At 40.7% G+C, this 144,179-nt stretch overlaps 2 protein-coding genes and 1 long non-coding RNA gene across 10 annotated transcripts; 1 reads left to right on the forward strand and 2 right to left on the reverse strand.

Moving 5' to 3' along the window:
* Positions 1-10,687: 10,687 nt before the first annotated feature.
* Positions 10,688-44,129, forward strand: LGALS8 (galectin 8). Of its 5 annotated transcripts, XM_059900235.1 has the most exons (12): positions 10,688-11,228; positions 13,767-13,913; positions 30,681-30,769; positions 31,686-31,896; positions 32,808-32,933; positions 33,528-33,584; positions 34,357-34,383; positions 34,505-34,627; positions 35,117-35,205; positions 35,944-36,109; positions 38,876-39,010; positions 43,375-44,129. In XM_059900235.1, exons 2-12 carry the CDS (start codon positions 13,872-13,874, stop codon positions 43,375-43,377), a joined length of 1,068 nt encoding a protein of 355 aa, XP_059756218.1. In that variant the 5' UTR covers positions 10,688-11,228; positions 13,767-13,871; the 3' UTR covers positions 43,378-44,129. The 5 variants fall into 5 exon arrangements, with proteins under 5 accessions (XP_059756218.1, XP_059756217.1, XP_059756219.1 ...); XM_059900234.1 differs by lacking the exon at positions 43,375-44,129 and having other exon boundaries at positions 10,689-11,228; positions 38,876-40,159; XM_059900236.1 differs by lacking the exons at positions 33,528-33,584; positions 43,375-44,129 and having other exon boundaries at positions 10,689-11,228; positions 38,876-40,159.
* Positions 27,334-89,174, reverse strand: HEATR1 (HEAT repeat containing 1). 4 transcript variants are annotated; one of them, XM_059900230.1, is made up of 46 exons: positions 89,078-89,174; positions 88,602-88,775; positions 87,815-88,031; positions 85,825-85,966; positions 84,200-84,301; positions 83,613-83,753; positions 82,622-82,833; positions 82,334-82,467; positions 81,074-81,176; positions 80,052-80,162; positions 79,520-79,637; positions 78,317-78,424; positions 75,540-75,635; positions 75,010-75,098; positions 73,716-73,927; positions 73,253-73,374; positions 72,478-72,669; positions 70,643-70,826; positions 70,356-70,492; positions 69,411-69,603; positions 64,418-64,587; positions 63,871-64,029; positions 62,299-62,541; positions 61,909-62,040; positions 60,610-60,713; positions 60,296-60,439; positions 59,311-59,429; positions 59,093-59,214; positions 57,421-57,549; positions 55,721-55,951; positions 54,824-54,950; positions 53,258-53,418; positions 50,662-50,708; positions 50,431-50,554; positions 49,690-49,830; positions 48,857-49,146; positions 48,005-48,155; positions 46,881-47,039; positions 46,585-46,719; positions 46,356-46,460; positions 46,101-46,269; positions 45,463-45,617; positions 44,753-44,911; positions 42,975-43,083; positions 41,892-42,016; positions 27,334-27,825 (listed from the first exon to the last, which is right to left on the reverse strand). In XM_059900230.1, exons 2-45 carry the CDS (start codon positions 88,741-88,743, stop codon positions 41,928-41,930), a joined length of 6,429 nt encoding a protein of 2,142 aa, XP_059756213.1. In that variant the 5' UTR covers positions 88,744-88,775; positions 89,078-89,174; the 3' UTR covers positions 27,334-27,825; positions 41,892-41,927. The 4 variants fall into 4 exon arrangements, with proteins under 4 accessions (XP_059756213.1, XP_059756212.1, XP_059756214.1 ...); XM_059900229.1 differs by lacking the exon at positions 27,334-27,825 and having other exon boundaries at positions 41,716-42,016; XM_059900231.1 differs by lacking the exons at positions 27,334-27,825; positions 44,753-44,911 and having other exon boundaries at positions 41,716-42,016.
* Positions 89,175-119,081: 29,907 nt separating this feature from the next.
* On the reverse strand, positions 119,082-120,415 carry LOC132350595 (uncharacterized). Its single transcript, XR_009497953.1, has 3 exons — positions 120,284-120,415; positions 120,006-120,169; positions 119,082-119,178 (listed from the first exon to the last, which is right to left on the reverse strand). It is a non-coding gene; the product is annotated as an uncharacterized LOC132350595 (long non-coding RNA).
* Between the last annotated feature and the right edge of the window lie 23,764 nt (positions 120,416-144,179).

Here is a 144,179-nt window from a genome sequence, read left to right on the forward strand (position 1 = left end):
CTCACTATCATGGCCTCTCTTGTTGCCGAGCACAGGCTCTAGACGCGCAGGCTCAGTAGTTGTGGCTCACGGGCCTAGTTGCTCCGCGGCATGTGGGATCTTCCCAGACCAGGGCTCGAACCCGTGTCCCCTGCATTGGCAGGCGGATTCTCAACCACTGCACCACCAGGGAAGCCCAACCTGGAAACCATTTTTATTAAAACAAACCATTTTATTAAAATAAACAACTCTACCTATGGCTCAAATGCAAAAGACCGTAAAATTTACCCTCACTTTCCTAAAGTTCCTTGCACTTTAAAAGTGCAATATTATAGCTAAATTTTAGAAGAAAAATGAATATAACTACTAAGGTGGGAGGAGATTTTGAGTGATTGTTGCCCATTCTGCATGGCCCGTAAGCCCAGCTAACTTGGGCAAGGCCATGGCTGGACAATGTGTCACCTTTGTACAAATTAGAAAAAGGTGGTCTACACCCTACCACTATTCCTTTGCACCTGAAGATGGAGCACTTCATCGGTTTAGTGAGTAAAGTAGAAACTGGGTTTCAGCTACCATGTCTTCCTTCAGCTAATCACCCTTGTGCATTTTATAAACATATGCAATGACTCTGTGACTTTGCATTATGCTCCAGCCAGCCAAGAAAAGAATGTAGAAAAGCAGCTGCTGTTCTGGGTAATTACCTTGACTACTTCCCAATTTGCTCCCAACCTTTGTGCATTCATTATTCCCACACTTCTGTTCCTGGATTGAAGCTTCCATATCTCCTCCTGGTCCCTATTTGAAATCCCCTAGATTTCCTTCCTGGCTTCTTGACTTTGACTTTCCATGTGTTTCCTGGTCCTGTTTACTCCTTTGGTTTTTTTGTTCCTCTCTCATCTCAGGTGAGAGGTTTCTCAGTACAGCTTCTCAGGCCTCACCTCCAACATCCCTTTCCCATCAGAGTAGCCTGGATCTTCTTCTATAGTAGAGTAGGGACAGAGAATTTGAATGAATTCTCAAAAAGTGCTTGGACTCATATCTAGCAAAATTACATAGCATTTAACCTTTGACATAAAAATGCCACTTCTAGGAATCCCACAGAGGCAGTGTGGCAAATATACAAGGACATGTACACAAAGTTATGTGCTGAAGCATTACTTATGATAGATAAGCAATCCAAATGTCCACAGGTTAAGTAAACTATGGTATGTTGACACCATGGAGTAATATGAAGCTATAAAAAGAAATGAGGAATGTCTCTGTAGTATACTAGTGCAGAGAGATCTTCAAGCTATATGTGAAATAAAAGAGCCAAATGCAAAACTATTGATGGAGTGCCACCTCTTGTCTAAGGTGAGAATATGAATAGAGAGAGAGGTAACCATCGAGCTATGTTACCTGTAGAAAGAGGGAGGGAACAGCATGGAGAGGACAGGGGTGGAAGTTAGATTTCCTTGAATGTATCTTGTCTGTAAATTTGGCTTTGAAACCATGTAATATATTTCACAAAATTATAAACCAAAATTAAACCAAAATGAAATAAATGAAAAGCAAGGCCCAAGAACTGAAAGCAAGATGAAACCAATGAGTCTGATGGTGTATTGAGATGGTGGCTTCCTCACAGAGATACATTGTTTCAAATTACTTTTTTTAAAAAATTGTGTTTAACACATAACATAAAATTTACCATCTTAACCATTTTTAAGTGTAAATTTCAGTAGTATTAAGTACATTCATACTGCTGTGCACCAAATCTCCAGAACTTTCAAAACTGAAACTCTCTACCCATTAAACAACTTCCCATTTCCTCTTCCCCCAGCCAATGGCAACTACCATTCTACTGTCTGTTTCTATGAATTTGATTACTTTAGATGCCTCATATAAGTAGAATCACACAGTATTTGTCTTTTTGTGACTGGGTTATTTCACTTAGCATAATATCCTCAAAATTCATCCATGTTGTAGCATGTGACAGAATTTCCTCCCTTTTTTAAGGCTGAATATATGACATTTGGTTTACCATTCATCTGTCAATGGGCATTTGGGTTGCTTCCACCTCTTGGCTATTGCGGATAATGCTGCTATGAACATGGTTATGAAAATATCTCTTTGAGATCCTGCTTTTAGTTCTTCTGGACATATACCCAGAAGTGGGATTGCTGGATCATAGGGTAATTCTATTTTTAAGTTTTTGAGGAACCTTCATACTGGTTTTCATAGCGGGTGCACAACTTTGTATTCCCAACAGTGCAAAAGAATTCCGATTTTCCACATCCTTGCCAACACTTATTATTTTTTGATAACAGCCATCCTAATGGGTGTGAGGCGTATCTCGTGGTTTTGGTTTGCATTTCTCTAATTACTAGTGATGTTGAGCACCTTTTCTTATGCTTGTTGGTCATTTGTATATCATCTTTGGAGAAATGTCTATTAAAGTCCCATGCACATTTTTGAATTGGGTTATTTGTCTTTTTGCCGTTGAGTTGTAGGAGTTCTTTATATATTCTGGATATTAACCCCTTATCAGATATATAATTTACAAATATTTTCTCACGTTCTACAGGTTGCCTTTTCACTCTGTTGGTTGTGTCCTTTATGCACAGAATTTTTAGGTTTGATGTAGTCCTATTTGTCTATTTTTAAATTTATTATCGATGCTTTTAGTGTCATATTTAAGAAATCATTGCCAAAATCCAATGTCATGAGGTTTTCTGCCTATTTTCTTCCAGGAATTTTATAGTTTTAGGTTTTTGTTTAGTTCTTCAATCCATTTTGAGTTAATTTTTGTATATGGTATGTTAAGTATCCAAATGCATTCTTTTGCATGTGGACATCCAATTTTCCCAGTATCCTTTGTTGAAGAGACTGTTTTTCCCCCGTTGAGTGGTCTTGGCACCCTTGTTGAAGATCATTTGACCATATACACGAGGGTTCATTTCAAGGTTCTCTATTCTGTTATGTTGGTCTGTGTGTGTGTCTTTATGCCAGTACTACCCTGTTTTGCTTACTAACTTTGTAATATGTTTTGAAATCGGGAAGCGTGAGGCCTCCAACTTTTATGTTCTTCTTCAAGGCTGTTTTGGTTTTTCAGGTTCCCTTGAGATTTCATATAAATTTTTGGATTTTTTTTTTCTATTTCTGCAAAAATGCTGTTGGGATTTTGATAATGGTTGCAGTGAATCTATAGATCACTTTGGGTAGTATTGTCAAATTACTTTAAACACAAAAATTTGATTATATATATCTTGTGAGATATAGCCTCAGGACAGAAAAAGATGGCAAATAAACCTTAGTTTGGTTATGTAATCATATTGTTATGATAATATTTATATTTTTATCCTGAAACTATTATATATGACAGGATAAAGTAAATAAGTAATTTTGTTAGAAACTAAGATTTTCATAAGAAAAATGAGGTATAAATATAAAATAAAAAAGCTAAATGAAAACATTGTAATCCTAAATTGAATGAAATCAGTATAAACTCAGATATTAAAAACAAAAAACAAATATCAAAAAACTTTTTTCCTAGCTCTATCCACTGAGGAAGTCTAGAAACCAACCCAGTTGCCATGAACACCCCTTTCCAAAACTGTAGTCTCTGTATACCATTGCCCACTAAAACTTTCCTTGGAGAAACTGCTAAGTCCAAGTTTGGAAGGAAATGAAAATGATATCTTGGGATATTTTGTCATACCAGGAAGCAAGGAAACTAACTAAGATTACTATGTTGTGTCAAAAGAAGACAGATGCCAGCTCAAAGGGGTCCCCTTTGGTTATAGATGGGATAATTTAAGTATCAGGAAAAAAAAGAAACACATCAAATATATTAATATTCATGAATTCATAATGACATTTTAAAAAACCAACTCATTGGTTACCTTTTGTGGAGGCTAGGAAAGCAGCTTATTATTAAGAAAACTCCTAAGTAAAGGGAAGGCATCAAGCATTTGGCCTGCGTTTCTGGCGTAAACTTCACCTTGGGGTCACCAAATAGGAAACAATATTTCGTTATAGAAGAACTCTAACTCATAAATGCAGGAGGAATGTTGGAATTGATGTATCACCACTTTTCAATTTCTAATGAAATAATGGCTCTAGGCAGTGAACATCAATAGCCAGCTGCTAAAACCATTTGATCAAAAACTGATGGGAACTTTGTAATAGATGGATGGATCAGGCTGAGAATAGCTGAAACCACTGACCAGTCTTGATATCATACAAAGAAAAACAACCAGTATTGGCGTAGTTGCAATGTCGTCACCAGTGAGGTTTATCAGAGGAGTGATTATTGCTAATGGAAAAACAACCAGACCTTCAGTTTCTCCTGCTGACTTGCAGTTGGAAATACATACCACCTATGAAGCCTTCTGGCCAAAAAAACTGAACCTGGGTCTTATTAACCTTAAAGTCTAACAACCAGTTTTGAAGTTTTATAGATTAAATGAAGTCTGAGATTTGCTTCAAAGTGGGCCGGGGTGGGGAGACAGTAGGTGAGGAGTAGATGAACCAAGATAGGACATGTTGATATGTCCATGTTGGAGCTGGACCGTGAGTGGATGGGAAGTCATTACACTATCTCTTATGTGTATGTTCTGAAATTTCCAAAATAAAAAAAATTTTAAGTATTTGGACTTAATAACATTTTTCTGTTTGGAAAAACCACCTGGATTTCTTACTTGCTTCAACCTGTCACAGAAATTCTTCCCTTGAGGTTTCGCTTGTCACTTTATTTTATAATGAGTTGTGTAAATACAAGCTGGAAGGAGATTAGCTATGTGCAAGACGGGTTGGTTAAATATTGAGAGAGCAAGGCTGAGGGAGGCCTTTTAATGGTTTTATGAGTTGCAGCAACTTTGCAGGAACAAAGATCACAATGAACATTGACAGTTACTAACAGCACTCTTTTGTACTTTTAAAATTCCATATATGTGATTACTGAATGTCTAACTCCCACTGGATTTAAGCTCCAGGAAAGCTATATTTTTTACCTACCATGTCTCTAGAGCCTAACATGTTGCCCAATTTATATATATATATATATATAAACTTTTAAAGGATTCTATTTTGTTTTGACTTTTAGATAATTTCAGATATATTTTCATGTCAAATAACAATACAACATTTTCTAGTTAACATACCATAGTGTGCCAAGCCATTCAAGAAAAGTATTTTAAAAATGGGACAGCATCTCATTCTTTGAGCCACTGCGATAAATTAATCCACACTACTCTGAATATTTCTCCCATCTCCAAGATTCTTTTATTTTATGACAGAGCCATAGTTCTAGAAGCTTGTTTCTCACACCTGAAAAGACTAGATTTGGGACATGATCCTGTAGAACATAAGAGGTAAGGCTGATCAGTCTGAACACACGGTGTCTGGAGGTGAGAAAAGAGTTTGAGTCCTTATAGGTGGTACTAGTATTGGTGTGTGGGAGACATGAGTTCAAAGCATGACGATTCAAAGAGGAAATGAGTCCATTGAGAATGGGGAAGATAGAGGAGGAAGATGACGCCAACCATGAAAACTTCCCTGGGAAGTAGACATACGCATGAGAAATATGAGTGCTGTGATTTTGTAAAGAATGCACTCCTAAAGACTGCATAATTTAAAACCTGCATAGTTCAAGACTAATTTTTCCATGGGAATAAATGGAAAGCAGAGTATGTGTTCTCAGAGTTCATAAGTCTATAACTTTTGTGGCAAATTTTTACTTTAATATCGCTTTTATTTATCATTATTATTGCTAAAGGTTCTAGAGTTCTGGCTCCAAAGTTCTAGTGAAAAAAATCAAAGTAATTATTTAAAGTTCTTTACAATGTTTTATCACATCTAACTTGTATTTCAAACTTATTGATTTGGGAGCATATTTTCCCATCAATGGCACCACCATGTAATGAATGTTTGGAAGGCCAACATTTAAAAAAATTACTATTATTATAATAACAAAAATAACACAGCAACACAATAATAAGCAAAATCACTACCAGAGGTGTTTCCTAGCTTGAAACAACATAGTTCACATTGTTGACAAAATATGGCAGGTATTTGTTTAGTCAACTAATCCTGCCAAGTAGCCAGAGTATATACAGTTTCAATTCATAAGTCTAAAATCATGTGATTTTTTTTTTACTAGTTTTTTGAAAATTGGGGCAATATATATTACTTCACATTTTAATTTTCTTTAATTGAAGTATAGTTGATTTACAATGTTGTGTTAGTTTCAGATTTACATCAAAGTGATTTGTTGTTATATATATATATTCTTTTTCATATTCTTTTCCATTGTAGGTTATTACAGAATATTGAATATAGTTCCCTGTGCTATACAGTAGCTCCTTGTTGTATATCTATTTTATATAAAGTAGTGTGTGTATATTTAATATTTTTATATCACACTATTTCTAAATTTGTACTTTGTGAATGTGGCTTCTTGGGTAAGGAAAGAGGACAATAAAGATAGATGGAAAAGAAGTTGATCCAACCAGAAATGATCCCTTCATCTCTGGAAGTCTAAGGCAGTTGTCTACAAATAATTTGTAACATCTAGTCTTGCACACATTTTAGTGAGTTATAAGCAATATTTTTTTAAATGAAAAATTAGAATGCTTCATGCATAACAAGAGTATCGTTTTGTGAATTTTTTTTTCCATGATTTTAAGTACATATGTAACAAGTCACAATGTAAATGTATTTATTTTTATTTTTATTTTTTTGGCTGCACCGCATGGCTTGTGGGATATTAGTTCCCTGACCAGGGATCAAACTTGGGCCCTCGCAGTGAAAGCACAGAGTCCTAACCACTGGACTAAATTTAGGACTAAACCACTGGACTAAATACATTTAGGTTCCCTAAATGTATTTATTTCTTATTGTGGTTTACTTGATAAACGTCTAAAAGGCACCACTGTAGTACCTTCTCTTTTAAAAAACAAACAAAAACAAAAACAAGACAATCAAAATATTCCCTTTACCCCACTGCTTCCTTAGCCTCTGCACGTCTTTGTTCACAGCGACACTTCTTGAGATATTTATAGTCATTAGTCCCACCACTTCTTTACCTCAGGTCTCAACCCACTTCAGAGTCAGTCCCCAGTGACCTCCATGTTGCTAAATCTATTGGTCACTTCTGTGTTCCTTGACCTCTTAACACCACAACTGGTTGTTCTACTCTCTTGAAACACTTCCTTTCTTTGGTTGCTAAGACACATTTTCAGCAGGTCTCCATGGTCGCCTCTTCCCAGCCTCTTTTATTGTTTTTTTTTTTTTTAATCTCCCTAGGGCTCTGTCCTAGGTCAGCTTCTCCGTCTATCTACTCGCCCAGGTGACCTCATCAAATTCCATGACTTCATCTCATATAATTTCCCCTTTTTTTTTTTTTTTTTTTTTTCCCCCTCTTTTACTATGCTTAGCCGTGCTGGTGGCCTCTCTGTGCCTGAACACACTAAATGTCTTCTCAGGAGCCTTAGAGACTTTGCATTAGCTGTTCCTTCAGCTGAGAATGCTCTCCCCCAAGATCTTCATGTAGCTGCCTCCTTTCTTTTCTTTTCTTTTCTTTTTTTTAATTGAAGTATAGTTGATTTACAATGTTGTGTTAGTTTCAGGTGTACAGCAAAGTGATTCATATATATATATATACTTTTTCAGATTCTTTTCCATTATAGGTTATTATAAGATGTTGAATATAGTTCCCTGTGGTATACAGTAGGACCTTGTTGTTTATCTATTTTATATATAGTACTGTGTATCTGTTAATCCCAAACTCCTAATTTATCCCTCCCCCCTTTTCCCCTTTGGTAACCATAAATTTGTTTTCTATGTCTGTGAGTCTGTTTCTGTTTTGTAAATAAGTTCATTTGTATTATTTTTGTTAGATTCCACATAGAAGTGATACAGATATTTGTCTTTCTCTGACTTCACTTAGTATGATAATCTCTAGGTCCATCCATATTGCTGCAAATGGCATTATTTCATTCTTTTTTATGGCTGAGTAATCCATTGTATATATGTACCACATCTTCTTTATCCATTCATCTGTCAGTGGACATTTAGGTTGTCTCCATGTCTTGGCTATTGTAAATAGTGCTATGAACATTGGGGTGCATGTATCTTTTCAAATCAGTTTTTGTCTTTTCCGGATACATGCCCAGGAGTGGGATTGCTCGATCATATGGTAACTCTATTTTTAGTTTTTAAGAAACCTCCATACTGTTTTCCATAGTGGCTGCACCAATTCACATTGCCATCAACAGTGAAGGAGGGTTCCCTTTTCTCCACACCCTCTCCAGCATTTGTTACTTGTGGACTTTTTTATGATGGCCATTCTGACTGGTGTGAGGTGGTGCCTCGCTGTAGTTTTGATTTGCCTTTCTCTAACAACTAGCGATGTTGAGCATCTTTTCATGTGCCTTTTGGCCATCTGTATGTCTTATTTAGAGAAATGTCTATTTTGGTCTTCTGCCCAGTTTTTGATTGGGTTGTTGGGTTTTTTGTTTTTTTGTTTTTTTTGATATTGAGCTGTTTATATATTTTCGAAATTAAGCCCTTGTCGGTTGCATTGTTTGCAAATATTTCTCCCGCGCCATAAGCTGTCTTTTCCTTTTGGTTAGCTGCCTCCTTTCTTTCATTCACTAGCAACTTAAACTTTACCTTTTTGGAGAAGCTTTCCCAGGCATGCAACTAAAGTAGCCACCCAAGTGCTCCCAATTATACATCATCCTATCTTAATCTTCTCCGGAATGTATCACTGTCTGTGTCCCCCACTGGATTAAGCACCACTGAAACAAGAACAGTCAAAACTCCCTGTCCTCATGGAGTTTGTAGTCTGGTGGATGAAGTAATATAAAATAAAAAGGTAAATAATGTAGCATATTAGAATGTGGTAAATGCTAGAGAAAAAACAAGAAAGAGTGATAGGGATTGTGTGTGTGTGTGTGTGTGTGTGTGTGTGTGTGTGTTTTGGGAGGGTGTTTGCAATTTTAAATACGGTGGTCAGGAAGGGCCTCACTAAGAATCGACATTACTCACTGTCATTACTCAACTTTAAGGAGGTAAAGGAAACATCACATGCAAAAGTTCTGAGCTGAGAGTGTGACAGGCAGGCGGTAAGAACACCACAAAGGCCAGTACGGCTGGTACAGAATAAGGGAGGAGGAACTTAGTAGGAAATGAAGTCAGAGCGTGTGGAGGTGGAGGCAGGTCATGAAGTGTAAGGACTTGGATCGTTACTCAAAGAAGGAGCAAAAGCTAGTGGAAGGTTTGAGCAAAGTAACATTGTTTAGGTTGTGTTTCCCCATGATCTCTCTGACTGTTGTGTTGAGAATAGAGTGCAGGGGGAAGGGCAAAAGCAGGGAGATCAATGAAGAGGCTACTGTAACAATCCAAGGAAGAGAAGTGGGACTTCCGTATATTTATATCACTTCTCTGCGTCTAGAGGGCCCTGTACAGCAAATACTACAAAGCCCTTTGTATACTTGTCACTGTGCCTTGTCATGGTGGACATCGAGTACATATTTGTTGATTCTAAAAGATAGAAAAAACATACGGAGCTCATTGAACAAAACCGGACCAACGAAGGGGTTTTTCTAAGATAAATTCTCTGGATTTGTGGATCTTTTAATGCAGAATTACTGCACCAATACAGGATTTCTGGCCCTTTTGCACAGTCCCATTTATACCTAAATTCTACTTACCAAAGAAGTGGAGCATTGATGTGTATTTATTTCAACTTACTTTGTAGGGGGGAGGTAATCAACCCAGGCAAAGTTGTGAAGACATTCAATTGCTCCTCACTTTATCAATAACCTATCATTTCAACCTAATATTTACAGAATGTCTACTTCATGCAAAGCATTACACTAGGCATTGGGGAATATTCAAGACAGTTTCCTCAATTTAAATTCGAGTTGGATAGATAAAACACAACACACAGAAAGATAAGTACAAATCCCAGGCAGTGTATGTTAAGGGTTAAATACAGCTATCGAAGTTGTATCCTAAAGAGTGACGCAAACTTGGAAAATGAATAGGAGAGAAAAGTCATAGGGAATCAGAATGTGAGTTCGATGGTATTGGGTGTGTAATGAATTTCTCAATTTAAATAAAAAATAAAACCCAAAGCTACAGAGGAGAAAGCCCAGAGCAGGGACACCAAAACATGCCTTTCAAAGGAAACGTGGTTAAAAATCAAGTAGAGACAAGTAGGAAGATAAGAACTTTGTGATCCCTAACAGAAAACAAACTATACCAGCTGTTCAAGGTAGCTTACATAACTTTATTTGTATTTCTCGCTGACGTTTTTTACAGCCAACAGGTCAAACTGGCAGTCATGATGGACACTTGCCTGAAAAGTTGGTTATTTCTGAACATCTACCGTGCTCAGAATTGTGCTCTCTACTGCTGACATTTTCCCCGGGGTAGTATGTAACTTAGAAAACAACAACACACAAAATTGGCAGATAAGCCGCAGTGGCTGAAGTCCAAGTTAGACTCACTGGATGGGGGCTCCGGGCTGGACTCAGTCCAGCTATACTGAACCCATGTCCCCCGTCATTTTATTACACCCAAAGGTGTGGCAAAAAAAACCCACCGGGATGCCTGCAAGTCAGCTTCTCCTTTATTGCACTGTAGGTACTGTTTGGACTCTGACCCAAGGCAGACAAGGAAGCAGACCTTGAGAAATACCTGGCACCGACCCCGTTGACACGGGCGACCAGGGAAGGTCACAGACGGCCCCTCTGGCCGCGTGGGCCCCTCTCGGCCATCGCCGGGTCGAGGCGGGGCCTGTGCGACGTGCACACCGGCCCTGGAGGCCGGGCACACGCGGGCCGAGGGAGCAGAAAGTCTCTCCTTCTCTCTTCCCCATTTCCCGGCCCCCCAACCCCGGCGGCGGGGCAGAGGCGGCCAGATCCACCCGGGAATTTTGGAAGCACACACTCTGCCCCCTCCCTCTCTGCTCGTCTCGCAGCAAGCCGCTGGCAGTCCGAGTCCCCGAGGCCGTGCAGGGGGCCCAGCCGGGGAGGCGGCCAGCAGCGGACCCGCCACCAGCCCAGCGGAGCCGCGAGCGCGCCCCGCACGCAGACGCAAGGCCGACGGCGACGCCAGGGGCGCGCGAACCAGGAAATGGCGGCGGACTGACTCCTCTCGCTTCCCGTCGCCGCCCGCGCACGCCCGGCCGGGAACCCGCACAACGCGCCGCGGCCAGAGAACAGCCTCCTGCGCAGAGCGTCCGCGACGCCAGTCCCGGGGTGAGTCGGGGGGCGGTCACGGCGGTGGGCTCGCCGGCCGGGGAGGGGATGCGGTGTTTCTGGCCCCGTGTCAGACTCAGACGGGCGGGACCGGCTCCGGTAGCCCCGTCGCGCGGGTTCTCACCGCGGAGGGTCGGGCCGGGCGGCGGGCAGTGCCCCGCGCGCTGCGCCCCGGGGACGAGCGATGGTCGGGAGTCGCGGCCCTTGGGCAGCCGGCGCTGTCCCTGTGGGGAGCCCCGCTGTCGACCACCGCCTCGCCCGGGGCTGTCTTCACACCTGCGACCTCCCCGCCCGGGACCGAGCGCCGCCTTCGCGCAGTGGAATCCGGGGACGTTTCCTTCCCGGTGTTTTAAATGACGGGTTCTTTAAATTTAATGACAGACCTCCGTGGCCCTCCCGGGCTCTGAACATACTCTTTTGAGATGCAGAGTCATTTCCTGCAGTGTGAAACGTTAGGAAACGTTTGTCCTCTGAATTGCAACAGCATCGTGATGGCTTCTTGGGAAGCGAAGAGTTAGTAACAGCGGGACCCGTGCCTGTGGATGTTTCTGGGAATGATTGGTTTCACGCGGGCCCGTGGCTTAAATTGGGTCACTGTCTACTAACGATGTAAATTATGAATGTGGCTATGGCATCTCTGTATCCTTTGTTTTTGCTCTTGTTGATTGCTTCCTGAGTTTGATGGAGCAAGACAGTTCTGAGGTGTTGACTAACGTGTAAGTTAATAGATGGGGTTACATTTATAAACCAAGAGGGATGCAGGGTTTTTGTTTTTCCAGCTTTATTGGGGTATATGTGACAAATAGAAATTGTATACATTTAGCGCATAAAACTTGATGTTTTGATTACACCCACTTATTTTCTTAACAGATCTTAGCTCAAAAATTAGGGGGACCAAAAAAAATTAGGGGGACCAGGCTGAGTACTCTGATTAGGGTGTCACAAGCTGAAGTTCAGGTGTTATCCAGTTCGGGCTCTATTCTCTGGGAAAGAATCAACTTACGGGATACTTTAGTTTGTTTTCTAGGTTTGTTTCCTTCTTGCAGTTTCCGTGTGTGCCCACCCGCACTCCATCGAAATGCCACCAAGAATGTGTTGAATCCTTCTCAGGCTTCAAATCTCTGATTTCTTCTGCTACCGCATCTCTCTGGCTTCTTTGTTTATTAAGGGCTCATGTAATTACATTGGGCCCACCAGTTAATCCAGGACAATCGCCCTATCTTGACATCAGCTGGTGTCAATTACACCCGCAAAATCCCTCTTGTGAGCCCATCTGACATTGTTCAAGATAGAGTAATGCCTGTCAAAGGCCACTATCAAGTCTCTTTCAGACACCCAAGGACTGAAAAATTACTGAAGACAAAAAGTTACAGATTCTCAGAAAAACCACATCCTATAGAAACACAGCAAGCCCCAACACAACTGTGGGCCAAAATAGATGTGAACCCACCCGCTCTTTCCTGCACTTTGCCCTTTGAAACCCGTTAAAAGACTCAGACCGCCACCCTTCAGGGCCGATGCCACTCTATGCGTCTGGCCCCTTTCCTCCCTTGGAAAGTGAATAAAAGCTTTCTTTTCTTCCCTTGTTAATACTTCTGTGAATTCTTTCACAACCTGCATCTGCTCACCTAACACCTCTTGCCGTAACTTAACCACTCAGTTTATGTTGCATCCAGGGTTGGAGATGCAGTTTTTTCTTAATAGAGAAAAAGTAATAGATGTGATCAGTGCGTATTGCCCTTTGGTATAATGACAGAATTGGAGGAAGTAAAATGGTAGGAAGCTTGAGTTTCGTTTCTCTTTTGGTTCTGCTTAGTCTTAAGGTCTTCCCTGGAGCTGTTATATGTAGTACTGATGGGTACTTTTACCTTTAAAGCTTTTATCTTATCTTTTTTTTAGCCACATGGAAATTAATATTTGAGGCATTGGATTTTTTTTTCCTTTTGACTTGTTTAATTTGGAAGAGGAAGAGCAATCCCTTCTACTAATAACAATAGATAAAACTTATAAAGCACGTACTATTCCATTGCTTTATTAATTCATTTAATCCGCAGAACAAACCTGTGAGGTGAATACTATTATTCTCATTATACAGATGAGAAAAGTTAAATGAATATCTCAGATAGCTGTACAGGAGTATTTGCTATTATTTGGTTTAGTATTTTAATAGCAAGTTTTTGTTTTTGTTTTTTTTTGGCTGCACTGCCTGGCTTGCGGGATCCCAGTACCCCGACCAGGGATTGAACACGGGCCACAGCAGTGAAAGCCACTAGGCCACCAGGGAACTCCCAGTAATAAGTATTTTTAATAAATTTTCCAAATTAGAAGTTTTCTACTGATGTAGTTTTAAAATCAATATTTCCTGTACTCATAATCCAAACTTATTTCGTAAAGTACATTAGATAAGAATTGGAGTCAGATCTTCGTAATAGCATCCTGTTATTTGGTAAATATCAGTAAAATAATTTATGTACTTAAAAATAGTTATGAAGAAAAATGGTGCTTATTTTTCTTTCCCTCTATTTTGATTTTACACAGGTCAAGTGCCTCAGTTTCAATCTGGGAATTCTTTAAATGAAACTTGTTTAAAATCTTAGATCATACCCAAAAGAGAGACCCCAGTCAACAATAAGGTGGAAAAGAATGATGTCCTTAAACAGTCTACAGAATGTCGTCTATAACCCGGTAAGTAATTTCTGTAAAATCACTTTTTGCCTGTGGCAGGGTTGAGAGCAAGTCCAACTGGATAGTAATTACCCACTGCTGTGGGGTAGGGGCAGAAGTAAAATTCAGTAAACATAAAGCACCTGCTATGTGGTGGGACTGCAGTGGGCCCTGACTGAAAACCAGATCCAGCCGTTGGAGCTCCACGGATGCTTAAGTTCCCTAGTCAGCCCTCCTCGGTACCCGAGGTTCTGCATCTGAGGATTCAGCCAACCACCCATCAGGTGGTGTGTGTTTATTGAAAACAATCCGAGTGTAAGTGGATTCAAACCTGCGCAGTTCAAACCTGTGTTGTTCAAGGGTCAACTGTATAAGGCGATGAGACGTGTTATGAACGGAGAACGTGGGAGGACAGTGGAGGGAAGGCTCAGACCATCGTAAGACATAATTTTCAGGGGAAAATGGATTTCTTTGTCTACACATTTTAATTTTCTTTTTCAATTAGACCTGTTCACGAGAAGTTAATTTCTCAGCTTTTCCCTCTGCCTTTCAAATCCTGCTTGGTAGTTGAGCAGGGGAATGTCAAAAGCCAGTGGTGAGATGGAGAATGAGAAAAACTAATGGTCATGTCCCAGCCTCAGGCTGGTCCAGGAACCCCTGAATGTAATTGCTGGAAATTTCAGTGTACGTCCTGGGAAGTAACGAACTTGTTCCAGTTTCATGTGGTGTGCGAATCTTTAGAAATCTCTAGTTTCCATGTGTCTGAAGCTGAATCCTGAATTTACGTCTGAGATAGAGTTGCTGCCTTTTTTTGTTTTTGTTTTTGTTTTTTGTAAACACTTTATAGGAGATTCTTGGTAAGGCTTCAAGTAAGGCTTTAAACCAGTCCTATTAGTGTAAGTGGATTCAGTTTTTTGTTATTTACTTTGTAGCTGTAGCTCTTTTTTTTCCCCTGAGGTTTACTGTCATTGTGCAGGAATGAGGCTTAGAAGAAATAGCCTTCAATTGTAGTATGTTTAAAAAGGAAGACTTGCTGAATTTGAAGTCAGCTAGACATTTAAAATAATTTCGTGCATCTTAAGAGTTAAAAACATCTCAAAGTTGTAGACTGACTTTCTGCAAAGATTTAAAAAAAAAAAAAAAAAAGGCTGCCTGCCAAGGGGGACTGAAGTAATGTTGGTGCAAGCCAGGAGGGATGGATGGTCGGGTTAATGCTCTTCGGCTCTGCCCTTCATCACAGACATGTCTTATTTGAATGTTATTTAGAAAATAATTTTATAGCTTAAAATTCCTGCATGTCTTGGTATTAGAGTGTAATGATGATTCCTGTAATTTCTGGGGTTAGCACCCTCGACTACAGAGTTGAAACAAAAATCAGCTGACGTATCATTTCCTGAGGACGGGGGCCTGCAGAAGTAGTGCTGCTTTCCAGCAGAAGCTGCATTCAGGGCTCCTGGTGGCCTTGTGCTGTTCTGAGGATACCGTCATGATAACTTTCCAAAGTAAATATTTTGTTGCATTCTGGTTATTTTGTTAGTGATCAGTTCAACAACAGGGGAGTGTTGATTGAGTTTCTGCTATACTCTTTATTAAGCCTTGTGAAGACACGGAACTGCCATCTTTCTGTTTTTATTTCTTAATGTTTCCAAAATTTTGGTCCACATTTATTGCCTCCTATACTGTAAAATGTTAAATTTTAGTTCGTATAACCCTGAATACTATTCATTAATATCAGTAAAAAACTTAGCTTTAGGGCACTTTTTTGAGAGCATGAAGTACTGAATGTGTCAATGATAAAGCTGAAGCCTCTTGCAAAATGATTTTTTAAATGAAATGCATAAAGTCTTTTTGAATAATATGGTATGCTCTATTTACTTGATTATGTGATGTCAGAAGTGTAACTATTAAAAAAAAAGTGTAACTATTGAAACAATATATTCCAAATACAAAAACAAACTGGATTACTTTGAGGATGTTGAATAGCATTCACAATGGCTTTGTTTTAGTTTGGTTTGGGGCAGTTGCCAACCAGGTGAAACAGTGTTATTAAAATTAATTCAATAAAAATGACTTAAAAATATATTTTAAAAATTGTGGTAGACAAATTCTGTCCATATTAACTGTTGGAAAAGATAAATTGTATAACTGGCCTGTGTAATTTTTTCCTACGTAGTATATTTCATTGACTAGTTCAGTTGATAGAATTCCAAGACTTAAAAAAGTCCGGCTCACTTTTCTATTCCTTTTTTTTTTTTTTCTTTTAAATTAATTTATTTTATTTTTGGCTGCATTGGGTCTTTATTGCTGCACGCGGGCCTTCTCCGGTTGCAGCAAGCGGGGGCTACCCTTCGTTGCAGAGCATGGGCTTCTCATTGCGGTGGCTTCTCTTGTTGCGGAGCACGGACTCTAGGTGCATGGGCTTCAGTAGCTGTGACGCGCGGGCTCAGTAGTTGTGGCGCACGGGCTTAGTTGCTCTGCGGCATGTGGGATCTTCCTGGACCAGGGCTCGAACCCGTGTCCCCTGCATTGGCAGGCAGATTCATAACCACTGCGCCACGAGAGAAGCCCGGCTCACTTTTCTTTCCACTCAAATTGAGTGAATAATTTGGAAGACGGTATCTTCATACCAGAAATGCCCTCAGTGAAATCTCTTGTTTGGCAACTCAATATCTGCTTAAATATTTTATTATTGTTGTTTATAGAGTTAAGACGTGATTAAGTGTTAGTTGAGAAGTTATTTAGAAATTAAACCGATTGGTTGTCACTCCTAGTTAACCAACCACTTATTATCATTAATCCCACCTGGCCCTGAAAAGCTCATCGGTTCCAATTTCCTTCAGATCCTTACTTCCACACTGATCCTTTTTTCCTTAGTATTCTAAGTACCTCCGTTTCTACCTTGCAATTTAATACAACACAAAACAATAAAATCTTTTCTTTTTAACCTCTGAAGGTCCTTCCCCCATCTTTGTTCCCTTGTTCTTCTTTTGCTGACTTCCCTTTTTTGTTTTTTTAATATTTATTTTATTTATTTATTTTTATTTTTGGCTGTGTCAGGTCTTAGTTGCAGCACGCGGGATCTTTTGTTGCGGTGCACGGGCTTCTCTCTAGTTGTGACGTGTGGGTTTTCTCTCTCTAGTTGTGGGGCGCAGGCTCCAGGGCGCATGGGCCTTGTACTTTGTGGCACTCGGGCTTAGTTGCCCCGCGGCACGTGGGATCTTAGCTCCCCTACCAGGGATCGAACCTGCGTGCCCTGCCTCAGAAGCCGGATTCTTTACCACTGGACCACCAGGGAAGTCCCTGACCTCCATCTTGACAGAGTCGATTTCTGCTGCCTTAATTTCCTCACCATGGCTCTGCCATCTGATTTTTTTTTTTCTGAATCCTAATTCTTTTTTTTTTTTTTTTTTTTTCTCATTTTATATTGGAGTATGGTTGATTTACAATGTTCTGTTAGTTTCAGGTATACAGCACAGTGAGTCAGTTATACATATACATATATCTATTCTTTTTCAGATTCTTTTTCCACATAGGTTATTACAGAATATTGAGTAGAGTTCCCTGTGCTCTATAGTAGGTCCTTGTTGATTATCTATTTTATATACAATAGTGTGTATCTATTAATCCCAAGCTCCTAATTTATCCCTCCCTGCCCTCTGATTTTTTTACTCTCTTAATTTCTTTATCAATCTTGTCTTCAGTGTCCGTCTTTATTTCTCTGATGTCTTTACTGACCACCTTTTGAATATGTATACAGTTTGCATACAGTCTGCATACAGTCTGCATACAGTTCTGCCCTTTCACCCAGGGTGAATCTCCAGCCCTTTTAGATGCCCTGCCAGCCCTTGAAGACTGTGAGTTCAAAATGAAACTCCCATCTTCCTTCCCAAACCAGCTTCCATTTTGTGGTTTTCCATTTCTCTCAGTGTCCTTCCACGCTGTCAAGCCTCTAACAGTTTGAAGATAATCTGTCTTTAAAATTTTAAATTCATTGATGTCATCAAACTCAGTGGCTTTTCCTTTTTTATTATTATTTTAAAAGTATAAAGAAAATACGTGTAAATCATTTTTAAAAATTCAAGCAGTATTTAAGGGTTTCATTAAAACATGAATTTTCCTTCTACCTGGTGCTCAGTTGCCCTCCCTAAAGGCAATCATTTCCTCCCAGATTTTTGTATATCCTTCCTGAGAATATGTGTGTTGTGTGCATGTGTTGTGTGTGTCACCTTTTGTATACCCTGTTTCTTTACATGCATATATCATACTGTATAAACTGCTATACCCTGCTTTTTTTCATTTAACACATTTTGCAGGTACCAGCCTATTTAGAGTTTACTCACTTTTTTTTTTCATACACACACACTGTATTTTATTTTTACAAGAGATAAATAGACTGACACCAAGCATTGTAAATGGATGACCACAACAAAAGCAACAATGATTGCAATTACCAAATACGAAACACACTCATACTATGTCATAATATTGACATTCAGTCCAGTAATCCTCCACTGTAACAGCTCCTTTACTTTGCAGTGAAAATTGATTTGTATATTTTTTGCCTCTGAGTCCTTGTGGGATTTTTTTTTTTATTCAAACAGAAAATCACAAAAATTATAATCATCCTCATCAGTTCACTCAGTCCCATGTAATTAATTTTTTTTTCATCTTGATAGTTTGTTAGCACTTTTATGAGTTCATCAGTTTTCCATTAGAGTTCTGAAAATGCTTATTCATTTCACTTCAGCAGTATAGTCAGTTACAAGAAACCTGTACTTGTCAGAGTCTTTTCCATGAATTCCTTGAAGATGAAACCCTTTTACAGGAACATATTTGCAAAAGCATCACAGTACACCCAGAACTGTCTGTAAATGACAAAAGACTTAAAAATGACCACGGTTAAAGATGTGATGAAAGTTCATAATAATGCAATTGACAAGGAAATTTAGCTATTTCTGAGATATACATTTTAAAGTAATAACTAGAATTATGACTTATTATACGAGAACATATAAGATTTTTAGAAATTTCATGTAATGTCTGAAACATTTATATTAACATATTTCCATACAAATAACCCAAAGAAAGTTTAGTATTAGTTGTTTTGCTTGTTTGTTTTTTTATACTGCAGGTTCTTATTAGTCATCAGTTTTATGCACATCAGTGTATACATGTCAATGCCAATCGCCCAATTCAGCACACCACCATCCCCACCCCACCGTGGTTTTCCTCCCTTGGTGTCCATACATTTGTTCTCTACATCTGTGTCTCAACTTCTGCCCTGCAAACCGGCTCATCCGTACCATTTTTCTAGGTTCCACATACATGCGTTAATATACGATATTTGTTTTTCTCTTTCTGACTTAACTTCACTCTGTATGACAGTCTCTAGATCCGTCCACGTCTCAACGAATGACTCAATTTCGTTCCTTCTTATGGCTGAGTAATATTCCATTGTATATATGTACCACAACTTCTTTATTCATTCGTCTGTCAGTAGACACTTAGGTTGTTTCCATGTCCTGGCTATTGTAAATAGCGCTGCAATGAACATTGGGGTGCATGTGTCTTTTTGAATTATGGTTTTCTCTGGGTATATGCCCAGTAGTGGGATTGCTGGATCATATGGTAATTCTATTTTTAGTTTTTTAAGGAACCTCCATACTGTTCTCCATAGTGGCTGTATCAATTTACATTCCCACCAACAGTGCAAGAGGGTTCCCTTTTCTCCACACCCTCTCCAGCATTTGTTGTTTGTAGATTTTCTGATGATGCCCATTCTAACTGGTGTGAGGTGATACCTCATTGTAGTTTTGATTTGCATTTCTCTAATAATTAGTGATGTTGAGCAGCTTTTCATGTGCTTCTTGACCATCTGTATGTCTTCTTTGGAGAAATGTCTATTTAGGTCTTCTGCCCATTTTTGGATTGGGTTGTTTGTTTTTTTAATATTGAGCTGAATGAGCTGTTTATATATTTTGGAGATTAATCCTTTGTCCGTTGATTCGTTTGCAAATATTTTCTCCCATTCTGAGGGTTGTCTTTTCGTCTTGTTTATGGTTTCCTTTGCTGTGCAAAAGCTTTGAAGTTTCATTAGGTCCCATTTGTTTATTTTTGTTTTTATTTCCATTACTCTAGGAGGTGGATCAAAAAAGATCTTGCTATGATTTATGTCAAAGAGTGTTCTTCCTATATTTTCCTCTAAGAGTTTTATAGTGTCCGGTCTTATATTTAGGTCTCAAATCCATTTTGCGTTTATTTTTGTGTATGGTGTTAGGGAGTGTTCTAATTTCATTCTTTTACATGTAGCTGTCCAGTTTTCCCAGCACTACTTACTGAAGAGACTGTCTTTTCTCCATTGTATATCTTTGCCTCCTTTGTCATAGATTAGTTGACCATAGGTGCGTGGGTTTATCTCTGGGCTTTCTATCTTGTTCCATTGATCTATGTTTCTGTTTTTGTGCCAGTACCATATTGTCTTGATTACTGTGGCTTTGTAGTATAGTCTGAAGTCAGGGAGTCTGATTCCTCCAGTTCCATTTTTTTCCCTCAAGACTGCTTTGGCTATTCGGGGTCTTTTGTGTCTCCACAGAAATTTTAAGATGATTTGTTCTAGTTCCGTAAAAAATGCCATTGGTAATTTGATAGGGATTGCATTGAATCTGTAGATTGCTTTGGGAAGTGGAGTCTTTTTCACAATGTTGATTCTTCCAATCCAACATCATGGTATAGCTCTCCATCTATTTGTATCATCTTTAATTTCTTTCATCAGTGTCTTATAATTTTCTGCATACAGGTCTTTTGTCTCCTTAGGTAGGTTTATTCCTAGATATTTTATTCTTTTTGTTGCAATGGTAAATGGGAGTGTTTTCTTAATTTCACTTTCAGCTTTTTCATCGTTAGTGTATAGGAATGCCAGAAATTTCTGTGCATTAATTTTGTATCCTGCTACTTTACCAAATTCATTGATTAGCTCTAGTAGTTTTCTGGTAGCATCTTTAGGATTCTCTATGTATAGTATCATGTCGTCTGCAAACAGTGACAGCTTTACTTCTTTTCCAATTTGGATTCCTTTTATTTCTTTTTCTTCTCTAATTGCTGTGGCTAAAACTTCCAAAACTATGTTGAATAATAGTGGTGAGAGTGGGCAACCTGATCTTAGTGGAAATGGTTTCAGTTTTTCATCATTGAGGACAATGTTGGCTGTGGGTTTGTCATATATGGCCTTTATTATGTTGAGGAAAGTTCCCTCTATGCCTACTTTCTGCAGGGTTTTTATCATAAATGGGTGTTGAATTTTGTCAAAAGCTTTCTCTGCATCTATTGAGAGGATCATATGGTTTTTATCCTTCAATTTGTTAATATGGTGTATCACATTGATTGATTTGCGTATATTGAAGAATCCTTGCATTCCTGGGATAAACCCCACTTGATCATGGTGTATGATCCTTTTAATGTGCTGTTGGATTCTGTTTGCTAGTATTTTGTTGAGGATTTTTGCATCTATGTTCATCAGTGATATTGGTCTGTAGTTTTCTTTCTTTGTGACATCTTTGTCTGGTTTTGGTATCAGGGTGATGGTGGCCTCGTAGAATGAGTTTGGGAGTGTTCCTCCCTCTGCTATATTTTGGAAGAATTTGAGAAGGATAGGTGTTAGCTCTTCTCTAAATGTTTGATAGAATTCGACTGTGAAGCCATCTGGTCCTGGGCTTTTGTTTGTTGGAAGATATTTAATCACAGTCTCAATTTCAGTGCTTGTGATTGGTCTGTTTATATTTTCTATTTCTTCCTGGTTCAGTCTCAGGAGGTTGTGCATTTCTAAGAATTTTTCCATTTCTTCCAGGTTGTCCATTTTATTGGCATAGAGTTGCTTGTAGTAATCTCTCATGATCCTTTGTATTTCTGCAGTGTCAGTTGTTATTTCTCCTTTTTCATTTCTAATTCTATTGATTTGAATCTTCTTCCTTTTTTTCTTGATGAGTCTGGCTAATGGTTTATCAATTTTGTTTATCTTCTCAAAGAACCACCTTTTAGTTTTATTGATCTTTGCTATCGTTTCCTTCATTTCTTTTTCATTTATTTCTGATCTGATCTTTATGATTTCTTTCCTTCTGCTAACTTTGGGGGTTTTTTGTTCTTCTTTCTCTAATTGCTTTAGGTGCAAGGTTAGGTTTTTTATTTGAGATGTTTCCTGTTTCTTAAGGTAGGATTGTATTGCTATAAACTTCCCTCTTAGAACTGCTTTTGGGCTTCCCTGGTGGCGCAGTGGTTGAGAATCTGCCTGCCAATGCAGGGGATGCGGGTTCGAGCCCTGGTCTGGGAAGATCCCACATGCCGCGGAGCGGCTGGGCCCGTGAGCCACAATTACTGAGCCTGCGCGTCTGGAGCCTGTGCTCCGCAACAAGAGAGGCCGCGATAGTGAGAGGGCCCGCAACAAGAGAGGCCGCGATAGTGAGAGGGCCCGCGCACTGCGATGAAGAGTGGCCCCCGCTTGCCGCAACTAGAGAAAGCCCTCGCACAGAAACGAAGACCCAACACAGCCAAAAATAAATAAATAAATAATTAAAAAAAAAAAAAAAAAAAAAAAAGAACTGCTTTTGCTGCATCCCATAGGTTTTGGGTTGTCGTGTCTCCATTGTCATTTGTTTGTAGGTATTTTTTTTTTTTTTTTTTTTTTAAATTTTTTTTTTTTTTTTTTAAATGATATTCTTGTCTGGTTACATTCTTTTTATTTATGTATGTATGTATGGCTGTGTTGGGTCTTCGTTTCTGTGCAAGGGCTTTCTCTAGTTGTGGCAAGCGGGGGCCACTCTTCATCGCGGTGCGCGGGCCTCTCACTATCGCGGCCTCTCGTTGCCGAGCACAGGCTCCAGACGCGCAAGCTCAGTAATTGTGGCTCACGGGCCGAGTTGCTCCGCGGCATGTGGGATTTTCCCAGACCAGGTCTCGAACCCACGTCCCCTGCATTGGCAGGCAGATTCTCAACTGCGCCACCAGGGAAGCCCGTTTGTAGGTATTTTTTGATTTCCCGTTTGATTTCTTCAGTGATCACTTGTATTAAGTAGTGTATTGTTTAGCCTCCATGTGTTTGTATTTTTTACAGATCTTCTCCTGTAATTGATATTTAGTCTCATAGCGTTGTGGTCAGAAAAGATACTTGATACGATTTCAATTATAATAAATTTACCAATGCTTGATTTGTGACCCAAGATATGATCTATCCTGAAGAATGTTCCATGAGCACTTGAGAAGAAAGTGTATTCTGTTGTTTTTGGATGGAATGTCCTATAAATATCAATTAAGTCCATCTTGTTTAATGTATCATTTAAAGCTTGTGTTTCCATATTTATTTTCATTTTGGATGATCTGTCCATTGGTGAAAGTGGGGTGTTAAAGTCCCCCACTATGATTGTGTTACTGTCGATTTCCCCTTTTATGGCTGTTAGTATTTGCCTTATGTATTGAAGTGCTCCTATGTTGGGTTCATAAATATTTACAATTGTTATATCTTCTTGGATCGATCCCTTGATCATTATGTAGTGTCCTTCTTTGTCTCTTGTAATAGTCTTTATTTTAAAGTCTATTTTGTCTGATAATGAGAATTGCTACTCCAGCTTTTTGATTTCCATTTGCATGGAATATCTTTTTCCATCCCCTCACTTTCAGTCTGTATGTGTCCCTAGGTCTGAGGTGGGTCTCTTGCAGACAGCATATATACGGGTCTTGATTTTTTTATCCATTCAGTGATTCTGTGTCTTTTCGTGGGAGTATTTAATCCATTTACATTTAAAGTAATTGTCAATATGTATGTTCCTATGACCATTTTCTTAATTGTTTTGGGTTTGTTTTTGTAGGTCTTTTCCTTCTCTTGTGTTTCCTGCCTAGAGAAGTTCCTTTAGCATTTGTTGTAGAGCTGGTTTGGTGGTGCTGAATTCTCTTAGCTTTTGCTTGTCTTAAAGCTTTTGATTTCTCCATTGAATCTGAATGAGATCCTTGCCGGGTAGAGTAATCTTGGTTGTAGGTTCTTCCCTTTCATCACTTTAAGTATATCATGCTACTCCCTTCTGGCTTGTAGAGTTTCTGCTGAGAAATCAGCTGTTAACCTTATGGGAATTCCCTTGTGTGTTATTTGTCGTTTTTCCCGTGCTGCTTTCAGTAATTTTTCTTTGTCTTTAATTTTTGCCAATTTGATTACTATGTGTCTCGGCGTGTTTCTCCTTGGGTTTATCCTGTATGGGACTCGCTGCACTTCCTGGACCTGGGTGGCTATTTCCTTTCCCATGTTAGGGAAGTTTTCGACTATAGTCTCTTCAAATATTTTCTCTGGTCCTTTCTCTCTGTCTTCTCCTTCTGGGACCCATGTAATGCAAATGTTGTTGCGTTTAATGTTGTCCCAGAGGTCTCTTAGGCTGTCTTCATTTCTTTTGATTCTTTTTTCTTTAGTCTGTTCCGCAGCAGTGAATTCCACCATTCTGTCTTCCAGGTCGCTTATCCATTCTTCTGCCTCAGTTATTCTGCTATTGATTCCTTCTAGTGTAGTTTTCATTTCAGTTATTGTATTGTTCATCTCTGTTTGTTTGTTCTTTAATTCTTCTAGGTCTTTGTTAAACAGTTCTTGCATCTTCTCGATCTTTGCCTCCATTCTCTTTCCAAGGTCCTGGATCATCTTCACTATCATTATTCTGAATTCTTTTTCTGGAAGGTTGCCTATCTCCACTTCATTTAGTTGTTTTTCTGGGGTTTTATCTTGTTCCTTCATCTGGTATGTAGCCCTCTGCCTTTTCATCTTGTCTATCTTTCTGTGAATGTGGTTTTTGTTCCACAGGCTGCAGGATTGTAGTTCTTCTTGCTTCTGCTGTCTGCCCTCTGGTGGATGAGGCTATCTAAGAGGCTTGTGCAAGTTTCCTGATGGGAGGGACTGGTGGTGGGTAGAGCTGGCTGTTGCTCTGGTGGGCAGAGCTCAGTAAAACTTTAATCCACCTGACTGTTAATGGGTGGGGCTGGGTTCCTTCCCTGTTGGTTGTTTGGCCTGAGGCAACCCAACACTGGAGCCTACCTGGGCTCTTTGGTGGGGCTAATGAGAGACTCTGGGAGGGCTCACGCCAAGGAGTACTTCCCTGAACTTCTGCTGCCAGTGTCCTTGTCCTCACGGTGAGGCACAGCCACCGCCCGCCTCTGCAGGAGACCCTCCAACACTAGCAGGTAGGTCTGGTTCAGTCTCCCCTGGGGTCACTGCTCCTTCCCCTGGGTCCCAATGCGCACACTACTTTGTGTGTGCCCTCCAAGAGTGGAGTCTCTGTTTCCCCCAGTCCTGTCGAAGTCCTGCAATCAATTCCCACTAGGCTTCGAAGTCTGATTCTCTAGGAATTCCTCCTCCCGTTGCCGGACCCCCAGGTTGGGAAGCCTGACGTGGGGCTCAGAACCTTCACTCCAGTGGGTGGACTTCTGTGGTATAAGTGTTCGCCAGTCTGTGAGTCACCCACCCAGCAGTTATGGGATTTGATTTTACTGTGATTGCGCCCCTCCTACCATCTCATTGTGACTTCTCCTTTGTCTTTGGATGTGGGGTATCTTTTTTGGGGAGTTCCAATGTCTTCCTGTCGATGGTTGTCCAGCAGCTAGTTGTGATTCTGGTGTTCTCACAAGAGGGAGTGAGAGCACGTCCTTCTACTCCGCCATCTTGTTTCCTCCTGGAGTCCTTAATTCTTCTACTCACTTATTTTTAATGGCTGCATAATTTTTCCACTGTATGGATGTACTGTAACTTATTTAACCAGTCCCCTGTTAAAGAGCTGTTTCCTTTTATGATTGTATCCAGTGCTGTGCTGTACATCCTTTAGATGCATCTTTCTGCGCATGTGCTAGTGTTTTACAGGATAAATCTGTAGAAGTGGAATCACTGGATCAGAGGGTATGATATCCATTTTAGTATCATTTTGGGGGCAGCGGGGGGGAATCTTCCTTATTTTTCCATGTTAAAGACATTGACAGTCCTCCCATTTTTTGAAATCGACTTCCTTGATATGCCTGCCCTCTCTGATGGATCCTTCTCTCTTCTTTCTCTTCTCACCCCCTGCATCGAGGTCTCCCACACACCCTCAGTTTTGATGATTCACCAGCATAGAGTCATACCCATGGCTGTGATATATCCCAGTGAAAGGATGTAAAGCAAAATCACAAAGGGAAAAGGCACATGGGGCGAAGTCCAGGGGGAACCAGTGCAGGATTTCAAGGGTATTATGCCAGTGGAGTCACACACGATGGACTTAAATCTCCCAGCAACTAGTTGTGACAGCACGTGTGAAATGTTCTTTACCAGGGAAGTTCATTAGGGACTCACTGCCCAGGGTTTTTATCGCGGGCTTGGTGCGTAGATAGCGTCTGCCTAGCACGTACCCAAACTCCAGACTCTAAACAGGAAAGCAGGTTTTTAGCATAAACCATAGTGTTTGCACAAACAGTTTAGGTGGGTAACCCACCCTTCTCACCTAGGGTGGTGGGTGCTCTCTCCAAATCCAAGTTCCTAGACAGCAGCCACGGGCCAGCCTTGGACGGAGGCCTTTCAAAGATAGCAGCCAGGTCTTCTGTGTTAACTCTTTATGCACACCCCCTAATCTGGCAGCCTTTGAGGCTTTGCTCCTGACTTTTCCTCTCTCTGTTTATCTAGTAGCTCTCATTTTACTTAGTAATCATCTCTACTCTGACTTCTGAGTCTTGGCCATTCACTTAATGTTGGTCCTGAGTGTTCCACTTCTTTCAGTATGTTCCCTCTTAGATGTCCTGCCGACCCTTTACACTAAAAGTATTCCAAGCTAAACTCAGCATCTTCTCTCTGAAATCTTTCTTCCCCAGTGTTACCATTGTAGGTGGTGGCCCCAGATAGACAGTTTCCTTTGAAATAGCTCGTGTTTATCTCCTGCCTCCCCTTTCCCCTCAGTGTCTGCCACCATCAGCCTGGATTATGTCCTTATCTCCTTGTGCCAGGCTTACTGGAAGGAGTCAGTCTCACAGATAATCCCCTGCCGTCCAGTGAATTTTACCCCCACTGGATTGTTGTTCCCAAACCCCACTTTCCTTATGTCCTTCCAAAATCTGACCTTAACTCTGTCTGTCTTTAATTGCTCCCTTACTATTTACTGGCTCCCAGATACGTTTTGTCTTTTCCTGCCTCTCTGCTTTTGTAAACGGACATTTCTGCCTGAACTGGCTTCCTTCTCCTCTCTGCCTAACCATATTCTTCCCAGCTCAAATCATACCTCCTTCATAAACTTTGGCCACCTCATGTAGAATTCTTTATACATTTTTCTGAAGCATTTATTCAACACTTACTTACTGCCCCATTTTTATGGATGTTGAATTGGTCAGAGTTTGTGGTTGTAAACATGGAAGCCAACCCCTAATTTAAGCAGAAAAGGAATTTATTATGTGATATCTATCAGCAGGCAGGACTGAAGAACCAGGCTTGTCAACTACAGCATCACAGACAACAGCCAAAATCAGGCTGCAGGGCTGTTCTCACTAAGAGACGTCTGTCACCACCACTGAACAAATGTGGTACTTCTTGCACTGGTGACACCACTGGTGCCACTGCTGCCTCTGACCCTAGATGTAGCTGCTGCCCCCTGGCCAGAGCGAATACTGCATGATTCTGGCTGCTGCTTGTCACGAGTTCTAACTCAGAGTCTGAGCTGGGGGTACCGATGGACAGATTTTCATCGTATGCTCTTGCCACAGTTCAGATGAGGTCTCATGTTTATAAGGTAGAGGATTTTCCAGCTGTGGAAGGAGATTCCAATTTGAACCGCTAAACAGTATCACATTGCCACTCTAATCATCTTTCCATAGGTATCTGACTTCTTCCCAACTGTATCAGTTCCTCCTGGATGGACGGGACTCATATTTCTTTCCAGCTGCAGGCTACCGTAACATGACCCTGGTGTAGAGCAGACATTTAATGAATGACAAAAAAAAGGCAAAGCAATATGAATCAGCTAGGATGTTTGGGCAGGTAACACCAAACCTAACTAGGGCTTAAGCTTATGGTATTGTCTCTAGTGTGTTCATATCTGTATTTTATTGTTTTACATCAATTATTTTTGAAACATCAAAGCCTCAAAGCTTGGAGTTGCCTAGAAAACCACCCTTCTCCCTTTCCTTAGGAGCAATGTTTGTGAGTAAGTGAGTGGGCTGTCGGGCATTTGTTTCCTTCACATGGTCCAAAAAAGTTGAGTATTGTTGATAGAAGTTAGGGTACTTTCCTAAGTAGACAGCGTTAATATGGACAACTGAAACAGCAATTGGCCCACGCTTGCAGTGCAGTTGTTTCTCAGACTGGAACAACTCATTAGCAGTTATAACAATCTGTTAGCAGTGATTGGAGTAGATGGTTGGTCTCAAAAAGCTCTTTCCACTTTGCTGTACAGCAGAGATGGGCACAGCATTGTAAATCAACTATACTTCAATTAAAAAAAAAACTCTCACCCTAAAATTAAATATATAATAAAAAATCTGTGGTTATAAACATTATAAGTACTTATTATATAAATCTGGAAAATATACAACTATATGAAGAAGAAAATTAAAATGTCATCCCTCAGGAAAAGTGTTGTAACATTTTTGGCTTATTTCTTTACAGTGTTTTCTTTTTCCCTTTTAATGTTTATTATTAACTTGGTTAAGACCATACTGTATGGAGTTTTGTAGGCCACTTTCTCACCGATCATTATATCACTGACATTTTTGTGTTATTAAATAATCTGCATAAATACAAGTTGAACATAGAAAAAAATCTGAAGTTACAAAAACTGTTCTCATTTTATTAAGAGATTTACAGAATGGAACATGCAGGTATTTTATTCTTGGGCTGTGGCCAAGAGGAGTAATTGCTTCCACATTCTCTATACACAAAAACCATCCACTCTGATGTGCAGCTGTAGCCGTGCTCTGTACATGTTATGTTTTTCGTTTTCTGGTCTGATAAGCTCTGTTCATCCCCCCCATGCTGCCCTCAGCAGTTGCTGTGACACCAGATGACAACTGGATTTGGTGATTTCTTGTCTTACTGCTTAAGGCAGCAACAGTCCATTCAGCAGCCGCTTAGTTGCCGCTCCTCTGCACATGTGAGGCCTACATGTGAGGCCTGCCAGAGCCCAGTTTCCGGGCTGGTGAGAGCTCATTCATTCACCAAGTGATTATTGATCATCTCTTGACCTCTGTCCTGGGGGTGTAAAGGTGATGACCCAGTCCTGCCCCATGCAGCTCACAATGTAGGCATATGTTTGCAAATGAACAGAGTACAGAGTGCCGTGATGACCTTCAGAGGGCGGCTAACTCAGTTGGCCCAGGGAGTCTGAGAAAGGCTCCACAGAGGAGATTTTGCTTGAGCTGAGATTTTCAGCTGATGAGCCACTGATTTACAACTACTTTTATACGACCTCTCTTGTTTTCTTTCTTTCTTCCTGACAGTCAGAGCTACCTTGGATCAATTTTAGCATAGATGTAACCCGGGTGGGCTTGGTGTAAGGCATGCTGGTGTCTGGCCTGCTTGGTGCGGTCAGAGGCTCCCAGGGGGAAGAGGGAGGTGGTCGTGGTGCAGGAGATGCATCCACGTAGCCAGTGGCCCGGGAGGATGGCGGAGCACCCGGGGGAGGGGAGTGACAAGATCTGATCATGTCAGGCCCCAGACAGAGAGGCTGGCTTCCAGGTGAGAAGCGGGGAGGGGGACATCCGAATCTTGTGTGGGACCACCAGTCGGGGCCCAGGCCTGCACCCTGGACCGGGCGGGGTATGGAGATGCTGTGTCTTGAGAGATCCAGAGGCGCCCACAGCGCATCCTTCAGACCATGCAGTTCTCTGGTTCCTGGCAGTGCCCTGTGGGGTGCAGCCTGGAAGCCCAGGGGGGGAAGGCGAGGCACGCAATCCCAGTTGCGGCAGAGTGGCTGAATTTGGAGCGCCCTCTGCAGGCAGTGAGTGCTTGTCATTGTCTCTGTCAGCACCGGCCTAGGGCCTGGCCTCTTCTGGATCCTGCTGTTGGGATCAGTGGAACTTTAGGAAAGACCGAGGGGTGGGGCGTGGCATTTCACAGAACCCCCAGCCACATAAAAAGTACTGTGAAGAATATGTCTTTTCCTAAAGAACTCGGAGTGGTGTGCGGGTGTTGCGAGTCTCCTAGCCATGTTGTTCCGGTGTAGCTGTTTGAATGGTGAGGAGGACCTGGAAAATGCTAGGGTCTGAGCAGACTTGTGTGCAGCCTTTTTTAATTTTTTTAATTAATTTTTATTGGAGTATAGTTGCTTTACAATGTTGTGTTAGTTTCTGCTGTACAGCAAAGTGAATCAGTTATACATACACATATATCCCCTCTTTTTTGGATTTTCTTCCCATTTAGGTCACCACAGAGCACTGAGTAGAATTCCGTGCTATACAGTAGGTTCTCATTAGTTATCTATTTTATACATAGTAGTGTATATGTGTCAATCCCCTTGTCCCAATTCATCCCACCCCTGCTTTCCCCCTGGTATCCATACGTCTGTGTCTCTATTTCTGCTTTGCAAATGAGTTCATCTGTATCGTTTTTCTAGATTCCACATATAAGCGATACTATACAACATTTGTTTTTCTCTTTCTGACTTACTTCACTCTGTATGACAGTCTCTGGGTCTAGCCACGTCTTTGCAAATGGCACAGTTTTGTTCCTTTCTATGGCTGAGTAATATTTATGTGCAGCCTTTAAGAATGTAGTCTTTTGATTCTGTAAATGAACATTTGTTAAAATTATTTTTTTCCTAGATAATCCCCTATGTTGGGACCATTTCTGAGCAGTTGGAGCCTGGAACTTTGATTGTACTACGTGGGCATGTTCCTAGTGACTCAGACAGGTAAAGTCATTCTGTTAGATGAGAAAAGAACAAGAATAAACTCGTTGTGATTGTGGGACAACAAAAAATCATGAGGGAGAGACCATTTTGGATACTCGGAGGCCTGATTTTGCTTTTATAGCAGCCCTGGCCAAGGTGCTGAGGAAATTGGAATGAAAAACTGAAATACAGGTTATTTGGATTTTTTGTTGCTATAAGTCAGATTTTAGTATAAAGAATTAGAGATACGGTTAATGAAGGGAATTGTGGTCAGATGACAGGGACACAGTCTAGTTACAGTGTAACATTCCCACACCATCTCGTAAGACCTGTTCTGGGTGGTTTTATCTAATGCTTGCTTTGGGTAAAGTCTGGACGAGGCCGTATCAGCTAGAGTTGGGCTCGGCTCTATGTGGTGGATGCCTGAACAACAGTGGTTTAAATAAGATGTGAACGTGACACCTAAAGGGGACAGTCCAGAGGGCTGAAGGCCGCGCGCCAGCAAGCTGTTGGAGTGGGCCTCTTCACGCTCTCACCCTGCCATCGCAGGGTGAGGTCCTCTTTCTCATGATTCCTGGAAGCTAGGACTCTGGTCCTCACGTTGTGTTTGGGTAGCTGCGTGGGACCATGTGCTATTTGGGGGGAAGGGGTGGGGGGTGGACAGAAGGCAGATGCCAACTGACTTTTGGGACCGTTTCCAGGAGTTTTCCTTGCACACTTCACTTCTACCGCACCGGCAGAGCTTGGGGCACCTGGGCGAACCCACCTGCGGGGAGACCGCGCAACGTGGGTGCTTGTGGTGGAGCGCCCGCAAAAGCGTGCGAGTGAACAGAGGCTCCGTCAGCTGTCGCTCGGCCCGGGTTTCTGCGCTGTCAGGCCTGCGAGGCCGCCTTCCTTCCTGAGTCCTCACGCGGCCTGGGTTTCTTCCCCTCCTCAGGTTCCAGGTGGACTTACAGTGTGGCAGCAGCGTGAAACCTCGAGCGGACGTGGCCTTTCATTTCAACCCGCGGTTCAGAAGGGCCAACTGCATTGTTTGCAACACTCTGAAAAATGAGAAGTGGGGCTGGGAAGAGATCACCTATGACATGCCTTTCAAGAAAGAAAAATCTTTTGAGATCGTGATCATGGTGCTGAAAGACAAATTCCAGGCAGGTTTTGGAGAACAGGGGTTAGATCCTCATTTGTGAGAATAAGCACGAGGGAAGCTTTTCACGAGTGAACTCACCCTTGCGTGTCCTAAATCCAGAAGAAGAGTTTACCTTTATCGTGTTCCCCCAGAGGAGGGCCCGGCGGGGACCCTGCTGTGAGGCGGGCACAGCCAGCGTCCCTGCCGGGGTCGCCGTGCCGGCGGAGGGCGAGGCCAGCGCAGCCGGCTTTCTGTTACATCGTTGCTCCTCGCGGGGCTGAGCTTCCTTCTGACCTGGCACAGCCTTACACTCAGGATGGGAAAGTAAACCCCGGGCAGCAGGACCCGCAGGCTGGGGGAGTCTGAACTGACAGACAGATGGGATCCTGGCGTAGGAGTCGGGGTTTGTAAAGTTGCGTCCTGCCGCGGCCTAGTCCTGTAGGATCTTGAGATTCTAGACCCAGAGGAGCTCGCAGCAACCCCGCTGCGTGTCATCAGTGCTCCCTCGGGTGTGTGTGGTCCGGGGGGCGCCTCCACCCCCTGGCCCGTGAGCCTGCGGGAGACTTGATGGCTCAGGTGGAGACCCCTCACCCGAGGTGCAGACCCCTCCGACCCTCAGAGCCCGCTCCCACCAGCGCTTCTCCCCTAACCTCCTCTCTCTCCTCATCCTTCCTCTGGCCGTTGGAGTACTTGGGTCTGTATCGTTCTTTTTAATGCTTGTCCGTGCTGTTGAGCTTTGGTTTTTTCCTGTGTTTCTTTTGCCTGCCAATGGGATTTTCAGCTCCTTGAGATCAGAGACTGTACTGTGTTCGGCGTGTCTTCCCGACACTCCTACAAGTACTGACATCTGGCGGGAGAGGGAGGAACCCGCTAAAATGCATTTATTAACTGTTTTATTCGGGGCGGGGGGGCCTGTCTTCTGTGTTTGTCCAGGTGGCTGTCAATGGAAAACATACCCTGATCTACGCCCACAGGATCAGCCTAGAGAAGATCGACACCCTGGGCATTTATGGCAAAGTGATCATTCACTCCGTGGGTTTCAGCTTCAGCTCCAGCTCGGTCAGTGCCCTTCCACAGGGGGCGGCGGGGGGTCTTTGGTGATGTTTTCTTGAAAACTGTGTAAATGTGTCCCTCGCTAATGTGTTAATTTCTTGGAAGTAAATCTTTCAGACTAGTAGGATGCTAGTCATTGCCCAGGGCTTGTCTGTAGGATCTCAAACCTAGCATGGTCCCAACAAAAACCCAAAACAGTAACAACACAACAAACAGCCTTTACAGCTGGAGAGGGGCTGTTTCCTTGACGCAGGAGCACAGTGGAGCAGTTCGCTAGGATCGTTTCTAGAAGTGGGACGTCAAAGGATACCTGCATTTTAAGTTAGGATTGAAATTGCTAACCTGCCCTCCAAAGAGAGTAAAACAAAGTAGTCTCAAGATCTGTATTCATTTGCTCACATTCTTCTTGACATTAGTTCTGATTTTAACATTTGCCAGCTTGAGAGAGGGGAGAAGGAAGCTAATGTTCATGCATTTTTGGATCATAATTTTCTATCATATTTTCATGTTTAATACCATTTATAATTTTTTTTGGTATGTCAAGCAGGTTATATTTAGAATTCTGATGGATGTTAAATATTAATCTGAACTTTTCTTCAGGATTTAAGAAGTAGCCAAGCATCTACTCTGGAATGGACAGAGATAAGTGAAGAAAATGTAAATATTAAATCTCTTAATGAACCACCAGTTTAAAAATGTTTTTTTAGTTGCCATGTAAATTAGGTGGCAGGCAGGCTGAGTTTTAAAAAAAACTATGTTTTTAATATGAAAACTTATGTTTTTAGTAATTAATAGGCTGGAAGTAATCGTTTGAAAATTGAGGCATATACTTCAGGGTGCCAGGTGCTGTAAGTTTTGCTGTTTAGACTCTCAGTGGATCTGACCACTACCCACCAACCTTCTGTACAAAGAACTCTCTGAACTGCTGAATAGGGCTGTCAGGAGGTGTTTATAAATAGTGAGCAAAGCCAGTGCATCGGCGAACGAACTTCCACGTGTATCTTCTCCCCCTGTGGAAACAACTGCGGTTCAGACATTTTTTGCTGTTATTAGTGTGGAGAAAGTGAGGCCTTACTGATCTCAGCACGTTCCTAGACAGACTAGAATCTCAGCATTTGGGGAGCACCCTGGGAAGAACAAGGAAAATGTGTTTGAAGCCCACATGTGGCGTTTGGGAAGTGCTCAGCTTGTGGTGGAGGTTATAGGGTTCAGATGAGCAGGACAGGCAGTCTGTCCCCAGCCTGAGTGGCACTCTGCAGCTCCAAAGCGCTCGGTCAGAAAGCACTGGCCACCTGCGTGTCCCCCCGGGGTGGAGCAGGCACTGCCGGCCCAGCTCTGGGTGGTACAGCCAGTAAGACCCAACTGCTCATGTTATAAAATGTATTTCTTCCCCGTCAGACGTCTGTATTTTTTCCTTCTCTTCCAATAGGTACAAAAGTCTGGCGTGTCACAGTTTGTAAGTATTTTTGCTATAACATGTGGAACCTTTTATAAGATTGCCCAGGAAATGAATAGTTGAAGCCTTGGAAGACAGCTTCATTCATTCCATACCTTATTGCAGAACTGTTTCCCTACAGCCTAGTAATAGAGGAGACATTTCTAAAATCGTCCCCAGAACTGTCTACACCAAGAGCAAAGGTTCGCCGGCCAATCACACTTTGACTTGCGCCAAAATACTACCTACCGACTGTTTGTCAAAGGTTTGAAGAGCCAAAATTTTCTTAATTCTGTCTAACAAGTTAAGTGTTAGTTAGCTGGTATGTGTAACCTCTACCCTCAGTACAAGCCCAAAGCAGCCACTCTGCGTTTGCATTGGTGTCCTGGACGGCTGTCAGTCAACTGGACATCAGGTCCCTGAGCCATTAGTGTGTGTTTCTGTAACTCCCCCTACCTCAGCCGCTTCCCCTCCAGGCTGAAGGCAGCGCACGCTTCAGGCCAGCCGAGGTGACTTTCTCAGAGGGCATTTCACTCAGGCAGAGGATGTCAGGTCCCTCCCCACATCCATTCATTTCACTGTCTGAAACATGGAGCGTTTGCTGTGAGCCAGGGACCCACCTGGGACCAAGGCAGACTTGGTCTGTCCCTTCATGGGGTTCACGGCCTTTAAACATTTCCCAGTGTCTTTCGGCAGTTTTCCCTCAAGATCCCTTTTTGCAGGCTTCCTGATGCTAACCGGGGTTTCTTTGCAGACTCTGCCGTTCGTGGCGAGGTTGAACTCCTCAATGGGCCCTGGACGGACTGTCGTCATAAAAGGAGAAGTAAATACAAACGCCAAAGGGTCAGTATCAGTAAGTGGCCGTAATAATGCAGCTGCTGCTGCGTGTGTCTCTTACAGCTGTAACCCTGTCAACAATCTCGTGAGGTGCAAGTCGGGCTAATGTCATAAGCTTCATTTGAAAAGTGAAACTGTTAAAGCCAGAGGAAGTTGGACTGCTGACAACTAGTAGTTGGCGGCACCTAGGCTTTTTGTGGCCAGGCAGGAGGGTGGCATTTTTGTCCACGAGGCCCACCCTTGTAGAACTGCAGGGCAGCTCTGCGAGAGCAGATCACTTTTATTAGGGCTCGTTCCTCTTGCCATGGGTCTTATAAGATTCCTGCTTTTAGAACCTTTTCCAGAGGTGTTCAGAGTTCTGAAAGCTTGAAATGAGAGCTATTTTCTAGCAAGTAGTACACTTTGAAGAAGAACAGTGCACTTGTAAATGCTGAAAGACTTCCTGCTTGGAAGGACCCTATTGCAGCAGACGTGATCTGTTGGGTCACTTGCTCTCACCCTTTAATTTCTTCCCGTAGCCTTAAACGTGGATTTTAAAGTTCTTCATATTTTTATTTTGCAAATAACATACTTACACCAACGGTATGCTGACTCGGAATTTTAAATTTCACCTTCATCGGCATTCCTGGGTCCTTGTGTGTACATGTTTTGTGTAATCAGAGTTTAATTCTGATTGTTAAAATTGCAGAAACTGGACTCCTCTCTTCTACTTGGCTAATTAGTTGTTTTAAATTCTCTCAAAAGCTTTGCTGTTGATCTACTATCAGGAAAATCCAAGGATATTGCTCTCCACCTGAACCCACGCCTGAATGTTAAAGCATTTGTAAGAAATTCTTTTCTTCAGCAGTCCTGGGGAGAAGAAGAGAGAAATATTACCTGTTTCCCTTTTAGTCCTGGGATGTACTTTGAGGTGAGATAATTATCTTTTTTGAAAATGGGACAGGAAAAAGAATCCTGCAGGCAGGGGTAAGATGTAAGATAAATGGTCCATTTAAATTGAGTCCAACTTAATATGTGGAGATTGTGTGTGGTTTTTGTTTATTTGGAGATTGTATTTTGAATGCCGTCTTTTATAACGCAGATAATCAGCATAAACGGCCAAGCCAGTCGAGTGCCACGTTATTTGCATTGGAATTACCTGACGTTTGTTTTCATAATGACAATTTCTGTGTAACCCCATATTAGTTAATAGGAGTTTTAACAGGAACCTTGTCTCAGGGCGGGAGTAGCACGTTTAATCCTAAGTGAACGTGAGGACGTAGGAGCCACGAGACTGGCGGCACTATCCGTCGTCCCGGTGACACACAGCTTAGGTGGCAGTACTCTCTTCCAGGCAGTCCTGTTTGTATATAGTCACAGACAGACACATTTAGACCACCGGGACTTGAAGGCGTGTAGTCCTGAGCCCCCAGAGATGCGAACATTCTAACACAGCCTCTCCCCAGACGTGCTTCTGGGTAGTCTCGCCACGTGGGTGCTGCGTGGTTGGCTGGGTGCCCTCACCAGCTTCCGTGACTCACTGCTCACGTGGTCATTTAGGGTCACTGATTTCGGTCATGCTTCCCCAACATTTTAAACTGTCACATGCTCTGGACCGTCGGAGCTCACAAGACTCCTCAGAGCTGTTAAAAGCGTGAACATCAGGCTGACCGGAAGGTGGTGATTTGGTGCTAATATTTATTCCTAAGTTCCCGTCTAATGCAGCGCCCTGGTGTGGGGAGTGACAGACAGGAGTGAGCTCATCACGGGTTCCCTGGGAGTGGTGGGTACTCGTTTGGAATTCAGAAGGAGGTGGGGGGGAAGGTAATCTGGGTTTTCCGGATTTCGGGGATGGTACGGGCAAGTCACTGGAGGTGGGAAGGGCGGCACAGGGCTTGCTGACTAGGCGGCCGTCAGGCTGTGAAGGGTGGCGTGGGTTCACTGGAGGCAGAGGCGGCCGCTCCAGCAGGAAGCTGATCCTTGTGGTTGGTGGCTGGAAACTCGTGACCTGGTTTTTGACCTATTTGAGCCCCAAGTTTGGGACTACTGTATTAAAGTAAAAGAGGACAATAATACATCCTTTTAAATAATCTTCTCCTTTTGTTAGTTTTCTACTTCAGGAAGAAGAGTAGCTGTCCTCATGTTGGGTCATTGTTGTCAGTTTTTTTGTAGTGATAGCTTTTTTCCAATAGCTTTAAACTCCTGCCTTTTTAATAGGCTTTCATTGAGATTCTCACATCTTTCCATTAAAGCCATTGTTTTGCTTTTAAACAGTATCTTCTGTTCCGTGGCATTTCAGATTCACCTATTAGTTCCAGCTGTAATCATTTAAAAAATATCTTTCGGTTTTATAACTTCATCTGTGAGCTCTTTATCAAATTCATGTTCTTAGGAGCTGTTCAGGTGGTTGAGGGATCTTGGTGTTCCATGTTTGCATGTATGTACTTTTCTTTTCTCTTTGTTTTGCAACAGTGTGTCCACTAGGCTGCCTGCCATTTCTCTTCCATTTGTAACAGAACGTGCTGGCGCTGCACTTGCTCTGACTTAGTCTAGAGAACTCTTCTCCCGCCGCCTCCGTCTAATGCCAGTTTGTGTTCCCTTCCGAGCATGAGGCTGTGTGTTTCGTGTTCTCTTGAGATTTTGTTAAATGTCCATCACCAAGGTCCCTTCCACCTGGTTGAAACTGGGATTTCCACCATCGTTGTGGGCATATAATCCCCAGTTACGGCTATTTTCCCCAGTTCTCTGTATAGCCCTGCCGCCTTCATCTGTGTCAGTTATTGCTGTTATCCATGGAACTTCCCCCTCTTCCTAATCTCCCCCAGCAGCCATTTCCACTAGTCCTAGCAAAAGAAAAAAGACACTCAGTTGGCCGCTTTGCAGATCCAGATTTTGTGCCTCAGTCTGGCCTCCGGGGAGAGCACAGTGTGGGTTCACCCAACTGGCCCGTGCAGTGTGGGTGGGAAACAAATGGTAGTCAGTGGCCAGACTGGCATGGGGAACGTGGTAGCAGAAGTAAGAGGTTTAGGTGTACGAGCGACTTAAAAGGATAGCAGTCAACTCTGAAGGGCTAACACCAGTGAGGACTCTGAACCGTATCTCTGCCAAAACTCATAGGTTCATGGAACACTGAGCTTTGAAGAGCTTTGGAGAAACAGGCAGGATGTGCTGAGCTGGGTGGGAATCAGGGTCACTAAGCAGCTGTGCAGTCCCTAGCGAGCGCCCTAAACTTCTGAGATCCCACATTGTCTGAGTCGCCCAAGACCCCCGAGTTTGAGGCAGCGAAGTGAGGATCCAAGCCCCTTGGCTCCCGGCCTGTGACTGGGAACCAGCTCTTCTGTGAACGACTGTCGCGGTCAGCCACTTTCTCCTTCCCAAGTGTCGGCGGGGAGGGCGGCTTGCCGCTTACCCAGGAGCACGGGGCAGGAGAGGGCGCGTGCCGAGGACAGGAAGCCAGCAGGCCCTGGGGACAGTGTGAGGGTCCAGGCACGTGAGAGTCACTTCCTGGAGTGGGACAAGGCAGAAGGTGCCACTACAGATACACGTTAGTCAGGTCCTGGAAACTGCAGCAGGGAGTCGGTGGCGGCAGGCTGGGAGAGGAAACCAAATGGTTTACTTTTTGACACGCCGTTCGTGTGCGGGAAACAAACTCTTTAGCCCAGGGGCACCACTAATGTTGTGTATACTTTCCTTCCAGATGATAATTTATTGTGATGTTAGAGAATTCAAGGTTGCGGTAAATGGTGTACACAGCCTGGAGTACAGACACAGATTTAAAGACCTGAGTGATATCGACACGCTGGAAATCGATGGCGATATCCACTTACTGGAAGTAAGGAGCTGGTAGCTGACAGGTGTGCTACAAAAACTGAAATACAGATGACTTCTGTGTAACACTGGCCTTGTTAAAATGCATCTTACTCTCATGATATGGTTTATATATATTGTTAAAGTGAGCTGAAGTCCTACTGGGTGTCCTCAGTCCATGTCACGCAGTGAGGCTTTGTCAAGCAAAAAATGAGGACATTTGAGGCAACAGCAGCTTATAGCCATTATTATAACAGGCCTTTCTGCTCGCTCTCCTGCACCCTGGCCGCCTCTTTTTCAAACCTGCTTCACATTCAGCACGTGTTTACTAAGAGCCTGCCGTGACACAGTAGCCACCCTGCACGGAGCGCTCGTCTCCTGCCGGCACTGTGCTGGGAGCTGGGGGCACACAGTGGGGCACGTACGTTCCCTGTTCTGTTCAGCTCAGAGCCTTCCGTGCTTTGCCACTGTGCCGTTGTTTCTCCTCCATGCACTATATAAACCCACCAGGCACTGAAAAGAAAGAATTACTCTATTAGATCACCTAAGGACACTAATCTGTAGGCGACACCACTCTTCCTCCAGTGCTGCCCTTCATACCCAGTGTTTGATCGTATCCCGTAATTGAGAGGATTGATGTTGACCTACATCTGGCGATTTTCTTTAGCATAATATCTAGCTCTTCTAGCTGTAAGCATTACCAAATATCATTATGAGATCTGAACACAGCACAAGATAGAGGCAAAAAACAAAGCAAAATGAACAAAACCAAATGGTGCTGAAATAAACTTGATGTCACTCTCCAGGCCACTGATCTTCTGTACCAGTATTATTTTAGAATATTGGAATTTAGGGTGAGTCAGAGGTCTCCTCTGCATATACTCTATAGAAAGTTTAAGGTAGACGAGAGATGGATTCAATTTGTAAAATGTTTGCGGGTAACAAAGCAATGCCAACATTAGACTTAATGGTTGATTACAGAACAGGCCCTATCAGAAAGTAAAATAGACCAGCAGAGACCAGTGGAGTAGAGAGAGGCGGTGTGTGTTGCTTGTCCGCACGCAGCCAGCACGGCCTCTCCTCCTCTAAGACGACCCCATCATCGTTAGTGACTGAGATCAAAACGCTGTTCTCCCTTCAGTGATTAAAATCAAACCTGTACCAGCAAGTTAAACTGTTGTTGCATTTCTGTAATTTTTTCTGTTATTCTTTGAAGCGAGTTGGCAGAAGTTCTTTGTAGAATTCTTACAGGTCAGATCTTGTCACAGGGAATTTCAAAGCCTTGGGAGTGGGGAGGTAAAAAGCTAGATCAGTCAGATCATTTTATATTAAATTGCTGGGCTGAATTCTGCCAGGATTTGGGAATATTTCCATAACAGCTTTTGGTTAGGTATTATTTGTATCCCTATAGTGGAAAGAATACTATTACTAGTCTTACTTTTAAAAAGTACTCAGTGTAGAAACTTCTAGCACCTAATTCTTTTCCACCTTTTCATATTAATTTATTATGCTCAGTCTTGCCAAGCTCAAACAAACAAACAAACAAAAAACAAACACTGGTGGAGGAGAGGATGTTGGGAAAGCTATAGAAGGCAAGAAGGGTCTAGAATCCCCCAAGGTTTTTTCCCCCCTCCAGAAAAGAACATCAGAGGGCCTGGCAGATGGTGGAAACTGTGGACCACTTAGGAAAAAAGAAAAGCCCACTTGCCTTGCTTCCTGTAAGTCTTAAACGTAGTTCATTTCCGTTTTATGTGGATGACACTAAGAAGTCAGACCATTTCTTTGATAGAATAAGTACAAAATCTTAAGATTGTTTTTGAAAAGACACTATTAGCATTTATTAATGAATCATGTTGAGATGTTTCATAAAGAGAAATATGCATTCCTAGCAAGCTGTCTCCAAACTGCAAATCAGCCTTTTGCTTGTCACGATTCCACACTAAGTTTCTGTATTAAATTAGATCAAGGGCTTTCAGACTTGATTTGAACATCTATGGAACAGTGCTTAGATGCCTTAAATTTTAAAAAGGCATAAATAAATAAAATGCCTTAAACAAAATAAAGGCAGATTTGTTTACTTTTCTTTGCGCCCTCACTTTGCAGCTTCACCACGACATAGTACAGAGATTAGAGAACTTCAAAGCTTTGAAAAAAAATCTGTTGTTTACTTTACTCCTCATAAAAGTAATCCTTGGTTAACCACCAATAGAAATGTGAGCATTTCTAACCCTGAAGGGGCTCCTTCTTACCACCTGGTGTTTCCGGGCCCTCGTTATTTGTGGGAGCAGTCAGGTGTGGCTGTCTTATAAACAGCCTACTGCCTCCACCCCCTGCCCCCCAACAGACTGAAGGATAAAGGAGAGACGATCATATTCGAGAGTAGAAAATGCATTCCAGAACGACTCCCCTCCACGAGCACGCGCAAAGATTAAGACTGACGTGTCATCTACCCAAAATGAAAAGTACAAGTCCAAATGGCTTTACAGTTCAAAGCATTCTTGCCCGGGTGCTGAATAACTCTCATTTTCTTGAAGTAAAGAGCTGCTTTGAGTGAAATCTCTGACACAGATACCACGTACAAAAGATAGTCCTTTACCAGGAAAGTCAAGGCTTTACCGTCTAAATGGGGGTTAGCTTTGGGTGCTAAAATTAATCATGTATGTAATGGTAATAACATCACTCAGAAAAGACCATAATCGATGGTCTTAATTAAACAAACAGCAGTCTGTATAAAAATACCATGTATCGTTTACTCTTTTTGTATATTCTGTACAACTGGCAGGAGAGGGTTATGTGGTAGCACAAACCAGGTGGGAATTTTGTAAAGAAGTCCAAGTAGGTGTTACGGCACCAAAAGTAATATGGTCCTAAACACCCAAAATAAAAATATGAAAAATAAGTCTGACCTCTGAACAGAGCATGAAATACCAGAAGCCCGGGTGTTAGAAGTAGCTCTGGAGCGGCTCTCCCAGGACGGTTTCCAGCTGCTGGACAGTCTTCTGGCACTGGCGCTCCACCTCTTCACACTCATCTAAAAACACAATGAAAATGAGTCCGTCTTCCTGCCTCAGTTCTCAGAGCCTGGTTCTTCACGTCTCGCATCCGCTGGCCGTCGGCCAGAAGAGAGGAATGAAGCGCAGTACTACATGGAGGCGGAAGCCGTCCTGGGAACCCCTCCTCTGCCTTCCTCCTTCCTCCTTCCTTCCCTTCTTTCGGTCTAGGACTTGGGAAGCAGAATAAGACAGACCCCAAAAGAGTGGTGCTCAGATGAGAATTCCAGATGCCTAGCGAAGCCACTCTTTTTAGTAGTTCACACAGCCCCTCTCCAGGAGGGAGGAAACAAAGGTGCAGGCACCTGGTTTTGGATCAGCAGTGAATCGCTAACGTGAAGGCATCTGTCCGCTCGCCTCCATCACCCCGCTAATAAGCTGCGCTGTTATTTCTTGGGCTGCGTGGTGGCACACTGCTCGTCCTGCCGTTCGTCCAGAACTGCCCAAACCTGGACTTAAGCCCCAGTTCCACCTGTCACACATTTTTATCAGCTAGATTACTTAATCTCTTAAAGCCTCTAGTTTTCTCCTTTATAAAAGGGGGATAACGGCATCATCCACATAGAGCACGGAGTGAGTGCTGGTCGTTAACACGCAGCCACCCCACTGCAGCCTTAGTGGCACTGGATGTTTTGGTATAATAACCCTATATCTGTGGACCAAAATATTCAATCGTAGACATGCACGAGGTTAAAGAAAAACACTATCATAGACTGCACTGTCAGCAAAAAACACAAAAGTAAAGATAGCGCGATTAGGCTATAAACAAATCTCAAATGACAGCGAGGCGGCCCCTGCACCCCACTCAAACCAGGCGCTCAGCCTCTGCACAGAGCGCTGGAGACACGAGCTCAGCACAGGCTATCCAAATGTGCATTCTCATTGGGCACGTTCCCACAGAAGTTCACTCTAATTATTTCTTAATAGTTTGGGAATTACCTTCCATCAATTCAGCTAAGAAAGGAATGGATTCTGGTAACAAGACGATATAATTCTCTCTTAGTTTTTCAGCCAGTGCCAGCACCGTAATCAGAGCAGCAAATCGAACCTGAAAGGGATAAAAAAAGGTGAAGAATAATTAAAAAAAAAAAACAAACAAACTAGTATTCTTGTATTACTTTATGATCTAACTTGAGATGAGCTCCGAATTTTAAACTGTTACCTCGTGTGAGTTTATTTCACTTTCTGGCCAACTTTCATCTTGGAATACCAGTTTGTTTAACAATTCGGGATCCGCCTATAATATGGGCAACCTTATAAATCAGTGCTTTTCAATCTGTGTTCTAGTACTACAAGCCTTTCATGTGAATGTCTTTTTATAACATTTTTCTTAAACCAGTAAAAATGCCACCTGCAAATTCAAGTATGTCATCAGATGTGACTGCACTGGAGCCGCCGGCTGGCCTGGCCACTGGTGATGCTGACCCGGCAGGACCGCGTCCCCGGCCACTGCAGGCAGGACTCCCGCCCTCAGGACCCTGAGTGGGGTCACCATGTGGTTGTGTGAGGGGCCAGGCGCCGGCTCTGGCCGCACCCTCACCCCAGCCTGACTAAAAAACACACTCGTTGTGTCATAAATGTCCTAGTTTTGGAACTTAAAGATGGGAGTGTTGCTCACATGACTTGTCTATGACAAGGAATGCAACCAGTTGTTTGTTTTGTTAGTGATTCACTTTGAAACAAAAGCTATGTTAGTCTTCTTTCTGGTTTTGGGTTATTCTGGTAAAGAATATATGGATAGAGCAAAGTGAGTTGTTGAAAAAACGTTTGTTACTGCCTGTGTTCCATCAGGATTTTCTTGATATTGTACAATCAAAACAACATATTACAAAACAACAAATTTAATGCTGCAACTTTGTAAGATCCTACAATTTAAAATTTGGGGGTTCCCATCCATACATCTGTGAAGAAGAATTAGCATAAGAAGAAGAAAAATATATTTTGTTAATTACATTTTACTTCCAGGATCTTTCAAGCCAACCTAGAAAAAGAAAACCTTGGGCACTTCAATCCTTTCATGTGTAAAAAGGAAACTGAACTAGAAAAATTAAAGTAATAAAAACATTAATCTGAAAAAAAAAAATAGAATAAAATAAAATTTGGGGGTTCTTCGAAACAGCCTCATTGTTTTCATACTTCCTAATAAAGAAATGCTGTGAATTTCAACTAATAAATTAACAAAATTCTGCTTCAGTCTGTTTTATCCACTGAGGTTCTAGTGTGATAATTAGCTTGAGGAATGGCGATTCATTGCTAGAACAGTTTGAAAACTTCCAAACTTGCGCTCATCCCCCCTCCCCACGTTAATGGGCATCAACCGCTAGCCCTTACCGTGCGTTACTCCACCAAGTCCTAAGCCTGAGATCGATACACAACAGGGATAATACTCTGCTCTAACTCAAAGGAATGTTCTGTAGACAAAGCATGCTGTCTCTGGGAGCACACTGACATTTAAATGGTGCATAAGAAACATGAGGAATTCAAGTCTTTTCAATATTTAAAAGTGTAAAGTATTTTAGTGCTCGTGTCTAGCACACCATGGGGCTGGGGGAGGACTGCCATTATTTATAAATGGCCTGTAAGTGAAAACCAGGTTTCTCGGCTCAACCTTCGGCCTGACACAGCTGGAGCCTGGTGCTAGAGGACACGCAGCAGTGCAGACCGGTGAGGCCCCAGGGAGAGCGCACGACGCCCCCGCTGGCACTGCGGCTCCTGACCTTGGGTGAGGAGTCCCTCATCTTCAGCAGGATCTGGTAGTTGAGTGGTTTCCAAAGCGAGTCGTCTGCCATGGCCACCGAGAACTGTGCAAGGCACGGGATCAGGTGCTTTGTCACCCGTTCCTGGAACTTCTCTTCTCCTCCAAGCCTGTTTTCCAGCTGTTCACAGTGAGACAAGGACTGAGCAACGGGTCTCATTGCTGTTTGAGAAAATACTCAATGTATATAGTACTTTACTACCCTTCCTGATATCAGCAGGCTCAAAACCCAAGGTGCTGTTTATTCTCAAAAACCAGGTACTGTTTGCTCGAGAGAGAGAGAGAGAGCGCAAATTTAACTACCTTCTAAGAACTCAAATGGAATCACCGCCCTTAGCAACATCCCTTTCCCCCTGCAGAACCTCTGAGAGGAGGGCAGCCAGATCCCAACACATTCTCAATGAACCCAGTTTTTAAGAATTAAAAACTTAACTAATACACCTTACATCATACCTCTTATTTGAAAAAAATTTAAAGTAAAACTTGGTAAATGCCATTACAAAGATAAGTTATTAATACATCCATGAAAAATGAGAAATCAATTTTGAAATAAAAACTTCATGAAAAGGAATAAAACACCAGCAAACTGTGGTTCTGGTCGATACAAACCCTGCAGGCATGTAACACTGATGGCTTCCTTATCTTTTAACAGAAGATGATTCCACTGGTTACCTGGTCCACCAGGGGCATCATCAAGGCTTCTGCTCTCTCTTTACTCAGAAAATGCTGGGTGTCAAAGAGGAAGATTTTATATAAACAGTTCAGAATAAACTGCAGTAGCAAGCAGCACTTTTCAGGGTCATTTTCAGAGTCAAAAAACGCTTCATCTGTAGATAGGGGAGAGAAGAAATGGAAACAAAAACAACAAAAAAGCTGAATTTCACAATTTAATCTCCAGTGTTTAACTTCAAATCGCTATTAACAGAACTATAACCAGAAGGTTATTTCTAAAATGATCCAGAAATCACAGTCAGGACGAAGGCAGAGCACAAATTAAACGGACGGTCTCTCGGGGGGGTGATTTGTTCTTTCAGAGTTAAGATTCTTGGTTATTAAGATTGCTTAGTTTGGCAATTGGACTGCTTATTAGCATTAAAGAATAAACCAATCTTAATGTTTTAGAGTTACTTCCAATAACACAGGACTGCCCGTTTATTCTTCCTCGCAAGTGAGTCAGTTAATTAATAACATGCTAAAACACTTCAGTGTCTGACAACTGACTATAAAGAATTCACCTTCCTTATACTTACTGTATCTCACGTAAGGTTCACAGAGCAAGTGTGCCAACTGACCTGGAGTCAGCTACCTACCCGTTTTGGAGATGTTCACCTGGTTCAAGGTGTCAGCGAAAGGCTTCACTAAGTGGCCAGCAAACAGGGTAAAAAGCCCTTTCAGTTTTTCAGCAATGCAATCTGCCAAGTTGTAAAATGTCAACAGTCTGTCCTTTGGGGCGTCTTCTGTTTTAGCCCAATCAAACAGCTAAAAAGACAAAGTAGCATTAGTTTCTTCTTCAGATCTTGTAACTGATACGTGAGCAAAAGGAGAAGTAGAGGAAAAGAGCTCACCTTGAAGAACAGGGGTCTGAACGTGACCTCAGAAAGTTTTACAACCATAGCCATGAGACAGTCAATGATGTAATTTTCCGTTTTTCCAATTTCCTCCAGATCATTCTGAAAACAGAAGAGCTGATTTATTAGCCAGAGTAGTGACATCTAGCCCTAACTTTGGCAAGTACAACAGGTCTGAGTTAGGTGAGAAGTTTAGGACGGGGGGTGGGGGGAGAAACACGCCTACCTCAGAGTGCTGGGCGCGGAAGTCCAGGGCCTCCAGGAAGAACGTGGTGAGCTGGGGCTGGTGGGAGGCGACCTCCTCCTTCCTCATCACCCCAATGTGCTCGCGCAAGATGCTCATAAATGGGCCCATGAGATTCTGAAAACACAGTCAAGAGACACGCCAATTGTTAATATTCCTCTAGTTCATTAATGCATTTATAATGGAACTAAACCACCATACTCTTCTTTAAGTGAAAATCTAAACATTTCAGTACCACATCTCCCTCCTCCAAAGTCTAATACCCAGTACAGTCTAACCTTCCAGTTCTTCTCAATCTGCTTGTATGTCTTGTTGGTGGCTGGCAGTAAGACTCGGGGTGACAGCGTGGTAGCCAGGGTCTTTTTAAGGGACGTGAGATGGACATTAGCCTGGGAGGCAGGACCGATTTCACTAGTGATTTTCTCCAAGTGAATCACCTGTAGGGATGTAACAACAACGATCAAGGCCACCGCGGGTCCTCGCCGGGAGCACCTGTCTGCACACCTACAGGAAGTCCTGGTAAGGACGGAAAAGCCCGTCCAAACGCTGGTGCCTGGGAAGGCTCAGCGCACTTGCCATCAACACACCATTCCTGTCAATGCCAACCCCGAATGTTAAAATACAAGAAATAAAAATAAATATTTATTTGTAGTATTAAATAGATAAAAACGGACCGATGCCTCTTTCCAAGAGGGAGTCAGGGATGCAGGCAGATGGCGGAAGGCAGGACACAGAGCACTCAGAACGACGATCTTAGAGAACAGGAATCCGGGGACCATGAGGACAGAGAGTCACGTTCTCCTTTGCTAAAGAATCTAGAAAGCTCCTCAGATGCAGAGGTCCCTTTCTATAAGAAGTCTGCCTTCAAGGCCTGGCTGGAGAGTATGTGAATCGGTTAAGTCATCTGCGTCACGGCACTTAAGGCTCCTAACCTCATAAATGGCCAGTGATCAATGCAACAGCATGGGGTGGGGCGGGAGGCCACTCTCGGGCATTTGCATTCCGTTGGAAACGCCACTAGTCCGCCGTCTGGACTGCAACACAGGCATTCCGCTCTGACAGACGCCTTAGGGTTAAGAAACCTTCACGTGAGGAACTAAGTGGGCATGCCTGTTTCTACAAGAAGCTCTACCAGACCAAGGCCAAGGAGCTCATGGGGGGAAAAGCAATAAAGTACATCCTGCAAAGTCAAAAAAGAGAAGAGCCTCATGACAAAGTGACACCCATACCAACGTCACGACTGAACAGGAGGGATGATGGCAGTGACAAAGGGACACATTCACTAAAACAAGCACCTCTTTTCAGAAATAAGAATCTTCCTGCCAAATGAAAAACGTCAAGCACGAATAAAATGATCAAATCTGTAAGCTTTCCCCTTCCCCCCCTGTGGTCACCAGCTCACCTGCAACAAGACACCTTCCAGGTAGGGGCTGATGAAGTGCGGCAGGGTCTCAACCACCTTCTGCAGGGCCGCCAGGGCGCTGAGCAGGTAGACCTCGCCCGAGACCAGGTCGCGGGTGCTCCTTATGGCTGTCAGCAAGGGTGGCATCAGGCTGGAAAGAAAGGGCACAAGCTTCAGAGGAACTTTAAGCAGAAGTAGAGAACGGAGAACAGAGCAGAAGTCACTCTGAAAAAATCCAAATAACCATGCCCGTTACACCTTTGACGTCCCACAAAACGTCTACACGGTTTATGTGACCGAGAGCAAGAGCTCTCCCAGTGCCCGCAGTACTGACCCAGCATCACCTTAAATAATAACACCACCTTTCAGTTTAACACTTGCCGTGTGTCGGGCAAAAAAGCCCCGCACACACTGCCGCACGGGCATCCTGTGAGGTTGGTGCTGCCTCGGTTTGTAGACGGCAAAGCTCTGACAGGCTGTGTAACCCTGGCAAGCTGGCAAGGCTGCACGCTGGCAAACACCAGAGCCAACGAGAGAGCCAGGAGCGGCCACTTCTGGCGCGGCCAGCACCTGGCAACTGTGGCCCAACCGGCTGGGCCCCTCTACGAAGCAGTGTTGTCACCTACTGCTTCCTAGGAACGCTGGTCAAAGGGGAGCAAAAACTGGGGGACAATACACATCAGGTAAACGAGAATGTTATTATTTTCCAGTTTGAAGAAAAGGTCACTTCTCTAACAAATCTAATTTTATGAAACTTCTACTGACAGTCGGGAAAAAGTCACTAAGGTTTTATTTTCCAGCTGATACCAGAAACCTCGTGCGGTGGTCTTGTGTCAGGTCCCCTCGACATACCTGGGGAGCTGAGGGATGGCCAAGGCTTCCAGCGTGGAGACCACCTCGGCCACACACAGCAGGGCACCCCCCAGGACGTTCTTCTCCTCCTTTGTTCCTAGAGCAATCAGCCTCACGGCAGTGTTCAGCACAGGGACAAAAGGCTCTGGATTTTCTGCACCAAAATTCTTGCATAAAAGCTTCAAGGTGTATAAAGCTGTCTGTCTGTTTATTGGTTGTTCTTCTAATGTCTTTCTTTTATGCTTCACCATGGCCACAAGGACTGGGACCAGTTCCAGGAAATGGGAAACCTGAAAAAGAGCCAAACTTCCCAAATAATTAAAGCTACAAACAAAATGCTAGTCCTTTTCTCCATGTTTACTGCTTGAGACTGCCTAAATGGAGATCAGACCAAGATGTCCTACGCCACACGATTAAACACAAGCGACCTTTTCTCCATCTGCTTTATTTACCAATAAATGGACGCATGTGCTTGCGACCAATTCTGTATTTATATAAAGCACCCTACCCATGTGGAGTGAAAGAGGATTAGAATCGTGCTAAAGTTAAGGCAATGGTCATGGTCCATTAAGGCAAAGTTAAGGCAAAGTTATGGTCCATGTTAAGCAAGAATACTACTAGGCTGCAATTCCACTCTAAGAGCTCTTATAACACGTATATACGTGCTCCTATCAGAATTAGCATCACATTTTAAACACACACGCACCACAGCATTGTATTTGGATAATAATATACCTATTTAAATTGTACCGCTGGAGAAACTTCAAGGAGTTGAATGCAGCTCTGATAAAGCCAAGAATGGGAAATGGGTCTGTAGCGCAGTCTTCACTTACAATTTTCTTCTTCCAGGAGGTTTTCTGCTGTAGTTTGTTGTTCAAAAGATCCAAAGCTTTCCGGCGAACAGACGGCAGTGGGTTCTCCAGCAGCCCTCTGATCACAGGGATGAAGGTTTCTGTGGGCAGCAAGCCATTGACCTACACAGCAGTTTTACATTTAACAAAAAAGGAAAATAAAAAATACAAAAGGGAGGATGACTCATTTAAGACAGACTTCCATTCGCTGCACACCTTCTAGGTGCGAGGCATTTTCTCTCACTATCTAGTTGTTGCACTAACCCTTTAGGGAGGCATGACTAACCACATTGATCAAACAAACAACAACAACGACAAAAGGATGCTCACACTGTGAACTGCTCAGCGCCACGCGGCTAAGCGCCTCAGCTGGATCTGCAACAGCGGTCTTGGCCACTGATTTTACTGGTGAACTACAAGCTCCACTGAATAGCTATCTTTTATTCCACTTGAATAAAGCGAACATTATATAGCAGGACATGAATCAATATTTAAAGCATCATATTTATTGAGGCACATGTTCTCACAGTTGGTAGGGAAGCAACTGTTTTCCTGATAAAATGATCTCCAGTCATCAAGAGATTCTTTTCCAAGAAAAATCTGGGCTGCTTTCTCTTAAGCTATTGCTAAGTTTACTCTTAAAGTAAAACTTTCTGTTAAATAACTTTACGATGACATAGAACAGCAACAAAACACAGAAGACAGGGAGAAATAAACACCCACCTTGTCCAGCATGTCATAAGCTTTACTGAGGAGCGCTCGCCAAAACTTCCCAGTGAGCTTGTCTGCGTTTCTCTCCATGGACTGTGCTACAGCATTAATGTAGCCAAGAACCATTTCTAGCAACCTGAAACACAGGAGACGCATGAGAGAGTCTTGCGTACTCTTCTTCCAGCTTTTTGATTAAAAGTTTGAAATTATTTCCAAATACAAATTTTAAAAAAGGTAACATACCTCTGTTCAAGGCCTGTCAACACCTTAGGACCGCCACTTTCAACTACCTAATTTTTAAAGAAGGCGTCATTAGAACAGTATGACAGCCGATGATAAAAAATCATTTGAAGTGCAATGAAACATCGGAGACCGACCAACTCTCTCCCCTGGTGTTTTCTCACATTACAATTTAATCAGGTCCAGATCACCCCTGTCATACTGTGATAACTCCATTTCCCTTAATTTAATTAGTCTTTTCACTTATTTTCATTACATTCTATAGATATTCATACTATCTGTAAAGTACTACAAAGATTAAGAAAAATACAGCAAGCGATTAACACCTATTAGTTTTCTGAAATGCTCATCTTTCGTTAGCCCATATCTAATTTTAAGATGTTAAACTTAAGGATACAGCTGTAGTCCCCTCTGTATCGTTCCCTAATCCCAATCTCCTTCCACCCCAAGCCCCACAAACTTGAATCTGCGGCTGAATGTTATCAGAGTACGTATCAGCCGGCAACACGCTTTCTTGATTACATTAGATTTTTGAGATCTATCTATGGTGACTTACGTTGTTCTAGTTCATTCGTTTTAACTGCACACAGTATTCCTCTCCATGTACCACGACTTATTTATTCACTCACCTCTCTTGGTAGATATTTAGTTTTATGGCCCTTTTCTTCCCCCTTTAGTAACAGTGCTAAAAAAGAACCTTTCTCCTTGAGCATCCAGGCAAGTTCTCGTAGAGAAAGGGAACTGCTAGATGGCAGGGGTGAGCATCTTCACTTTGAACGGACACTGCCCGCACTTTGTCAAGTGGTTGTACCGACTCCTGCTACCCATCACTGTACACAAATGACCGTGTCCCCCCAGCCTTGCCACTGCTTGTATTAACTTCAAACTTCCTGCCAGTTTGATAACATCATGGTGGTATCCTCTATAATCTGAATTTTCCTTCTTACTAGGGAGGTTGTTTCGTCACATTGGCCATTTGTGATTCCTCTTCAGTGAATTCCTATTCTTTGCCGGTTGTTCTAACGGAAACAGACGCTTCTTGATTTATAAACAGCAATACCCTTCTTTTAGTCTGTGGCTTTCTTTTCATTTTGTTTATGGTGGCTTTTGGTTGAAGTTCTTAAGAAATTCTTTTCCACCCTCCAGTTACAACGATGTTTTCCCCTTGGTTTTCTTCTCAAAGTGCTAAGTATTTCTTTTCACACTGAAGTTTTTAAGCCACCTAAAACTGTCTTTTGTTCATATATGAGATCAGTCTTTCTTCCCCCCACTTGGAAAACAAACCGTGCCAGCTCTAGTTCTTGGACATTTTTCTCTCCCCACTGCCATGTGGTGCTACCAGCCATGGAGCACGTGTCTTACATCGCGTGGGTGTGTCCGCCTGGTGTCCAGTCACACTGACCCACCCACGTGCTTGGGAAGCACCACCATCCTCAGCAAGCCTGCTTGACACAGAGCAGTGTCTACACTGATCACTCTCAAGTGAGCTTGCTGAGCTAACTACCAGTTCTACAAGCTCATCAATTCTCTTTTTTTCTGATTCTTACACTTCATTTCTTTTGCTGAGTAGGAATACTGACAGAGGGCACCTTTGTTCCAGACTTTAACAGGCACATGTTAATGTCTCATCATGAAGTGTGCTGTAAACCACAGGCTTCCGACGGATGTCTTTATCAGGCTGAGGAGTTCTGTCCATCTCACAATGGTGAGGATTATTTTTCTGAAATCACGAATAAGCACTGGATTCACTAAATTCTTTCTCTAAATATTTCAATGATCATAGGTTTCCCCCTGGATCTGTTCATGCGTTATAACAGAAACAGAATACAGATATTTGAATGCTCAGCCATTCTTATGTTCCTGGTCATGACCCTGGATCCTCCTTTCTGTTTCTTTATTTCTTCATTTTGTTTCTGTATTTCCTTCTTTCTCTCTAGTTTAAAGTTTAAAGCACACAAACAGAAAGGTGCACAAATCATGTGTGTAGAGCTCACTATATTTGGGTAAAGAAACAGCATGTTATCAGCACCTCAGAATCCCTCCCCTACTTGACCCTGCCCTTTCCTCCTTCCCAAAGATAGACACTGTCGTTACTTCTAAAACCACAGGTGTGTTTTGCCTGTTTCTGAACTTCATACAACCGGAATCACAGGATGCATTCCTTTGTGTCTGCCTTCTCTCCTTTGATATTATGCTGATGAGAGTCACCAGATGGCCGTGTGTCCCTGAGGTTCACCCACGTCCAGCTATGACGAGACGCTCTGTCCACTCCACTGATGATGGACACTTGGGTTGTGGCCAGTTCTGGGCACCATGAACAATGCTACCACGAAGATTCTTGTCAATGTCTTTTGGTGCACATGTTCACACACTTCTGCAGGTATATACCACTTGAGAACAGAACTGCTGAGCCACAGGGTTTACGTATATACAATCTTAGTAGATCGTGCCCAACAGGTGTTCATGCTGAGGTGAACAGCACTGTCTGTTTCTATTACAGGCATGCCTCACGTTTTCATGACAGACTTGCCAAGCTGTTTTTCCTAGCCTAAAACACAGTTCCTTCAGAAAAAGCAAACACATTTAAAGAACATCTCACCTTTCTGATAAAATTATTGGAAGCCAGAAGCTGAGACATGAAGGACACTGACAAAAATTTAAAATGCCGCAGTTGCTTGCTGGTGTGAGCGTCTATGTTAAAAACCTGTAGCATTTCTTCTTGTGAGTCGCTCTTGTAAGATACTGATGTGGGAAGGGTTTCTGAAAAAGAGCAACAGAACAAGTGACCTCACTCATCTTCGACCTGATTCTTTGGTATTTAGATACAGACATAATGAGCAGGGTAAATGGATACAATTTTTAGAGAGAAATTTGTTACTCTGTTATACACATAATATACGATATGTATATTATTATACATATGCATGTGTATATAGAATTTGTTATACCCAGTTTTTCCTCTTCTAAACCAGTGAAAGATAGGAGTATATTTACCAAGAAAGTACCCAAACAGCCCTGAGAATACAGTATGTAAGACAAAACCAACCAAACAAAAAACAAGGTAACTCAGACAAACAAACAGAAGACAAAGATACTGCAAAAGGAGTCTAAACTGGCTCCATGCCCCATTTCCGAAGCTGCAGAGACATTTACTTTGATGGCCCACAACAGACTAAAGGGGGGGTCATCCCTCGCCTTCAACATTTAACTCTAAAAGCTGCAGGTGTCTGTCCTAAAACTCTGTAGAATCCCACATTCAAATGTATCAAATATGAAAGGGGTTGGGGTGCCATGGCTGGGGGTCCGTGGTGGGCCCCTTAAAAACCACCGTCCTAGAGAGCGACTCGAATGAAGCCTTTGTCCTCCACACGTCACCACACACAGCTCACCGGCGCCTCCCAGCTCTGTCCCTCCCAAACCCGGCCAAGCAGGGCAGGCAAGGTAAATGGCCGGTCACCCAGACAGCAGTCCCTGCGGAGTCTTCAGACCCTTCTTTCTAATGTACCTCACTGTTCTGCTCCAAAGGGCAGAGAACTAAGAACAGTCAACACGTCAGCCCTTTCTTAAGCCAACCTCATCGGTGCTGCAATGAGCGGAATTTTCTTCAAGACCCCTACGTGGTAAAATTTTCATATTTAGTTACCACTGCCGTGGTACCTGTTTTGTTTTTCTTCTTATAAAGGTCTTCACGGGAACTCCCTGGCGGGCCAGTGGTTAGGACTCTGCGCTTTCACTGCCGTGGCCCAGGTTCAATCCCTGGTTGGGGAACTAAGATCCCTCAAGCCGCATGGTGCAGACAGAAAAAAAAAAAAAGGCTTCACATTTTAATGGGAAACTAAGATATAGCTAATAAGATGCTGCTAACTTGCTGTCACTTCACTGTCAATTCATCCCAGACACTTGGAACATGCCACAGCCCACACATCAGCACAGAGGCACAGAGGCCTGAAAGCCAACGTGTGAGGAACGGCAAGCAGAAATCCCGCTTACTGTTTTCCATAAACATTGGAGAAGGTAACAACCGTATACTCGAATAAAAATTACTAACTTACTTAAAAAAATCCTTCTAAAGACGCACCATGGGTTCTGAAGACAAGCTGCATTACCTCCTGCCTCTCTCAAGCTTCCAGATTAAACAGTAATTAACATCAGACTTAACGCCCACCTTCTTTTTCCTCTGGCAGCTTCATTAAGTACTCAAGGATATTCATCAAGCTTTGGATCTGATGCTGGACACTAAATTCACAACAGACTGAAATCCAAAATTCAGTGTCTGCCTCTAAAATAGCATCCTGTGTAGGGGAGAGAAATAGGTAATAAACTGTACCTCTCAAATTTATGTTACTTAGTAAGTAGAAATAAGGGAAATGTTTTAAAAGTACTTCTTAGCACACAAAGACACTCCATGCTGTTCCTTATGGTCACGTGTATGACCAGAGGAATCAGGTACTGAGCTTCTTACATAAAAAAGCCAATTTATGAGAATTATGAGGCATAATTCCAGGATACACTGCATTATGATATCTGGCAGAAATGAACATACTACTTTGAGAGTAGGTTCTAGATCTATTCCTGGATCCCACGTCTAAGAAGCCATTTAAAAACAGCCCTGGACGTGTAACTTCTGCCCTCATCTCTCTTCAAAACAGGGCTCTTCAAAACTGTCACCTGCATCTCACTGACTTCAGTGACACCGACCTTCCTCCCCTGCCCCCTAAAATGCCTTCAAAACCATGTTCAAGAGACACAGTTTAATTCCTGTACAGCTGTACTCTTTGGGGCTTAATTAAAATACACCCACCCAGCACGGCACCAGCCTAGTTTCTTAGAAAAGTCAAGTCACCCTCAGGAGAAGCCCTGTTGCTCCTGAGGGTATTCCGTGCCTCGGGCTCTGGAAGCAATTTCAGAGAATGCTAGAAACACCTTTAAAAGCCCTTCTGAGCACACACTGTTAAGTAACGCACACTAACCATCACCAGCCCCATGTTTCAAGTGGAAAGTGACACAAAATCTGTGTGAAACACCACCCGTTTTTTCTTGTCACCGCGCCCTACGCTCTGACCTTTTCTCCGAAGGCAGCCACCAGCGCGGTTTTAGTGACATACTGTTCAAAGAGCAGGAGGAGGAGAACCCAGAGGAATCTCTCTGCGCCCAGTGTGTCCACAAGCTGGACGAGGACAGGCAGGCGCCTGTGCTCGGGCACGTGGGGCAGCGCGTCCACGAACACGTTAATGATCTTGACCACGATGTCCTCCACGCTCCTCGTGACTTCTGCAGAGGTGCCACCGTCAGACTGCAGGACAGCAAGCAGGGGCAGTGAGCGGGAGCAAACAACCCTCCGCGAGGCAAGCTATAAGTAGGCACAGAAAGGCCTTCAGATGTGCGCCCAAGAAGTTGTCAAAGGAGTTCTAATAATCAGAGACCAATCGGTAAGTATTCAAGGAGTACACAGACTATGTCCTCGGCACTCTGTGGCCCCGAGGGGACTACAAAGTGCAAGGCGTGAGCACTTCCCCAAAGGAGATGTATCATCTCCATGAGACACAATACACCTGTGAAAAGGTAACAGGCGGCACTAGATGGCAGATGCCAAGGACGGGCCCTGATAGCAAGGCTGCTCTCGGGCCGTCCTGCAAAAACCAAGCAGGATTTGAGTTGTGCCTCGAGAAGAACGGTTTAATCTGAAAAGCAGAGCACGGTAAGGCCATCAGCTCCCTGCTGCTTCCAGAATAAAGTTCAAACCATCTGGTATGGGTGCGCAGAAGATAACAGCCTAGCGGATGAAAGGATGAAGGAACAGACCCCTGCACGAATGGCTAACCCGGTGCCCCTACTTCCACCCGCTTCGGCTCTCCACATCCCTCACACACACTGCACACACCATCCCCAGGCCGGGACTGCCTGCCGTTTCAGGGAGCAAATCCTACCTCCTCTTCAGACCCATTCAAAGTCCACTGCTTAATCAAGTCTGTGTGATCATTCCGGCCCGCGTGGACCTTCCCCTATTCTGAACTCTTTAGTGTTTATCAAATTCCACTGGCATATACCATATTAATGCGTATCGTTATTTTCCTTTTTATATACGTCTCCTGTCGCGGCTAACTTGCTGGACAGAGAATACCAACCTTATACCAAGATTAAAAGGAGGAGGTGCTGGGTATGGTCATCGCTGAAATGGTCAATAGCATGAGGAAAGACAGTGACAACAGTGAGGGTAAACAGAAAACGCAAGTGGACAGCCATGCCCATTCACGTTCAAGGCTACTTTTTAGCTTCGAAGTCTTCACTCCTTGCTGAGACTAGTCTGGCAGAGACCAGGTCTCACTCATCTCTTTGCGTACTGAGCTCTCAAGGGAATGCTTGGTAAATGTTTGTTGAATTGTATGTTAACACATTTGCTCTAAAACTTCCTATTTCATCGACCTACACAGGGGTCTTATCAAACTGACGCGATGTCCTGAGATACACGGTAAATGTAAATTCACTTTGTCAGAGGAATGTTCAGGCACTTATAGAGTTATACCCTGGCAGTACAGCAGAACCAGCCTGGCATGTTTATAGGTATTTCTGGAAAAGACACTGTTTCCAAGATTACTCCTTAGGTTCACCACTCAAATTTAAGGGGCACAACAAATACCTGAGCATTTCAGAAAGGCTTTTCATGTCATGTATTTACCACTTCTTGCATTTCATGCTATGTAAAATCTTAAAAATCTTAAAAATCAGAAAAATAACACCAATGATGGTGGAAAGACAGCTTACCTGCATAAGTGCTGGAATTACCATTTTCACTGTCTTGTTAATAACTTGAAAACTGTAAGTATCATCTAGACGCATCACATTGGCTCCCATAAATGTAAAAATAGACATGATATTGTGTAGAACTTTATCCTGAAAGAAAACACATTTTTCAATATTTTCCATTTTAAGCACATCAAGTATCAAGATTCATTAAACTCAGCACTAAAAAGAAATAACTCAAATTAAAAATAGGCAAAGGATTTGCAAAGACATTTCTCCACAAATAAACGAATGGTCAATAAGCACATGAAAAGATGATCAACATCAGTTATTAAGAAAATGCAAAATCCAAATCGGAAGACACCACTTCATACATACCCACTAGGATGACTATAATAAAAAAGACAATAACAGCTGTGAGGGAGTGGGGACATAGAACCCTCAGACACTGCTTGGTGGGTACAAAATGGTACAGACACTCAAATAGTCTGACAGTTTCTCAGAAAGTTAAGTTGGCATATGACCCAGTAATTCCACTCCTATTGAAAACACTGAAAACATGTTCACACAAAATCTCCTATACGAGTGTTCACAGCAGCATAATTGTTAAGAGCCAAAAAGTGGAAACAACTTAAATGTCCGTCAACTAATGATAAACAAAATGTGGTATACACGTACAATGGTATATTATCCAGCCATAAAAAGAATACTGATTCAAGCTTCAAAATGGATGAACCTTGGAAACGTTACATGAAGTGCAAAACATGCCACGTATTATATGATTCCATTTACAGGAAACGTCTAGGATAGAGAAGGTAGATCAGGGGTGCTGGTGGTAAAGGAAACGGGCAGTGAATGCTAATGCATACGGGGTTTCTTTCTGGGGTTGATGAAAAAGTTTAGGAAGTACATAATGGTGATGATTGCACAATTCTGTGAATAAACTAAAACCACTGAACTGTATACTTTAAATGGGTGGCATTTAACTATATATTCATATGGCATATGAACTATATTTCAATAAAAACAAAAGAAAAATATCAATGATTCTTAATTTTTTCTGGATTATCAACCCCTTTGAGAGCTACTGACTCTACACCAAGGGGGGAAAAAACCCATACACATTAAATCTTGCATATGATTTTAGTAGATTAAGAGACCCGCTCGCTAAAGGTCATGGAGAACCAGCTCCAGGTTAAGTACATCTGACCTAAATCCCCTACATGAAAATAATTTCAATCTCTTCAAAAATTTTTAAACGACGTATTTCTATAAGGAACACGATTTCTTTAACTGAGGTACTTTATAATCAAATTAATTTTAAGTCACTGGTTGAAAGCTGTGTGAGGATTACCTGAGGATTCACGGGATTTTTTCCAAATAACACTAATACCACCACTTACTGGATAGCTACATTGCACCAAGCACTGTGCTAAGTGCTAACAATAAATTATCCAATCCCATTCTCACAACAATCCTACGAAGAAGGTTACTATTATTCTCCACTTCACAAAAAGGGGAACCAAAGCTTAGCAAGATCAACCAGCTTACTGTCTCAGCTATTGAAGAAGCAGGGCCAAGAGTCCCATCAGCACTGTAATATCCAAAATGTCCACTGAATTCACAACAGTGCAGGCCTACGCATTTCCACGGAAAAAAATATCTGCGTAAGTCTTAAATCATTAACACTTACAGGAAATATTCCAGCAACAGTACCCAAAAGTAAAAGGGCATGGTGATGGGTCTGAGGCATCTCAGAAACGCGGATGCACTGAACTATCAATTCCACGTTGAACTTCTCCTCATCGAGAACATCTACAGCGCGAGAAATAAAAAATCTCTAAGTGGTAGGTACACTCATCCTCAGAGTAGATAATCCTTCCCCCCCTTTCCTTCCAACAAAGTACACACCTTTTGGTATTTTGCCGCCATCTGGAGAGAGTTTTTGGCAGATGTTAAGCAAACAACTTAGAATTAACTGTTTGGTGTATTCCATACTTCCCTGCTCTGGTGGCAAAGGCTCTAAACACCTTCAGGATGCCCGGAAGAGAAATGATGGGAAATGAAAGAGTTGTACAATTTCAGTGCTGCATTAATGACCACTGTCCAGAACACATATTAAATAAACATTTAATTCAAAACATTAACATTAAACATTTAATGTTAATAAAACATTAACATTAAACATCAACTCTAGAGCCTGCGCTCTAAAGCCCATGAGCCACAACTACTGAGCCCGCGTGCCACAACTACTGAAGCTCACGTGCCTAGAGCCCCTGCTTGCCACATCTACAGAAAGCCTGCGAGCAGCAACAAAGACCAAACCAAAAATAAATAAATAAACTTATTAAAAAAACCCAAAAACATCAAGTCTATAAACATGATGTAAGATTTCTAACTCTGATTCTTCTAGTGCAGGCAGGCACTTACGTCACATTACCTCTCCTCTCTATTGCACCTTCCGTCAACCTATTTTAAATCTCCTTAGAGGACAACCTTGAGAATTACTTTCTTTCTTGGACGAGAGCACACATCTGCGATGCAATGCATACACGACAGCTATCTAATAACGCACACCTAAAAAATATAGCGGGTGTCACACTGTATCCTTAAATACAAGTAATGATGCCCCCGGGGACATGGTGTTGAAAGTGAGGAAGGAAAGTAGGCTGGAGAAAGCGCTCATTTATTATGTAATACAGGATGAAGGTTAGTTTCAGGCCCTGGCAACCGGTTCCTATAACCATTCTTTAAATCTTTCAACTATAGTATCAACTTGCTCTATTTTACAGACTAGCTAAGCAAGAAGAGAATGTGAAAAGAGAATGTTAAATAAAATAAGATGGGCAAGAATTAGAATCTCATTCTCTCACAGATCAAAGGCAAGTGTCATTACCTTGAGAGCAGGTTAAAAAGTGTCGGCATCAATATCTGAGGACTTTTGAGTTTCTTTTTGTGCTGCAGTAATTCTAGGATGAGGGTTGTTCTTTGCCAGTAAGAACCTCCAACTTCCTGAACAGATTCTAGATCTTGTGATTTTCTGGGAAACAGACAAGACAAAAAGTTAGAAAAGCAAACATTATCAACGCTAATAAGTAAAAATTACTGTATCCGATTATGCCCAATTGATGGGTATCAAAAAATCACAATGGTTCCAAAACATCCAAGGCCTGGGGGACAACAGTGTTCTCATGCATTCATAGCTCTTACTTCTGCTGCATTTTCTGCCTCCTTGTTTGCTGAATTGTGCCTAAGGACTTAGTTTTATCTGGTGGCTCCAGTTCTATTCTGACTTGTTCAGCATTAACGGAAATCTGGAATATGAAGGAAGAATGGGTGATGACAGGATTCCATGGGTGAAAATTAGAGCAGTTTACGTTGATTCAAACAGATACAATGAACATGTTTCTGTCCACTCTGTCCCCCTACAACCCTACAGCCCAGCCCAACCCCCAAAGGCAAATATCATTGACAATTTCTTATGTATTCTTGGGAAATTTTCCATATACCAACAGCTCTATAAATATTAAACACAGACAGACAGACAGACACACACACACACGCACAGAGGAGCATATTATACACACTGCTCTGTGCCTTAATTTGTTCCACTTAACTCATCTTAGAAATCTAAGTAATTATGTTAAAATTCTGAAAACTGCAGAATTTGGATACTAAGACTTTACCACACTATTATCTATTTTTGTGAAAGTATTTTCCTAGAAAAGCACAACAAAGCAAAACACTGAGTAACTAGGTGGTTATTCTGATCTACAGCTAGGTTTCAATATACATATAAACCAATGAGCAGATTCTCAACTCCATTCTATATGTCATTAAACAACTATTTAAATCAAGCAGAATAATCCACGACCCAGCTGAACATGGAGCCACCATTCACTCCTGTTCTTGCATAAGAGGGAGATTCTCCCTAATATGAATAAGATCCAAACTAACATACACCCTACGTGTTCAAAACTATAATTATTTCATACAATAAAAATAATGATGAAGACTTATAACGTTGATATTGCACTTCTCTATGACCTCCTTTTCCATGATTCTGGTTAATGGGAACATCTGACTTCCTAAAAGCATTATAAAATGGAGGAAGCTTAGGGCTTCCCTGGTGGCGCAGTGGTTGAGAATCCGCCTGCCAATGCAGGGGACATGGGTTCCAGCCCTGGTCTGGGAGGATCCCACATGCCGCGGAGCAACTGGGCCCGTGAGCCACAACTGCTGAGCCTGCGCGTCTGGAGCCTGTGCTCCGCAACAAGAGAGGCCGTGATGGTGAGAGGCCCGCGCATCGCGATGAAGAGTGGTCCCCGCTTGGTGCAACTGGGGAAAGCCCTCGCACAGAAACGAAGACCCAACACAGCCAAAAATAAATAAATAAATAATAAAATCCTACACCAAATGTATAAAAAAAAAATAGAGGAAGCTTAAACATGGTGTTACTTGCAAGAGAGTAAACATCAATAAACAAATGGCAGGAAGTTTGCAACTTACCCCTTTAAAAACACTGCTAACAGTCTGAGCACAATGTGAGTTTTTACAGTTCACCAATAAATCAAACAATGTGCACAAAAGCTTCTGCTGAACCTTTTCATCTGAAATAGCTGCAAAAAATGGCTTCGTAATCTAGAGGCAGAAAAAAGGCAATTGAGATAAATGAACAAACTTGAATTCCAAACATGATCTTTCTATCATTCTCTTTTACAATGTGAAACTGGTCTCCATTTTGTCAGTTTAAATGACTCATGAACATCATTCAGTTTTGCAAAATGGGTCAAATACATCATATTCCTTTAAGATATGCCCAGTCTATTTTCTTGAAGTAAAACATTACAGATTTTTGAAAGCCTGAACATGCTTCAGTTTCTGAAAGAAATCACTAACCTTTTCGAGGGCTGTAATCTGAACGGTTGGCATTCCTGTGCAAAGTTCCTTTGTTGTGTGCACAGCTTTTATAAATATATCTAGACTCTTCGGGTCCTTATGTAAAAGGGAAGCTGAATGTTCATTATATTTTCCCAGAATGAGCTGCAGAGCAATGAGCTCATCTTTCAGGACAACTGTGGGCTCCTTCTGCATCTTTTCTAACAGTTGCTCAATCATAGGCAGCAGCTGAGAAAGCACCATCTAAAGTTTGGAAAATTTATTAGTAAATAGTTATCTATATGGATATAAGTTTCTGCTTGCTGTACAAAGATATCCAAAGATATGCTGCAAGACTGCAAGCTTAGCCTGGAGGAAAAAAAACAATAAAATAATGACCTCTTAAGACACAGGGATAGCTATTAATCCAACTAAGGCACCCAGGTCCCCTCTGACAGTTCAGTCTATAACAGTCAAAAGATCCAAACCCTTTAGAGATGACAGGAAAAATAATCTGTGAGCATCCTAACACCTTCTGAAAACAGGAAATACAAACTAAAGTTTTGGACTATAAAAATAAATTTTAGTTTTTCTACACTACATTTCCAATGCTGTGTAATTAATATTAATTAAAATTATGTATCTGAAGTCTTTAATAACTCAACCAGGAGTCAGCAAATTATGGCTTGCAGGCCAAGTCCAGAGGACCATCTGTTTTTGTCAATTTTGTTTACTGAAACACAGGCATGCTCATTTGTTTACATACTGTCTGAGGCTGCTTTCGCAACACGATGGCAGAGCTAAGTGGCTGCAACACAATCTGTATGGCCCACAGAGCCTAAAATATTTACTACTTGGTTTTTTACAGACCAAGACTGTCAATTCCTTGTTTATACCAGGGATGACACAGAGCTGATAAAGGCCATCTGTTTGCTGACAACAAGACAATATAATCAAATGGCTTTTACTCCATTTGATCCCTCTTTTAGTTCTGCAAGTTGCAGTCAGTCCAAGAACGGTAAGGTCCACGGGCATTTCTGGAACACGAGGATGAGGAGCAGTTTTTCTGTACCAGCACAAACCACCACACAAACATGTGATTCACAGCCTCTTTCTTTTGAATCACAGGCTTCCTTGACAACATAATGAAAGCTTTGGATTCTCCCCACAGAAAAATGTACAGCCACATACATTTTAAAAATGAGTAAATGATTTTGGAATGTGCACAGACTTTTATGTTCAAATATATTATTTTGTGGAGGATTTTCACTTGAAGAACAAACAAAAACTAACAGTTTTTCAGCAGTGCATCGCCAGTGTTTTTCCCTGTGTAACTGTAAAATTCATTTAAAATCACATCAATGATGAGACAGGGATAACACAATTTTTAAATGGAAAGAAACTCACTAATATTTGCTTTTTGTATCCTGTATCTCTTTTCTCCACCTCAACTCTTCCCCCTCCCAAATTAATAAAATGTTCACATCTGAGTGCATATATGCAACTCTCACAAAGTCTTACGCACACGTGAGCAGTTACAATAATCTTTAGTAACATCACATGGATTGGACAGCCCACTTAAATTGCACATACCTCACTGTTGACCTCCTGAAGTACTTTCATCAAATCTTTTGCAATATAAGATGGGCAACTATATACACAATAAAGTAGGTTTTTCAAAGTTTCAGACAACTTCTGATGAGATTTCAGCTTCTTTTCTCTCTGTAGTTCCTCAAATAAAGTAGCCAAATCCTGGGATACAAAAAAAAAAAAAAAACCGGATTGGAAAAAAAAAAGTTACATGTACTACTTATGGAAGATTCTTTCCCAAATGATGCGACACTGCTCATGATTTTCAATACCCTTAATAGGAAAGGGTATCACTACCCATCAGGTAGCTTACTATCAAAAACTAAACATTGGCCTTTTAGCCATTAAAAAGATAGCAGAAATGAAACATGGCATTGCTATCTTTTTAAAATGTGGGAAGAAAGATGTGCAGACATTGCAATATCAATTTCTAAATTCAATGACTTAGTCAATAAAAATCCCTGCAAAGCAGAATGTCAAGAAAGGAGAAAAAGGTTCATGTGTCCACACGGGCATACACACTCTCAATCTTCCTTGCTACTGAGTTTACCTGAGCAACATAGGTGGCATCTGAGGTGATCTCCTCTGCTTTAGGAACCACATGATCTATGACCAGATGAAACTGGGATGCCACTCCGCTGAGGGCCTGGAGACAATGAATAGCAGCCCTACGTACTTCTTTTATGGGGCTTCCCAGATTAATGAGTAGAGATGTCACCACTAAAACCAAAGGGAAAAAAATTTAAGTAACGATTCAAAACATTGAAACAGGGCTTCCCTGGTGGCGCAGCGGTTGAGAATCTGCCTGCCAATGCAGGGGACACGGGCTCGAGCCCTAGTCTGGGAAGACCCCACATGCTGCGGAGCAACTGGACCCGTGAGCCACAACTACTGAGCCTGCGCGTCTGGAGCCTGTGCTCCGCAACAAGAGAGGCCGCGACAATGAGAGGCCCGCGCACCGCGATGAAGAGTGGCCCCCGCTCGCCACAACTAGAGAAAGCCCTCGCACAGAAACGAAGACCCAACACAGCCAAAAATAAATATAAATAAATAAAAATTATAAAAAAAAATTATAAAAACACAAAAAATCATAAAAAACACATTGAAACAGTATAAAACTTCAATAGTACCAAAGGGTGCATGATGCAAGTTTTCCTCTCAACTCAAACTCCCTCTCTGAAGACCAGTCACTGTTTAATTATTTGTTTTCTATGCTAGAGAAGTGTTAGACATTTTCTGTTATATTCTTTTGAAAACACACAAATGAGAACATAGCATACATATCCTGTTCTGCACCAACTGCTATCACATCTCAATGTATATTGGAAGGGTTTTCCATATAAGTACATACATATCTATATTAAATATCCTTTTAAAACTGTATACAAATGCTCCACTGTATTTTACTTTACTGGTTACTGTATTTTACCTTACTGGTAAAAGTTTAGATTGTTTCTAGTCTTTTGGCATTAAAACTGCTGCAACAAACACCCTGTATATACATCCTTGCACAAGAGTGCAGAGGAAATAACCCATTTGTGCATGATACTTTGCAGATATTTTGTCCTGAATAGATGTTTGTTTTCACTTTCTTTTTGATGCGGAAATTTTAGAGCTTTATAGAAGAATTTTTCTTCTAGTTTTACATGTTGCTTTGAAAGGTGCTCCCCACTCTAAAAGAGTTTTAAAAGTATCTACCTCTAGTACTCCACATTTTCTTCTAACACTAAAGCTAAGTTTTTTTTAATGTGAAATCTTTAGTTCAGGTGAAATTTTTGTCTAAGGAATAAGGTTAGAGTCAACCTTCTTTAATGTTTCCAAATGGCTAGCAGATGTCCTGTTTAACAGTCAACCTAAGAACCCCACAGATCTGGGATGTCAGCTTTGTCATTCACACATCTCATTAGTGTCTGAAACGTATCTATTTTTGCCAACTATGCTTCTAGAACCATGTTCAATAAAAATGATGAATTTAACAGGAATGCTTTTGTTTCGTCAATTACGTGGTAAAAATACTAGCTTTTGATTTGGGAAGTATTTTCATCATGTTACTCCTACTCTGCTGTCACTTAATTAGGAGTAATTACTGATTTTTATCTCATGCTTTTTCAGATCTTTGGACATGATTATATGGGTTTTCTCTAGCCAATTATATAATAGAATATCTTGTTTTGAACCAACTTTGTATTTTTGGAATGAACTCTGGGGAAATGTTTACTTTCTAAAATAATGTTGCTGGACCCAGCAACTATTTTATTTAGAATTTTTGCATCATTATTAAATACAGCCATCGCCTTTTATCTGTAAAGATGTTGTGTTGGTTTTAGACAAAGAATCTGGAAGCTTTCCTTGGTTCTATGCCCTGCCCAGTTCAATAACATTGAAATAACCGGCTTCAAGGACCTGGTAGAAATCAAGTGAATCAGGGTTTTTTGAAGAAAAGTCTCCAGGATAAAGAGACATCTAAAGTCCTTTTATGGTAATTAGTTATTTAAGCTTTATTCCATACTATCTACTGGGGCAAATTTTGGTGATTTTTATCTTGCTAGAAATGATCCATTCTACATATACTACTTCTGGAATGCTAAGAAAGAGTGTGACAAGCTTTCATACTCTTCCAAGAAGGTCATATGAAAGCTGGAAATCCTTCCTGGTCTCCATGACATTAATTTATAAAGTAAAGCCAAAAATGAACAGCTGAGAAGTTGAATTCATACAAAGGGCAGCATCAGGCCATGATATCTGTTTGCTAAAATTCCCAGTAGAGTGGGGCAGAGCTTTCAGAAAAAGCCAAATTCAAAAACAAAGTACTAACTACTATGGTTGTTATGTTCAAGTAAGTTACTGGAACCCAAGGTGGGTTAAACTACATTATTTAAGCAATCAGCTGTTAAGTATGTCCTTCCACTTAAAAATCTTTGTGACTTCATTCTCCCAACTAATTTTTTTCAGATTTGAAATAGCATATTTTACATAAAAGCTGAAAAAAATACTTGAGTTTTGCTTTTAAACATGTAGATAAACTTACTATATTGATAAGGCATAACAAACCAACAGCAGCCTCCAGCTTACAAACGTTAAACTCTTATTCATTTAGCAAAGATTTGCTCTATGCAAGCCTGAGCTGGAATACATATTTGCACAGAAAGTAAAGAAACTGATTAGATTCCCAAGCCACTGAAAAAAAGTTAACTCATACAATTATATTAATATTGCAAACCCTTTTTCTTTTGCACAGCATAATATCTTCTTGTAAATATATGAAAACAAATACCAGCCAACACTTCCTAGACTCCTAAGGGGAAAGGTATGGCTGGAAGCTCACTGTGGATTCACAGTGGAGTGCTCTGAGGACCGGTGCAATGAGGAAGCGGCCCTCTACTTGAGGCCCTGGGGGACTCTAGTGGTCCTTGAGCTTGCATGAAGAACAGAGTGCATCTCTCCTGTTTTCAGTGGAGTAACTGTGACATATCTAGGCAGCATAAATGCAAAAGTACTTCAGGAAGTGGAGAGGTGACAGAAGGCAAGACAGCAGGGGTAGGAAGGGAGCCCGTCTTGCAGCAATACCAGAGGAAAAGTTAGGTCCTTTGGTCATGCTGTTTACAAAGAGGCATATAATCCTCAGAAGCCACTGCCTTTGATGCCAAAGGATAGCACATTTCATACCTAATTAGAAAATCTAACTACTTGTGACTTCGTTTTTTTGAAAACTCGTAAGTTTAACAGTAGATAACTATTTTAATAAACTATGGTATCTCCACACAAAATATTCTGCAGACATTTAAAATATATATATAATTCTGTATTTATTAATATAGAAAGATGTTTACAATGTATTCATTCAAAAAGTTTAAATGCCCAGAACATATACCCTGAGAAAACCGTAATTCAAAAAGAGCCATGTACCACAATGTTCACTGAAGCAATATTTACAATATCCAGGACATGGAAGCAACCTAAGTGTCCATCAGCAGATGAATGGATAAAGAAGATGTGGCACATATATATAAAACGGAATACTCAGCCATAAAAAGAAACAAAATTGAGTTATTTGTAGTGAGGTGGACGGACCTAGAGTCTGTCATACCGAGTGAAGTAAGTCAGAAAGAGAAAAACAAATACCGTAGGCTAACACATATATATGGAATCTAAAAAACAAAAAGAGAAGGTTCTGATGAACCTAAGGGCAGGACAGGAATAAAGACACAGACGTAGAGAATGGAGTTGAGGACATGGGGAGGGGGAAGGGTAAGCTGGGACAAAGTGAGAGAGTAGCAGTGACATATATACACTACCAAATGTAAAATAGCTAGTGGGAAGCAGCTGCATAGCACAGGGAGATCAGCTCGGTACTCTGCGACCACCTAGAGGGGTGGGATAAGGAGGGTGGGAGGGAGACGCAAGAGGGAGGGGATATGGGGATATATGTACACATATAGCTGATTCACTTTGTTATACAGCAGAAACTAACACAACACTGTAAAGGAATTATAGTCCAATAAAGATGTTAAAAAAAAAAAAAAGTCCAGGAAATTCACATCCGAAAAACCTGAATAAACCTTCTTAAAAGTAAATCCACCTAAGAAAGGGACTGCAATATTTCAGTAAGTAGTGGAGAAAAAATTACATTCATGGGATTTTATTGGGTAAGTAAAACTTAAAATTGTATATCTATCCCACATATAACAAAATTTTGGTTACAACTGTAATTATGTGCTCTTTCAAGGAGCTAATAAAAGATAAATATTGAGAAACTGTTCTGGGGAAAATGTATGGTCATTCACTTTGCTTTCACAGAACATTTATAACAAGTGATTTGGGAATAAAAAACTTAATCAAGAGCATGTTCAAATTCTCCACAGGCCACTGTCATTCCTCTGGTACTTAAATGATTCCGTCATCCTCATCAACTTGCTCATCTTCAATCACTATAGGGTCTAATTCTGACAGGTCCTCTCATTTGTCAATAGCTGTGCAAGTCAATCCACTTCTCAACAGCATGTTTATCAACTTCGTGAAATTCTGCATCTTTTGCAGAATTTACAATTTACTTTATAAAAACATAAGTTTTATTTTTGGGTGTTTCATTAGTGATCGCCCAACCTGAAAATTACTTTATACCCAATAAAAGAGATAAATCCAGGAGGGTTGCTTGAATGGAGACCAATTTTATAATTAATCAGTTGAATGATGAATTGTATTATGATGGCTTGGCTTCCTTAGACAGCCCAGTTACTATTCAAAAAATGAACAGATGGATATTAAAAACCCATGATTAACCACCTGCCATTTTTATTATCTGTTTTGGTGAGATTTTGCCATTGATGTTTAGAACTTAAAAGCAGTACTTAGAAGTAACCAAAAACAGTCTACAAATACACAAAAATACATACGCACACAAATACATACATACACAGACAGAAAGATTGTGCACCCACACTAATAAAAAAAGAAATTCTCCAAACTACAACCTTCACACAGCACACGTGGAGAAAGCATTACCATCTGGTCACGACGGAACAGAACGATGCTACTTGTAGTACCTGGAGAAGACGCGGATGCCAGCTGATGTCTACACTGAGCCTTCTGAGAAGAGAGCGTTGCGTAGCCCACATAAAGAGCTTGAGTCTGCAGCACGGTTGTCACCCTGCAGTTAAGTGGATTTGAAAGGCTAGAACCATAGGTCCATAAAACAGAAAAGAACTTGAATAACTGGAAAACATCTTCTAGATGTACCTAAGTTAAAAACAAAACACAGTGAAGGTTAATTTAATTTTTACTCACATAAGCTGGTTCCAAATCCTCTTCCCACTAGTGTACAATTACAGAAAACAATTTATTGCAACGTTTTGCTTTGTCTAGTCACTTAAAATTATTCTCTGCTTGGTACTCTAACCGACTGGGGAGGGTGTGAAGGAATTCAGACGACTGACTATAATTTTGCACTTGAACACATTTAACAACAATGGAAAGGATGAGGTCGCCAAGCAGAAAACCAAGACAAAAGTGATGTCGGGAAGCCTCACTAAGAAAGTACCGTGAGGGTGGAGTGAGCAGTGTCAACTGTGTCAAATGCTGTCGAGAGGGCAAGTAAGACAAGAGCAAAGAACTGACCACTGGGCCTGGCAGCACGGAGGTCACGGTGCCGTGACGAAGTCTCTTCACTGAGCGACTGCATATCCTAAATCACCTCTCTGAACTGCAGTTTCTCGTTGATAATGACAGTAGTCAACCGAACATATCTGGCCATTGTGATTATTAAACACCTGAGCAGGCCTAACACGTGAGGAGGCCGGCAGCAACGTCAGTCTCCGTCCAACCTACTGACTGGTGTCACGAATCAGCACTGCTTTACAGGGTCTGCATCCATCACCACACGCTCCTCACTGTCTAAAAGTCTTTCATGTTCATTAAAAACTGTCATAGCTCAAAGAATCTACAACATCTCCTTCAAGGGGAGAGTCTGCCTGAAAAAGGTGAGCCGGTACCTTCATGAAAAGTTTCATCAGAACCCGAAAATGGACGGTGTCAGCACCACTGAGAACCATCTCGAAGAGCCCAATGAGCAAGCACAAGTAGTCTCTGCTGTCTTCGTTCAGCTGTTCAGGATTCCACCAGGTATCGTCTACGGGCATGTGAAGAGAAGGAGAAACGGTGCATAAACTTATGCGAATACACTGCTGGGAACTTCTCATTCAAGACATAGAACAAGTTGTGGAGTCAATAACTCAGTTTTCCACAGTATCACATTCAAAAGATTCACAGCTTGTCCTACCTTTAGGAAAAGATTTAGGAGCCTTTAGTGCATGAATAAAATTTTTCAGTGAAAACACGAGTAAAACTGAGTCCTCCACAGCAGTCCTCCGGGCGGTCTTGAGCTCTTCTACATAATGTGCCGACAGCTCCAACGGTATCCCTCTGTCCATCATCAGCTCAAAATTCCATTCCGAGGGGATCTCCTGAAATGTCAAAGGAAGCAAAAACAGCACAAGTTTAACGGGGTTCTGAACGTGGGTTATACAGATGGACTGCAATGGCTATATGACTGGTAATTTGCAAAATTCTGTCTATATGTGTATTTGGGTGGGGAGAGGAATAATAGTTTTAATCAGATTTTTAAAGAGATCTAACCATCACTATTCACAAGACACAAATAAGTTCATCATGGCTTCATTTTATCTATGTTTTCTTAAAACACCGTCCCTAAAAACAAATGTTATTCATATAATTTATCCTTGTCAAATAAAGGGTAGGCACGTTTCTAAACAGAAAAATAAGGTACTGGATTTCCAAGAGATCCTTAAAGGGACTTTTCTCGTTTCATACTTTTACTGCTTATCTGAAGAAGGTACATGGTCAAATCCCCAAACTTGCAGATGATTCTAAACAAGAAGCAAAACGTTAAGGTGCTTAGATATTACACTACAAGTGCCAAAAGGAAGCATGAGAAATGGTGCAGGAAAACAACAAACGAGACTCCATATAGGTGAGCGCAGAATAATAACTTGGTAGTAAAATAACCCAAAGCCAGACTTTTAAGATAATGTCTCTGGTGAGGGATTTCATTGGCTCAAAGTGCTGCTACCGCCGAAAAGATGCTCGGGTCTCTCAGAAAGGGCATCAAATATAAAACCACCTGTTATCTACGTATGTATAAAACACTCGATTTGTCCACACTTCACCACTGAGAACAAATACAGTCCAGGTCACCACACTTTCAAAAAAATAAAGAAAGAAGTTAAGAAGGGCTCATCTGGGTATGTGGGTGTGTATGTATGTATTTATTTGCCACGCTACGTGGCTTGCAGGATCTTAGTTCCCTGACCAGGGATCAAACCTGGGCCCTGGCAGTAAAAGAGTGCCGAGTCCTAACCACTGGACTGCCAGGGAATTCCCTGGGTTACTTTTTAAAATATGAAGATTCAGTCTCTTAAAGTTTACATAAATTTAGCTATAATGGCTATGACCAGAACTTATAAAATCCTGAGGGTATAAGTGAACGTCAAAAAGATGGGATTTGTTGAGCAACTCCTACAACAAGGAACCCTCTGAAGTCTGGAGAACAAATAAAAACAAGATGCTATTAAGTACAAGACACTATTCTATGGCAGATATTAAAAGAAATAATCTATATCCCCAAGGTGTAGTGTTTGGTAAAAATATCAACAACTGAAACATGTTCCTTAGTAAGACTGTCAAAGATAATAGTACGCTGGCAAAATCCAAATTAAAATAATACAAAAGATCTATTCCAGTAAACAACAGAATGAAACAATACTTTATTCAAGCACTAATATACCTGGTGAATTCCTCACCACTAGACGTAGTTAAGTATAGCTTGGATAATTACCCAATAAAGATGATACAGGGGAGAGTCAACTATCAGACACAAACACCACAAACGTGAAATTCCATGATTCAATTAAATTTCTTGCAAAAGGAAGACAGCACCTAATCCACTATCTACTGCTACCCAAGGCTGCCTCACATTTCACCCCTAGAATCCAAAGACTCAGCATCTCAGCCCCCGATTTTCAGTTCTGCTGTGATTAACAGGCCAGGCAGTCACTTTTCTAACATTCAACTTTCCAGAGAGTTTGCACTCCTTACCACTGTAGTAATGACACTTTCGAGCTTCTTTATTTTTTTCTGCAACAAACTGAAGACTCTTGTCGCAAATGGAAAATGAGTTTCTTTTAAAGATGAACAGCAGGAAACAAGTACAGCCATGATCACGTGAAAAGTCACTTTCTGCTTCAGGCTAAAGGACTCCTTTTCTCCAACACTTATTAAATCCTCCACCTTGAAAAATAGACAGACTCCGTGAATGGTAGCTCTTGGTTTGCATAAAAACAATTTTCTCTACCTCTGCCTATCTAGGTATCATGTATTTCATATTTAGAGTGAGATGATAAATATAAAACCTTAAAAAAGTAGTAAGCATTGATTTCTGGGTAACTATAAAAATAAATAATTTCAGAAATTATAACGAACACAACTGCACTTGCCAACTGGATGTTTTTATGCCTTTAAAAGATTTACTAAGGCAAAAGAAAATTTCTCCTCTTTTACATTATATTTTGCTATTTTAACAAAAAATATGACTTTAACATTTTAAATGAGAGGAGAAAAGGTTTAAAAGTAGCCATTATATTCCTACTGGTCCAATATAAAACCAGGATGAAATAAATTACATAAAATGTTAAGGATTTCAAACAATCTGCAAAATATACTAAACACTATGTTTTTAAAACAAAACAAAGTACTCAAGAATGGAAAAGTTATTTTAAAAAAAGAAGAAGAAGAATCTAGTAAAGCAAACACTGAGAATCCAATAAGATTATGAGAAGGAAACCCAGGGGGTTGACTTCGACAACATACCTACCATCTTTAACATTGAACAGGGATCCCCTGAATTTATATTGTCAGCCAGCAACTCAATCATCTTCTGACTTGCTACACCAATTAGTTCTCCTGACTTTGTGCTTTTAATCACATTTTCAAGAGCTGTTTAAAAAAATAATAATAATTGAACACCAGAGGGCCCTTATGTTACTAACACTCACCTAAATATCATGTCAAGTAAAGAATTTAGGCAAAAGTTTTACAATTTTCCTACGAAGGTTTGCTTTTTATTTTTCTTTTCATAAAATTACGAATTCTTCAGTGGGTCAGTGTGCTTTTCACTGTATACTTTCCATATTAGCAAAAATTTTTTAAAACCTTGCTGGCATGTAACACAATGAACAATTTCAAATAACAATCACTGCCAATTTTTAATTACGGTTATCTTCTTTTTTTAATGTGTCACCTGTTCACTTTTTCTAAAAAACAACTGAATTTCTTACCTTCTTTCCAGCCTCTTAATAAAGGATGAAGAGAGCAAATTCCTGATTTTGATAAATATATAGCCATTTTCACCTCAGCAGATTCCATATCATCATTGTTGATGACCATAAATGGCAGCAGGTGCACCACCACCTGATTCGACAACTGATCATTCTCACTCAGTATCTCTGCTTTAATTAGTATGTCTGCTGCTATCTCAAGCACACTGTACCTAAAAGATACATAAACACATTTGGTTGAGACACATGAGAGACTTCAGTTCAGCAAAAAATCATTGTTACATTTTTCCAGCTCAACTGACACCATCCTGGTCTCTTTACCAAACACATTATTGAGAAACATCAAGATATCACTTAAAATCCATGCTAACAAAGGAGTTATTTGGGACATTAATTTTAAACCAACTCTGTCAAATCTTTGTTTTTAAGAAATCATTAGGTTAACTGTAACATAAAACATATCACACTATACATCTCAACTCCACTAGAAATCAGAGAGTCACTCATCAGTTCAAAAAATATTATCTGAACACATACTATACGCTAAGAACTAAACAGGACACAAAAACCTGTAAGACATGCTCTCATCCTCTAAGGAGCTTAGTCACTTTTCCATGCAAAAAGCTTAGGTGCCAAAAGTGAAATAACGAAAGCTCATCAAAACATTACAAAAGGTATCATGTGCCTCTGAGCTTATTTTTTATTTAATATATTTGTAATTGTTTTAATTATAAAGTGTAATATATTATCCTTGTAAAGTAGAAATACATTATATAAAGCAAAAAATTAAAGCTCCTTCCCATCCTACTTCCCAGATCTCAGTATTATATCATACACTATACATTTCTTTTTCCATTTTATTAAGAAAAATTTCAAACATAGAGAATACTACAACAAATCCATACAAACCCAAATAAAAGCGAACTTGATATAAGAAGTTCAGGCACTTCCCTGGTGGCGCAGTGGTTAAGAATCCGCCTGCCAATGCAGGGGACACAGGTTCAATCCCTGGTCCGGGAAGATTCCACATGCCTCAAAGCAACTAAGCCCGTGCGCCACAGCTACTGAGCCTGCGCTCTAGAGCCCTCGAGCCACAACTACTGAGTCCGTGCGCCTACACCCCGTGCTCCGCGACAAAACAAGCCACCGCAATGAGAAGCCCGCTCGCCGCAACTAGAGAAAGCCTGCGCCCATCAAAGAAGACCCAACGCAGGCAAATATAAATAAATAAATAAATAAATGTATTAAAAAGAAAATAATTTCATTAATTTATTTAGGAGATACAAATACATACCATCCCCTATTTTTTGAAAGTTCTGCTCTTTGAAAGAGATTCAGGAGATTTGAAACTGTCACTTCTGAACTAAACTGTTGTTTGAAAATCTAGAGAGAAAAAAATACCCGTAAGTAAATTTTTGCTTGCTTCAAATATGGTGCTTGTTAAACGAACTTTAAAAAATTATGAATTATAAAGAATTTATCTCCCAAGAATTCCAGTATAATTTAAAAGTTCTATGAGACCAATTTCTTAAAAGTGCCATTCAGGATCCAATTTCCCAGGATCCCTACGTATTTACTACTGATAAAAATTCACAAAGCATTTTTCCCTTTTAAAAGAACTTCCAAATATATAAAGTTGTATAATCTAATTACTCCCATGTGCTTTCCCCAACCAGGCTTAAGTCTATGCTCTCAACAGAACAAATTTCCAGTGAAAGCATAATTTCCAAATATGTTGCTGCTTAGAGCAGAGATTCATGTGAGAAGGGTAAGTAAATATTTACAAACAAAACATGCACGTCAATGAACAACAAATTCACTCACCTCAAATGCACTTATAGCTGACAAGACAACGTCTATGCTATCATCACCTAATCGGGTTAAAATAGCTTCTTTAATGAAAGACTCATCGATACTCTCCTGAGCAATAGAAAAAAAATATTAATTTAGTTGTTGCTAAAACCTCTGAAGACTTTACATTAGAAAGGAAGTATGGTTTTGTGAAAAGCACTCCAGAATTCCAGTTACGGAACACAGGTTCTGCTGCCCCGGATGCGAATTAAAAACTAAGCACACTTGCATTGAACTAGGCAAACTCTAGAAGTCCTTTTTGGACGAATAATTGTTTGGTACAAACTCTTTCCAGTTTCCATTGAAAATATAATAAGATGTGCAATTAAAATACAATTTTTGCATTAAAGAGTTCATCTTGTTAAAATGAGAACCTAGATTTTGGAAGAGCACAAACTAAAGAACCAGAATGTCTAAGTTTAAATCCCAGTTCCACCACTTACTAGCTGTGCGACCTTGAGTAAGTTACTTAACCTTCCTAGGTCTCATTATTCTCATCTATAAAACAGGGCTAATAATAATACCTACCTCAAAGGGTTGTTACAGGATCAAATAATACATATCAATACTTAAAACAGTGCTTTAGACATAGTAAGCAGTGTTAAAAGTTAGCTTTTAATTTTCAAGGTTTTTACAAGGATGATGACACGTGCTGATGACTGCAATCTGCCCCAAAAAGTTCATATTTTTCTTTTAAGTAACAAAAGAAAATAAAGCATAAAATCATTCACAGTAACAGAAAAATAAGACTGCTAACCAAACTGAATATATCTCTCCCTGTAGGTGGTGAAAAGAAAAAAAACAAGTAAATAATCCCACAGAAAATAATGTAGGTCAGAAGGTTGGGAGAAAAAAAGTAAAATCCCTAAAGTTCACAAAACTGAAGTCAAAGTTTAATGCCAAATGCCAAAATTTTCTCAAAAGCTAATAAGTAGCCAAATAGCTCAATCTGGAATTCGAGAACAGAACAGAACCTATGTCCAGACATTAACAGAGAAGGGAAAAGGAAATCAAAGCATGCAAAGACAGACATTAACTGCAATTACAATACTAAAGCCTGTAAGTTGAATGTATACGCTGCCCTTCACTGAAAAAACTAACAAATCCAGAGGAGGACAGGGTAGGATGGGATTAAGAGTAAAAGCAGGAAGGATAAGAATGGCTTCAAGAATATTAGGAGATTGTAAAGCAATTATACTCCAATAAAGACGTTAAAAAATAATAATAAATAAAAAATAAAAAATTAAAAAAATTAAAAACTAAAAAAAAAAAAAAAAAGAATATTAGGAGATTCCAGGAATCCCACTTTTTATTCTAGGCACTGAAATCTTCCTATTACAACAAAGAACAGTATTCACTGAGTTTAATTATCCAACAAATCAATGAGACAAACCTACCAGCAATTTATGAAAGAAACATAATTTGTACCAGATCAGAAATGAATCAAGCCAAGCAATATTTTTCCAATTTGAATACATCTACCATTTTAAAAATTAAGTATAACTCTTTAAAAATATAAGAGAACAAAAATATTTTAAAATATTTTTAAAATTACAAATTGAAAAGTAAAAAAACTAAAAACAGTAAAATTCAAAATTAAATAAACTTAACGTGGTAATTATGATTAGCTGAAATTAAATTCTACTTGTAATACGAATCTGGTTTTAATGGCCATGACACAAGTTTAGAGTTCAGTGTGTTTATACTACTATGTGCTATGGAGAAACTAAACTCTGCTAGCATTTTTCTCTAACCTAGAAATTTTCCAAATATGCAAATGGTAGTGCATGAGATGATTTTAGATATTACACAGATGAACATTCTTATTTCAAACTGTATTAACTACAGTAAAGTGTACATACAATTAGCACTTCAAACGCATGATTTAAAAGCTATGTGAAATAGATGAAGAGGATAATGAAGTATAAACTACTAGGTATAAATTAAGTTACAAGGATATAATGCATAGCACAGGGAATATAGTCAATATTTTGTATTTACTTTGTATGAAGTATAATCTATAAAAATACTGAATTACTATGTTGTACACTTGAAATATAATATTGTAAATCAACCATAACTCAATTTAAAAAAAAGAAAGCTATGTGAAAAAATGAGTCCATTTAAAAGAAACTAAAGAAAAATTAAAAAAAAAATTAACATCAGTGGTCAGCTAATACAGCAAAAAATTTGCTTGAATGACTAAAGTTTGGAAAATACTGCTCTATTTGAATCACTGCAAAGTCTTTGTAAAATATCATTTTGTTATAAAGGCTTTATTTACAAATTAAGTCAGCTTCTGTACTTACTACCAGAAGCCACCAAAATTTTAAAGACAAATGCAACTTGCAGGTACCGAAATCATGAACAGGGCTCCAAAAGCTATCATTCTGATGTCCCCAAATACGCTCATGTTAAACTTAAGACTATCAAATTCAAATTTCAAAACTAAAAAATTCTCAGATAATTTATGCCCCTCTGTAAATTAATCTATAAATCCCAGGTTGGAAAACTCTTAACTAAAGCTAACCTAATCATCTGCAACGTGGAAACATATACAGGTTAAAATGGTGGCTTCTGGCATGTATGGTCCTAAATCTTTGTCCAGTGAATGCCCATATTCTTTATTAGGCTTATCTCTATAATTAAACAGTATTGATTCTAGGTGGTAACTTCAATTTCTTATTCTAGAATTACACTGCTCATCATAAGGATAAAAACATCACAAATGAAGGCTATCTGACACAAACCTTTGATGTTGTCATGACATTTTTCAGATGATTAATGGCCAGAAGTCTCACAGGAGCAAGTGGGTGATTCAGACTGAGCATCAAGGAGGTATCAGAATCTGCTAAAAACTACAGGATTCAGCACAATTACCACATGATCTCGCCATTCAATCTGAGCAGCACATGATCAAGAAGAACCAGAGAAAACCACCCCGAGCTGCCCAACTTATTCAATAACCACCATCTAATTTCAGAAACCAAAAAGTAAACCAAACTGAAAGTAAAAAGTAAAGCAAAATCTTTGTCTCCAGAACATAGTATGAGTAACAGCAGATAAAAAAAATTTTTGTGAATGTTGTGATTTCATGTATACTTGTGCCTACACGTAGGTTTAAATTAGTGAAGTAATTCTATGAAGTAATTTTGTATTCTTTATGTATATCTGATTCCAAGGTGAAAAGCACCTAAGATAAATCACTGTATTAGCGCCTAAATGAAAATATAAATCAAAAAAATTGATCACTGAAGAGAATGCAATTCATCTAAATGATGTGACAGTGACACTCAAATTAGTGGCAACTTTATTTATGTATTGATAATTAGACTACGAAGGAAGTCTATCAACATATGATTTTGGAAATGAAATACCATTAAAGACGAAAGTCTAATTATGGAGGAGAAAAACCCAAACAATCGTATTTCTCATCCTAACATTTATTTTCAAGGCTGATTATAAGAACTACTTAAATGTCTAACTTCTAGTATAAAGACTTAGGGCGAATCACCAGAAAATTTCTGAAGTTCTAACATAATCATGAAACAAAATCCACTTCCCTTTTCCTAATCAATGACTTAAATAGCCACACGTGGCTGGTGGGTACTGCACTGGAAAAATAAGGGTAGAGGAGAAAGATAAGGAACACTAGAAACCTAAGTTAGGCCATCTTTTGGTGATTGCTAACGAGCATCATATGCAAAATTTCCAAACAACGCTTTACCAGAAGTAAGTGTCAGGTTCACAGTTATCTAAAAATTACTGTACCCTTCTCCAATTATTTAATTCCTGCCTCAGAGTCTTACTTCAGCTAACTAGGCAAACTGTATAAAATCTTCTCTCTCTATGAAACTTCCCAAACAGAAGTGAAGTAGCAAATTTCCTTCCAGAGCTCTTCAACTACCACACAAATACCCGTAAGTGTCATAATTCCCCTGAAAAAAAGTTACCTGATACTTTCCACCACTTGCAGAAAGAGAGATAAATTGGTGAAAAAGCTCCTGTTTTTTTAGGTCTGTAATTTCCTTTAGGCGTTCCTCTAATACGGCATCTAATGTTTTGGGATATCTGGGATGAAATTAAAGAGTTAGTTCATTACTCTTAACAAAGTTATTAACCACACACACCGTATATGTATAAAAGAAAAAATATAATTTTTTAAATTACTGAGATTGAGACTTAAATTTTTGACAAATGGAATACGTAAAACCAAATGATATTGATCAAGTTTGTTACTACGACTCTTTCAACAACAAAAAGTCTATATAAAAAAAATTATACTCTCCACAGTCCCCACACAACCCCTATTTTCCCTTATATTTCAAATATATTTGAATCCTTTAATTGTCCCTTCCTCAAAGGTAGAAAAGAAGAACATTATCTTTACAATTCATTCACTATATTAAGTTGCAATTTGTGAATCATCTCTTTATAAAACAAGAGGTACACATTAAGAAGGGCACAAACACACACACAACTCACCTGTTTTCTACAAGTCTGATAAGCGGAAGAAACTGCTCATTAAGCAAAGATACTTTATTAGAATCGATTTCTTCCTGTGAGCTATATGAAATATACTCCTCAAAAAGAAGGCTGCAGAACAAAACAAATACCGCAGACATGAGAGTTACTATTTATTGAATACCTACTACATTCTAGGTGCTTTAGAAATATTCTCTGTCAGACCTCTACAAGATAGAAATTAGACTCATTTTACAGATACAAAAACTCAGACTAAGAAGTCTTATAATTTGCCTGAGGTCAAACAAGAACAGCAACAAGAGGCAATACTCAGTGAGCCCTACTGAGCCATGTAAAGTAGAGCAGGTTTTCCACCCTTGTCTGACTCCAGAGCCAAGCTCTCAACAGTACTTTGCATATTTAACCTCACTGAATTCACAAGCCAACTATGGGAGCAAGGGACACAAATGACACGCCCACCAGATAGGTACCTGCCCAGCGATACACAATGGCAAACCGAGATCCACGCAGCCTGACCGTCAGAACTTATTATTCTACTAGCCGGAGGCGATAAGATTTAAACCTACATCCGACCACCATGACTACATTCTTTTCACTGCATCGAGTTGCCCTTCAAATAAGAAAAGAAAACGGGAGGCTGAACTATCTTTACTTCATGCCAACCCTCAGTATTAAGTTTCTAATTGATATTTACTGATTACCAACTGTGATGTATTGTTTCAGGCATTCTGGTCCACTTAGTACTAGAAAATTTTAAACAACCACAAATTACATGTAGTATAACCCAAATTTCGTTTCACTGTTAACTTTCCATGACCACATATAAGCACTAAAGACAAACAAGAGAAATTACATTTTCTGTTGTCACAATTATTGGACTAAGTATTTATAATTAGATGAAATGGCATGGACAAAGCAAGAAATACATTATAAAGGGATACTGGAAAACTGTTAGCCAACCCTGAAAAGTACACTAAGCCACAAAAATACAAATCAAAAGCATGTCAAAAGTAACAGCTTACCTAGCCAACAAATGGTCTAAGTTGTTCTTCAAGGATATATTTGTAAGTATGGCTTCTAAGAGTCTCCTATAGATTTGACCATCCATCTCTTCAGTTTCTTCTCCTTAGCATATATAACAAATTAAAATTGACTGGGGAAAACGTTTCCCGCATGTGTATGCTATTAAGTTTTTTTACAGCAGAAAATCTTTCTACAAGAATAACTTTAAAACATGTACATAACGACATCCAGCTTTTTACCTATTTTCAAAAGTGTACTTCACCTGTTTAGTCATTTATATCTTTTCAAACCACTTTTGTATACATTACCCTCATTTATCCTTTACCTGATATTCTCTATATTTTTTAAAAACAAGTACTATCATGCCTCTCTCATGAATGAAACGGAAGTCCAAAGAATATAGTCTTTCCCCAGGCCACATTACAAGCGGTGAAGTTGGGACCTGAATCTACATCTCAATAAACTATCCTGAATACAGGCTAAGCTTCATCTCAAAGCCTCCTTACCGAACCAAGAGCTGTCATCTTCCATTCCACATTTATGAATGAACGTTAGCCCTGGCTTCATTACTCATCACCATCAGAACAGGAAAAGTACACTTTCATTCGTGCTAGTCATGTTTCTGAAACTCACGTTTAAACTGAGATGGAATTAAGCAAATCTTATTTTCCAATAAATAGACATAACTTTAGAAATGACTTTCTTAGTATGTCTTTCTTAGTCCAGTAGCAACAGGACCAAGTATTTCTTCCTTGTCTTTCTATATTTATTGAAGGGTGAAAAATGTATAATGCAAATAATTAACTTTTGGGCTTTTTTAAAATTTGGATTTGCATGAGATTTTCTTGGTCTTATATTTCCAGTGACTCAAGGGAGAAAAACTGTTTTGGCAACTGGATGTTTATTGTAAATGAATCACTAAAGTTCATTAAATACCTAAATGATAAGGGAAAGTTTTACTGAGTAATGTGTTTTAATTGTTTTAAAATAATTCCAGTCTTTTTCATGTAGAGACTGTGTGAGAACACATATTTTAAAAAAAAAACAACACTGAGCATATTACTCATTTAACAAGGATTTCCTTTAAACCTGCTCCCCACCTCAAATGTTTCTCTATTCAGAAAAATAGATACATTACACAAAAACAATCAGCAGAAACTCTAAATATCTTCAAGATATTAACAAGGATGTGGTTCCTATTTTAAGAGAATCACAGCTGAGAAAGGAAGTTTCTGGACACAACATGTAAAACCACATACCTGTAACATGATTAACAATGGAGACAACCAGATGGGGAAGCATGTAACGCAGAAGAGGACTGATGTCGTATGTTTCAGAAATCCCGTGAAGTAGTGTAACAAGATCAGGAACAGTACATAAGTGAGGAAACGGCCTTTGAAGAAGCAAGACATAAGATGTTGACTTCACAAGTTAGACAATGAATGGCAATTTTTAAAAATAGTGTAAAATTTATCTTAGGAAAAAAACTATTCAAAATAACTTCATTCACTTGTAATTATTATCATTGCCAATTCAATTATACGTACTTTTTCCCCAGGCTCTCTGGCTTCTGTCTCTGCAGGAGCACTATCAAACAACCCAATCCATCCTTGATCAGAGAGGGAATTCTGGTCAGTGTTTTGATGATCTGTGAAGCCAAGGAATTGACGAAGGTATCTTCCATGGTCACTTTCACCGAAATCTGACATATTATCATGTACGTTGCAGCTCTGTAATCTGGTAAAGATGATTTCAATCCCTAAATATATTTTTAAATATAAGGAAAAAAAAGACAAACTGTGTTATTTTATCCTACTTAAAATGTTACTTTACTTTGACAAATTGGAAATGTCATAAATTAGAGATTAATACAACCTAACACACACTGAGAGTCAACACTCCTCGGAAGTGAAAAATCTAGATGTTGGCCCCTTTTCCTGAGGGGACATGGAAATGAGACAAGTCTCTTGAATGACAGACGGGATCTCAGAAGGTCTCCCAACTCAAACCTCCACTACACATCCTAACAGGAGCCAAGGAGTCTTCTTTTATATGAAAACATCCACCTGTGTAAGGGAGACTTCAGTCAGGAATAAAACAGTGCCTGATTAAAGACAATAATTTTGGGACACTGGTGGGAAGCAAAGCAGTTCCTCCACTGGGAATCTGGGACGGTGGGAGGCAATGAGGCACTTGGGGAGAAGAAACACTGAGAAGCAGAAGTCAATGCAAAAGGAATGGTAAGAGAGCCTCTGCCCTGAAGAGATTTTCTAATCCATTCTCTTTCCACTGAGGTAACATGAATCTGGGAGAAGATGGCAGGGCCAAACAGCGAACATTCATCCCTAAGGAGCCCTAGCTAAGATCCCACTCTGGTAAGTTTTTAAGAAGTCATATTTTTTACCTATAAATTAAATCTCATTAACCACCTGAAATAAATTATCAATGTAAAAACATTGATGTCTAAGTGAAATTTTCAAAAGCAAGAAAATTCCTTCAGGTACAAAATAATCTACTTTACACATGAGCGGGGCCAACCTTTTGAACATACGGGAACAGCTTGGCGACTATATTGTCGGATAAGTCCTCAGCGGTCACCAGAGCAGACACGATGGTAGAAGCATAGAAAGTTAAGAGCACCCTCATCTGAGCTGAGCTCCCAGGATACTCAGCAAAAACCTGGAAAAAAAACCACAAACCACACACAGTTTTAAGAGTGAAAGGCCAATCAGATGAAAGTATAAAAATATTTACAGCTCTCCTCAACTACTTCAGGCTGACACTTTAATTTTACCATATGGAACATTACATAAACACATCTAATAGTTCAATTAAATATGACAAGAATGAACAACCTTCCTGACATTTTTAGATTATGTCTTTGTTTAAACAGTCACTGTAAATAGGATCTGGCAAGGAAGAGAATAATTTATTTTTGTAGAAAAACAGCTTTGGTGATGAAAGACTGATCAAGCTGCTCATGTGCCAAAACAGCAGTTCCTTTAAAAAAAGGGCACTTCTTCAAAGTCCCACTGTTATTAGAGAAGGCCTTCATTTGTTTTCTCTATGAAGAGGAAGCAACCTTCTAATGGAATTTTACGTTCATGAAACAGTTTACTACTCACCTTCACAGATCTTGTCACCAGACTACAAATGAAATCCATGAATCCAAGATCTTTGTAGCAGTGGGTAACCAACGTTCCTTTAGCTAAGGGCACTCCAGATTGCTATTATAGACAGAAAGAACCAGCTATTACTTAGGACATTCATCAACTCATCATTATTTTTAAAGTACCTTCCAAAGTAACAGCTTCAAACTGCTGCAGTTCATAAATACGAAATATAGTCTTTCCTCATCGCTGTTGGTAAAGATGAAATTAACACATAAAATTGTGCAAACTTTAGAAATTCAAGAGAAGGCCAAGCAATGAGTGTGGAGGTACTCGGTGAAAAACGCTCACTTATCACGTGTTGCATTTTGATATGTATTTATCTAAATCTGGATTCTCTAGATTCTCAGTAACTCTACTGGTTAAATTTGGTTTTTGAGCCAATGTGATATGGTTCTGTCGCTGCTTCACAGTAACACTAGTAATAGAAACAGAGAGGAACACGGTCAGCTTATACTGCTCTTCCCACTGCCTAGCACTGCGCATGGCATGTATTAGTGCTCAATAAATTTTGAATAAATCAATGAAAAAATAATTTGAAGTGAACTTTAATAGGTAAGGGGGGTTTGGATACCTGAAACAAGTGTGCCTAGAGAACAGCAGGGTCTGTGTGTAGACTAGGGGAAAAATAATTTTGATGTTATTAGCAGAGTGGACGTCGAGTAGTTGGATTAAGAAGCTTTATTTTAGGTTGGCCTTCTCTTCTTGAACATTCTTTAAGTTCAAGTGCTTTACATGCAAACACTTAAAATTTTCTTCTAATTAAAAATTCCCATTCCCTTTCTTTTTACTAATTCTGACCATGGACCTCCTGTCATCACCCATCAAGTTAACTCATTCCACAGGCCCAGCCTGTTAACCTACTTTCATCCCCATTTGCCCTCCTGCTGGCCTGAATCGCCGTGTTCAACATTCAGTAAAATTCTTGCTAACAACATACATCTACTTTCCTCTACTATAGATGCAAACAAAGTGATAATGGCAAGTCAGTTGTTTTACTACAAAATCATGCTATCTGATCTCAGCCAGAGCTTTCCTGTAAGACAACCATCCTATTATTCATCGGTAAATTAATTTTCTAGCATCTTCTTCACAACTTTAATAATTTCCGGAAGTCCTTCAAGTATCCTTATCCTTTTAATTTTTGTAAGTATTTTATGCATTTCTTCACCTCTAACTTGTTTTAAGCTTCTCAGTTCCAAAATTTAAAATGCCAGACAGCATGGTATAGTGGAAAGACAAGCTTTACAATCAGATCTGGATGCAAATCCCAACTCTGCCACTTTAGAGTTACATGAACTTTGGCAAGTAACTTAATTCTCTGAACCTGTCCTCATCTGTAAAAATAGAATTTTGTGAGAATCCAAGATAATAAAATACAAATTGCCTATCCTGATATCAGGTACTAAATGAAAGCCAGCTATTATTCATAACAGTTTCAACTGGAAGTTAGGAAATAAAAGTGATGGAGGTAATACTTGGTCTACTCTCAGGAGCACCAAAGACTTAATCTTTTCCAAATTATACCTTTAGTGAAGGTTTGCAATGATTATAAGATACATGTCATTCAACAAGCATACCTTAATTGGCAATAACCAGAACCACTTGTGCTTTGAATTATTAATTTTTAGAAGCTGTATAACCCGCACAAATATTCTTGTCTCGTGGTATGGGAGAACACAGGCAATGAGGCTATCCTGATTATAAAGATGGATATGGAACCTGGGGGAAAAAAAGCAAACAATTCTAACTGACACAAAACTTACAAGCGTGTATTTCCTTATGTGTCCAAATGGTGGAACAATGAGCTAAACCCACTTAAAGCAACCATACAACTATAAGCAAGGTATAGCGCACTTAAAGCATAGGCATGAAAGTACTCAACAGGGTTTGCCAATTCTCATGCAGTAGCATTTTAAAATATTCACTATCAAAATTGACATCCATCCACTTTCTCTCAACTTTTTTTACAATCCATTATTACATTAACATGACTTTGGGATCAATGCAGTCAAACCAACAGAAAACCAAACTGGTCAAGTAGGCAGCAACACTCGGCTTCTCTCCATGCTCCAAAGTTCACCTTCCACAGCTCAGTTTCCTCACCTCACCTAACTATCATAATCCTAAAACCAGAAGACTAATTATAAAGAAAATCATATTACCTTCTTTGAATTAAAAAAAAAGATCAAATTACAACCATATTTAATTTGTCTATGAACTTTACAAAACTTGGTATTGGTCATGCCACCCTAATAACATAAGACAGATTTATTAATTCTGTCAGATCCATTACATCCTGTCTAGCCTTTAAGATCTAGCTCAAATGCATTCTTTTTCAAGATGCTTTTCTTAATTCTCCCAGCCAAGTGATCCCTCTTACATCTGTCTTAACTCTCCTATCCTTTCACCTGTACCTTTCTTACAGCACCACACCCCTTGCCTTTTATTAGTTCTATAATATGGCTTTAATACTAGCCAAGACATCACTTTCTCCATGAAGCTTTCCTCAACTACTTCAGGCAGCACCACATGCCCCAAACTTTGTATACACCCTTATTGTGGCATTTCTTTCAAAACAGTAAGAAAGGGCAGCCTATTCATCCTTGTATTGAACTTAATGTTTGCTAAATAAATAAGTTACATGAATATATAAATGTAAAACCAAACGAAAAAAGTACTCCTTACAGTAACGATCTATTTGGGGTAAATTAAATGCTAGAAGACAGAGGGAAATAGTACAGGTTTGATTTTTTTTTGACTGATGAATCTAATGATATGATAATGAGAAGACCCAGGTTACACTTATGTTTTCTCAATGATTCACTGGCTTCCCTTACCCCCACGCCTCTAATTAATGAAGTGGAAGCCTTTCTACTTTTAAAACATACCTAGGAGAAAAAATTAAAATGTGTCAACTATGATGTAATACCAGTGTAATGCAAATAAATGAGAAAATAAACTGAATAAACCTACTGAGACAATTTCCAAAGTAGAGTAAAGATCAGACCTTGGAAACAAAATTTGCATCTCTGCTTACCAGTCATGTGACTCAGCCAACTTAACTCTTCTACACCTGTCTTCTCAACTGTAAAATGGGGATAAGAGAAGCATCTCCCCACAGGAATGTCGTGAGTGCTGAGATAATGCACGCAAAGTGCTTACCACAAGGCCTGGTGTATAAATGTTCAATACACATTAGCTATTATTGTTTTTCTTAAGTTATGGTATTTTAGAGAATACTCTTACCCTGTTCCCAAACCATTCTTTTTGTTACTTTGGCAAGAAGTTTAATAACACCCTTTGCCCCAAATATGCAGTAACCATTTGTAACGGCAAACTGACACGAGCCCCTCAGAACTAATGAGGCTAGACTATTCACTCAAGATCTTCAGTAGTTCTACTTCTCAGTATCAACAGAAATGAGTTCAACAGTAGAAGGGCATGCTTACCTCACCCAATACAAATCGTGTTAATCTCTTAATACACCTGATTTTTCAATTTTAAACTTTAAATTTAAAAAGATCAATGTTATTAGCCCATAATTATTTCCGTAATTCCATTTGCTACCTGTGGATCAACCACTCCAGACACTTCTGTGCCGGCTTCAGCAGGAAGTAAGGAGACAGGTGGATAAGAAATAATGAAATGTTTTCATCCAGCTGTTTGTTCACTGCTTTGGTCTGAACGCTCCGCTCCAAGGTTTTTGCTAGCTGGCTGAACAACGGTGCTTCAAAACGCTCAAAGGAAGGATCGATACCAAGCAGCTCTTCCAGGCCAGTGCATCCTAGGAAAAGGCCACTTTATTTAACAATTCTTTGCGAGCAAACTCATCTCACCCCTCTTTTACAGTGTTACTTTTGCCTAAAACTCTCTGAATTCTTTTAGCATATATCATCTGTAATACAGTCCCAAACATAGATTTCTAGTTTCCAACACAGAGAATAAATCTCATCTCACCAACTAGGAGAACAGAAATACCTTTTGGCAGGGTGCCTTTTTTCTTTTTTCAATACAATGCAATTTCAATACAATAATTAGGCCAGTCCTAGCAAGGCTCCTCCCCTACCCTCCAGCCACAGCCTCCCGCCCCTTTTGACTGTTCCTCCTCTCTACAGCTTAGATGACCCCCCAACCTTGTTTATCACCTGTGACATTCAGATGCCGCTGCCTATATACATTTCACGCATCTAGCGCATGGCTTTTTGTTATTCTCTTTCCCTTAACAACGTAAGTCAGGTTAGCAAGTTAGAAACCGCTAAGGAAGAGGGCGGGTCAGAAAAGAAAACAAGAAAATACACCAACATCCAGGAAACACACGCTTCCCAGAGCTTTCCTAAGTTAAAGGGTAGCTCACCAATGGCAAAGGCGGTGTCCCTGTCGATGGTGGCCGCTTCCTTGGGGTCAAACAACAAAGAGGCAACTTCATCTCTAGATAAGAGGCTGGGATCACTTTGAGGGAGGGCGAGTCGTTGGAGCTGCTGGGCTAAGGACGTCATCTTTCAGGCCAGCGGATTTCTAAACACACAGGCTAAGAAACATAACCCCGTGAGAAGCCTCTACAAAATTAAGAAGGTGGCTTAACGGTAAGCAGCAAATGCCTCACGTACAAGCAACTTTCCTCCGTACTCAACGCGGCCGCGGACACATCACCTGCTGCCCAGGGACTCGCGGACGCCGGAGGTGCAAACACTAAAGCAACAACGTTAACAGCTAATTACAGCCCCGGGGGCCGCGCCGAACGTTTCTCAGCCCCGACTCCGCGGAGACTCGAAAACCAGCGGACACCTTACGCTCCCCTGTATACCAACCCGACCCACAGCTCCTGCTCACCCGGAGCTCCACTTCAGTCAGGACTCAAAAGCCAGCGAATCTTCACAGCAGCTCCCACGTGGTACCAATAAGTCCAGCTCTCGCCCGGAAATGTGGAGCACTCCTCGCGCGAACTTCCGGTTTCAGGCACTACGGCAAGTGAAGAGGTACAAGCTTGCCCGAATGAGAAAAGGCGACTCCGCCCCCAGACGGCAAAGCTCCGCCCCTCCGCCGCGCCGGACTTCAGGCTCAGAATCTGCGGTCCGCTAGCTGGGAGCTAGTGGTCTGTTTTTGGCTTGTGGCTGGAAGTTTCAGTTTCTGGGCGGGCCTTTTGTGAGCTTTAAGGTTCTGTAGCCGGAATCATTCATTTAACATATACGTATCCAGCTTTTACTAGGTACCGGCAGCACCGCGCAGTGGTTAAAACTGTGAGCTGTGAAGTCACAGCCCGGGTTCGTATACCCGCGCTAACGCCTTTGGGCGGTGTGAGCTACACCGAATTCTCATCTCTCTGTTTCTTACCTCCTCTATAAAACGAAAAGAAGCTGAGAATTTCAGGCGATGAGCTACTGATCGCGGTGCGAGCCGCTCCGCAAATTCTGGACACAACCGTCCTGGGGCTTGGGGGCCATTCCTTCCACCACTTTGCATTCTTGGAGGTCACGCATTGCTTTTTGTTTGTTCGTTGGTTGGTTTAAACTAACCCTGGTGAGAAGTAATTTACAAACGAAATCACACACTTCAGTTTAGCAATTCGATGAGTTTTAACAAAAGAATAAGCAGGTAACACTATCTCCCCATTCAAGACATAGAAAGTTTCCATCGCCCCTAAAAAGTTCCCTCTTGCCCCTTTGCTGTGATGCCCACCCCACTGCCGGCCTCAAGTAACCATTGGTCTTCTTGGTGTCACTATAGATTGGTGTTGCTGACGAGTGTCCCATGTGGATATACCACAATCTATTCCCAAAGCAGCGGTATGTGCCCAAATGGAGTGAACTGGCCTCTGCAAGAAGCTGCACCGGACACAGGAGTGAAATTGGATATCCTACCTATCTTTTTTGGATGCATTCGTTTCTCTTAGGATGTGGAGCTCTTCGATGCCAGGGTGTCAGTCTTCTTCCTTGGAGACTGGTGGAAACAGAGTTACAGTTTGGGGGGCTCACTTCTATACTCCGTGCCGATCTCTCCCTTTTGTGAACACAATCTTCTGTTGTGCTTTGCTTTAACAGCATTTAAAACAACCAAAAAAATCTTTTCAGTTATTTCTACAGAGAGTTAATGATCTCCTTTTGCATGGGGTGTTGATTGCCTTGTAGTGTGGTTTTTCAAGTTCTGGTGGTATCTCTTTCATCCTTAACAACAGATCTCTCAAAGGAATTTTTTTTTTTTCTTTACCAAAGTAGTCAGTTTGGGGAGAAGTGAAAGTAGTGAGAAATGAAAATCAGGCCTATTTTTATCCACAAAGACATATTTGTTTTTTTGCCTAAAAAAAAAAAATCTTCATATTTTTAAAAGCTTCATCAAAGTGAAAATAAATGGAAAGTTACCGCAAGTATTTGGTTCAACCATTTTTATGTCAGTTCCAATGGTGTATGGTACCGTCTGAATTTTACTTTAGAAGCAAACTAGCAGGGCTTCCCTGGTGGCGCAGTGCTTAAGAAGCCGCCTGCCAATGCAGGGGACACGGGCCCGAGCCCTGGTCGGGGAAGATCCCGCGTGCCACGGAGCAACTAAGCCCGTGCGTCACAACTACTGAGCCTGCGCTCTAGAGCCCGCGAGCCACAACTACTGAACCTAGAGCCCGTGCTCTGCAACAAGAGAAGCCACCGCAATGAGAAGCCCGCGCACCGCAACAAAGCGTAGCCCACTCTCGCCGCAACTAGAGAAAGCCCACGCACAGCAACGAAGACCCAACACAGCCAAAAATAAATAAATACATTTTTAAAAAAAGAAGTAAACTAGCAAAGTAAAAAGAACAAGTCAGAGATCCATAAATGTAATATTCGTTTCAAAAAGCTTTGATTTAAAAAAATATGCCGTGATCTTGAGTTACATCTTCTCCAGAATTTCTCTAGAATTCTCATCTAATTTCTCCAGAATTTAAAAAGAATTCTTTTGATATATTCCTGATTGTTTTCTGATTATCACCTCCTCAGTTCTTGTGATTATAAGCCTGTCTCCCGGTTTGATTATTCAGCCGAGGACCAGAGCAAGTGTCCTTTCTCAGTTGTTATTTGAATTTAAAATATTGGTTATAGATCATCGCTGGCTCTGCAATTCCTCCTATCTTATAATCCTCTTAATGCCTTGTGCCATTTTACATTCATTAAATCCAAAATTTTAGCGATAGCAATACATATTTCTTGATGCCAGTGTAAACATTGTTTTCAGAGACGGTATTTTAACCCTGCATTCTTACATCTTATGGGGGATGTCATATGGCAGAGTGATGATTCTACTCTGTATTTCAATCACTGTTCATAGCAAGGACTCTACCCCAAAAAAGCAAGTTCATAAGTGATTTGAATGGATGAGTTCTTTTTAAAAGGATTTTTAAAAAGGACTTTTAAAAAGCCCTTCCTCAACCCACTCGCCTTTAATCCAGAGCACGGATACTTTGATTCATTCCATGTGTACTTATACCAGGCTAGGCATATGGTCGTGAACAAGACAGGTAAGTTCTCTACTCTTGTGGAGCTTACATCCCACCAGGAAGAGACAGATAAAAGGCAAACAGATAAATCAGAAAACCATCAGGCAATGTAATAAGGGGTCTGATGACAATAATACAAAGCCATATGATAGAGGTCACAGAGGGAGGGCATCATTAGTCTGAGTGGTTGGAGAAGGACCCTCTGAGGAGGGAACATTTATGCTTAAGACCCGAGTGACAAGTCTTGATAAAGTGGAGATATCTCAGCTAGGGTTGATGTTGACATTTACTCCAATCACAAGAGGGCTAATTTCTGCCCATCAAATACACCAAGCTTGCATTTTCCTCATGTCACTTACGGCTACCTGAAATGATCTGATTTGTTTGCATACCTATTTGTTTCTTGTATTCCCTCACTAGAATACTGTCTCCATATAGGCTGGCATGGATCCTGCCCTTATGATATTGGAGCCAGGGCAAGGATACAGAGGGACACACACCTGTCAGTCTAAATACTTAAGAGTTATAAATCAACCTAACACACTGTTACCTCGGATATGTTATAACCTCCAAATTTGACAAGTAAACAATTATAATGATAAAATGAAAATGTTTTCATACGGCTGAAAGACAGCAAAATACAAAAGACGACAGCATTTAATTACCATTGTAACTGTCTGGGTACAATATTGATTGGCTGATGATTGTGGATGAGTAATAAAGATATGTAGAGCTAATACATATCCTATATATTTAGCCCATAAAATTTGGCCTTCATTTCAGCAAAATTACCAATTATGTTGTTTAATCCAGACTAGCACTATTTGTGTTCTATTGGCAAAAATGATCAAAGAGATTAAAAAATAAAATTTAATTACATTCAAAGTGTACAAAATTTGAATATATTTTCATAAAATATAAATTAGGTAAAAATCAATACATTTATTTTTCACTTGTTTTCAAGAGAATTATATTCAAGAAGGCAAAAGTACAGATTATAACGACAACATTTTAAATAAAATTAAATTAAGTTAAAGTTTTTTTAAATTTTTTGGGAAAATTTTATAACCTTATTTCAATAAAATATTTTCATAAAAAATTATTCACAAGTTTATTAATCCATGTCCTTCTAGTTGCCAGTGTAAAGAATCAGTATCACCCTTCATTCATGTTATATCTATATTTACCTATTTTTAAATGTAAGAGTCTTATGAATTGTTTAATGTGGTTAAAGGATCCTCAGCTACCACATCCAATTTTTGAGAATATGTAGTACAGTAATTCATGAGTACCTCCAGAACCATAAATTGGAAAACAAAAGGAAACGAGAAATTACATGTTTGGAACTACTTAGAAATAATACTTTACTATGCAAAAATCTAATGCGTACATGCAGTCTGAAAGGAAGATTGTGACAAGTTCATCAATTTATCCTTTCTCTTATCTAAGCACTTCCAGATTCAAATCTTCCCCCTGCTCTGAAGCAGTGTCCAGAAACAGTACGATCCACAAACCAGAACATTCAAACAGGCTTTTTTCTTTTATTTGAGGACACAGGGCAAGAGATCTGTTTCCCTGAAATTTAAATACAAAAATCAGAGACTGGAGATTCAGAGTTATAGGATGTGCAGTCCTAAGTGGCAGTTTTTGAGGGACAGGCTTCCACATTAAAAAAATATATATTTCTTATGTATTTGTGATATCCATGTGCAGACCTTATGCTGGTCCAAGGATGGTGTTGAAGACAGGGCTTTCTCAAGTTTATGGTTGAATCCCTGCTACACAGTAAAGTGTATGGCATATGGTTGACAATAAATATTTATGAGCTGAACAAATGAATGAATGAATGTAAATGTGTGTAAGCTCTATCTGTATCTCCTTCCTGTTCAAGAAATATGTATCAGAATGCAAGTAAGAGTAGCATTGTTACAGGAATAACTTAGAATTATTCTAACTATAATAAAAGTAAATCATTCAGAAAATTCAAAATTGTATTTTTAGCAGATTATTTGCATCATATATTACAACTGATGGCATACTATCTCCTTGAAAATGTATCTATTGATGACAAACCAAGTAAGATGTACCTAATTAGCACTGTAAATGCAGCATGTGAAATCTACATTTTACTCAAGTGCCAACAAATACATGACTAGTTCAATGACTGAGAAGTTAAGAATTTGTTTCTTCATGTTGTGTCCCAAACAAAGTAATCTACATTATTATGAGGTTGAGCACTGTGGTCTTGCCACCCAAAATTGCAATGATTTTTCTGGTTATTTTGAAAGCCATTGGTAGGGAGCTGGGAGTTGAAAGAAATGGTTTGGAAATCAACCAGAGTAACTGGTATATCTTCAGGAACCAGTAGATGGCACCAGAGCATTTTCCTGACCCCGGAGTGCATTCAGCTATACCTCCAGGTACCTTCTGTGGAGCAGTAGTTTTCAAACTTTTTAAATTTGAAAGTTATGTACAATCAAATAAAAATTGGTTCATTAACTCTTCCATATATTATAACATGTAATAAAAATAATGTTTTTCAATGTTATTTTAGAGAACCACGGGACTTTAAAATGTTTATATTTTCTTAGCTAATGAGAAGCATTCAAAGTCATCTGTTTGCTAAGTACATTAAACGGTAGGTGTGGGTAGCCTGAATCCACCCCCCGCCCCTGCCCCAGCCCCATCCTAACTTAAATTCCATTGAATATTTGCCACTGGAAAGATTTTTTTTGTTGGTTAGGGTAATGGTGAAGTAGAGAACCAAGAAAGCCAGCAAAGTGGAATTAATAGGGTTATCAGAAAATCCAGGAAACCTTCGGTGGTGCTGGTGGGGGAAGGACTTGGCTCTATGTGAGCTGGATTTGAAGAAGAATGTGGGGCAGAGAGAGGAGTTTTGGGGATAAATTGAAGAGCAGTTCCCTGTGTGAGATATTAGATAGACAAGAAGTAAATAGAAAAAATAAAAATCTTTTGCTTTGTGTTACATTTGGATTCTTCCTTGGGTATTTTTAAAAGGATTCTATGAAGATTTCAATTTATTTTCAGTTCAATTTGGGATCCAGACTAATATTTCTTGTAGTGTAACTCTATGTTGTAGCTAGTTTCACGACCGATTTTATGGAATTATTTAAGTATTGTAAATAAAGTGACAAAAATACCATTATTTCCTAGTGACATGATTATATACCTAGAAAAGTCAAGGGTTCAGTTCTAAAAACAACTGGATATAGTATGGAATATGGGAAGCCAGATCAGTGCAAGTATATATACACAGACACACAGGCACACATGTGGCGTCAGGAACATTTTATCTGTAATTGTAGAAAAACAGACTGACAAAATAAAGGTCAATTTCCAATAGCAAACACACACACAGAAGTACCTGAGAGAAAACTTATATTCACAAGATCTTTGTGAAGAAACTATAAAAACCTTTAGAAAATTAAAATGAAAGATTTGAATGAGTGGTGAAGAGTGATAGCTATATTATGCTCCTGGATAGGAAGACAAATATTATATAAAATTTCTGTGGGCCATCCTCAAGTTAATTTCCATATTTAATTCAGTCTTAAGAAAAATCCCAGAATGGTTTTATAAATTTGACAAAATGCCTCTTAAACGGATATAAAAGAATAACAGAATAAAATTTAAAATTCTCAGAGGAACTCTTAATGGAAAAGTATAATAGGGAAGATTAGCATTATCACATATCAAAAATATATGACAAAGCACCTGCCAGTAAAAGAGCATAGCTCTGGGGTAAAATTAGACAAATAGATCCCCAGTACCCAAGAGCTGATCCAGAAATAAACCCCAATTTAAGTGAGTGTTTAAAATAGTGAAATGTAAATATCAACAACAATCAGGGAAGAAAATTTTCACTAATTAATGTTGGGGTAAATAATTTGGATGGAGTAAAAAAAAAAATCAAAATAGATATGCACTTCAACCCATATGCAAGAAGGGATTCCAGATACCTAAAGAAATTATAGTTCTGAACTGAATGGAGTAACAGGTACCATTTTTACACTCTCACTGGAAACAACCAAAACGAGGACAAAATATATGAAACAATGGTTTTCAAGGCACTGTACATCAGGCAACTAAGCTGCCAGTGATCCTAGAAAGACATGACATAAACGAAGTGAGCCCCATGGTTGCCCCAGTTTACTGCCTTGGGAGAATCTTCTGGCTGCAGCCCAAGAAGAGGAAACCCAGGCAGAACACAACGGACCCTCTGAGTTGAAGAAATGGAGCTAAGAGTCCAGGGAGGACAAGGTGGCTGGACTTTGTGGGTCAGAGTATGAAGAAGAAAGAACCTCAGAGAAGGCTCTGAAGATATGCAGAGGGTCCGCCTCAGGTAATGGTCAGCACTTGCTTGTGAGGAAGCTATCTCAAGCTGAGGAAAGAGTCATCTGAAAGGATCAGAGGGGACAATATCTGTATTCACCAGGAATGAAATTCTATCCAATCATGAGGCTTTCATCTCACTCATGTCACCAGCGAGATGAAAGTCTCATGACTGGGTAGAATTCATGGAAAGATCTTGGCCTCAGAAGTGGGGAATAATTGCCCCTGACTGACCACTGCTCCAATGCCACCTAACATCTCAACAGCAAGACATGGAAGATGAAACTCTTTCCAAGTAACCTAACTGCATTCCAGAGCAAAACTCAAGCATGTCTAAAGGAAAACAAAAATAGCCAGCACCCAACAAGGTAAATTTCACAATGTCTGACATGCAATAAAAAAAAATTATGAGGCATGCAAAAAAAAGGAAGAAAACACAACATGCAGTGAGGAGAAACATCAATTGAAACAGACACAGAACTAACACAGGTGTTAGAATTAGCAGACAAGGACAATAAACAATTGTTATAACTATATTCCGTATGTTCAATAAGTTAAAAGAGACATGGGATATTAGAAAGAAAAAAAAAGACCTACATTGAACTACTCGAGAAGGAAACTACAACGTGTGAGATGAAAAATACACTGCATGGGTATAATGGCAAAGTAGATATCACAGAAGAAAAGATTAGTGAACTTGAAAGCATAGCAATAAAAACTATTCAAATGAAACACCCAGGGAAAAGAAAAAAATTTTTTTAAATGAACAAAGCATCAGTAAACTATGGGACAACTTCAATTGGACAATGTGTTTGTAATTGGAGTCCCCAAAGGAAGGGAGCAGGCAGAAAAAACATTTGAAGAGACAATGGCTGGACATTTTCCAAATTGATGAACAATGATGAATCCATAGATCCTGGAAGCTCAATAAACACCCACACAAGAACCAAGAAGAAAACGACACCAAGTCTCATCATAATCAAATGCCAAAAATTTATATAAAAACTTAAATATTAGAAAACCCAGAAAATAATGGAATTACATATTTATCAATTTGGGGGATGTCATGAGAGAGGACTTCCTAGAAGTTTCAGAAAACAATTATTGAGGAAAAGGTCAGCAGGTATAACTACATATAAATGACAAATTTAAGTACTTCTGCTTTTTAAAATAACATGTAAACAAACTAAACAACTTTTAAAAGACAATCAACAGAGTTAGAAAACAGCAAATATAGAAGATAAAAGGATATTATATATGTATATATGTATGCATATAACACTTAGCTCATAATAATAATGAGAAAAACACTAAGATTTCAATAGACAAACAGCCAAAAATCATAAACAAATGATTCACACACACAAAATCCAATTATTAAATTTACAGGAAAATGTTGAACTCTGTTAGAAAGCAAACAATGTAGATTAGAATAATGCACCAAATATCTACTAAATCAGCAAACTTTTTTTACAAAGTAATATTGTTTATTCCTGGAAAAAGCAGATTTTTAATTTATATTTTCATGCATTACCAGTGATACTATAAAGTGGTGTCACCCTTTCAGAAGCAATTTGGAAATATGCATCAGGAATTCAAAATATGTTTGGACCCATTAACTTCCTAATTCCATATCTGGAAGTCTGTAACAATCCAACATTCCACAGCTGTAAACAGACTGTTGTCACTTTATTGTGTGGAATGGTAGATTTTAAAAAGCATAATTATATACAATTAAATATACAGTTAATGTAAGTATAAAATTTAAATTATAAACTTAAAACTATAATTTGATAGTTTTAAACAAAAATAATCAAAGATCAATTAAAAATGAAAAATATAATCAAAGGTCTTTTTCTAATTTATCTATGCATACAAACCATTTTTACATGTCATTTTCCATTTTAAGTCAGCCTCTAATATTTGAACCTTAATTAATATAGTTAACATTTTTCTTCATAAATAACTCCATATAATTGATTAGAGAATATTAACAAGTATTTAGATTAAAATGGACATTTTGTGATATGCTATTTTTTTCCAGTTTGATTGAGAAATAATTAACCTACCACCACACTAGGTTCAGCTAAAATCCATCTTCTCGTGTAGATAGATACAGGAAAAGGAAAAGAAAGAAAAGAGGAAAAATTTTTCTTATGATGAGAACTCAGGATTTATTCTCTTAACAATTTTCCTATATATCATATAGCAGTGCTAACTATAGTCACCATGTTGTACATTACAACCTTAGTACTTATTTATTTTATAACCGGAAGTTTACACCTTATGCTATTCTTTTTTAAAGGCTTTTCTTTAGCCTGGGAACAAACAGCATACTTTGAAAAAGACATTCCATTCTGGGAATCAGGTTTCTATTACAGAAGAAGTAATGAAATGAATTAACTCCATTTAATATACTTATAAAGACACTGAGAAATTTTTCAGTGTGTGTCTCAGAGGACCTTTCTGTAAAAGTCGTTATACTCATAAAAATTTTAAGCTATCAGCATAATTGCAGACATTAAGGAATTGAAGGCCTTAGATTAAAGGGTGAGGTATTTATGTATAGGCAGTTATTATTTTGGACTGTCAGATAGGTATAGGGGGAATCCATTCCATTAAAGCTCCAAAATTGGTCACGTCAAAATTCTTTGAACATTTTAAAGGTTGGGGATGGTGGTATACCTTTAAAAAATTAATTGGATGAACACTAACAAAGCAAATTGTATTTTACTTCGCACATGTGGTTAGTCTTGTGTTTTCATTGAATATGCTTTCAAACAGCTCAAAAGATCACAGAACCTTTAGGGAACCATGGCTATTGTACAAGAAGTACATCAAAGAAGATTGTAAAAATAACAGAATGAAATCTTTCTCATACCTCCTTCTCCCAATAATAAGGAGCCGGGGATCACTGTGCCACAGACGTGATTCATTTGGAGTTTGCATGATTTATAAGTGTAGTTTATATGACAATGCTTTCTTGGAACTTATTCCATGATTGCCAATAAAATGAGTCTCCAAATACACTCAGATTTGCCACTATGTCATTCAATTCAAGTCAATTCAATGAACACTAATTACGTCTGTACAGTATGCCCGGCACTTTGATAAATGCTGGAAAGATGACCGATACACAGAGCCTATATTTACCCAGAAAGAGGCGTTAGCAGAGTCTAGTACAGAAAGCAGCCATTGAAAATAACCTCTGCCATCTGTTTAACAGGCACGAGACCAGACATTGAGGGCACAAAAGGGGTCAGCTTTCCCTGGGAAGTTCAACTTCCCAGAGAAGGTGACATTTGAGCTGCATCTTGAAACATTGAATAGAAACAAACAAGGGGATGACATGCCGGGGGACAAGTCATTCTGGGTAGTGGGTCCACCTGTGAAAAGGCATGGAGATACAGAATAGAGAGTTCGGAGAACTGCCAGGCTGACACGCCCAGAATGTGGGGTATGCTACAAGGAAAAAGGCGAGGAAGGAAGTGGGATCGGGAGACCAAGATCAGATATGGAAGATGCTCTAAGCCAAATCTTCTATAAGGCAGGGACGTTGTAGGTTGGGTCAAAGGAATGAAGGCTGGTGGCAGAGAGGCCAGTAGGAGGTGATTACAATAGTTCAGTCCTGGGGTTATGTTAACATTTTAATAAATTTCCCTACAGGGACTTCCCTGGTGGTCCAGTGGTTAAGAATCACCTTCCAATGCAGGGGACTGAAGTTCGATCCCTGGTCCGGGAACTCAGATCCCACATGCTGCGGGGCAACTAAATCCGCGCACAGCAACTACTGAGCCCGTGGGCCACAGCTAGAGAGCCCAGGTGCCGCAACTACAGAGCCCACGCGCCCTGGAGCCTGTGCAACGCAACTAAGACCCAATTCAGCCAAAAATAAATAAATAAATAAAATATTTTAAAAAAAATTCCCTACAGGTGCCATTTAGAAATTATTTCCTCCATTTTTATAGTATGATTGATTGAAAATTTGAAAGGTAAAAGTTTTAAAACTGCACAAGGATTTTATGAAATAAAAAGAGCTACCAGAAAGGAAAGCATTAAACAAAAACCAACAGTAATTAAAACGTAAGCCTTTACCGACTTTCGGAGCTGGAGGGAAACTCAGGAGTACCTTAAATCTAGGAGACAGCTTCCAAACTGCTACTTAAAAGACGCCGTAACTCTTAATAGAGCAATTGAGTGCCAAAGCCAGAAGGGCACATCAATCAAACTAACCTTCCCCTGGGTAGATTTTCCATTGCTCTGTCATAATCTTTTTTTCCCCCTAGGGCTAACTGAAAGTTTTATTAGCATTAGCCTAATATCTACATATCTAAAGTTTAGCCAGAAAGAAGACATTAACAGAGATAGTTTCATCAGTAGAATTATTACCAATAGTTACAGAGTCCCTGTCAAATGCTAGATCTTAAGTACCGAGCTTTTGTCCTTGGTTTATTTATAACATACAGTATTGAAGGAAGGATTATATATTTTTAGCCTTTTTGTTACTTTTTTTTTTTTGGTACTGTTTCCTCCTTTTTAGTTAAAATTGCTGAAAATAGCAACAATTGTCTTCGTTCACTTCAGATGAGATCGTCAGGTCCCATATCTCTAAATAGATGTCCAACCTCCTCTGGAACCCTCAGCAAAAACTCTCAGGACTGTGCATTATAGTTTTGCAGATGGGTCAGGAAGGGCCCGGAAAAGTCCATCATGATGGCAGACATTTATGTCCTTAGGGAAAGCAATTATGTTTTCCACATAATTCCACATGTAACATTTTAGAACCCAGATGTCCTTAGAGAGCATGCAATCCAACTCTTCCTTTTATAGATTAAGAAAGTTTCAATAAGGTTCCATTTTCACTGATCAGACTGGCAGAATATAAGAAGATATGTGATATTTAATGTTGGTTAAAGTGTGCAGGGGGAGAAGTCTCATACTTGATTAGGGGAAACATCAAATGGTATGATTTTGGAGTGCAGTTTCTCACCACCTACACAAACTTAAAATATATATACCTTTTGGCTCATTTTAAAAAAGCTATCCTAAAGAAACCTAATACATACACATGAGAATATATATTCCAATATGCTTGTTTCATGATTTTTTACTTTTTATTTTTATTTTTTACTTTTTGGCCACACCGCTAGGCACACAAGATCCTAGTTCCCCAACCAGGGATCAAACCCACACCCCCTGCAGTGGAAGCATGGAGCCTTAACCGCTGGACCGCCAGGGAAGTCCCTGTTTCATGACTTTTAGATGGTGAAAAATTGGGGTCAAAGTAAATGTCCATCAGTAATGGAAACTGTTTCACCAATTAGGGTATCTCTGTACCACGAAATATAAGACTGCAGTTGGAATGTCCACGATACAGTATTAAGTGGAAAAAGTAAATTATAAGAATATATAGAGTTTGATCCTATTTTTATTTTTAAAATATATTTAACTGCTTATAAAGAAATGTATAGAGTGATGTACACCAAATTTTAAACAGTGGTTATACCATGGAGTAGACTCAGAGAGTGAGGCAAAGTATATTTTTACTTTACATACTTAAATGTTGCTTAAAAATTTTACAATAAGCGTGCATTATTTTTGTCTTTTCTTTTTCTTTTTTTGGAAGAAAACTCTGAGCCTCAGATAAGTGAAGTAACTTGTTCAAATCACTCAAATGGTTAGTGAAAATGACAGGACGAGATCCCAGGTTTTCTAATCCAAATCAGACGCTTTTTCTCCTACAGCAAGGCCTTGAGAGACTTTACCTAAACATCTAGCTTCCTGCAGATCTAGTCAGATCTCATATTTCTTAAGAAAGTAGGTAAAATGTGTGGTTTCCTGCTTTTATCAAGGCAAATAAATTTTTGGGTCTCTTAAACAACAATATATCCTTCTCAAAAATTTTTTCTCTATGTACTATTGTAATCATCATGGAAATATTCATTGATGGTTACCATATTTTACTTAGATGACCAGTTCTGATCATTTCCCTAACCACTAGCTCACAAAGACAGGATCGAAATTAACCTGGATATTATTTCATAGTTGAACAGAAGACCCAGACTTTCCAACAGAGCTCAAAAGTCTATTCTCAAACTACAGAGGTATTTGCTATCATGCTTCCTCATCTGTCCTTAGAATATCTTCTGCAGTCTTACTATTGTTGGTATTTTTAGCTGCATTTTGGTATTCATGATGGATGGCACCATTAAGTAAAATAAAATATATGAAATCTTTGTTTAAAATCTACAGCAATAGTAGCTTTTTCTGTATGTTTAATTTTTAAGTTACTTTTACTGATTAAAAATTTCCCAGTGTGGAGTTAGAATTTTCAAACTTTAGGAATGGCCATAATTATTGGGCTGATCTTTTTCCCAATTAATAGATGAAGAGAAACATCTGAAAGTAATTCAAGGGTAATTACCTGTTTAATTGAATATTTAACTATGTTGGAAAATGTCTCTATGCTAAATAAAAAAAGATACCAAAAGTGTGTATCACAAATTATCCCTACTCAGTAAACATGTATTTTTATATGCAATCATACATGCATAAAATAAGATCTTGAAAGAAATGTATGCCAATATTAGCATTAACTCAGATGATGAAACTCTGTTTTCTGTTTTCTTCTCTGTGTTCCTTGCAGTTTCTGGTTTTGTTGAAAGAATGTTTACTTTTGACATCAGAAAAAAATGTTTGAAGACCTGGAAGCCAATTTAACTTAATACTTCCTGAATGTCATTTCTTTTTTTAAAAAATTAATTTATTTTATTTTATTTATTTTTGGCTGCATTGGGTCTTCGTTGCTGCACGCGGGCTTTCTCTAGTTGCGGCGAGCAGGGGCTACTCTTCATTGCGGTGTGTGGGCTTCTCATTGCGGTGGCTTCTCTCGTTGCGGAGCACGGGCTCTAGGCGCACGGGCTTCAGTAGTTGTGGCACATGGGCTCAGTAGTTTTGGCTCACGGGCTCAAGAACGCAGGCTCAGTAGTTGTGGCGCACGGGCTTAGTTGCTCCACGGCATGTGGGATCTTCCCGGACCAGGGCTCGAACCCGTGTCCCCTGCATTGGCAGGTGGATTCTTAACCACTGCGCCACCAGGGAAGTCCCCTGAATGTCATTTCTGAGAACAGTAGTCAACTTTAGGCACTCCTGGAAGGGCATGACATAACCTCATATTAATTTGTTAATATGAGGTGAGGTCTAATTGAAGTTTGACCTTTTTAAAGAAAAAGTGGACTTCAAAAGAGAGAGAGAAAAGGAGACTGAAAGACAAGAAAAGAGAGAAAAGAGGTAAGTAGACTGTTGATTTGCCTGGGTGGAGCTCAGATTTCAAACAGGACGTACAAAGCCGGGGGACGTCCAAGCAGGGACTTGTGGAAAATGGTAGAGAAAGAAGGTGTGTTATAGAGTGAAAGGGAAAGGAAAAAAAATTCTGGCCACAGGAAAGCATCAGCTGTAACTGGGTTTTCCTTTCCTCACCCCACCCTTCAGCCAGGCCTTACACAGTGTCTAGTACATGGCAGGGTCTTTTTTTTTCTTTTTTTTTTTTTTTTTTTAGGGATGATAAATGAGGAAAGTGCAGCAGCTGTTTGAACCTAGATGAGATTGAGGTAGTAGCTACAATTATAGGGGAAAAACCAAGATGGAACACACCAGCAAACTCTTGCTGGGATCATGACGTTGGTAGACAGCTCTGTTACTCAGCCAAGGCTGAAGAGTCTGTAACTGAAAGCCCCGTCTAGGGTCCTGACAAAATGATTAGGCAGAGTAGACTAAAAAGGGGAAACTGAGCTAATCATCATAAAATATTAGGATTGTAGAAGGAAAAAGAAAAGACCAATGATCTAATTAGTTATTTGTTGTTTTATTTTCCTAGGAATCAAGAAAACGTTGAGTAGCATGGATGGACCTAGAGATTATCATACTAAGTGAAGTAAGTCAGAAAGAGGAAGACAAATACCATATGATATCACTTATATGTGTCATCTAAAATAGGACACAAATGAACTTATCTACAGAACGGAAACAGACTCATAGACATAGAGAACAGACTTGTGGTTGCCAACGACGGGGAGAGAGAAGGATTGGGAGTTTGGGATTAGCAGATGCAAACTATTATATATAGGATGGATAAACAACAAGGTCCTACTGTATAGCACAAAGAACTATATTCAATATCCTGGGGTAAACCATAATGGAAAAGAATATATATATGTATAACAATCACTTTGCTGTACAGCAGAAATTAACACAACATTGTAAATCATCTATACTTCAATAAAATTAAAAATTTTTTTTCATACATTAAAAAAAGAAAGAAAACATTGAGTAGGAGGTAAAAAGGTCTAAGTCATACTAAAGACAGATTGATCAATGATATTAATAGCTATTATTTGATGGACCACTGACTTTCAAAGTAAAAATATTAATATCTATCATTTAATAGGCCATTGACTTTTCCATCTTGTAAAAAATTTTTAGCCTCTTTCCATGCTTCGATATTCCACTCTGTAAAATAGGACCCAAGTTATACTTGCCCTTATTCCTTAAAAATAGTGTAAGCATTAAAATGCAGTGCTGAAATAACAACTTATAAACATATCGTGATACGTTACCATCTAGTACTCTTGAGGAAAAATTCTCTAGCCCACTCACTCCTGGTGAATAACGGTTTGTTTTGGGTGAAGTAAAAAATAACAAGGAATTATTTATAGTAAGTTCCCAATATTACAAGGGTTATTTACCTGGTTCCTTATTTTTCCTCCTCATTCATCCTAAGGTTCAAAATCAATTGTATACTCATTACCAACTCCTAGAGTGGTGGTCCGAAATAGGAAATGTAATGACAATTCCTTCCATTTTTCTTCTTCTTAGTACTCATTTCAGAAGTCATATCGAGGAAGACGGTTGAAACTATAGATTAAAACAAGAAAAACTAGATTATCTGTGAATGTCACTTGTCTAAACTATCCTTAACCAGGAACCATGCCATCTGCCACCTTTGCCTCCTATAATAGTTGATTGCATTGGGGAAGGTGGAGTGGAATTGGTTCCTTAGAAGAAGTGGAGTTCAAGTTTTGGAGATTTTTTGTTTGTTTGTAACACTGCATATAGATTAGTATTGCTGCATATCTCCACAGAATATCTTGACATTGGTTTTAAATCTTCTGAAACCCATATGTTTGTCAAAAAACATTTATTAAGAGCTTAATATGTCCAAGGGAGTTTTGCTAGGGGGCTAGAAATACAGAGATACATAACACAGTCTTCAGTCTCAAATAGATCACACTCTCAAATAAAAATGAGCAAAAACTTCTAAGGCTTGGACTTTCAATACAAAAGTAATACATTTCACTGTATTTTTTTGATATAGCTAAGTCAAAAGAAGAACTATAAAATCACCTATTATCCTTATCACCTAGAGATAACCACTTTTAACATTTATAGACACATACATGCATATTATTTAAAAGGAATCATGTTTGAAATATCTACTGTTTTTTCAAACTGTTCCCCCCTCTCCAGGAACACTTTTCCATGGTAAAATCTCTGTTAATAGCTACATAGTTTGAGTGTACTATAATTTGTGGGTGTCAGATTTATTTAAATATTTTCCAAACACTTAAGCTGTGGAAAATATTCCACGTTACTAAAAAAATGTATTTAAGAGAGGATTCTGGATATGTGCCACCTCAGTGAGGCTCACTTGTAACTTTACTTTCTGTGCCTCACCTGGACCAGGTAGCTGTAGCAGCAGCTAGGAGAAGCAGACCCTTTGCCATGTGTGAGGGCGAGCTGCTCTCCAGGTACCAGGGAAGAGCATGGAGGCTAAGATATCAGGAAACTCTTACGTGAAGACCATAAAGGAGAGGCTCCTGGGTAGAACATATACTGCTAAAATCTATGCTCCTTCCTATGGTAGGTTGACTTTGAATGCATGAGTGTGTCTGGTCTTCCTGGCCCCAAGAGGCAGACACATCCTAAAGTGGTCCCCACAGCCCCTGTACTTGTCTTCATGCCTTTATATAACACTCTCCTTTTGAGTGAAGATGGGACCTATGACTTGCCTCTAACCAATAGAATATGGCAAAGGTGACAAGATATGTGTGATTACATTGCATACAATTGTGACATTAATCTTGCCAGGAGACTCTCCTCCTTGTTGGCTTTGAGAAAACAAGGAACTGTTGGGAAGACCCACCTGGCAAGGAACTTAGGGCAGCCTCCAGCTGACAGCCAGAGAGAAATGGAGGCCCTCAGTCCAATAGCCCACAAAGAAATGAATGCTGCCGACAACCACATGAGCTTGGACGTGGGTCCTTCCCTTGAGCCTTAGATGAGCCCAAAGCCCCTGCTGATACTTTAACTGCAGGTTTGTGAGATGCTGAAGCAGATGACCCAGCCTGGCTGTGCCTGGACTTCTGACCCACAGAAAGTGTGAGATAATAAATGTGTTGTTTTAAACCACTGTTTGCAGTAATATTGGTACCTAGCAATGATTACTGATACACAGTTCAATAATGTCCTGAGTCATCACTGATCTTGAGGCTAGGAAATAAGAAGAAACTGAGAACAGAAAGATTTTGTCTGTGATCCTCAATGGGACTGTCCACCTACCTTGTTCTATATTGTCAAGCCATAGGAGGAGAGACAGCTTCAGCTTTTATTACACAAAGGGAGCTATCAACTTAGGCAATCTAATATCAGACCAGAGCCCCATAAGCCAACAAAGAAAAATACATCTTACTTCAGAAGAATTGCCAAAAAGAGGAGTTTAAGTCAGAACTAACAAAACACATGTTGCTGAAGATGACAGCCAACATCTTGAATTTAAAAAAAGTAATAAAAGAAGTCTCACTTCCAGTACTGGTATAGTACCTAAGATGGACGAATTTTTTTGCTGATAAAAATCATTACATCTTCATGAAATATTTTTTAAAAACCTAATAATTTAAGGGACTAGAGAATGACCCAAAGCAGGCAGACACTACAGAGAAGTTGATCCTTGAATAATGAGCCATGTACCAGTAAGATCTCTTAATGTGACCTCAGCCCATTTTCTGATTTATTAATTCTCTGCAAGAAGCCAGCCAGGCACTGCTGAACCTCTGTGTCTGGAGTTTGTTAATCCTGCCCTATGTCCTGGCCTTTCCTTGAATCTTCCTGTCTCTGTGGACTCAGGATCTCAGTGTTCCTCACTTACCCCCAGCCAAACCCTTGATCTAGTAGTGCAGCCTCTAGCCCTTCCCTTTCCATGGCTCATTTTTCCGTTTTTTCTCAGGGCTGCAGCATGCTTTTCCTAACGACTCCCAAATGACAACCATCCTTCTTAACTACACACAAGGTGAACTTGGCCTCTGAACATCACCATACCAAATTGGTGTAGTCTTATTCGTATTGTAAGTCAATGACCTATAAGGCCCTACCTACCCCTTACATTTCTTTGGCTTCTTCTCCTGTTTCTCTCTTTTCTCTCTCAATTTCAGCCACATTTGCCTCTTTGATGCTCGCTGCTTTTCCAACGCAAGAGACACACTTCCACCTCAGGGCCTCTGCACTTGCTGTTTCCTCTGCCTTAAGTGTTCTTCCCCCAGATATCTCCATGGCTCTTTCTCTTTTTTTCAGGTCTTTGCTCAAATTTCACTCTTTTGGTGAGCCCTTACCTGGAAATTCCATCTAAAACTATCAACCCAACTCCTCTGTCATGACACGCCTACCTCCCCTTAGCACTTATTACCTAACATGCTAAATGTTTTACTTATTTAGCTTGTTTGCTATCTGTCGCTCCATCTAAAATATGTGTCATGTATGCATGGATTGGTGTCTGGTTTTTTTTCTTTTGTTAATTCTGTAGAGTTTGGAACAGTGACTGACACATGTCAATCATTACTTGTTGAATTTCTCAACTTGGCTTAAAAGTTTCATTTTCTCATAGCGTAACTTCTCCCATAGATTGGTAGGATGGTACTAAGTTGCAGGGGTGTCTTGATTATCCACAATTATGGTTTTAATATTTCAGTTCCTTTTGGCTAGAAGTATTGATACTTGATCCTAAGTGACTAAGGCAGAAGGAAATAGAATATCTAGGGCTTCCCCAATGGACAAAGTCATGGGTTCCAAAGTTCATTTATAAGTCAATTGTTTGGACATCCTGAACTTATTTTCAGAACACGATTGGACACAGCTAGTTAACTGCAGGGAGTCTGAGCAGACTGGAAAATACCAGAACTTGGAACCAGATCTGCCCACTGGGATGGGGCAGGCCCCGAAAGGACAGGAACAGGTGCACTGCACGCAGAGGGTGTTCAACGCAGCCGGCAGGAGACATTGTCCTGAAGGCAATGGCACAGGCAGCAGTTAGGTTAAAGAGAACCCAGAGAAGTGGGGGGACCCCACTGGGAAGTCGAGTTTAGCAACTGGCCATCTAGGAGTAGCGATACTTAAAAGACAAGTTTATCTAAAATCACCACTAAGATAGTGCAAAGGCAGGCCAAAGATTAGAGAGAAAACATTTGCCATATGTGTATCTGACAAATGGCTCATATGCAGAATATTTAGGGAATGGCTTCAAATCAAAAAGAAAAGATAAACAACCCAATAGAAAAATGGGCAGAAGTCTTTAACAGTCATTTCAAAAAAGACAGTCTCTAAATGTGTAATAAATATATGGATATGTTCTTAGCATCGATTATAAACAGTCAAACTAAAGCCACGGTGAGATTTTACTACACATCCACCAGAATGGCTAACACGGGGAAGACTGGAAATAGAATGGTATTGGAATAAAAACAGATACATAGATCAGTGGAACAGAATTGACAACCCAGAAATAAATCTACACATGTATTATCAATTAATTTATGACAAAAGAGACAAGAACATACAATAGGGAAGGGGCAGTCTCTTCAATAAGTGGTCTTGGGAAAACTGTACAGCTACACACAGAAGAATAAAACTGGACCACTCTCTTACACCACACACAAAAAGTAACTCAAAATGGTTTAAAGACTTGGACATAAGGTCTGAAACTATAAAATTCCTAGAAGAAAACATAGTCAGTAAGATCCTTGACATCAGCCTTGGCGATGATTTTTTGGATTTGACACCAAAAGCAAAGGTGACAAAAGCAAAAATAAATAAGTGGGACTATATCAAACTAAAAAATTTCTGCACAGCAAAGGAATCCATCAACAAAATGAAAAAGCAGCCTACCAAATGGGAGAAAATATTTGCGAAGTATATATCTGATAAGGGGTTAACATCCAAAGTAGATAAAGAACTCACACAACTCAGTAGTAAAAAAAAAAAACCAGTCCAACTTAAAAATGGGCAGAGGATCTAAATAGACATTTTCCCACAGAAGACATACAAATGGCCAACAGGTATATGAAAATGTGCTCAGAGTCAGAAAGAGAAAGACAAATAACATATGATATCACTTACATGTGGAACATAAAATATGACACAAATGAACCTATCTATGAAACAGAAACAGAATCAGGAACATAGAGAATAGACTCTCCCAAGGGGGAGAGGGTGGGGGAGGAAATAATTGGGAGTTTGGGGTTAGCAGATGCTAACTGGTATATATATATAGAATGGATGAACAACAAGGTCCTACTGTAGAGCACAGGGACCTATATTCAATATCCTGTGATAAACCATAATGGAAAAGAATATGAAAAAGAATGTATGTATATGCATAACTGAGTCACTGTGCTGTACAGCAGTAATTAACACAACAGCGTGATTCAACTCTACTTTAATAAAAAATAAATTTAAAAAAAGAAAAAAAAAAAGAAAGAAAAGGTGCTCAGCATCACTAAGCATCAGGAAAATGAAAATCAAAACCACAATGAGCTATCACATTACACCAGTTAGAATGGCTATTGTAAAAAAGACAAGAACTAACAAGTGTTGGCAAGGATGTGGAGAAAATGGAACCCTTGTGCGCTGTCAATGGGAATGTAAATTGGTGCAGCCACTATGCAAAACAGTATAGACATTCCTCAAAAAATTAAAAATAGAACTACCAAATGGTCCAGCAAATCCGCTTCTGGGTATTTATCCAAAGAAAACAAAAACCTTAACTTGAAAAGATACATGCACCCCAATGTTCATTGCAGCATGATTTACACCAGCCAAGATAAGGAAACAACCTAAAAGTCCATTAATGGATAAATGGATAAAGAAAAATGTGCTATATATTATGGTGTAAAGTATATTTTATATATTTATATTTTATTACTCATAAAAATATTATGCAATATTACTCAGCCATAAAAAGAGAAGGAAATCTTGCCATTTGCAACAGCATGGATGGATTCTAAGGGCATTATGCTAAGTGAAATAAGTCAGACAGAGAAGACAAATACTATATGATCTTGCTTATATGTGGAATCTAAAAACAAACAAACAACTGAACTCATAGATAGATTGGTGGTTGCCAGAGATGGGGGTGGGAAGGTGGGAGGATGGGAGAAATGGGTGAAGGGAGTCAAGAGGTACAAACTTCCAGTTATAAAATAAGTAAGCCCTGGGGATGCAATGTACAGCATGGTGTCTATAGTTAATAAGGGAATTGGCTAGTCTCTGCTCCAGCATGTTAGGGCTGGGAAGCCTGGAAGGCAGGGGGGACTTGCTGTTGCCTTAACTCACACCCTGGTGGTTGATGCTGGTTGGCGGCTGGGACCTCAGTGGGGCTGGACCCCATACCTGGGGAGATCTCTCCATGTGGTCCCTCTGCCAGGGCTGGTCTGGGCTTCCTCACAGCATGGGTAAGGATCCCAAGAGAACCAGGCAGAAGCTGTATCACTTTTTTCCTTGTGGTAAAAAACATATAACATAAAATTGACTATCTTAACCACTTAAAAAACAAAAGAGAGAGAACCACTTCCCTGGTGGTCCAGTGGTTAAGACTCTGAGCTTCCACGACAGGGGGTGTGGGTTCGATTCCTGGTTGGGGAACTAAGATACCACATGCCACACAGCATGGCCAAAAACCCAACCAAACAAACAAAAAACACCTGTCCTCTTTTCAAGCAAAAGTTAGAGGAGACATTTCTCAATTTGTTGGGTTGGAAAAGAAAACTATTTCTTATTTTCAGCATCTCCATCCCCTTTGAATATTGGCAGATGTGGAGGAAATGACATTCTGGGACTTCCTGTCTCAGCACTTAAAAAGGCACTGTGGCTTCTGCTTTCACCCTCTTTGGATCCAGTTGCCTAAAAAGGAGTTCTAGATAACCACTAAATGATGAGAAACCACATGGAGAGCAAAAGGCCCAGCCAGTCCCCAGCCATCCAGCTTCATTGGCTGCAGTGTGCGGTCCCTAACACACAGTTAAGGAAGACTTCTTTGTGGTTCCAGCCCCAGGGGAGCCCCCAGCTGAGCACAACTGCATGTGGGACCTCAGCCAATATCTCATGGAACAGAGCCAAGTCATCCCCACGGAGCCCTGCCTAGATTGCAAAACCGGGAGCAAATAAATGGTGGTGTTTGCTTCAAGACACTAAGGGTTCAGGTGGTTTTCGTGCAGAAAGAGATGGCTGAAATACCTAGCCCTAGGCAGCACACAGATGGTATGACATTTTCATATTCCTTACCCCAGTGCACAAGGTCCTAAAAGATCTGCCTGCTGTTCTTACTTCCTCTGGTATTACTCCCTGTGCTAGTTAGCCGGGGCTGCTATAACAAAATACCACAGACTGGGAGGCTTAAACAACAGAAATTAATTTTCTCACAGTTGCGGAGGCTGGAAGTTCAAGGTCAAGGTTCAGTTTCCGGTGAGGATGCTTCCTGGCTTGCAGACGGCCACCTTCTCGCTGTGTCCTCACATGACAGAGAGATAAAACACATGAGCTCTCTGCTGTCTCTTCTTATGAGGGCACTGATGCCATCACGAGGGCCCCACCCTCATGACCTCATCTAACCCTAATTACCTCCCAAAGACTCCACCTCCAGATACCATCATAAAGAGAGTTAGGGCCTCAACATAGGAATCTTGGGAGGATGTAACTCAGTCCAGGCACTGAGAGGCACTCCCTCTCATTTTTCTCCAACAGCACTAAGTTTTCAGTTTCTCAGACATGACACACTCATTCCTACCTTGGGCTGTGTAACTGCTGTTGCCTGTCTGAAATGTTGTGCCACCCAGACCTTTGCCGTTTCCTTCTTATCATTCATCTCAGAGAAAATGTCACTAATATTTCCTCAGCATGGCCTTCCCTGACCACCCAGTTGTAAAGTATGCCTCCTGGCCACTCCACCACATCACCCTGTAGTGTTTCATTCACAGAACTGAAGTCTCTCTGAAATGATTCTATTTGTTTGTTTACTTGTTTCTTTGCCCATCTCCCCCCACGTGATGACGACGACGATGGGCAGCTTACTTGTCACTTTTATGGCTGTTTCTCTGATGTTTGGAATAGTTCCCAGCATGTGGTAGGTGTAAATTTTAATCTAATGAATAATCTACAATACACCTACATTGTCGAACTTTTTTTTTTTTAAGATTTATTATTTATTTATTTTATTTATTTTTGGCTGCATCGGGTCTTAGTTGTGGCACACAGGATCTTTGTTGAGGTATGTTGGATCTCTCATTGCAGCGTGTGGGCTTCTCTCTAGTTGTGGCGTGCAGGTTTTCTCTCTCTAGTTGTGGCATGCAGGCTCCAGGGTGCGTGGGCTCTGTAGTTTGCAGCACGCAGGCTCTCTAGTTGAGGCACACGAGCTCAGTAGTTGTGGTGCGCAAGTTCAGTGTGTGGCGCATGGGCTTAGTTGCCCCACGGCAGATGGGATCTTAGTTCCCTGACCAGGGATCAAACCCGCATCCCCTGCATTGTAAGGCACATTCTTTACCACTGGACCACTAGGGAAATCCCTGTCGAACTATTAATAAGTGTATCATATATTTGACTGTTCATCAAACACACATTATCACACAATAGTTCATTGGGAGTTGAAGATGGATCAGATATGTTCCTTGACCTTCCAAACACCCCCCCTGGTTGCATAGGGTGTCTGGAGAAGGGCAGAACGTAAACAAAAATTTTAACATAATGTGATAAACACTCTAATAGAAGTGTACACAAGAAGGGTGGAAATTCAGGTTAGGGAGCAATGAATTCTGTCTGGAGAAGCAGGTCATGGAGAACAACAGACAGGACATTTTAGTTGCTCCTTGAAGAACAAGTAGCAAATGGTAAGGAGGTGAAGGGCAACATTCCATGCAAAAGAAAGAGTGTGAATGAAAATACAAGTGATACCACTTGGCTTGATGCTGGGAGGGTGCAGGAAGGAGGGAGGGCATCAGTTATGGCTGGAGTGAGGAGCAGAACTAGGTTATAAAAGGTCCGTGAATCATAATGAAATCTGTACTTTGTCCTGCAGGCATTGGGGAAATGAGAGCAAACCCCACTTTGACAGAGACCTAATTCTGAATGTCAGGAACTTACATTTCCTCCACTGCAGTCCTAGAAATGGATTAAGAACCTCCCAGGTGTACACCACTAGCAAGGATCTCATGGCCCAGGGCAGAAGTTACTGAGCCTCGGAGGCTGGGAAGAAGTGGGGAACAAGGATTGGGGACCCTAAGGAGGAAGGGACTATGGCAGGAGATGTGGGAGCAGAGAAAGGCTGGGGGCAGACTGGACAAGGGTGGTGGGCAGAGGGCCCTGTGGGTGCTGAGTAATGGTGTGGCCCAGGGGGTCAGGGGCCGTGAGGGATAGCACTGTGCCCCAACCTCCTGGGGTCAATCTTTTCCCATCTTCCTCTCATTCTCCTCACCATGGACACGTGGCAGGCACGAGGTGGTGGGGAGGAGAGGGAGGTGCAGTGGCAGGACGTGGGTGAGAGCCTTTCCTTTCCACATTCAATACCAGGGACTAGTGTTGGGAAGAGAGGAACAGACGGAGTGGGGTAAGGAGGAGGAGGTGGAGAGGGAATCTCTCCCCCCCTTTCCTCCACCAAAGGTCCTATTTTCTATTTTTATCTATCTATCTATCTATCTATCTATCTATTTTTGGCTGTGTTGGGTCTTTGTTGCTGCGCGCGGTCTTTTCTCTAGTTGCGGCGAGCGGGGGCTACTCTTCGTTGCAGTGCGCGGGCTTCTCATTGCGGTGGCTTCTCTTGTTGCAGAGCACGGGCTCTAGGCGCGTGGGCTTCAGTAGTTGTGGCTCGCAGGCTCTAGAGCGCAGGCTCAGTAGTTGTGGCGCACGGGCTTAGCTGCTCCACGGCATATGGGATCTTCCTGGACCAGGGCTCGAACCCGTGTCCGCTGCATTGGCAGGCGGATTCTTAATCACTGCGTCACCAGGGAAGTCCGGTCCTATTTCCAACAGATACTCACAGTAGAACCAGGAGAGGAGTTGGGGGCGGGGTTGTCACGTGGGAGACATGGCTAACCTCAGACATGGTGTGATGCAGCGATGATTCTGCAATGGCAAAGGAACTGGGCAAAGAGAGGCAAAGCGTGTGTGTGTGTGCACGCGCATGCACGCACACCTCCAGAGTTATGAAGTGAGGGAGAGGGAATCTCTGGAATCACCCAGTTGGGGGGGTGGGTGGAAGGGAAAGGGGCAGGTACAAGGGGCAGCATAGATTAATGTCATGCCATCAGGGACCGGCAGCCGAGGGCCGGAGCCACCTAGCAGATGGGAAGGCACATGACCTGGCTCTGTGGTTCTACTGCAGTGGCTTCTGAGGTTCTTGCCAAGAACTGCTTGATGGACTCCCACAGGACTGGTATTGGCCTTCAGTGGAAAGAATTGCTCCCCTATGGCAGGACCAAGAGGGTGTAAATTAGAGAAAAGTATGCTAGTCATTTGCTGGTCAGATTGCTTTTTTTTTTTTTAATTAAGAAGCTTAGAAGACATATTACAAATTTGCTTTTAAGCCTTTTCACCAAACTCCTAGACTAGTTCCACTTCTAGGCACTTTTTCCTAAAACAGCACAAAAGTCGCAAAAGTTGCCTTCTCCACCAAGACCTCATTCCATTACTATTAGAAGTAACTGTTTAAACTTAAATTTTAATGGAGTCAGTTTAATTATTGAAACCTCATAAATGAATGGTATTTAGATAAAAATAATACGTATATATATTTTAAAGTCAAAGTATAAGAACTATGTGGTTATACAATACCAGTACTTTTTCATAGAATTGAAACATTAAAGCTGAACATATACATATATATATATTCATATATATATATATATATATGAATCACTGAATCACTTTGCTGTACACCTGAAACTAACATAACATTGTAAATTAACTATACTTCAATTTAAAAAATGGTTAAAAAAAGACAGATGGGGCTTCCCTGGTGGCGCAGTGGTTGGGAGTCTGCCTGCTAATGCGGGGGACACGGGTTTGAGCCCTGGTCTGGGAAGATCCCACATGCCGCGGAGCAAATGGGCCCGTGAGCCACAACTGCTGAGCCTGCGCATCTGGAGCCTGTGCTCCGCAACAAGAGAGGCCATGATAGTGAGAGGCCCGCGCACCGCGATGAAGAGTGGCCCCCCGCTCGCCACAACTAGAGGAAGCCCTCGCACAGAAACGAAGACCCAACACAGCCAAACAAATAAATAAACAAACAATAATTAAAGGTGCTAATAATTTAAAGTAAGGTAACTTTAAAAAAAAAAAAGATAGATGGAGAAAGAAAAAACCTCAAAAATAAAAGATATCATCCATTCAATTATATAAGGAATATACATAAGCTTATAAATAGGGTTTATTAATTTTTTGAGCATTATATTTCATGGTTTGTTTTGTTATATCAGCAACTAATATCTATTAAAAAGAAGGTTCTGGAATCTTGCCCTGGCTTCCAGAATTCTTGGGGAAAATTTTTCTAGAAGCGTTATTTCTGTGCACCCTCAATTAAAATAGCCCTGCTCACATGTATATGATTCATTCGTTTGTGTACAACCTACTTGATGGAAGGTGCTGTGGCCACTACTCTGAGATGTCAGATATATAAGTATATACTTATATGTGTACATGCAGAATAACACTTTATGCATATGTCCTCTCCTGCTGGCTTGTGATCCTCTTTAGGGCAGGTTCCATGTCTGTTTTATCTTTGTATATTTGTCTGATTTTTAAGACAGTGCCTTGACCATAGTTAGGACTAATTAGGTGTTTGTTGCCTGCTGTGTGGTCTGCTGGACAAAAATGGTAAAGATGACCACAGAAAAGATGGGTTTGGACAAGTGTGGCTAAAACATACCCTTTAAGTGAGTAAACTCTATCCTCTTCCAGAGTGCATTTCCAACATCAAATGGTGATGAACTAAAGCTTTATTTTCTCCTTAACGAGTAGGTTCGTTAGACAGGACACTTGAAGCAGGGAACAACAGGTGACGTCATTACATTCTCTGTCCACGATGGCATCATACGCACTGGGCTCCAGTCCATTCAGCTTGTATAGCACTGGCTGTGAACATCCTCTGAGGTTAGGATACCGTTCAGGAGTCCCGCGTCATCACTTTCCATTCCTTCCAGCGCCTGGAGTCCCATTTTAGCTGTAGGGATCACGCGGTGTGTCTATCACGTCACTTGTAGAGATACCAGGACTGTTTTGCGTCTACTGTCCAGTGCCCCCACTCCAACACCCTGTGTCATGTACCGTGTGTGTGATTTAGAAGACGGGCATCTGAGCTGAAGGCTTTGCCTGCAGCAAACTTTTCAAAAAGAAAGTGTGAGACATAGAGAACAAACTTACGGTTACCAAAGGGGTAGAGGGGGGAGGGATAAATTAGGAGAGTGGGATTAGCAGATATACACTACTAAATATAAAACAGATAAACAACAAGGTCCTACTGTATAGCACAGGGAACTATATTCAACATCTTGTAATAAACTATAATGGAAGTATATAGTTATAAGATATATATATAACTGAATCACTGTGCTGTACACCTGAAACTAACACAACATTGTAAATCAACTATACTTCAAAAAAAATAAAAATACAAAGAGAAAGTGTGAGCAAGGCAATTTCTCAGTGTTCAGCAACAAATTCAGTCCAAATACCTAGGTAGCTGTAACCCACATCACCTTTTCCCTACAATAAGAGACAGTAGGATAAAAAGTCCCCCTCTGAGTAGCCAGGGCTCCAATTGTCCTTCAAATACTCCTGCAATTCCATCAAGATTACCATCCCATGGGTAGTGGCAGGGATTTTTAGTAACCTATTTTTCCACCCAGGAATATCTCTTTTTTTTTTTTTTTTTTTTAAATTTTTGGCTGTGTTGGGTCTTCGTTTCTGTGCGAGGGCTTTCTCTAGTTGCGGCGAGCAGGGGCCACTCTTAATCGCGGTGCGCGGGCCTCTCACTGTCGTGGCCTCTCTTGTTGCGGAGCACAGGCTCCAGACGCGCAGGCTCAGTAATTGTGGCTCACGGGCCTAGTTGCTCCACGGCATGTGGGATCTTCCCAGACCAGGGCTCGAACCCGTGTCCCCTGCATTAGCAGGCAGATTCTCAACCACTGCGCCACCAGGGAAGCCCCCGGGAATATCTCTTTAGGACAATCACTTTCATTTCATTGCTATTCAGTTCCAGACGCAGAAACGTAAAGAGGGAAATCCAGAAATAAAATCGGAGGGACAAAGAAAGCAAGCGATGTAACAAAATACTTTCTGAGAGTTACATGGACTTTGTGGAATTTCCTTTCTTAATAATCCTCAGGATCATCGAAAATAGGTCCCGGCTGCCCTTCTGGGTCCTGCAAAGTTCTCGGTCTTGTACCCCTCCTAACTTGAACACCACGCTGGGCAGGTGGGAGCTCTCAGGGCAGGGGTCCCTTACAGAGCAGCTGCACAGAAGCTTCAGGAGCTCAGGGCTGCCAGCACTCCCTTAGCTGGTTGCCAGGTTTCCAGAGTGCTAGAATAGTAAACAGTTGTTTCTCAGAAACAGAGATGGGGTTATCCACAGCCTCACATGCTAAATTTAAATTTAATGAAGCTCTTTCCTAACAACCCGTATCAGTGATTTTCAACCGGGCTGGTGGTGAGACAAGATCCATCTCCAGGGGGGTTGGGGGAAGGAACCAGCACGTGTACTTTGAGAAAGTTCCCCAGGTGACTCTGTATCCCACCTGCAAACCCCAATGCCTCTTCAGAAAACCACTGGCATAGATCTTGGATGCTGGTGGAGGGCCTCTCTAGCTTTTTCTGCAATTTGCCCACAATGCTCCTGACATTTTGGAGTTCACTTCTGAAGCACTTAGGGAAGATGACCTAAGCCTCCCTCCCCCAATGCTGCCCTGTGAACTTTCTCACACTTAGGAGAGCATAGCTAAGGAGGCTGAATAGCATACAGAGAATGAGGTGGGTATAATTCAATATTGACAACAGTTGACTGAATGTCTTAGGTTTGTTCCTTGGAGCTGCCGAAGATTTCAAATGTAAATTTGGATGTCATCAATCACGTCTTCCATAAAACCTGCAGAACAGGGATGGTTGCACAGCCTGGAGCAAAGGGCTGACGGTGGAGGCAGATGCGTCCTTCTACTGTCCCATCTCAGACACATCTTCCTGCTCCATATCCTTCTCTCATGCCACGAGCTTGGGAGGGAAGCTTCCTTCTTGCAGAGATGCTGGGAAGAAGGAAAGCACAGGCAACATTTATTTGACCCGTGACTGAAAAGACCCTATGACTTTCTGAATCCAAATGCATATTAGGGAAACCAAAATGAGTCTGTATTTACAAAACTGCCAGTCGTTTTCTGTTTGGTAAGCCGTGAAGAGCTGCACATAATCGTGGGGAAGACTGTTCCTTGGTTCTGAGGCTAACACTTGAATTGACCATTTAGTTATGCAAATAAAAGGCAAAGCCCCAAATTGGAAAATGAGACCATGGCAGACACCCCTCAATGGCTAACACAGGACTTCCCAACTAAAGACCACATCTATGCTGCACTGGTTCTCAAAGTGGTCCTGGGACCCTTTCAGGGGGTCTACGAAGCTGGAACTATTTCTTCCAACACGAAGACAGTACTTGCCTTTGCCACTCCCATCCTTTCACGAGCATACAGTCACATTTTCCTGATGTTATATGACATGTGATAATGAAACATTGCAGGAGCCGATAGGAGAATCCAGCTGTCTTCTATTAAGATACATAATAAAGAGATGTGCAAAAAAGGCAAAACAATGCTACTGTACCTACCCATTTTTTTTTTTTTTTTGGAAAATAGAGTTATGGGGTTTCCCTGGTGGCACAGTGGTTAAGAATCCGCCTGCCAGTGCAGGGGACACGGGTTCAAGCCCTGGCCTGTGAAGATACCACATGCCACAGAGCAACTAAGCCCGTGCGCCACAACTACTGAGCCTGCGCTCTAGAGCCTGCGAGCCACAACTACTGAGCTTGTGTGCCACAACTACTGAAGCCCGCGCGCCTAGAGCCCGCGCTCCACAACAAGAAAAGCCACTGCAATGAGAAGCCCGCGCACCACAACGAAGAGTAGCCCCAGCTCGCCGCAACTAGAGAAAACCCGCGCACAGCAACAAAGACCCAACACAGCCAAAAATAAAAACAAATTAATTAATTAATTAAAAGAAAAAAAGTCATTAAAAAAAAGTTGTGTTTCATAAAAATATATTCTTTGTGTGAAACCTATATTATGGGTTTGTTATTGTTATTCTAAAATGAATTAAGAAATATTCTTAAAATTTGATTTTTCTTTTTAAAATTATTATTGTGATAAAATATACATCACAATTTAACATTTTAACTGTTTTAAGTGTGCAAGTTCAGTGGCATTAAGTGCATTCATATTATTGTACAACCATCACCACTATCAATATTCAGAACTTTTTCATCATCGCAAAATAAACTCTGTCCCCATGAAACAATAACTTGCCAATATCCCTTTCTCCCGGTGCCTGGTAACCGCTATTCAACTTTGTTTCCATGAATGTGACTATACCAGGTACCTCATGTAAGTGGAATCATACAGTATTTGTCGTTTTCTGTCTGGCTTCCATCACTTAACGTTTTCAAGATTCATCTGTGTTGCATCAGAATTTCATTCCTTTTTACGGCTGAATCATATTCCAGTGTAAGTACATACCACAGAATTTCTCAGTTTTTATACCTGCTATGGTAAATATTGAGAGATATAAGCCACATAAATAAAAGCTCTTTATGGTTCCACTATAGAAAGTGGGGAAAACAAACAAACAGGAAACAGATATTTGCTTTCCTGGCTTACCTTGCATCCAGTGGCCATGCGTCTGAGTTCTCACCAGTGAGACCTAAAAGTAGGTGAGAGTTGTTTCTGAGAAAGCTTCTGCTTCCTCCCAAAAGGTCCAGGTAGGAGACAAGGACATGCTGACATGACCCTGTCTTCTCCCTCTTGCCTGGAATGCCTGGGCTGAGGCAGCTGTATTGCAACGGTGAGGGGCCACACACGTGGCCTTTTGGATGACAGCATGGGAAAACTGGCCTAGATGGCATCCCTGCGGAGTCTCCTCATTCTTTTTGTCACCTCAGAAAAAGAAACGCTATTTAAGTTTTAGTATGACTTCCTGTTCTTAGCATGCAAAGCATGGCTAATGGATACAGTTACCTAAAAGCTCGAAATGTCCTGTGGCAGGCGGTGCTGCGAATTTTGGTTGCCTTGAGGAAAATGTTTTATTCATTTTTCCCCCTTACATATACTTAGAGATTATTCCGTGCCTAAAACATAAAACCACACACAAAAGGAAAACGTGTACTCTGGCATGAGTGTGTGTGTGTGTGTTGAGAGCTCCTGACAGATCAGTGGCTGGGCAGAAGGTGGGAGAGCTGTCCCCGCATCTCTGGCAAGAGCAGAGCCGCTGGGGCGCCAGAGACAGAGTGCGGGGAGAGCCAGGGAAAGGGCGCGAGAGCCATTCTCCCCTTTGCCTGCACCTGCCAAACCCCAGCACCCTGCAATGGTGCCCTTCCTGTGAAGTGCTACCCAGAGACCCAAACTGCCGAGACCAGTGTCTCCCTGGATGAGCTTTGGCTGCTTTGCTGGGACCCAGGACTCTGGTTCCACAAGCCGAGCCCTTCGTCTCTGATTATGGCTTCTCTCATTGGGTGTTCATCTCAGCTCTCAACTCTTCTCAGCATATGGCATTCAGGGTCCTTCTACCTTCATGCTCTCCTCCATCTTCCATCAATCTCGGTGAAAGCCTCTTGCTCGTGGTGCTGGGGACCTAACAGCCCCCATAGGACCTCCGGGGCCCGGCCCCCCTGTAAAGGGGAGGAGCAGGGAATACGGCCACTTCAAAGACCAGAGGCAATCATCCTGAAAAACGACGTGTGAAAATAATGCCGGAAATAGAGGCACCTAATCACATGTTATTATCACTCTTGTCCCACATTGTGATCTTCGGTGGGTATCTCAGTAGCACGGGACGGCTGGTGAGCCAGCATCCCCTTTCCGGTTCCACTCACATTCTGCATGCTGAACACTTCCTTTTCTGCCTTATATTTTCTTAAGGCGCCTTGATGTTTGCTTCTATGTTGTTTCACTGCTATAAAAAATGTAGGGGTTTTAAAAAGTCTAAATAACAATTGTAAGATATGAAATCTAATAAACGAATAAAAGTGTCTTCAACAAAAAATTTCTCAGCTTTTAATAATCACTTTCTTATGGTCAATGTACCTGATTTAGCTGCCTCATGGTGTGCTTATTTTTTGTAAATATCTTCTCTCCCCAACTAAATTTTAGCCTTGTACGGAAGAGAATACACTGTGTCCTCTTTGTAAATCCCAACATGTAACACAATCCCTGCATGCAAGGAACGTTCCATCAGTAGGGTACTTGTCCCTACCATAACCATTAACAGCCTCCCCTTTCACTTTCAGATGTATCCCAGTTTGGACAACAAATATTCTGGTCACTCTATGAATAAGTGATTGTGGATGGTGAACATGGTGCAGAAGCATCCTTCACGCTGCATTTTATCTGGCTTCTTTTTCCACTCTCCTTTCCTTTCTCCATGTCACAGCCAGATTTCTGATGTTTGTTTTTGAAAACAAAACAAAAGCATTCATTAGCGGTTCTTTCACATAGAAATACAGAATTGTAATTTTCCTTTCAAGTCCAGCAGTATGTTAGGATGAGAGAATCATCTCCTGAAAAGCTGTATGCAAAATATGGTTGTTCTCCTTTCAGCTTAGCTGATGGGGAGACAAGGGCAGAAGCAGGATGGCACAGAGGCAACCCGGAACAAACTTGATATTCTTCAAGTAGCCTGAGCTAACCCTTTGAGCCTGAATGTAAGCAGAGTGTAAAATCAGCAGGTGACACAATAAGACAGCAATTAATTCTCTGATATTTTAAAACATCATTATAATGACTGGCACAAGGAAGATGTGTTTTCGGATGTCAATTATCATTGGTATCAAAGGGATTAAGAAATTAAAATTATATTTAGTCCCTAAGCAGTCAGTTAAGATGTGATCCACCCAAGCAATGTGATTTGAGGATTTAGAGTCTGGTTTCAATTCCTCTGAAAATAGCAGACATTGCTGTGATCTGAATTTAGCATGGCCCTTTTGACAATAAGCACAATTTGTGAGAAATCTCTATTTGGCAGTGGTGGAGGCCATTTTATCTTCCATGTGCAGAGGGCTGCCTTTGAGTTGGGTACCTGTGTGAGTCTAAGAACCCTTCATGTGAGAACTGCACTCAGTTCAGACTTGGAGGAGACAAAACTGTTACAGGATGGGAGGATTCAGAATTGACTCTTGTGGCCAGATTTCCCCTCCTGGAGTACGTATATTTTTGGTACAGGCAATGTTATGGTAGTGTTCAGTGTTCAGTATGCTTAGATACATTTTGAAAAGCACAAAGTTTCAGAGGTGAGTGGTATGTTCAATTAACCCTGTGCTCCAGAATAAAAGCCAACTCTTTGCTGGAACCTAAATAATATCTTGTTGGTTTGGAAGATAAATCTTACCCCAGGTACCAGCATGCTGATATAAATGTTAATCCTCTTGTGACTCGGTTTGATTGAATTTTGATTCTGGCTTCTATTTTTGGTCACCTTCTTCTGGAAAATGTCTTATGTGCCCCACAAACATCATGTAAGACCCACATTCTGAGGTGGATCTCAACCTATGCTCCTGCAAAAACTCTGTTGCTCCAATGCTGAACTCAAGTGTCCTGCTGGTAAATTCAAAGAATGGTAACTGTTTCTTAACTTTCAGAAAACGATAATTTAATGGATAGGATTTTCTCAACTTCAAATTATTTTTTTTCCCTACTTTTCTTCACACTTAAGAACTTGGGTTGACCAAAGACAAAATGAATACAAATATAGCAAATAAATAAAAACTCACGCATTTCCTGTTTTCCTTTTTTAAGTTCATATTGATTGTTGCAACTGTATATGCATCTATTAAATAGAGTTATCCTTTCTTTTAGTCAAATTATCTTGGTTTTGGTGAACGATTTGAATATATCAGTACGTATCAGAGCCTAGCACAGTGCAGACACTCAATAAATGTTTGTTGAATGTCTGATTATGGGATGGATACATCATGGTCTTCCCGGAAAGCACCATGGGATTCTGCAAAGAGTATCCTGTCTCCTGAAGAAGTTGGTGAAATCACCCACCAACCAAAGGCAAGACACTGTTCTAGGCCCCTGGAGAGACAAAGAAGAGCTAGATAGTTTCCACCCTTTGGAGAATTGTTCATCTTTGGCAAAGTTTGATTGGTAAGATATGGCAAGAACACAGATTACTGTACTACCATATAAAGAAAGATGGGTGTCTTGGGTGGACCTAGAGATTATCATACTAAATGAAGTAAGTCGAAAAGAGAAAGACAAATACCATATGATATCACTTATATGTGGAATCTAAAATATGGCACAAATGAATTTATCTACGAAACAGAAACACACTCAGGGACATAGAGAACAGATTTGTAGTTGCCAAGGGGGGAGGGGCCGGGGAGGAAACCATTGGGAGTTTGGGATTAGCAGATGCAAACTATTGTATATAGGAAGGATAAATAACAAGGTCCTACTGTATAGCATGGAGAACCATGTTCAATATCCTGTGATAAAACATAATGGAAAAGAATATGAAAAAAAAAGATTTGTTTATAAACCATAAAATTGAATCTAAAAGAGATATTTAAATGTTCCTATGCACTTGTCTGGACTATGAAAATTCCTTAACTGTGGAAAATTATTATAATATTTCTCCTTCAAAAGGAAAAAAAAAAAGAAAGATGGGTGTCAGAAGAGAGGTAGTTTTCAATGGCAGAGTGAATAATTATATCTGATTGGAGATGATCAGAATAGATTTCACGGTGGTTCTAGTACTTAATCTGCACCCTGAAGGACAAACTGGATGTTGTTGAGTGAACTTAAGATGTGTAGAATGAAATGCAGGGGCAAAAGCAAAAAGTGAGGAAGCATCAAGGGCAGATCCAGCAAACCTTGAGTTCTATTTGGTGTGTGTGAATTAGAGTGAATTGGGACCCTTCTGTGTGGAAAGTCCTACAGGCCTGGGTAGGGGTTATGGTTAATTAGGAAAGCAATGGAAACCACAGGAAGGTTTTGAATGGGGAAGGTGATGTGACCAGAGCTGCTCTTTGGGAAGGTCAGTATGTATGGAATGGATTTGCTCTCCCCAGGAAGCAGGTATGATCGTACAACCATCCAGCGAAGAAATGATGATTAACAGCAATGCTATGTTCTTTTGAGTTCTTATCACACAGCCATACCAAGGTCAATAGGCAATAAGTATTAATTCTTGACAATGATCTGTACTGTTACCCGCAAGGAGATAATAGCTAACAGACCTGTCTAACATCCCCACGACTTTGGATCCTTAGAAATGGCCTTTGTTTAAAGTCTGGGTAAGTTGTGCTGGCCCAACTGCAAGGAGCGCCACGCACTTCAGGGCACCACAAATTTATATGGTGATGACGACAAGAAGCTATAAAATGTCCTTAAGAAGGGGATCCCTTTTCTAAATTGCACAAAGTCTCCTGTATGCAAAAAGTGGGGTGGCGGGTACATGATCCTTCAGAGGAAAAGACGCTTAAATTTCTTGGTATTTTTAGAGGGGCTGCTCCACGTTTGCTGAAAGCTAACTAGTGCCTTTCATTTCTAGTTTGCTAACATTCTATCATCCCAGAAACTCTTTACTAACCCTGGTAACTCAAAACACCGGCTGAATCACTCCATTCTTAGTGAGCGTGTCCTGTCCTCTTCCTACCACCTTGAGACCAAGAATCTTTCTCAGTCAGTCCAAGAAAATCTTAATTTAGGCAATGACTCTTCCAATCTCCCATGCTTTTTGTCCTCTTGCCAAAACTTGTGTAGGTTATCTGCTTCTAGCAGTTAAATGCCAGTTACCCTAGAGAAGCAAAAGAAACAGATTTTGGCTCTACACTTCCCTACACTGTTGACATGCACAGTAATAGGACTATATAAAACCCAAATGCTATTATTAGCTCTGAGCCCCTGCCTCCCCTTCCCCCAAAAAATAAATAAATAAAACCCAAGTCAAGAGGTATTCCAGGGTAGACATAAAAAAGGAAGTGGATGTCTTCATTTTAATTAATTAATTTATTTATTTTTGGCTGTGTTGGGTCTTTGTTTCTGTGCGAGGGCTTTCTCTAGTTGCGGCAAGCGGGGGCCACTCTTCGTCGCGGTGCGCGGGCCTCTCACTGTCGTGGCCTCTCTTGTTACGGAGCACAGGCTCCAGACGCGCAGGCTCAGTAGTTGTGGCTCATGGGCCTAGTTGCTCCGCAGCATGTGGGATCTTCCCAGACCAGGGCTCAAACCCATGTCCCCTGCATTGGCAGGCGGATTCTCAACCACTGCGCCACCAGGGAAGCCCCGGATGTCTTCATTTTATTACTCCAACCTTGATCCAGTCAGTTGGCTTGGCCATGTAGTTGGTCTCACTTGGGTTATTTTCAGGTCAGGCCCCTAAAGGATCTCTCCTCTTACGGGTAAGATAATGCGGCAGCCCAGTCTGAGAGACAGGCTGGGCAGACAGCGCTTGCCTGTTATGATTCAAAGGGTGAAGTCCTTTACCCTCAAAAAATATGTCTATTTATATAATAATATTGCTTGCTCCCTGTAAGTACAGTTACCCTTGAACAACACAGACAGTGAGGGGTGCCCACCCTCCGTTACAGTTGAAAAATCCACGTATAATTTATAGTTGGTCCTCCGTATAGGCAGTTCCTCCATGTCTGTGGTTCCTCTGTATCCCTGGTCCTGAATCCTTGGATTCAACCAAGCATGGGTCTGGACCACGTAGTACTTTAGTATTTACTACTGAAAAAAGTCCATGTATAAGTGACCCACGCAGTTCAAACACATGTTGTTTAAAGATCAACTGTATTCACCTTCTGAAACGTAGGCATTCCTGCTACAACCTGTTAAAGTTTTTCTGCCTGGGGCAGTGAGGAAGGCCCAGCCCATCTGGTGTACAGAGGAGAGGAAGGAGCAAAAGAAGGGGGAGGATAAGACTGGACCTCACCTTGCCCTAATTTTGCCAAGGGCTTCCCCGCTTATGCACGTGGATTAGCAGACTGGCAAAATGCCTGTAACTAGAAGAACAATTTTTCAATAAGCCTGTTTCTTGGGGTGTAGAAGCAGCTGAAAAGTTCTTAGTGGTTTTTTAAGATGCCTTTTCCAAATGACATTTGTTCATTACCCAAAGTTTATTTGTAAAACCAAAACTATGAACAGGACCGGCTATGTAATGTATGGGGCCCAAAGCAAAATGAAAATGCAAGGCCTCTTGTTCGAAAATTTAAAATTTCCAGTGGTTGGTGAGAGCAGAGCATTAAACCAAGGACTAGAGCTTCTGAGGGGAGGCGGGGAGCCTGGGGTGCTGCCCAGGTTGTGTGCCCATGAAGAGGCTTTATTCACCAACTCTCCTTGGACCAGTTTTCTCCACTGCCGAAATCTAGTGTTCTCAGGGGTGAGGTCCCTAGAAAGTGGCATCAGCGACATCCAGGAACTTGTTGGACATGCCCATCTTGGGTTCCTGTCTGTGATTTAATCAACCTTCCAGGTGATTCTGTCTCATGTTCAAGTTTGAGAACCACTGCCACGTGATGGAATTCGATGTTTAAAATGATGGATCTCGGTAAGTCAGACGGAGAGGGACAAATACTGTGTGATATCACTTCTATGTGGAATCCAAAATATACAACAAACTAGCAAATATAACAGAAAAGAAACAGACTCACAGATACAGAGAACAAACTAGTGGTTACCAGTGAGGAGAGGGAAGGGGGAAGGGTCAAGGTAGGGGTAAGGGATTGAAAGGTACGAACTATTATGTATAAAATAAATAAGCTATGAGGGTATATTGTACAACACAGGGAATATAGCCAATATTTTATAATAACTGTAAATGGAGCATAACCTTTAAAAATTATAAATCACTATGCTGTACACCTGTATAATATTGTACATCAACTATACTTCTATAAAAAAATAAAAATAATAAAATGAAACAAAATACAATACCATGTAAAAATAAAATAAAATGATGGATTTCGGAATGGAAGCAATCTTAGGGATCGTGTGGCCTAACTATCTTGTACTGAGGAAATGCAGGGCAGGGTGAAGCAGAGCGAGGCCTAGAGTTCGTGGTTAACTCTTTACTCATCTGCTGAATAATTTTTAGAGCACCAAATGGTCTACGGTTCATCACTCATGGTCACCTTCCCAGTCAAGCCAGCTCATATCCCAGTTTTAAAGATGAGGAAATCAAAATGCCAAAAGTGTTCAATGAGCCGACGAGTGGAGCTGGGATTAAAACGCTGAGTTCTTAAATCTCCTGCCCACTGTCCTCTGCTCGGCCTACAGGTAACATGATACAGGTGAGCTAAGCGGCTAGCCACTCTCCACCAGCATCAAAACCCAACACCAAAAAAAAAAAAAAAAAAAAAAAACAACCCAACACCAACCAACAGAGCCCCATGGGCCCAGCAAATGTGCAGCTCAGAGTGGCTCAGTTCAGTGTCATGACAACAACTGACGGGGGCCTTGGCTGTTTTGAAGAAGCTGGTATTTGTGATTCACGCTGTGTGTACTTGTGGATCTCAGCACTGGCACAGAAGTGAGTCTTGGAGTTTTCTACCCTAGTCTAAGCAGCCAGCAGGAGAGGGATGCAGCCTAAGTCTTCTGCACTCAAAGGTTCTTCGGGAGGCCTGTAATACCCTCTTCTGTATCCTCAGGTCTGCCCCTTGCATTCCTGGCATTCAGTCACTTTGAAAGCTTTGGCCCCAGCTTATCATTTTTTCCATTCTTAGGCCAAGGCTATTTGTAGTTTCTCCACCTGTCACCATGTGTGTTAGGCTGCAAAGGGCAAGTGCAGCTTCATGAATCACACGATCCCAGCTCAAGCTCATTTAGAACACCATGCTTTCTTTGAACGTTCCATTTGACGGATACTTTATGAATCTTCGCAGCTTTTCAGCCGTGCCGTTTCACTTGGGTTGGGTGATACATATTGAGTTAGGTATAAACGAAGTTAGTTTCATTTAGGGTCTGAATTATTTCCCATTTTAAAATGAGAAATCTTTGACTTACTAATTGCAAAATATGCTCATGATTAAAGAAGTGACTGTACAAGTCCAAACCATATAGACATTATAAAAGGATTATTGCAGAAGAAATACCAATGGAAAGGAAGCAGAAAAACATAGTGGAATAGAAAGTAAGAAGAACACAATTTTCAGAGCGCAATTTATAGTGTGAGTGGAAAATAGCCACCAATGCAATAATTAAAATGGGAAATTATGGAGAGTATTAATCAAAAAAGAAAATAGAATGTATCACAGATCTAAATGAAAAACTCCTGGAAGATAACACAGAAAAAATCAAGGTTACCTTGGTTTGGTGATGAGTTTTAAATACAACACCAGAAGTGTTATCTATGAAAGGAAGAAATAAGTTAACATAGAAAACAAACATGGTTACCAAAGGGGAAGGGAGAAAGGGATAAATTAGGAGTTTGGGATTAAGATATACACATCACTATATATAAAACAGATAACCAGCAGGACCTACTGTAGACCACAGGGAACTATATTCAATACTTTGTAATAACCTATAAGGGAAAAGAATCTGAAAAAGAATATATATATAGATATAGATATAGATATAGATATGAATCACTGTGCTGTACACCTGAAACTAACACAATATTGTAAATTAACTCTAGTTCAATAAAAAAAATTTTCTAAAGAAATAAGTTGGACTTCATTAACATTAAAAAAAAAAACCTTCTGGGGCTTCCCTGGTGGCACAGTGGTTGAGAATCTGCCTGCCAATGCAGGGGACATGGGTTCGAGCCGTGGTCCAGGAAGATCCCACATGCCACGGAGCAACTAACCTGTGCACCACAACTACTGAAGCCCACGCGCCTAGAGCCCGTGCTCCGCAACAGGAGAAGCCACCGCAACGAGAAGCCCGCACACCGCAATGAAGAGTAGCCCCCGCTCGCCGCCAACTAGAGAAAGCCCGCTTATAGCAACGAAGACTCAACACGGCCAAAAATAAAATAAATAAATAAAATAATTTAAAAAACAACAACAACAAAAAAACCCTTCTGTTCTGTGAAAGTTACTATTAAAAGAATGAAAAGTCAAGCCACACACTGGGAGAAAATATTTCCAAAAGAGATCTCTCATAAGAGACCATTATCCAAAATATACAAAGAACTCTTAAAACTCAACAATAAGATCTGAACAGATACCTTAAGAAACCAGATATACAGATGGCAAATAAGTGTATGAAAATATGTTTTATATCATATTGTCATTAGGGAATTGCAAATTAAAACAATAATGAGATACCACTACATACCTGTTAAAATGGCTAACATCTAAAACACTGACAACCCAAATGCTGCTGAGGATGTGGAGCAACAGGAACTCTCATCATTGCTGGTGGGAATGCAACATGGTGCAGCCATTGTGGAAGACTGCTGGAGTTTCTTACAAAACTAAACATACTCTTACCATAGGATCCAGCAGTAGTGTTTACTATTTACCCAATAATTTAAAAACTTATGTCCATATGAAAACCTGCATATGAGTGTTTGTAGCAGTTTTATTCATAATTGCCAAAACTTGGAAGCAACCAAGACATCCTTCAGAAGGTGAATGAATAAACAAATTATGGTACATTCAGATAGTGGAATATTATTCAGTGATAAAAAAGAAATGAGCTATCAAGGCATAAAAAGACATGGAGAGGGCTTCCCTGGTGGCGCAGTGGTTGAGAGTCTGCCTGCCAGTGCGGGGGACACGGGTTCGAGCCCTGGTCTGGGAAGATCCCACATGCTGCAGAGCAGCTGGGCCCGTGAGCCACAACTACTGAGCCTGCGCGTCTGGAGCCTGTGCTCTGCAACAAGAGAGGCCGCGATAGTGAGAGGCCCGCGCACCATGATGAAGAGTGGCCCCCGCTCGCCGCAACTGGAGAAAGCCCTCACACAGAAACGAAGACCCAACACAGCCATAAATTAATTAATTAATTAATTAATTAAAAAAAAAAGACATGGAGAAAGTATAAAAGCATGTTACTAAGTGAAAGAAGCCAGTCTGAAAAGCTACATACTATATGACTATGACATTCTGGAAAAGGCAAAAGTATTGAGATAGTAAAAAGATCAGTGGTTGACAGGGATTTGGGGGGAGAAGGCAATAAATAGGTGGAGCACAGGGTATTTTTAGGTCAGTGAAACTATTCAGTATTATTCTGTAATGATGGACACAAGTCATTATACACATCTGTCAAGATCCAAAGACTGCAGTACCAAGTATGAACCCTAATGTAAATGATGTACTTTAGTTACTAATAACGTATTAATGTTGGTGCATCAATTGTAACAAACATACCACACCAATTGCAAGATGTTCGTATTAGGGGAAACTAGTATTAATAGGGGAAATAGGTGAGGGAGTAGATGGGAACACTCTGTACTTTCAGCTCAATTTTTCTGTAAACTTAAAACTGCTCAAAAAATGTCTATTAATTAAAAGATTATATAAACTTACAATAGAATAAAGGATTAACCAAGCCTGAATTGCCTACCTCTGGATTTCTTGTTATGTGGGGCTATACATTTTCCTTGTTTAAGTGACTTCTAGTCAAATTTCTATTACTGGTAGCCCAAAGTGCCCCAACATAAAGTTTTTGTTCGTTTTCGGTGGTGTTTTAGAATTATGCCTTTTACACCACTCTGTATTGCTTTAACACATTCATTCTCAATGAAGGGGTGAAAAAAATCGTACTCTTTTTATGTGTAAAGCACAGATACACACACAGTGTCTAAACAGATTTACAGATTTTCTCTCGTATTTTAATTTCATGGAGAAGGGACAGGTTTAGGGGGAAAAAGACCAAAAAAGACTCCTGGGGGTATAATAATGAAAAAAGTGGTTGAGAAGCTCTGCTTTCACAGAAAAGATTGGAAATTTAGATAGCAGCATGATGTACTGAAAAGAACATTTAATTTGGTGTCAGAACACCAGCTGTGTGACCTCCATAAAGACACCTAAATTGGGTTTCCCTGGTGGCGCAGTGGTTAAGAATCTGCCTGCCAATGCAGGGGACACAAGTTCGAGCCCTGGTCTGGGAAGATCCCACATGCTGCGGAGCAACTAGGCCCGTGAGCCACAACTACTGAGCCTGCGCGTCTGGAGCCTGTGCTCCGCAACAAGAGAGGCCGCGACAGTGAGAGGCCCACGCACTGCGATGAAGAGTGGCCCCCGCTTGCCACAACTAGAGAAAGCCCTCGCACAGAAACGGAGACCCAACACAGCCATAAATAAATAAATAAAATTAAAGAATATTAAAAAAAAAAAAGACACCTAAATCCTCTGGCCACATTTTCTCTGTCTAAAATATGGGATTGCACTGATGATCTCTAAAGGTGTATTCAAGTTCCAACAGTCTATAATTTTTCTTAATTTTTACAAATGTGACATTTTCTAGCATTAGAATACAGTGTTATCGAAAGCAATCTCAGTGCTGACAGCATCATATAACCTTACAATGAAGGAAACAATAGAAAAATAAAACCATGTTGTCTACATTGGAATTGATAACTGTTTTTAGTTTTCTGTCTACAGGAACCTCTTCAAGATGAGCACTGACTAGAAAACTTTATCTTGCTGATGGAGATAGGGCTCTGAGAGCCAAGTGCAACTGGTCCAAGGGTGATTGATGTGCGACAGGGCTGTTGCCAAGGTATGTGACAGCTCGCCTCTCTTCCCACTTCCACCCTCCCCCCACCCCCAAACACACAGACATAGACACAGTCATGCGCACATCCTTTTGCCTCAACCGATATGCAGTTAGAGACTGTGCTTTCTGAGGAAGGTAGAAAGAAGAGGGAGCAGGAATCAAAAAGAGAAGGGAAAGGATGGACCAGCTTCCGTTTATAAACTCAGGTGTATGCAGGGGACTTGAAGTACGCTAGGTGGGAGAATGAAGCCTGGAAGTTGAAAGAACTCTTCAAGAACAGAGCCTCTGCGTGCAAGCAGAGCTATGTGGTATTCCAGATGAGAAGGTTGGAAAGGAAGCCCACCCCCTGGCTTCTGCGCAGAATCCGACAGTGCTCTGACATCCCAAGTCCTGGAAGCACTGGGGCTCGGAGGTTGGTGGTCCACAGATGGGCAATCAGTGAAAGTGTCTTTCAGGGCCATTCCACCAGCCAAGAGGCCAAGGAAAAGCAGGCCTGGCACTGGGAGGAAGTGAAGGTAACAAATTGCTTTATGAGCACTTGACAGTCACTCTTTAACTTCTCCAAAAACAGCTGGGAGATGTTTTGAGGGGGGCTGAGACCCCGTTGTTATGCATATGAATGCTGTTGAGTCAGTCAGTACGTGGGTTAAGAATGATACCCTGAAATGGTACAGATGAACCTATTTGCAAAGTAGAAATAGATACACAGACGTAGAGGACAAACGTATGGACACCAAGGGGTAAATGGGGGGGTGGGATGAACTGGGAGATTGGGATTAACATATATACACTACTATATATGTCACTACTATATATACACTATATAGTAGTGACATATATACACTACTATATATGTAGTTTAGTAACTACTACTACTAGTTACTAAACAGATAACTAGTAAGTACCTGCTGTATATAGCACAGGGAACTCTACTCAGCGTTCTGTGGTGACTAAATGGGAAGAAAATCCAAAAAAGAGGGGATATATGTACACATATAGCTGATTCACTTCGCTGTACAGCAGAAACTAACACAACATTGTAAAGCAACTATACCCCAATTAAAAAAATAAATAAATAAAGGCAATGTAAGGAGAAAAAAAAAAAGAATGATACCCCGTTTAATGGGTCCAGAGCTTTAACTTGGGAAGATGAAAACCTTCTAGAGGTGGATAGTAGCGATGGGTACACAGCAAAGTGAATGTAATCTGTGCCACTGAAATGTACACTTAAAAATAGTTAAAATAGGGGCTTCCCTGGTGGTGCAGTGGTTGAGAATCTGCCTGCCAATGCAGGGGACACGGGTTCGAGCCCTGGTCTGGGAAGATCCCACATGCCGCGGAACAGCTGGGCCCGTGAGCCACAATTACTGAGCCTGTGCGTCTGGAGCCTGTGCTCCGCAACAAGAGAGGCCGTGATAGTGAGAGGCCCGCGCACCGCGATGAAGAGTGGCCCCCGCTTGCCACAACTAGAGAAAGCCCTCGCACAGAAACGAAGACCCAACACAGCCAAAAATAAATAAATAAATAAATAAATAAATAAATAAACAAACAAAACAAAACAAAAAACTAGCTGTTTATCCTCAAGCAACCGTTCTCTTTAAAAAAACAAAAACAAAAAACCACAGCATGTTATACTAGATATATCATTCACATTATAAACACATCTTTAAAAAAAAATAGTTAAAATATTAAATTTTAAGTTTTAACACAATAAAAAAAAGTCCTGCAGAAATGCTGTCAATCATCTTGTATTGCCAGAGTCTTCTTTTTAAATAAAATTAATAAAACAGATGTATGACTGAATCACTTTGCTGTACACCTGAAACATTGTAAATCAACTATACTTCAATTAAATAATTAATAAAACAGAGGTCTGGGAAAGGAAAATTTGATTAATATTTCTGGGACTTTCTCCTCTGTGAAAATGATCTCCAATTTCCTCCAAGCTCGAAGATACCAAGCTTCATAATTCTGTGATTTAATTTGACAGGGATGTTTGCAAAACAGGAAGGTTGGATGGATAATGAAGCAAAAATGAAATGGAAGCAAAAATGAAATGGATAAAGCATTTTCTGCTTTATCATTTCAAGGTGGGCTCAGCTCAGCTGTAGTTCTAAGTGTCTCCACAGTCTATTGATAGAAGCAGACTTCCACGAAACGAGACACAATTGTGAAGGGGCGAGTTTTTCTCTCTTGCCATTTGTGGTACTTTCTGCCCTTTCTGGGCAGCACTGCTGAACTCTCTCATACCCCCCGACCCCCTCCCTCTCCCTCTCAGCAGATGTCCTTGCTTCCTCCACTTCACTGGTGACTCTAAAAAGCCATCAGACAGAAGCGCCTCATCTTCCGGGGACCATGCCCACAGCCACCCAGCATCTGTGCACGTCTTCACCATCCCCCCACCCTGGGAGCCCCTGCCTCATCCTCATGTGCTCCGATCCCATTCCCTTCCTTTTCACACACACCTTCCTCCCTATTTCTCATTTCTTCCTCGAATGCTTCCTCTCCTGCTCTCGTCTGGATTGTTTCCCTCCACATTCAAATTTGCTCTAATATGTTCTACTTTTCTGTTTTCCTTTCTTTTTTCTTGCCTTTTTATGGATAAAATTTTTTCTTTTTTTCCTCAATCCAATTTTTCCCCTTTACTACTTTGAAGTTGTACACCATATTTCTATTCTGTTAGCAGTTAGATGGGAATTACAACATGATAAATGCTAACTTCTAAAGTTATACAACATCTTTAACTTCCTCCTGGACCATGCAAGGACTGTAGAACACTGTAATGCTGAGCACCTGTTCCTGATTTATATGCTATTGTTCTCATGCCTTTAAATATACATGACAGGGACTTCCCTGGTTGCCCAGTGGTTAAGAATCCTCCTGCCAGTGCAGGGGACACGGGTTCGAGCCCTGCTCCGGGAAGATCCCACGTGCCGCGGAGCAACTAAGCCCGTGCACCACAGCTACTGAGCCTGCTCTCTAGAGCCTGCGAGCCACAACTACTGAGCCCACGTGCCACAACTACTGAAGCCCACGTGCCTAGAGCCTGTGCTCTGCAACAAGAGAAGCCACCGCAATGAGAATCCACCGCAATGAGAAGCCTGCGCACCGCAACAAAGAGTAGCCCCCGCTCGCCACAACTAGAGAAAGCCCACACACAGCAACGAAGACCCAACGCAGCCAAAAAATAAAATAAAAATAATTTTTTTTAAAAAATGTAAGAAAAATAAATATACATGACATAAAAATATATAGCAAAACATATATGACATAAAATTTACCATTTTAACCATTTTTAAGTGTACAGTTCAGTGGCATTAGGTACATTCACATTGCTGTGCAACCATCACCAGCATCCATCTCCAGACACTTTTCATCTTGCAAAACTGAAATTCTATACTCATTAAACAATAACTCTCCATTCCCTCCTCCCCCAGCCTCTAGCAACTACCATCCTACTTTATGTCTCTATGAATTTGACTCCTCTAGGTAACTCATATAAATAGAATTATACAATATTTTTCCTTTTGTGCCTGGCTTATTTCACTCAGCATTACATCCTCAAGGTCACCTATGTTGTAGCATGTGTCAGAATTTCCTTCCTTTCTAAGGATGAAATATATATGTGTATATATTTCACACTTTGCTTATCCATTCATCTGTCCATAGACACTTGGGTTGCTTCCATCTCTTGGCTATTGTGAACAAAACTGCTATAAACATGGATGTACAAGTATCTCTTTGAATCTCTGCTTTCAATTTTTGGGGGTATATACTGGATCCAAGGTAATTCTATATCACTGGAGCATATAGTAATTCTATATTTAATTACTTGAGGAACCTCCATACTGTTTCCCACAGCGGCTGGACCATTTTACATTCTCACCAACACTGCACAAGGGTTCCAATTTCTCCACATCCTTACCAACACATTATTTTCCGCGTGCGGGGTGGCAGATTTGGTTTCCTTTTAAGTAACATGATGCTTCCATATTCAAATTTTGTAAAACATTATTGATGGAAAACACTGTAGATGATGAAGTCCTCATTTCTATGTGGGATTTTTCCTGAACATACCTCTGTGTTCATGCAGGTAGTCTGAGTGCTCTGACACTGATTTCCCTCATGAGGTTGGGGCTTTGTAAGATCAAGTGACTTTTGGGTAATAAAGGGAAAATGAAATTGTGTTCCAGTTACCTGTGTGTTCTTTAGGGCAGGAGATGGCTAACTGACTGTAAAGGGCTAGATAGTAAATATTTTAGGCTTTGTTGGCTATATATTGTCTCTGTTGCAACCAGTCAACTTATTGTACTTATAATAATATAATTATTGTGCTTACACTTTGTACTTATAATAATACTCCATTGTATGTGTATTCTATCTTGATTTTTTTTGAATTTTATTTTTTTATACAGCAGGTTCTTATTATTTATCCATTTTATACATATTAGTGTATATATGTCAATCCCAATCTCCTAATTCATCACACCACCCCCCCCATCTTGATTTTTTAACCATCAAGACATTACTATTTTTGTTTCACACGGTTTAAAAAAAATTTTTTTTTGTTTATTTATTTTTGGCTGCGTTGGGTCTTTCTCTAGTTGCGGCGAGTGGGGGCTTCTCTTGTTGCGGAGCACGGGCTCTAGGTGTGTGGGCTTCAGTAGTTGTGGCACTCGGGCTCTAGAGCACAGGCTCAGTGGTTGTGGCGCATGGGCTTAGTTGCTCCACAGCATGTGGGATCTTCCCGGACCAGGACTTGAACCCGTGTCTCCTGCATTGGCAGGCGGGTTCTCAAACACTGCACCACCAGGGAAGCCCTGGCTTCCATTGTTGATGTTGAGTAGTTGTGAATCTAATTGTTGTTTCTTTGTGGTAAACTAACTGGGTTTTCTAATTGACTAGCATCTCTTTCTCTTTGTTGCTCTGCGGTTTAACCATGAGAGGTCTAGGGATGGATTTCTTTTCATTTATCCTGCTTGAAATTCAATAAATTTCCAGCATCTGAGGATTAGGATCTTTCATCAGTTGGGACAATCTTATGTAACGACTTCTTTGAAAGTTGCCTCCTCCCTCCTATTCTCTATTTTGTCCTCCTGCAACTCCTTCTGGTAGTACCTTAGACTGCCTCACACTCTCCATATTTTTTAAACTTTCTTTCATATTTTCCATCTCCTTTTCTCTATGCTGCATTCTGTTTTTTCTGCCCCCCCACATCAATCTCTAGGTTATTATTTTCTCTTCAGAATATCTGGATTCGTTTTCTATTGCTGCCATAACAAACTACCACAAACTTTGTGGCTCCAAGCAACACAATTTTATTGTCTCACCAATCAGTAGGTCAGAAATCCATTGAGCTTGGCTGGTTTTCTCTGTCCAACTCCCACAAGGCTGAAATCAAGACCTTGGCAGGACTGTGTTCCTTTCTGGAGGCTCCAGGGGAGAATCTGTTTCCAGCCCATTCAGGTTGTTGGTAGTACTGAGTTCCCTGTGGCTGCAGGACTGATGTCCCCATTTTCTGGTTGGCTGGTAATCAGGATTGTTCTCAGCTTCTAGAGGCTGCCCTCAGCCCATGGCTCATGGTCCCCTTCTGTCTTCCAAGCAAGCAACCATGGGCTGAGTATTTCTGACCCTTCTGACCCACTTCTGACCCTTCTGACCCACTATAAAAGGCTTGTTACCATAAAAAAGAATGAAATAATACCATTTGCAACAACATGGATGGACCTAGAGATTACCATACTAAGTGGACTAAGTAAGACAGAGAAGGACCAATATTACAGGATATCACTTATATGGGGAATCTAAAAAATAATACAAATTAATCTATTTACAAAACAGAAACAGAGGACTTCCCTAGTGGCACAGTGGTTAAGAATCCGTCTGCCAATGCAGGGGACACGGGTTCCAACCCTGGTCCGGGAAGATCCCACATGCCACGGAGCAACTAAGCCCGTGCACCACAACTACTGAGCCTGTGCTCTAGAGCCCGCGAGCCACAACTACTGAGCCCACGTGCCACAACTACTGAAGCCCGTGCGTCTAGAGCCCGTGCTCCGCAGCAAGAGGAGCCACCACAATGAAAAGCCTGCGCGCTGCAACAAAGAGTAGCCCCTGCTCCCCACAACTAGAGAAAGCCCGCACACAGAAACGAAGACCTAATGCAGCCAAAAATAAATAAATAAATTAATTAATTAATTAAAAAAACAAAACAAAACAGAAACAGACTCACACACATAGAAAACAAAGTTTTGGTTACCAAAGGGGCAAGGGGGAGGGGGGGAGGGATAAATTGGTAGTATGGGATTAACAGACACACACTACCATATATAAAACAGATAAGCAACAAGGATTTTCTGTATAACACAGCGAACAATATTCAATATCTTGTAATAGGGCTTCCCTGGTGGCGCAGTGGTTGAGAATCTGCCTGCCAATGCAGGGGACGCGGGTTCGAGCCCTGGTCTGGGAAGATCCCACATGCCGCGGAGCAACTAGGCCCGTGGGCCACAATTGCTGAGCCTGCGCGTCCGGAACCTGTGCTCCGCAACAAGAGAGGCCGCGACAGCGAGAGGCCCGCGCACCGCGATGAAGAGTGGCCCCCGCTTGCCACAACTAGAGAAAGCCCTCGCACAGAAACGAAGACCCAACACAGCCATAAATAAATTAATTAATTTAAAAACAAAACAAAACAAAAACAACATAGCTTTAAAAAAAAATCTTGTAATAACCTAGGGTGGAAAATAATCTGAAAAAAATATATATGTATATAACTGAATCACTTTGCTGTAAACCTGACACAGACACAATATTGTAAATTAATTATACTTCAATAAAAAAATAAATTAATTAAGTTGAATTAAAGGCTTGTTACTGAACCAGGTTCATTTACCTGACTCACAGCAAGCTGAATGCTGAGATGCCAAGGTCTGCAGCAGAGAAAAGGTTTATCCACGAGGCAACTAAGCGAGGAGAAAGGAGAACAAATATCAAATTGTCCTCCGTCAAGGCACAGAGCTCAGGATATTTATGGGATAAGGAGCAGGATGGGCTGAGGTGGCGGGGGCGTGTGGCAAGGTGAACGTAAATAGGAAAAAGGGGAGGTAATCATGGTTTTGCGCAGGCGCAACTAAGCTACAGATATCTTCACAGGACACGTGCTCAGAAATTTGGGCATTAGCATGACCTGAGTGTGGAGCTTTCAGCCCTCTGATGTCAAAAGGTCACGGAGCGGACACTTGCGCATGCCCGGTTGGGGGGGGGGGGGTCGGTGGTCCTAACCAGTCTTAACCGGCTCAAGCTCCAACTGGACACAGCTGACTCCAGGTTCCTAAAAATCAGCTCAGGCAAACATCTTATTGTTTTCACCACTTGACGCTTGGAGGACAGGCAAGTCTTTTGTAGCAACAATTAAAGCGAGCTTGATCGGTGAAGGCAGGTCACAGGTGTAAGAGATCTCACTGATGACTAATTGCCCTCAGTTTCAAGCTCCCGTGTTGACAGTGGACACACCCAGAGAATCCAGAATAATCTTCTCATCTCAAGATCCATAACCTTAATTACATCTGCAAAATCCCTTTTGCCCTGTAACATAACACTGTCACAGGTTCTAAGGACAGAGGTATAGACATTTGAGGGGAAGGATATTATTTGATTTACCAAAGTATATTTTCAGCTGTGTTTAATCTGTTGTTAAATTCCTTTGGGTTTTGTTTTTTCTTTGGGGGAGGGAGGTGTTTGGCATGTGGGATCTTATTATTATTATGTGGACAAAGTGTTCATTTCTTTTTATTACTGAATAATATTCTCTTGTATGTATATTAGTTTCCTGGGGCTTCTGCAACAAATTACCACAAACTGAATAGCTTAAAACAACAGAAATGTATTCTTTCCACAGTTCTGGAGGCTAAAAGCCTGAAATCCAGGAAGACCACTCTTTTTCCAGGGGCTCTAGAAGAGAAACTATTCCTTGCCTTTTCCAGCTCGTGGGGAAAGTCTCCATTCCTTTACTTGTGACTGCACCACAATCTCTGCCTCTGTGGTCACAGTGCCTCCGCCTCTTCTGTTTGTCTTCTCTTCCTCGTGTCACTCTTATCATGTCACTTACGGTGGTATTTAAGGCTCATCTGGATAATCCAGGATTATCTTTTCTTCACAAAATTCTTAACTGAATCATAAAAGCAAAGACCCTTTTCCCAAATAAGGTAACATTCAGAGGTTTCAGGCATTGGACTTGGGTGTCTTTGGGGGGCAATTTTTCAGCCTACCGCAGAATGGATATACCACAATTCTTTTATCTGCTCACCTGTTGATGGACATTTAGTTTATTTTCAGCTTTTTGGCTACTACAAATACTGTAAGGACATTCATGTATAAGTCTTTGTATGTGCATATGCTTTCATATCTCTTGGGTAGATATCGAGGAGTGGATTGATTGGAAGATATGGTAAGCATATATTTAACTTTTAAAGAAACGTCCAAACCATTTTTCATCAGCAATGTCTGAGAGTTCTGTTTCTTCCACATCCTGGCCAACACTTGGTATAGTAAGTCTTTTTAATTCCAGCCATTCTAACATGCATGTGATGTTATCTCATTATGCTTCTGATGTGCATTTCCATAGTAACAACTGATGTTGTGCATATTTTATGGTGCTTAGTTGCCACCCCTATATTTTTATTGGTGAAGTGTCTGTTTAAATCTATTGCCCATTTTTTATGGGATTGCTGGTATACCTAAATATAGGTATTTTACCGATAGGATTTGTAAATATTTTCTCTCCTGTGTAGTTTGTCTTTTCATTCTCTTACCAGTATCTTTTGAAAAAAGAATTTCCTGATTTTGAGGAAGCCCAATTTGTCAATTTTTTCCTGTCATGGATAATGCTTTTGGTGTCATATCTAATATAATAATGCCAGCTCATTAATGCATTTACAAAGATGTTTTAAAATATTACGTACAGTCTCTTAATTGATTTATTGTATTGGACTTCTTTCAATCCCAGGCTCCCATTAGAAAAATTCTGACATTTCCCGGATGAGAGAATGAAGAGGATGGAAGAAGCCTTCCCATCATTTCATAAACCTCACTGTGCAGGTAATTACCTCTCTCTATAAACAAAACCCATCCTATCAACTTCTCGAAGGTACTTTGTTCTACTATCAATAGAGTCAGGATTATCCCCTTTCTTAAAAGTTGCTTCTCTATAATAAATGTTTACGAAGTTCTTTTGCATATATTATTTCATTTGCTCTTCATAATACCCCTGATGATGTATGCAAGGCAGGAATTATTCACATTTTACAGCTGGGGAAGCTGGAGCTTGGGGGATAATTTGTCCAGCATCACGCAAATAATAAGTAATAATTCTGGGCCTTGAATCTAAATTCTCAAGTCCTGATGATGTGAAATGTGAATTTGATCTGTACAGTAAGTAATTTGTTTATGTATGCTTCTAATTTACGTTTTTTAAGTGTAAACACATTAAATGTAATGTTAATATAAATATAATACAGAAATAATATAACTATAAATAAAAATAAATAATATACATATACACATAATGTTAATATAATTAGAGTGTTTATGATCAACACTACAGCACAGGGTATTTAAACACAGTGCTTCTCAAACTCTAAGCCAGTAGTGGATCTTGTTAAAATGCAGAGTCTGATTCACAAGGTGTAGTCTAGGGTTTGAGCCACAAGCTCTGCTATATAATAAGCCCCCAGGTGTAGCTGAAGGTCTGCAGACAGATCACTCTTTGAGTAGCAAGTGTTTCACAATTTTTGCAAACAAGAACTTACGGCGTGAGGGGCAGTAAAGTGTGGTTAAAATGTCCTGGACGAGGGACCAGGTAATTTTGGCTCCGATATTAAAAAAGCCACTTGGGGACTTCCTTGGTGGTTTAGTTGTTAAGACCCTGTGCTACCAATGCAGGGGGCATGGGTTCAATCCCTGGTCGGGATGACAAAAAAAAAAAAAAAAAAAGGCCACTTGGCTGTTCCCCATACCCTTCCCCAGCGTGCGCCTCCCCAACCCCGAGACCTTGGTGGCCATGTGATTGAGGCAGTGGCACGCCCCCCCCAAGTTCACATGGTGGTGCACCACTGTGCATGCAGGCACAATTAAAATAAACAAACAACAATGAAAAGCCCAATCAACCAACCAACAACAACGAAAAACCATTTTCAGGATGCTATCACTTGAAGTGATAGTAGAGATTTTATAACCCAGGTTTTTCTTTTTTACATGGATGGAAATCTAGCTCAGAGAGGTAACTAAAGCTGCCTGAGGTCTCAGAGCAGGACCAGAAGCTGGGTCAAACTGGCTCTAGTACCAGTTCTTTTCTGCCACCACACATGGCCTCTCCAGACACCAGTGATGATTAGCCCAAGGGAAGGCCCCTAAAATCCATCAGCCTCAGTAAGTATATCCTCACCTGTAAAATGAGAGGGTTAGACATGATCACTACGATCCCACTACCTCTAATACTCTCTGAAAGTTGTATCTCCTTTACTTCTCCCGTTGGAAAGGAATAGAAGGACAAGAGACAGGTCCCCCCTCCTACTGTAGCAATTTAGACCTAAGGCAATTAACCCAAGCACAAAGTGTTGTTTAAAATAAAATTTCAAGTGGGAATGTACTCTTTCCACTGTTAGAAGAAAGTACCCTGATTCTCAGTCTCCGTCAAGTGAGAAAATTGTTTTGTATTTTGCCTAGAAGCACTTGTGTTATTTTCAGCTGAGTTGCCTTAAGGACTAAATTATAGGGTGGGCTTGGAACTTGGCTTCTTTTTTGTGACAAAGAGATAACAAAAACTCATCATCCTATTCCTTTACCATTGCCATACCTCCCAGGAGGGAGCTTTAATAGCCCTTCAGGTGTGGTCTTCCTACATTTCCTCCACTGCTTGACTTCCTATTTTGTTTGAACTGTCAGGGTCCATTACTAGGGATTGGGAAAGAGAGTGGAATTGGTCTTTAGAAGATGTATTTGAAGATTTCTTTTAGATAAAAATAAAAGTTCCTAATGATTTTATAACTTTCTAGAAAAAAAGCATATTTGTACGAACATTCAGAAAAAAGAAACCATATTACTCAATCCCACATACAAAATAAAGAAAAAGGAGACTAAAATAGAATAGAAAGTTTTCTGGCTTTTTGCCAAAGAAAAACAGCTAGCCTAGGAGACTAAAATAGAATAGAAAGTTTTCTGGCTTTTTGCCAAAGAAAAACAGCTAGCCTATTGGTATATTTGGTAGATCCATGCATCCTGATTAAATTCAAACCAACAATAGCTATTTTGAATCTCTACTAATGAAACTAGGATGCCATTAAAAAAATGATTGTCAAATCAATGAGCAAATCCACCCACAACTAGTTAATGCTGCAGTCAGGATTCAAACATAGATCTTTCAAACTCCTTAGCTATTGTGGTATACTGCTTTTCTCAAGGCAGTAATCTCAGTCTATCTCATTTTAACTGGTAGATTCTGATCCAAGCTAGGCAAATATGCTCTGATGCAATTTTTTTTTGAATTTTGCTTTTTTTTAAAATTAAAGTATAGTTGATTTACAAAGTTGTGGCAATCTCTGCTGTGCAGCAAAGTGACTCAGCTACACACATAGAGACGTTCTTTTTTTGGTATTCTTTTCTATTATGGTTTATCAGAGGATATTGAATATAGTTCCCTGTGCTATTCAGTGGGACCTTATTGTTTATCCACCCTATATAAAATAGTTTACATCTGCTAATCCCAAACTCCCAGCCCTTCCCTCCCCCTCCCCCCTCCCCCCGCCCCCTTCCCCTTGGCAACCACAAGTGTGTTCTCTATGTCTGTGTGTTTCTGTTTTGCAGATAGGTTCATTTGTGTCATATTTTAGAT

This window comes from Balaenoptera ricei, chromosome 16 (assembly GCF_028023285.1).
Source record: "Balaenoptera ricei isolate mBalRic1 chromosome 16, mBalRic1.hap2, whole genome shotgun sequence".
NCBI lineage: Eukaryota > Metazoa > Chordata > Mammalia > Artiodactyla > Balaenopteridae > Balaenoptera > Balaenoptera ricei.

Coding starts and splice junctions, on each gene's coding strand:
- LGALS8 (XM_059900234.1), top strand. CDS start 13,872: ATGATGTCCTTAAACAGTCTACAGAATGTCGTCTATAACCCG. Junction 33,585..34,356: donor CAGAGATAAGTGAAGAAAAT/GTAAATATTAAA, acceptor CTCTTCCAATAG/GTACAAAAGTCTGGCGTGTC. Junction 34,384..34,504: donor AGTCTGGCGTGTCACAGTTT/GTAAGTATTTTT, acceptor GTTTCCCTACAG/CCTAGTAATAGAGGAGACAT.
- HEATR1 (XM_059900230.1), bottom strand. CDS start 88,743: ATGACGTCCTTAGCCCAGCAGCTCCAACGACTCGCCCTCCCTCAAAGT. Junction 62,542..63,870: donor TTCAGGAGGTCAACAGTGAG/GTATGTGCAATT, acceptor TCCAAACTTTAG/ATGGTGCTTTCTCAGCTGCT. Junction 50,555..50,661: donor TTGACAGGCCTTGAACAGAG/GTATGTTACCTT, acceptor CCTGTGTTTCAG/GTTGCTAGAAATGGTTCTTG.